A 135,780-nucleotide genomic window follows, 5' to 3' on the forward strand; every position below is an offset into this window, starting at 1 on the left:
CTGCAGGTGGACTCCAATCAAGTTGCAGAAACATCTCAAGGATGATTAATGGTAACAATTTCGAGTCTCATAGCAAACGGTCTGAATACTTAGGTAAATAAGGTATTTTTGTTTATTATTTTTAATACATTTGCAAATATTTCCAAATACCTGTTTTTAAAAATGTATTTAATCCATTTGCGAATAAGGCTGTAATGTAACAGCCTTATTGGTGCCGGAGAAGAAGGCAGACGTTTTACATGCCCCGAACCGATTGTGTTTTTTTGTTTGTTTATTTGCAACTTATTTTTTTACTTATTTTGTACATAATGTTGCCGCTACCGTCTCTTATGACCGAAAATAACTTCTAGACATCAGGACTGTGATTACTCACCACGGACTGGCAGAATCCTATTTTTCCTTTAACATGTCTGACGAGACCGACGCGAATGATATACTGCTTTCTCGGGAACAGGCCCCCGATCCCCGTGATCTGGGTGAAGAGGAGGCGGAGACAAAGGGGCCGGAGGGCGGGCTGCCTTCTGAGAATTCGTAGGCAGTCGAATTAACCCCCACTTCCTTCCATTCTGCTAGCAAACGTGCAATCTTTGGACAATAAAATAGATGACCTACGCGGAAGATTAAACTACCAACGGGACATTCAAAACTGTAATATCTTATGCTTCATGGAAAGGTGGCTGAACGACGACACTATCAACATACAGCTGGCTGGTTATAAGCTGCACGGGCAGGATAGAACAACGGCGTCTGGTAAGACAAGGGGCAGTGGACTATGTATTTTTGTAAATAACAGCTGGTTCACGATATCTAAGGAAGACTCGAACTATTGCTCGCCTGTCACGTCCTGACCAGCAGATGGAGCTAGTGTTTTAGTTTTGGGGTCAGGACGTGGCATGTTTGTGTTGGTTAAATGTTGGGTGGATGATTGGGACTTCCAATTGAAGGCAGGTGTGTATAGTTGCCTTTGATTGGAAGTCCTATATAGGCGTGTGTGTTTTTCTTTGGGGTTGTGGGTGGTTGTTTTTTGCACTGCGTTTCTAGCCTGCAGAACTGTAGCTGTTGTTACTTTGTTTGAATTGTTAAGTAGATGCTTTACTCCTTTATTTTAATTAAAGATGAGTATTCACGTACCTGCTGCGCCTTGGTCCATTTCTACAGAAGACAACCGTTACAGAACCACCCACCAAAGGACCAAGCAGCAGAAGAGGAGGAAGCCACAGGAGAAGAAAATGGAGGAATGGACCTGGCAGGACGAAAGAAAATTCTGGGCGGACAAGTTAAGGGAGCTAAGGGAACCCGAGAGGCAGCCCCAAGATTTTTTTGGGGGGGGGCACACGGGTAGTTTGGCCAGGCCAGGGAAGAGCCGTAAGCCAGCTACCCGTGACTACAGGGAGGTGCGTACGAGGTGGAGGGCGCCATGTTACGCTGAGGTGCGCACCATCTCGCCTATACGGACGCACAGCCCAGTTCGCCCAGTACCAGCGCCCCGCAGGTGCCAGGGCAAGGGGAGCATCGAGCCAGAAGGGTTGATGCCAACCCTGCACTCAAGACCGCCAGTGCGCCCTTTCGGTCCGGTGTTTCCCGCGGGACACACTAGCATGGAGGTGCGTGTCTCCAGGCTGGTACGTCCAATACCTGCCCCACGCATCAGGAGTCAACAGTCGTCATCAGAGCTGCCCGCCAGTCAACAGTCACCAGAGCTGCCCGCCAGTCAACAGTCACCAGAGCTGCCCGCCAGTCAACAGTCGTCAGAGCTGCCCGCCAGTCAACAGTCGTCAGAGCTGCCCGCCAGTCAACAGTCGTCGGAGCTGCCCGCCAGTCAACAGTCGTCGGAGCTGCCCGCCAGTCAACAGTCGTCGGAGCTGCCCGCCAGTCAACAGTCGTCGGAGCTGCCCGCCAGTCAACAGTCGTCGGAGCTGCCCGCCAGTCAACAGTCGTCGGAGCTGCCCGCCAGTCAACAGTCGTCGGAGCTGCCCGCCAGTCAACAGTCGTCGGAGCTGCCCGCCAGTCAACAGTCGCCGGAGTGGCCCGACTGCGCTGAACTGCCGGAGTGGCCAGACTGCGCTGAACTGCCGGAGTGGCCGGACTGCGCTGAACTGCCGGAGTGGCCGGACTGCGCTGAACTGCCGGAGTGGCCGGACTGCGCTGAACTGCCGAAGTGGCCGGACTGCGCTGAACTGCCGGAGTGGCCGGACTGCGTTGAACTGCCGGAGTGGCCGGACTGCGTTGAACTGCCGGAGTGGCCGGACTGCCCTGTTCTGCCGGAGTGGCCGGACTGCCCTGTTCTGCCAGAGTGGCCGAACTGCCCTGTTCTGCCAGAGTGGCCGGACTGCCCTGTTCTGCCAGAGTGGCCGGACTGCCCTGTTCTGCCAGAGTGGCCGGACTGCCCTGTTCTGCCAGAGTGGCCGGACTGCCCTGTTCTGCCAGAGTGGCCGGACTGCCCTGTTCTGCCAGAGGTGCCCGCCTGCCCTGATCTGCCAGGGTGCCCGGCCTGTCAGGATCAGCCCGAGTGGTCCTCCTGCCCTCCGGCCCAGCCCGAGTGGTCCTCCTGCCCTCCGGCCCAGCCCGAGTGGTCCTCCTGCCCTCCGGCCCAGCCCGAGTGGTCCTCCTGCCCTCCGGCCCAGCCCGAGGGGCCCTCCTGCTCTCCGGCCCAGCCCGAGTGGCCCTCCTGCCCTCCGGTCCAGCCCGAGTGGCCCTCCTGTCCCCCGGCCCAGCCCGAGGGGCCCTCCTGTCCCCCGGCCCAGCCCGAGGGGCCCTCCTGTCCTCCGGCCCAGCACGAGTGGTCCGTCTGCCAGGGTCAGCCCAAGTGGCCCATCTGCCCGGCGCAGCTAGCAGCGCCACCGAAGTGGGCTACGCCGACGGTGGAGCAAGGTCCACGCCCTGCACCTGAGCCACCTCCAGGATAGGTGGGTTGGGGAGGGAGGGTGTAGCACAGTGCCGTCGGTGATGGCAGCCACCCTCCCTTCCCTCCCTTATTGTTTTAGGGTTATTGTTTATGGGTTTTGTGTTGGGGTTTTTTGTTGGTAGGTGCATTCCGGGGTCTGCACCTTGAGGGGGGGGTACTGTCACGTCCTGACCAGCAGATGGAGCTAGTGTTTTAGTTTTGGGGTCAGGACGTGGCATGTTTGTGTTGGTTAAATGTTGGGTGGATGATTGGGACTTCCAATTGAAGGCAGGTGTGTATAGTTGCCTTTGATTGGAAGTCCTATATAGGTGTGTGTGTTTTTCTTTGGGGTTGTGGGTGGTTGTTTTTTGCACTGCGTTTCTAGCCTGCAGAACTGTAGCTGTTGTTACTTTGTTTGAATTGTTAAGTGGATGCTTTACTCCTTTATTTTAATTAAAGATGAGTATTCACGTACCTGCTGCGCCTTGGTCCATTTCTACAGAAGACAACCGTTACATCGCCTGAGGTAAAGTATCTCATGATAAACTGTAGACCACAATACCTACCTAGAGAGTTTTCATCTGTATATTTTCGTAGCTGTTTACATACCACCACAGTCAGAGGCTGGCACTAAGACAACATTAAATGAGCTGTATTCCGCCATAAGCAAACAAGAAAACATTCACCGAAAGGCTGCGCTCCTTTACCCAGGGAAACTTAAATACGTTTGACCAAATTTCTATCAACATGTTAAATGTTCAACCAGAGGGACCACCGTTACTTACTATGCATAGAAAGCTCTCTGTCACCCTCCATTTGGCAAATCTGACCATAATTCTATCCTCCTGATTCCAGCTTAAAAGCTAAAATTAAAGCAGGAAGCACCAGTGACTAGATCAATAAAAAAGTGGTCAGATGAAGCAGATGCTAAGCTGCAGGACTGTTTTGCTAGCACAGACTGGAATATGTTCTGGGATTCCTCCGATGGCATTGAGGAGTAAACCACATCAGTCATTGGCTTCATCAATAAGAGCATCGATGACATCATCCCCACAGTGACCGTCGTTCATACCCCGACCAGAAGCCATGGATTACAGGCAACATCTACACTGAGCTAAAGGCTAGAGCTGCCGCTTTCAAGGAGTGGGAATCTAACCTGGAAGCTTATAAGAATATAAGAAATCCCGATATACCCTCTGACAAACCATCAAACTTGCAAAGTGTCAATACAGGACTAAGATTGAATCGTACTACACCGGCTCTGATGCTCGTCGGATGTGGCAGGGCTTACAAAATAAAAAGGGAAGCACAGCCGAGAGCTGCCCAGTGACACAGGCCTAAGAGACGAGCTAAACTATTTGTATGCTTGCTTCATGGCAAATAACACTGAAACATGCATGAGAGCACCAGCTGTTCTGGAAGACTGTGTGATCACGTTCCCTGCAGCCGATTTGAGTAAGACCTTTAAACAGATCAACATTCACAAGGCTGCAGGGCCAGACGGATTACCAGGACATGTTCTGCGAGCATGCGTTGACCAACTGGCAAGTGTCTTCACTGATATTTATAACCTCTCCCTGTCCGAGTCTGTAATACCAACATGTTTTAAGCAGACCACCATTGTGCCTGTGCCCAGGAACACTAAGGTAACCTGCCTAAATGACTACCGACCCGTAGCACTCACGTGTGTAGCCATGAAGTGCTTTGAAAGGCTGGTCATGGCTCACATGGACAAAAGGAACGCCTATGTGAGAATGCTATTCATTGACTACAGCTCATCAATAAGTTAAAGACCCTGGGACTAAACACCTCCCTCTGCAACTGGATCCTGGACTTCCTGACGGGCTTCCCCCAGGTGGTAAAAGTAGGCAACAACACATCTGCCACGCTGATCCTCAACACAGGGGCCTCTCAGGTGCTCAGTCCCCTCCTGTACTCCCTGTTCACTCATGACTGCACGGTCAGGCACGACTCCAGCACCATCATTAAGTTTGCCGATGACACAACAATGGTAGGCCTGATCACCGAAAACGACGAGACAGCCTATAGGGAGGAGGTCAGAGACCTGGCCGTGTGGTGCCAGGACAACAGCCTCCCCCTCAACGTGATCAAGACAAAGGAGATGATTGTGGACTACAGAAAGAAGGCCCTAAAAATTGTCAAAGACAACCAGCCATCTTAGTCATAGACTGTTCTCTCTGCTGCCGCACGGCAAGCGGTACTGGAGCGCCAAGTCTAGGTCCAAGAGGCTTCTTAACAGCTTCTAACCCTCTACATCTAATCAAATGGCTACCCGGACTATTTGCATCCCCCCCTTTTACATCGCTGCTACTCTCTGTTGTTATCATCTATGCATAATCACTTTAATAACTCTACCTACATGTACATATTTACCTCAACAACCGGTGTCCCCGCACATTGACCCTGTAACCGGTACTTTTATTTCTTATTCTTATTGTATATATTTTTTAAACTGCATTGTTGGTTAGGGGCTCGTAAGTAAGTAAGCATTTGACTGTAAGGTCTACACCTGTTGGTCACGGCGCATATGACTTATACCATTTGATTTGATTTGAAAATGTGTAAAGGGTAATGGGGTCTGAATGCACTGTGTCACTGAATCATGTTTATCTTTCGAATGTGTAATACAACCCACATTTATCTGATCTATATAGACCCATTTTTCAATAAATCTACATCAAACATCTAAATTCATAAGCAGTTTGGAGTCAGTAACTATTGCTCCCCGTCTCTGACAATGTGCATACTGTGGATAGACATCTTGCCAGGCAACAAGGGTGAATTATTATTTCTCTGTTTTGTGAAACGGAGTAATATTCAGTCTGGACACCATTCAGCAGGTAAGTAAATGTCTAGATAATAAATATGTTTTTGCCAAGGCAAATGGACTCTCTCTTTCCCTCTCTCTCACTCTTTTGCCCCCCCACCCTCTCTCTCTCTCTCTCTCTCTCTCTCTCTGTCTCTCTCTCTCTGTCTCTCTCTCTCTCTTTCTCTCTCCCTCTCTCTCTCTCTCCCTCTTTCTTTCCCTCTCTCTTTCTCCCACCACCTCTCTCTCTCGCTCTCTTCCCCGCTCTCTCTCTTTCTCTCTCTCTCTTTCTGTCTTTCCCCCTCTCTCATTCTCTCTCTCTTTCTTCCAACTCTCTCTCTCTTTCACTCTCACCCCCTCTCTATCTCTCTTTCTCTCTCTCTCTCTCTTTCTCTCTCTCCCTCTCTCTCCCCCTTTGTTTCTCTCTCTCTTTCCTCCCCCTTCTCTCTCTCTTTTGCTCTCCCCCCTCTCTCTCTCTTTCTCTCTCTCTTTCTCTCTCTTTCTCTCTCTCACTGGTAGTCTGTCGGTTCCCTGTAATGGGATGTTGCTACTCTCTCTCTCATTTCCCTATCAATGGATGCTGTAATTTATGTATGAGGAGTGGTTCAGAACATTCTTTATTCCAAGTTCCATTACTTTAATAGGCTGTACGGTACGATGACTGCCTTGACGTGTTAGACAACCTCCTCTATTCAGACCAATGGTTTGGAAATAGAAGTCTTCTATTTGAATAGCCTTGATGGTATAGAATCTGTGCCCACGACTATGAGGAAACGTTTATAGTATATACAGTGAGGGAAAGAAGTATTTGATCCCCTGCTGATTTTGTACATTTGCCCACTGTCAAAGAAATGATCAATCTATAATTTTAATAGTAGGTTTATTTGAACAGTGAGAGACAGAATAACAACAAAGAAATCCAGAAAAACGCATGTCGAAAATGTTAGAAAATGATTTGCATTTTAATGAGGGAAATAAGTATTTGACCCCTCTGCAAAACCCCCCTCTGCAAAACATGACTTAGTACTTGGTGGCAAAACCCTTGTTGGCAATCAGAGGTTAGACGTTTCTTGTAGTTGGCCACCAGGTTTGCACACATCTCAGGAGGGATTTTGTCCCACTCCTCTTTGCAGATCTTCTCCAAGTAATTAAGGTTTCGAGGCTGATGTTTGGCAACTCAAACCTTCAGCTCCCTCCACAGATTTTCTATAGGATTAAGGTCTGGAGACTGGCTAGGCCACTCCAGGACCTTAATGTGCTTCTTCTTGAGCCACTCCTTTGTTGCCTTGGCCGTGAGTTTGGGTCATTGTCATGCTGGAATACCCATCCACGACCCATTTTCAATGCCCTGGCTGAGGGAAGGAGGTTCTCACCCAAGATTTGACGGTACATGGCCACGTCTATTGTCCCTTTGATGCGGTGAAGTTGTCCTGTCCCCTTAGCAGAAAAACACCCCCAAAGCATAATGTTTCCACCTCCATGTTTGATGGTGGGGATGGTGTTCTTGGGGTCATAGGCAGCATTCCTCCTCCTCCAAACACGGTGAGTTGAGTTGATGCCAAAGAGCTCCATTTTGGTCTCATCTGACCACAACACTTTCACCCAGTTGTCCTCTGAATCATTCAGATGTTCATTGGCAAACTTCAGACGGGCATGTATACGTGCTTTCTTGAGCAGGGGGACCTTTCTTAATGGTCTCTTAAAAGAAGACTGGAGAAGTAATCTGAATTGCTATATGTATATCCCAAGTTCACGTTTCCCTTTATGATTATGAGAAGGACCAAAAAATTGAAAGTCTAAGTAAAGCACCCTGCAGGATTTCAGTCCTTCACGGCATAGTGTGTTACCAATTGTTTTCTTGGTGACTGTGGTCCCAGCTGCCTTGAGATCATTGACAAGATCCTCCCGTGTAGTTCTGGGCTGATTCCTCACCGTTCTCATGATCATTGCAACTCCACGAGGTGAGATCTTGCATGGAGCCCCAGGCCGAGGGATATTGACAGTTCTTTTGTGTTTTTTCCATTTGCGAATAATCACACCAAATGTTGTCACCTTCTCACCAAGCTGCTTGGCGATGGTCTTGTAGCCCATTCCAGCCTTGTGTAGGTCTACAATCTTGTCCCTGACATCCTTGGAGAGCTCTTTGGTCTTGGCCATGATGGACTGTTTGGAATCTGATTGATTGATTGCTTCTGTGGACATGTGTCTTTTATTCAGGTAACAAACTGAGATTAGGAGCACTCCCTTTAACCTGTGCTCCTAATCTCAGCTCGTTACCTGTATAAAAGACACGTGGGAGCCAGAAATCTTTCTGATTGAGAGAGGGTCAAATACTTATTTATAACATTTTTGACATGCATTTTTCTGGTTTTTTTGTTGTTATTCTGTCTCTCACTGTTGAAATAAACCTACCATTAAAATTATAGACTGATCATTTCTTTGTCAGTGGGCAAACGTACAAAATCAGTAGGGAATCAAATATTTTTTTCCCTCACTGTAGTAGGCCGTCATTGTAAAAAAACAAATTTGTTCTTTAACTGACTTGCCTAGTTAAATAAAGGTTAAATAAATAAGTAAATATACAATGTTGTTCAGGAAGAGGAGAATTTCATTGGGGGAAAAGGGTCCATATTTTTACATAACAGATAACAGTTGGTTGATATTCTACAGACCTTGTCCAATGTGTATTTGGAGTTTTGTGGATATGAACCATATCGTGACATTCTGAGCTTTGAGGGCACTATGGTGTTGAACGCTGAGCTGTAGTCAATGAATAGCATTCTCACATAGGTGTTCCTTTTGTCCAGGTGGGAAAGGGCAGTGTGGAGTGCAATAGAGATTGCACCATCTGTGGATCTGTTGGGGCGGTATGCACATTCGAGTGGGTCTAGGGTTTCTGGGATAATGGTGTTGATGTGAGCCATTACCAGCCTTTCAAAGCACTTCATGGCTAAGGACGTGAGTGCTACGGGTCGGTAGTCATTTAGGCAGGTTGCCTTTGTGTTCTTGGGCACAGGGACTATGGTGGTCTGCTTGAAACATGTTGGACTCCCAAGTCCGTTGGGGAGTTGCAGCGTTGACACAAGATCTTAAATAGATATGATGAAATTGGGGAGAAAAAGGAGGTAAAATACAAAAAAAATTATAAAAAATAAAATAACTCTATAATGTAACTAAATGAGGAAAAAGTCAAGGGGTCTAAATTCTTTCCAACTGCACTCTATGTCACTTTCATATGAAGAAGCACGAAGAGATTTTCGGCACCTGAACAAGTAAAATAATTTTGCCGCTGATCATGAGCCAGATTCAGTACATTTTCGATCAGACATACTAGGATGAATATTAAATGTCATGTAAGGATATTGAAATTATGAATCTGAGGAGAAATACGGATCCATTATTGATAAAGTAATGACTACAAATATGATATATTTCTGAAAGGATGTGTATTCGTACATGCCTAAGTATTAAGGCGTAGATATGTCAACCCATACCCTTTCCGGAGTTAAAATATTCTGCACATATGTAATCGGGTGCATGCGGGTGCAAGGCCGTGTATTGAAGGGATCTCAACCCAGATATCTCCCTGGACACATACGGTAGCAGGGAGATTTCTGAGGTCTGGAATGGATGCATGTAGAAGCTGTCCCATTGCGGAGAATATCCTAGCTACATATATGCCTTTGGAAAGTATTCAGACCCCTAAACCTTTTCCACATTTTGATACGTTTCATCCTTATTCTAAAACTGATCAAATATTTTTTTTTTCCCTCAGCAATCTCCACACAATAGCCCATAATGACAAAGTCGAAACAAGTCGTTCGAAATTCTTTTGCTATGAGACTCAAAATAGAAATCTCAGACCATGAGAAACAACATTCTCTGGTCTGGTGAAACCAAGATTGAACTCTTTGACCTTAATGCCAAGCGTCTCGTCAGGAGTAAATCTGGCACCATCCCTACGGTGAAGCATGGTGGTGGCAGCATCATGCTGTGGGGAAGTTTTTCAGCGGCAGGGACTGCAAGACTAGTCATGATTGAGGCAAAGATGAACAGAACAAAGTATAGAGAGATGCTTGATGAAAACCTGCCCCAGAGCGCTCAGGACCTCAGACTGTGGCGAAGGTTCACCTTCCAACAGGACAACAATCCTAAGCACACAGCCAAGACAACGCAGGAGTGCCTTTGGGGTCAAGTCTCTGAATGTCTTTGAGTGGCCCAGCCAGAGCCCGGACTTGAATCCGATTGAACATCTCTGGAGAGACCTGAAAATAACTGTCAGATTTGCTGTCAGATCTCTCTTCGTGGGTGTTGCCTTCAAATTGCATGTATATTAACAACAAGTTTCTACAAATACCTAACTGTCACACGTCAAGTCATTAAGACAGGTGTGACTGCTCTGTGTGTCCCTCTACGCTTTACTATTGTTCACATTAGCCAGCAGTTCTAATAATTTCGTTTTCATTCCCCCCCCCCCAGTCAGTCATTGTTAGGAATGGATTTCTTCACATACCTGACATGTCGCATGTCAACCAGTCACAAAGCTCCGTAACGCTGCTCACATTCTTTAGTCTTCTCCGTCATTTATGTTTTATTCTCAGAACCCTCCAAACGTTGCTTCCCTTTTCCCTCCCTAACCCTAACCCTCCAAACGTTGCTTCCCTTTTCCCTCCCTAACCCTAACCCTAATCCTATCCCTAACCCTAACCCTGTTCAGTGGCATCATTCAGTCACCTCTTCCCTGAGGCCCAAGTGCATCTCAAATGGCACCCTATTCCCTATGTAGTACACTACTTTTGACCAGAACCCATAGGGTGCCATTTTGGTGATGCAGACCCATGTTTGAAGCTCATTACTGCAGTACTATGATAGATCGGGATGGTGAGTGCCTGGACAAAAACGTTATCCCACTGGGACCCGCATGGAACTCAGGCAGCATTTACACCACCTGCCACGGGGGTCGGGAAATCAGCTTGAGTAGTCATGCACTGCACGCAAAACTACACACCTGACAGATGGGGTATGCTAACGAGAGAGAGAGAGAGAGAGAGAGAGAGAGAGAGAGAGAGAGAGAGAGAGAGAGAGAGAGAGAGAGAGAGAGAGAGAGAGAGAGAGAGAGAGAGAGAGAGAGAGAGAGAGAGAGAGAGAGAGGGGGGGGGGGGTGGAGGAAGAGAGAGAGGGGTGGAGGGGAGAGGGAGGGAGGGAGGGAGGGAGGGGAGAGAGACAGAGAGAAGAAGGAGAAGTGATATAGAAATCTTGAAACGAAACACATGGATACAGAAACACAGAGAGAGGAAGAAAGAGACAGAGAGAGAGAGGAGCGATTGAGACAAAGAACAAGACAGATTATAATTATCATTTTAAAGTTCCCTTTATTGAATTCATAACTCCACCATTCAGTCCTCAAATGTCAAAAAATTCAAATAAATAAATAACAGCCTGATGAGAAAACATGGTAAACAGATCTCTCTCCTCATTGAGGTGTGGCAGGTAGCCTAGTGGTTAAAGCGTTGGGCCAGTAACCTGAAATGTTTGCTAAATCAAATCCCTGAGCTGACAAGGTCAAAATCTGTCTTTCTTCCCTTGTACAAGGTAGTTAAACCCACTGTTCCCTGGTAGGCTGTCATTGTAATTAAGAATTTGTTCTTAACTGGCTTCCCTATGTAACCGATGTGAAATGGCTAGTTAGTGGTGGTGTGTGCTAATAGTGTTTCAATTGGTGATGTCACTCACTCTGAGACCTGAAGTGGTTGTTCCCCTTGCGTTGTAAGGGCTGTGGCGCGATGGGTAATGATGCTTTGTGTGGGTGTCAGTTGTTGATGTGTGCAAGGGTCCCTGGTTCAAGCCCAGGTTGGGGCGAAGAGAGGGACGGAACCTACACTGTTACATTGATGCTGTTGACCCGGATCATTGGTTGCTGCAGAAAAAGGAGGAGGTCAAAAGGGGGGTGAGTGTAACCGATGTGAAATGGCTAGTTAGTTAGTGGTGGTGTGTGCTAATAGCGTTTCAATTGGTGACGTCACTCGCTCTGAGACCTGAAGTGGTTGTTCCCCTTGCGTTGTAAGGGCCGTGGCTTTTGTGGCGCGATGGGTAACGATGCTTCGTGTGGGTGTCAGTTGTTGATGTGTGCAAGGGTCCCTGGTTCGAGCCCAGGTTGGGGAGAAGAGAGGGACGGAACCTACACTGTTACACCTAGGTAAATAACAGTTAAATAAAAACGTCAATTGACAGAGCATATCACCCCCCCTGAAGGCCATATATACCAACAAAGAGCCTAATGTTTCCCACCAGCCTGTAATAGGTAATACTCAACCCTCAGTCTTGCTGCCAACATCCCTCTGAGCATGTCCACAGACCCCTGTATGAAATTTTTCCTGGTTTTCCAGATAGCTCGTTTGGCTGCTCCTGATATGAAATGAAGTAGGGCTGCCACTACCCTGAGCCTAAAATAATTCAAAACTAAAAACAGCGTTTTAAGTGAGAAGTAGGCATTGGTCCGAAGCTTAAAAATAAAGGAAATTCGCATGAGCAGCACAATTCCTATTCCCCACATGTTCTACTAAGGTTTTCCAGCACACAGATTTGACCTACTACAGTAGCTATTGTTGGTCTATTGTACTTCAAACAATGTGTAGGCAGGTTGCTAATGATTCAAATCTTCTCAAACAACCAGATTTTTTGTTGTTGTTTACTTTAGTTTATTAATTTCGACCATTTAAAAAAAACAAGCACACATAAAACTTGAAAAAAGCCATACATGCACATGAATAAAATCATAGAGGATAACACACCATAAAGTCTGGGGACTTATTTCCATTGTGGTCCTCTTGAGACAAGATGGCTGGACAAGATCCAATACAGTATGGCAGTGAAATAATAAAACAAAAACAGAGAAGAAGAACATCTATCTCATCATTCCAGTTACATCATAGGGGTTATTCATATGGGGACAGAAGACATCAAAACATATTTTAACTTTATTTTTAATGCTGCCCAGAGGACATTGTTTTTATGGGCAGAGGCAACTCATTCCATTCTGAGGCTCCAGTATACAAGAAAGTACATTTCTCAGCATTACTACTGAACCTGTATAAGCACACATCAGCAACACCTGATCTGGTGCTGTGATTGTGTGCATCCAGTAACACGAGGAAAGTAATCACTTAGATATCTGGGCGCAGGACCATAAATACTCCTGTAAACCAAACCTAGTCTAATCTGGGACACCGTAGCTGGGACACCCTAGCTGGGACACCCCCAGATCCATACTGTTAGAGGAGGTGCTTCTTCAACAATGTGATTTATATTGCATACAATGTAAATTATTAGATTCTTCACACACCGCAGTAAGACATTATCCCATTACAATACCTTTTCATGCTTTACTTTTAAACTTACAAGATCGTCATGCTTTGTTGAGCTGTTTTGTTTCAAAGTAATGTGGCGCTTGACTGTAGGTGGCCAACATAACAACAGGTAGTGGAGTGTTTGACACAGTCACTCATATACAGTGGCATTTGGAAAGTATTCAGACCCCTTGACTTTTTCCACATTTTCTTACGTTACAGCCTTATTCTAAAATGGATTATTAAATGTGTTTTTCCCCTGATCAATCTGCACACAATATGCCATAATGACAAAGCAAAAACTGAAATATAACATTTACATAAGTATTCAGACCCTTTACTCAGTCGAAGCACCTTTGGCAGCGATTAAAGCCTCGAGTCTTCTTGGGTATGACGCTACCAGCTCTGCAGATCCTCTCAAGCTATGTCACGTTGGATGCGTCGCTGCACAGCTATTCTCAGGTCTCTCCAGAGATGTTCAGGTTCAAGTCCGGACTCTGGCTTTGCCACTCAAGGACATTCAGAGACTTGTTCCGAAGCTACTCCTGTGTTGTCTTCGCTGTGTGATTAGTGTCGTTTTTCTGTTGGAAGGTGAACCTTCACCCGTCTGAGGTCCTGAGTGCTCTGGGGCAAGTTTTCATCAAGGATCTCTCTGTATTTTGCTCCATTCATCTTTCCCTCGATCCTGACTAGTATCCCAGTACCTGCTGCTGAAAAACCTCCCCACAGCATGATGCTGCCACCACCATGCTTCACCATAGGGATGGTGCCAGGTTTCCTCCAGACGTGACGCTTTGCATTCAGGCCAGAGTTCAATCTTGGTTTTATCTGACCAGAGAATCTTGTTTCTCATGGTCTGAGAGTCTTTAGGTGTTTTTTGGCAAACTCCAAGTGGGCTGTCATATGCCTTTTACTGAGGAGTGGCTTCCGTCTGGCCACTGTACCATAAAGGCCCGATTGGTGGAGTGCTGCAGAGATGGTTGTCCTTCTGGAAGGTTCTCCCATCTCCACAGAGGAACTCTGGAGCTCTGTCAGAGTGACCATCGGGGCCTCAGGAACTCATTACGATATCTCGGTGCATTCATTTTTCCATCAATAAAATGCAATTGTGTTTGTTGTCTGTAGCTTATGCTTGCCCATATCACAATGTTGACTTCAGCAAACCGCTCACCTACACGACGCCATGCAGCTGTCTGCCAGTTGAAAGCGTGATTCATCTGTGAAGAGCACACTTCTCCAGTGTGCCAGTGGCCATCGAAGGTGAGCATTTGCCTACTGAACTCAGTTATGAATCCAAACTGTAGTCAGGTCAAGACCCTGGTGAGGATGATGAGCACGCAGATGAGCTTCACTGAGACATTTTTTGTTGTTGAGACATTTGAACAAGCTCACAGTTTTCATCAGCTGTCCGGGTGGCTGGTCTTAGAGGATCCCGCAGGTGAAGAATTCATTGGTCTCATTCCCCACACAAGTCTTTAAATGTTGTTACACCCTTTGGAGATTGGGTCTTGGTGGTCAGGTTACTCTGTAAATTTGGTATCGTTTGATTGGTCAATGGTTTTGGGTTGAAAAGTTACAACTTCAGATGTCATCCTGTATTTATCCTGTATTTATTCTTATGAAAAGGCCTTTTGTTCTTATCCTGTATTTAGTCCTTTAAGAAAGCACTGCTTATGCGTTGTTCTGTAAGTTAACCTTAGGCTCTGTGCTTGGAATAATGCCCTGTAATGCTTGTTAATGATTTTAATCTTAATCTTAATCTTTCTGCCTTGTATGTGAATCTATTCATTGTACGATTCTAATTGAATATCTGCCTTTGATATAGACAATTCTCAGACCATTTAAAAAAAAAAAATATTATGATTATTTTTTACCCCCCAAAATCTTGTCTCAACGCTGCACCTCCCCAACGTGCTCGGGAGGCGAAAGTCGAATCACGCGGCCTCTGAAAAATGATCTGTCAAACCGCGCTTCTTAACACCCTCCCACTTAACCCGGAAGCACCAATGTGTTGGAGGAAACACTGCTCAACTGACAACTGAGGTCAGCCTGCTGGCACCCAGCCCACCACAACGAGTCTCTTGGGCACGATCAGCCAAGTACAGCCCCCTCTGGCCAAACTCTCCCCTAACCCAGACGATGCTGGACCAATTGTGCGCCACCCCATGGCACTCCTGATCACAGCCGGTTGTGATACAGCCTGGGATTGAATCCAGGTCTGTATTGACGCCTCTAGAACTGTGATGCTGTGCATTAGACCGTAGCGCCACTTGGGAGGCCCTAGACCAATTCTTGCAAATCAACTCATTGCCTAATGCTTGCTTGTATATTTAAATTATCTTTATGGAGCCAGATAAACATTTGAATTGTCTAATTGGTTAGTCATATTACGAGTCACGTGATGTATATATAATATACTGTATATACATATATCAAATATTACTGGCCACTACATATCAGTTGAGAAGCCTTTTTGTCCTAGACTTGGCACTCCGGTACCGCTTGCCATGCGGTAGTAGAGAGAACAGTCTATGATTTTTAGATCCTTCCTCTGACACCGCCTGGTGTAGAGGTCCTGGATGGCAGGGAGCTTGGACCCAGTGATGTACTGGGCCGTACGTACTACCCTCTGTAGCGCCTTGCGGTCGGATGCCAAGCAGTTGCTATACCAGGCGGTGATGCAGCCTGTCAAGATGCTCTCAATGATGCAGCTGTAGAACCTTTTGAGGATCTGAAGGCCCAAGTCAAATCTTTTCAGCCTCCTGAGGGGGAAAAGGCCTCGTCGTGCCTTCCTCGCCACTGTGTTGGTGTGTGTGGACCATGTTAATTCCTTAGTGATGTGGACACCGCTGAACTTGAAGCTCACAATCCGCTCCATTAAAGCCCCGTCGATGTGGGGGTGTGCTCAGCCCTCCATTTCCTGTAGTACATGATCAGATCCTTTGTCTTGCTGACATTGAGGGAGAGGTTGTTGTCCTGGCACCACACTGCCAGGTCTCTGACCTCCTCCCTATAGGCTGCCTCATCATCTACCTGACCCTGTCTGTAATACATACATGTTTCAAGCAGATCACCATAGTCCCTGTGCCCAAGAACAACCAGGTAACCTGCCTAAATGTCTTTCACCCCATAGCACTCACATCTGTAGCCATGAAATTATTTAGAATATTGAGTTTGTATTCTGGAGGGAGTAATTGAATGGGTGGACACACTCTGAGTCCTAGACAGTGTCAGCGGTTACGTGGGTGACATACTGCCACTTGCACTGGAGGTAGACAACTCATAGTGGTAGTTTAGAGTTGGAGGTAGGGGCGTATATAAGAGGCCCGTGGATGCTGAGAGTGAAGGAGGAGGGATGGAGGGAGGTGGGAATGGAGGGATTGAAGTGCTTTGGGGAGAATGGATGTGTGTGGGCGTTGCACAGATCTTTGCTGGAGTCTTTTGAACAGCATGAAAGATGGAGAGAGGCTGAGAGACAGGAGGGGGAGAGGGAGGAGGGGAAAGAGAGAGGAGGGGGAGAGGGACGAGGGGAAAGAGAGAGAGGAGGGGGAGAGGGACGAGGGGCAAGAGAGACAGGAGGGGGAGAGGGACGAGGGGAAAGAGAGACAGGAGGGGGAGAGGGACGAGGGGAAAGAGAGACAGGAGGGGGAGAGGGACGAGGGGAAAGAGAGACAGGAGGGGGAGAGGGACGAGGGGAAAGAGAGACAGGAGGGGGAGAGGGACGAGGGGAAAGAGAGAGAGGAGGGGGAGAGGGACGAGGGGAAAGAGAGACAGGAGGGGGAGTGGGACGAGGGGAAAGAGAGACAGGAGGGGGAGAGGGACGAGGGGAAAGAGAGACAGGAGGGGGAGAGGGACGAGGGGAAAGAGAGACAGGAGGGGGAGAGGGACGAGGGGAAAGAGAGACAGGAGGGGGAGAGGGACGAGGGGAATGAGAGAGAGTGGGGGAGAGGGACAAAGGGAATGAGTGAGAGGAGGGGGATAGGGACGAGGGGAATGAGAGAGAGGGGGGAAAGGGACGAGGGGAAAGAGAGAGGAGGGGGAGAGGGATGAGGGGAAAGAGAGAGGGGGGAGAGGGACGAAGGGAAAGAGAGACAGGAGGGGGAGGGGGAGAGAGAGTGAGAGAGAGAGGAGGAGTAGATAGAGATGGAGATATAAGGGAGAGAGAGAGAAAGAGAGAACAAACAGAGATGTGAGATGTGGAAGAGGGACATGTACAATCTTTCACAGCAGCCAGACAGGAAACACAGATAACCAAACGAAATAATCCATTAAACCAGATAACTCCGTTTCGTTAACACTAGAAGAGCCGTGTCATTTTGACTCAATATGAATTTAAAACTAAAATAGTCACCTTGACTTTTCCTAAATAAGTCTATTTGACATGTTATAAGAATTTCGATATCACAAACATAATTAGTTATAATTTATAATCAGCTTTAAGAGGACGTTGTTTCTTCTTCAAAAAGTGACGAAGAAAAGAATTTATATCCTACAGAGTCACATGCAGGTATGACGTTTTGATCTTCGATATAGTATTCTGAGGTTTCCAAAACCTTTACCATAACTCTCAAAATGGAAGAGATGAGCTCTATTTCAAAATATCACTTTTCCCAAGAATCAAAATCAAATCAAATTATATTGGTCAGAAACACATAGTTAGCAGATGTTATTGGCGGGTGTCATTGGCGAAAATCTGATATCAACTTTGGAGGGGACAATTACATGAAATTTTCTCAAGAGCAATTCCTGAGGGGGACACCAAAAGTAGTGCTGTAACACATAGCCTACATTGTAATATGGTAAATGTATATTGAGGAACCAAAGAAATAAGGTGTTTGCCGTACTCCTAACTACCGGTACCCAAAACTACACAACTAATCACAACAGCAATACCATTGCCTTTAACAAATCTTAGTTCAGTCACCAGTTTAAGTTGAGAGTGGGGGGTATCCATGGCATTTTCCAATTATGTTCCTATTTTACAAGTAAAAAAAATTGAGAACCTTTCATAATGTTGCCAAACAAAGACTCAACAAACTTACCTGAGACTCCCTGTCTCTGCCAGTCTGTCCCTGCATATCTGTCCCCAACTCTGCTGTCTGTGTGCCATCTGTTGCATGCTCTGCCTAATGACATCATTGTGAAACATTTCCATTAGAATTTCATTTCTTTCTTATGAACATTTTATCAACTAGTCTTTGAGATATTAGGCTACTAGGGTTCTTACTATGCATTTTGGTGTATTGAAAAATACTCTGATGTCCGTCTTTTATTTTTCTGACATTTTTCTACCTGGCTGTCTGGCTGGCTACACACACAGTGTGTAGGTTATTTACAGTAGGAGATGGGCTTCTATCATCTTCAATCATTCTATTTGGGCTTCGATCTAAAAGGTAGCTAGCAAATGTGAAACGGATTAAAATGACAAGAGTTGACAGCTGTATGAGTTCACCATTTACACAACATATGCTGCAACCTTTGGTAATTTTAATAGTTTGTTTCATATTGGCTGGCTTCCAACAATAGCTGAATTTGCAAAGCTAGTGAGCACCAATTCCGTTTCAGTGGTGTTTGCTATAATCTTTGCTACCCGGGTTAACCTGTTAGGGCTAGGGGGCAGTATTGACACGGCTAGATAAAAAACGTACCCGATTTAATCTGGTTACTACTCCTGCCCAGTAACTAGAATATGCATATAATTATTGGCTTTGGATAGAAAACACCCTAAAGTTTCTAAAACTGTTTGAATGGTGTCTGTGAGTATAACAGAACTCATATGGCAGGCAAAAACCTGAGAAGATTTCATGCAGGAAGTGGCCTGTCTGACAAGGTGTCGTTGTTCTTGCCTCTGTTTATTGAAGACTGAGGATCTCTGCTATAACGTGACACTTCTTACGGCTCCCATAGGCTCTCAGAAGGCGGCAAAAAGCTGAATCGTGGCTTTGCAGGCTCTGGCTGAAAAAAAGTAGCGCGTTTCGGTAGTGGCTGGTTACAGTACTGTGAGACTCAGGCGCATGCCCGCGTCGACCGAATGCTTTGTTTTCTTTCCTCTGTTTACCTAAACGCAGATTCCCGGTCGGAATATTATCGTTTTTTTACGAGAAAAATGGCATAAAAATTGATTTTAAACAGCGGTTGACATGCTTCGAAGTACGGTAATGGAATATTTAGAATTTTTTTGTCACGAATTGCGCCATGCTCGTGACCCTTATTTACACTTCGGATAGTGTCTTGAACGCACGAACAAAACGCCACTATTTGGATATAACGATGGATTATTTTGGACCAAACCAACATTTGTTATTGAAGTAGCAGTCCTGGGAGTGCATTCTGACGAAGAACATCAAAGGTAATCAAACTTTTGTAATAGTAAATCTGACTTTGGTCAGGGCTAAACTTGGTGGGTGTCTAAATAGCTAGCCGTGATGGCTGGGCTATCTACTGAGAATATTGCAAAATGTGCTTTCACCCGAAAAGCTATTTTAAAATCGGACACCTCGATTGCACAAAGGAGTTCTGTATCTATAATTCTTAAACCAATTGTTATGTTTTTTGTGAACGTTTATCGTGAGTAATTTAGTAAATTCACCGGAGGTTTGCGGGGGTTATGCTAGTTCTGAACGTCACATGCTAATGTAAAAAGCTGTTTTTTGATATAAATATGAACTTGATTGAACAAAACATGCATGTATTGTATAACATAATGTCCTAGGGTTGTCATCTGATGAAGATCATCAAAGGTTAGTGCTGCATTTAGCTGTCTTCTGGGTTTATGTGACATTATATGCTAGCTTGAAAAATGGGTGTCTGAATTATTTCTGGCTTGGTACTCTGCTTAAATAATCTAATGTTTTGCTTTCGTTGTAAAGCCTTTTTGAAATCGGACAGTGTGGTTAGATTAATACATCTAGACGTTCCGCTAGCGGAACACCTGCTCCAATATCCAATGATAGGCGTGGCGCGAATTACAAATTCCTCAAAAATACAAAAACTTCAATTTTTCAAACATATGACTATTTCACAGCATTTTAAAGACAAGACTCTCCTTTATCTAACCACACTGTCCGATTTCAAAAAGGCATAACAGCGAAAGCAAAACAATAAATTATGTCAGCAGAGTACCAAGCCAGAAATAATCAGACACCCATTTTTCAAGCTAGCATATAATGTCACAAAAACCCAGAAGACAGCTAAATGCAGCACTAACCTTTGATGATCTTCATCAGATGACACACCTAGGACATTATGTTATACAATACATGCATGTTTTGTTCAATCAAGTTCATATTTATATCAAAAAACAGCTTTTACATTAGCATGTGACGTTCAGAACTAGCATACCCCCCGCAAACTTCCGGGGAATTTGCTAACAATTTACTAAATTACTCACGATAAACGTTCACAAAAAGCATAACAATTATTTTAAGAATGATAGATACAGAACTCCTCTATGCACTCGATATGTCCGATTTTAAAATAGCTTTTTGGTGAAAGCACATTTTGCAATATTCAAAGTACATAGCCCAGCCATCACGGACTAGCTATTTAGACACCCGGCAAGTTTAGCACTCACCAATATCAGATTTACTATTATAAAAGTTTGATTACCTTTTGTTGTCTTCATCAGAATGCACTCCCAGGACTGCTACTTCAATAACAAATGTTGGTTTGGTCCAAAATAATCCATTGTTATATCCGAATAGCGCTGTTTTGTTCGTGCGTCCCAGACACTATCCGAAATGGTAAATCAGGGTCGTGCGCATGGCGCAATTCGTGACAAAAAAATTCTAAATATTCCATTACCGTACTTCGAAGCATGTCAACCGCTGTTTAAAATAAATTTTTATGCAATTTATCTCTTAAAAAAGCCATAATATTCCGACCGGGAATCTCCTTTTCGGCAAACAGAGGAAAAATCACAAAGACAGGGGCGGCCAGGCCACGTTAGAGCAGAGAAGTGTCACGTTAGAGCAGAGATCCTTTGTAAAAGATAGAGATGGCAAAGAAGTTCAAGAAATGGTCAGACAGGCCACTTCCTGTAAAGGAATCTCTCAGGTTTTGACCTGCCATTTGAGTTCTGTTATACTCACAGACACCATTCAAACAGTTTTAGAAACTTTGGAGTGTTTTCTATCCAAAGCCAATAATTATATGCATATTCTAGTTACTGGGCAGGAGTAGTAACCAGATTAAATCGGGTACGTTTTTTATCCAGCCGTGAAAATACTGCCCCCTAGCCATAACAGGTTAACGAGAGTCTTGTCTTTAAAATGCTGTAAAATAGTAATATGTTTGAGAAATTGAAGTAATAGCATTTCTAAGGTATTTGAATAACGCGCCACAGGATTCAACTGGCTGTTGAGTGGGTGGGACGAATTTGTCCCGCCTAGCCCAGAGAGGTTAAATAAAGGTGAAATAAAATAAATAAATAAAAGTTCACTTGCGACAATTTAGCTTTTGCAACGAGACCATTAAATATATTTAAGACAATGGCAGAAGAGAGTGTAGTTCTGTTCAGTTTGGATTTCAGTTTATCGCTAACCTTATCACAGGGACTTTGAAGCACTAATTTACATCATCTGCGTGCTGATTCCATCTTTGACGACGCCACATAAATGGAATAGGTACTAGCTAGCTTAATAGTTCATATTTGCGCGCTAGCTCTGCATATTCAGCTAGTGTGTGTGCGCGATTGACTGGATTAACCTCACGTCAGTTACGTAGCAAGCTAAGGAACTGGCAGTGGATCAAACCATTGTGAGGCAAAGGGTGGGGGGGTTGCAATCTTTTGAAACTTAACGCGCTATTAAGTGTCTATAATCAGCACAATTGATATCATTGCGTATTATTAATATTATTTAAATGACATAGTTATGTTTCAGTGATATATTGGGGGGGACAAATCATATTTTTCCCAGGATGGGGGGGTCGTGTCCCCCCCGTCCCCCCGGGATTTCCGCCCCTGGCGGGTGTAGCGAAATGCTTGTGCTTCTAGCTTCGACAGTGCAGTAAATATCTAACAAGTAATATCTAACAGATTACACAACATACACCCAATACACACAAATCTAAAGTAAAGAATTAAGAGTATATACATATGGACGAGCGATGTCAGAGCGGAACGGACTAAGATACAGTAGAATAGTATAGAAATACAGTATATACATATGAGATGAGTAATGCCAGATATGTAAACATACAGAAGGCAACAGATAGTCTACAGTAACATACATTTATGAAATAATTATGTTATTATTATTTTTTTCGTATTCTAATGTTACCCATGACCTTTATAAAACCTAAAGGGTTATTTACCTGATATGAAATGCATTTATTAGACTGGTAGAATGTTTGAGTCAAAATTACTCTTCGTTGGCTCAAAGGGGTTCCATTGTGTTAAAGCTAACCCTAATTCCGCTATGGATAAGAGGATCTGCTAAATTACAAAAAATAAAATAAAATAAAAATAATTTAGAATCCTTAGTTGTTACCTCATTTATTGATTAAATAATTATCCAAAGCAACTTAAAGTCATGCGTGCATTCATTTTACGTATGGGTGGTCCCGGGAATCAAACCCACTATCCTGGCATTTTAAGAGCCATGCTCTACCAACTAAGCTTCAAAGGACCTCATGGATGGTTAGTCCTTGTATCCATAGCTCTGTCTATGAATTTCAGAGTGGTTACATTTCTCCAGGCCCATAATCTCAGCTTTTTTTTTAACCAAAAACAGAGGTTTATTTATTTATTTATTTATTTAAAATGTATTTAACCAGGTAGGCCGGTTGAGAACAAGTTCTCATTTACAATGGCGACCTGGCCAAGATAAAGCAAAGCAGTTCGACACATACAACATAGAGTTACACATGGAGTAAAACAAACATGCAATCAATAATACAGTTCAAAAATAAGTCTATATACAATGTGAGCAAATGAGGTGAGATAAGGGAGGTAAAGGCAAAAAAGGCCATGGTGGCAAAGTAAATACAATATAGCAAGTAAAACACTGGAATGGTGGATTTGTAGTGGAAGAAAGTGCAAAGTAGAAATATAAATAATGGGGCACAAAGGAGCAAAATAAATAAATAAATAAATACAGTAGGGGAAGAGGTAGTTGTTTCGGCTAAATTATAGATGGCCTATGTACTGGTGCAGTGATCTGTGAGCTGCTCTGACAGCTGGTACTTAAAGCTAGTGAGGGAGATAAGTGTTTCCAGTTTCAGAGATTTTTGTAGTTCGTTCCAGTCATTGGCAGCAGAGAACTGGAAGGAGAGACGGCCAAAGGAGGAATTGGCTTTTGGGGTGACCAGAGAGATATACCTGCTGGAGCGCGTGCTACAGGTGGGTGCTGCTATGGTGACCAGTGAGCTGAGATAAGGGGGGACTTTACCTAGCAGGGTCTTGTAGATGACCTGGAGCCAGTAGGTTTGGCGACGAGTATGAAGCGAGGGCCAGCCAACGAGAGCGTACAGGTCGCAGTGGTGGGTAGTATATGGGGCTTTGGTGACAAAACGGATGCCACTGTGATAGACTGCATCCAGTTTATTGAGTAGAGTGTTGGAGGCTATTTTGTAAATGACATCGCCGAAGTCGAGGATCAGTAATATGGTCAGTTTTACGAGGGTATGTTTTGCAGCATGAGTGAAGGATGCTTTGTTGCGAAATAGGAAGCCAATTCTAGATTTAACTTTGGATTGGAGATGTTTGATGTGAGTCTGGAAGGAGAGCTTACAGTCTAACCAGACACCTAGGTATTTGTAGTTGTCCACATATTCTAAGTAAGAACCGTCCAGAGTAGTGATGCTGGATGGGCGGGCAGGTACGTGCAGCGATTGGTTGAAGAGCATGCACTTAGTTTTACTAGTATTTAAGAGCAGTTGGAGGCCATGGAAGGAGAGTTGTATGGCATTGAAGCTCGTCTGGAGGGTTGTTAACACAGTATCCAAAGAAGGGCCAGAAGTATACAGAATGGTGTCGTCTGCGTAGAGGTGGATCAGAGACTCACCAGGAGCAAGAGCGACATCATTGATGTATACAGAGAAAAGAGTTGGCCCAAGAATTGAACCCTGTGGCACCCCCATAGAGACTACCAGAGGCCCGGACAACAGGCCATCTGATTTGACACATTGAACTCTATCAGAGAAGTTGTTGGTGAACCAGGCGAGGCAATCATTTGAGAAACCAAGGCTATTGAGTCTGCCGATGAGGATGTGGTGATTGACAGAGTCGAAAGCCTTGACCAGGTCAATGAATACGGCAGCACAGTATTGTTTCTTATCGATGGCGGTTATGATATCGTTTAGGACCTTGAGCGTGGCTGAGGTGCACCCATGACCAGCTCTGAAACCAGATTGCATAGCGGAGAAGGTGCGGAGGGATTCGAAATGGTCAGTAATCTGTTTGTTGACTTGGCTTTCGAAGACCTTAGAAAGGCAGGGTAGGATAGATATAGGTCTGTAGCAGTTTGGGTCAAGAGTGTCCCCTCCTTTGAAGAGGGGGATGACAGCAGCTGCTTTCCAATCTTTTGGAATCTTAGATGACACAAAAGAAAGTTTGAACAGGCTAGTAATAGGGGTTGCAACAATTTCGGCAGATAGTTTTAGAAAGAAAGGGTCCAGATTGTCTAACCTGGCTGATTTGTAGGGGTCCAGATTTCGCAGCTTTTTCAGAACATCAGCTGACTGGATTTGGGAGAAGGAGAAATGGGGAAGGCTTGGGCAAGTAGTTGTGGGGGGGTGCAGTGCTGTTGACCGCGGTAGGGGTAGCCAGGTGGAAAGCATGGCCAGCCGTAGAAAAATTCTTATTGAAATTCTCAATTATAGTGGATTTATCGGAGGTGACAGGGTTTCCTATCCTCAGTGCAGTGGGTAGCTGGGAGGAGGTGTTCTTATTCTCCATGGACTTTACAGTGTCCCAGAACTTTTTTGAGTTTGTGTTGCAGGAAGCAAATTTCTGCTTGAAAAAGCTAGCCTTGGCTTTTCTAACTGCCTGTGTATATTGGTTTGTAACTTCCCTGAAAAGTTGATGTAAAAAAGGTGATGTAAATGTTTTGTTATTGTTTTAATTAAGGACTCTACCTTTAAGCCAAACCTCTGTTTAATTGGAATGTATGATAGGGAGGTGGTGATGGATGACTGATGTTTCCCTCTTGTTAAGGGCTTTAGGGCTGAGAATATTAGGCTTGATACCTAACTATATTAGGTGGGTTTTGGTAACAGGAGGCTACGTAACGTTAGACATGAATATTTCAGAAACCTCCTTGGCAGTATTAATTGAGATCAAAAGATACCGTCTGAAAACAGGTGGGATGGATTCCATATGAAACGTTACTATAGCAACCAAACAACAAGAAATATAAAATATTGACGTAAATATGCAACAGGTGCCCCAGGGCCGGCGCCATAATGAATCAGTTGGACGAGCGTTTGATTTCTACAGGCGGGTCTGTGTTTTGTTAATGGGTTTTAAGTTTAGGGAAGCTTACAATTTATCCTACGATTTCTATTTAACTGCGTGCCAGTTCTGATTATTTTTAGATGCGCATTTTCATGGAACAGTTTCATTTCAGTAATAACGTTTTTGTAAAAAAATAAATAAATGTCACGTGGTTATTAATCATAAAAATCTGGTAGATGACTGTAATGCACGCATTAACAGTAATTAATTTAACCAAATGACAGGGATTAACATACATTTACTATGCCTACTGGTTGCATATGTAAAAGGGATTTGATTTAAAAAAAAATAAACAATCAAAGGGCAAACAATTCAGACAATGAAACAATGAATGTGCAAGAATTAGCAGGGAGACAGGGAACCATTCTGGAGAGCTGATTGGACGGGCTATTTACAGGGGGGCAAGTTTCAATGGGGACGGGGGGGACATGTCCCCACCACATTCTGAAATTGCGTATTTGTCCCCCCCCCAGTTTTATCATTGGAATGTGATACAAAATGAGGCAACAGTGTGCTTTAGCACCATGCGGGCGCCTCCGAGCATTCGGGTAGGCTGTTTGGAGTGTTTATCCGACTGGATAATAATAATAAAAAAACATAATTATGTCCCCCCCTTACTTTTAAAACTAAAGTTGTGCCCCTGCTTTTAAGTGACAGTCACAACTCAATAATCAGCTAGGCCTAATACCATGCACAATGTCCAAATTGCTAGCTTCCCAAATAGGCAAAGGCCTATGCACTTGTAATGTTAAACAATCCATAGCTCTTTTTAAAATGAAGCTAATGATCCTCTGTCGCTAAGTCAAGTTCTCTGGTAAAGTATTTTGGTTTGTTTCATTTAGACGGGAGTAATTATGTAATTTTTGGCAAAACATCAATTTATTTTAGGTAAAGGTAGCATCCGAACAGCGCACTGTGCACCCACCAACTTTCCTTTCTAATTTGCAAGTGACTGAAACCAGAGATCTGTATATAACGACGACATGCTCATGTCTCCGTCCTAACAATGCTAGTCGTTGTCCCAAAGGTGTGAATGCAGGCGACAAGCTTAGGTCTGCACATTATACCAATAGAAACGCATTGGGCTTTTCAGGACAGATTTTGGAGAGAGTGAGCCATCTCACTTTGCCTCTTCCTCTTCTGAAACTAGCGAGCATAACAGCGCCCCTCTGTCTTACTATATGTAGCCCGTGTATCTGATGCTGTCTGGCCAGACAAAGTATGACACGCCATTTTCCTCTTGTCCAGACAGCATTAGATACATGGTCTATGCATACAGAGACAGAGGGAAGCTGTTTTGCTCGCTAGAATACTTTATCTGAGATTTATGCGTCCTTCTGTCGGCGCGTCTCAGTCAAATAAATGATCAATATTTAAAATATTTTATTTGGACAGGCAATGCGGTACGGTAGGACGAGCCAGGTCCCCTAAGGCCCTGAGGTGGCCTGTCATCCTGCTGTGATCAGCCCTTTATGTCGGTTTGTGGCCTTGTTATTTCTCAAGAAGAAACGTTATTCAAAAAATACCTTTTTTTTGCTCACGTCCTCGGAATATGTTATCCGTAATTTGACAGCATGTTTCTATGGATAGAAAAGTGATAATTTCAGAGATCAAATGATCAAACAATCAATCTACACATCACAAAAACTCAATTTCAAAACAGAATGTTGATTTAAGATGTTTTGGATTTTTAAAGCTGAAAAATGAAAGGACTTTCCTTTGATATGATGTGAAAGAACCTGAAGAAAAAAAAAAAGATTAAAACTCAGATTTCCCTAATTAAAATGCAAATCATTTTATAACATTTTTGACATGCGTTTTTCTGGATTTTTTTTTATGTTATTCTGTCTCTCACTGTTCAAATAAACCTACCATTAAAATTATAGACTGATAATTTCTTTGTCAGTGGACAAACGTACAAAATCAGCAGGGGATCAAATACTTTTTTCCCTCACTGTACATGTTGTGGATATGTAGTGGCATAGTAATGTTATATGTTGTACATGTTGTGGATATGTAGTGTTGTAGTAATGTTATATGATGATGTTGTGGATATGTAGTGGCATAGTAATGTTATATGTTGTACATGTTGTGGATATGTAGTGTTGTAGTAATGTTATATGTTGTACATGTTGTGGATATGTAGTGTTGTAGTAATGTTGTGTTGTACATATTGTGGATATGTAGTGTTGTAGTAATGTTATATGTTGTACATGTTGTGGATATGTAGTGTTGTAGTAATGTTATATGTTGTACATGTTGTGGATATGTAGTGTTGTAGTAATGTTATATGTTGTACATGTTGTGGATATGTAGTGTTGTAGTAATGTTATATGATGATGTTGTGGATATGTAGTGTTGTAGTAATGTTATATGTTGTACATGTTGTGGATATGTAGTGTTGTAGTAATGTTATATGATGATGTTGTGGATATGTAGTGTTGTAGTAATGTTATATGTTGTACATGTTGTGGATATTTAGTGTTGTAGTAATGTTATATGCTGATGTTGTGGATATGTAGTGGCGTAGTAATGTTATATGATGATGTTGTGGATATGTAGTCCTGTTGTATGATGTACTGTGTTGTTATATTTGTTATTAATGTGTTTGGACACCAGCAACAGAAGTTGCTTACTTGATTTCAGCTAATGGGGATCCCTAACAAAATACAATACAATACATTCATGTGGATACAACGGGATGAAATGGATGCAACAGATGAAATGGGAATAATTAAAGTTGTACCTTGTTTCCATTTTATCTTAAGTATTTGCGGCTCATCCAGACCAGGGTTGCACTATTCTGGTAACTTCACCAAAAAACTCCTTATTAGAGGATTTCTGCTTATCACTTTTGCTTCCCGAAAATCTTCCAACCAGGATTTCTGGACAACTAAATTACCGGAATTTTGCAACCCTTATCCTGTCACGTCCTGACCAGTAAAAGGGGTTGTTTGTTATTGTAGGTTGGTCAGGGCGTGGCAGAGGGTGTTTGTTTTGTGTGTTTCGGGGTTTTTGGTGTATGTTCTATATTTTCTATTTCTATGTGTTTATCTGGGTTTTTTATTTCTATGTTGGGGTTTTGGAACAACCTCCAATTAGAGGTAGATGGTTGTTGTTGCCTCTAATTGGAGGCCATATTTAAGTGGGTTAATTTTCTCTTGTGTTTGTGGGTGGTTGTTTCCCTGTATAGTCTGAGCACCTTACGGGACTGTTTTTCGTCGTTTGTTTTGTGTAAGTGTATTTTGGTTTTTCCTTCTAATAAAAAGAAGATGTTCACTATACCTGCTGCAGTTTGGTCCGCTCCCTACAACGACGCTTATGACAGAACCACCCACCAACGAAAGACCAAGCAGCGGAGGAAGGAGCAGCAGGAAAAGTATAGGGAGTCATGGACCTGGGAGGAGATCCTGGATGGGGCAGGACCATGGCACCAGGTTGGGGAGTACCGGCGCCTGAAGGAGGAGCTGGAGGCAGCAAAGGCTGAGCGTCGGAGGTACAAGCCACTATATCCTCCATTTCAGGAGGTGAGGAGGCAGCCCCCCCAAAAATTGGGGGAGGGGCACACGGGGAGTTGGAGTAAGTCAGGCAATAGGCCTGAACCAACTCCTCGTGCTTATTATGGGGTGTGTTTGGCGGTGAGAGCACTGTGCTATGCGGAAGTGTGCACGGTCTCGCCCATCTGCACGCACACTCCGGTACGAGCGATACCAGCCCCCCGCAAGTGCCGTGCTAGAGTGGGCATCCAGCCAGGGTGAAGTATGCCTGCTCAATACATCTGGCCACCAGTGCATCTCCTAGGCCCAGGCTACCCTGAGCCTGCTCTACGCACGGCAGCCATCATGCCTCGGCACAGCCCAGTTCGTCCTGTGCCAGCACTTCGTCCGTGCCGGGCTACAGTAACAATCCAGCCAGGACGGGTTGTGCAGGCTGTGCGCTCCAGACCTCCAGTGCGTAGTCAAGGCCCAGTGTATCCAGTTCTTGCTCCTCGCACTAGCCCTGTGGTGTGCGTCACTAGTCTGGCGCCTCCAAAGCCAGCCCCACGCATCAGGCCTTCAGTGCGCAGTCTCCGTCCAGAGCTTCCGGCGACAGTTCCCCGTCCAGAGCTTCCTGCGACAGTTCCCCGTCCAGAGCGTCTGGCGACAGTGCCCCGTGCAGAGCTTCCGGCGACAGTGCCCCGTCTAGAGCTTCTGACAACAGTTCCCCGTCCAGTGCTACCGGCGACGTCCTACAGTCCGGAGCCGACAGAGACGGCTCACAGTCCGGAGCCGGCAGAGACGGCCCACAGTCCAGAGCCTGCAGAGACGGCCCACAGTCCGGAGCCTGCAGAGACGGCCCACAGCCCGAGGTCTCCAGAGACACGCCTCAGCTCGAGGTCTCCAGCGACGCACCTCAGCCCGAGGTCTCCAGCGACTCGCCTCAGCCCAAGGTCTCCAGCGACGCGCCTCAGCCCGAGGTCTCCAGCGACGCGCCTCAGCCCGAGGTCTCCAGCGACGCACCTTAGCCCAGAGCCTTTAGCAGTGGTCTACAGCCATGAGCCTTCAAGGGGGGTGGGTAGGTTAGGATGGGGACTAAAGCCGGAGCCTGAGCCACCTCTGTAGTTGGAGGATTGGGGAGGCGGGGTGTAGCATGGGAGCCGTCGGTGACGGTAGCCACCCTCCCTTCCCTCCCTTTAGTTTGGGGTTATTTTTTGTGGGGTTTTGTGTTTCGGTGCATCTGGGGTCTGCACCTTTGGGGGGGGGTACTGTCACGTCATGACCAGTAAAAGGGGTTGTTTGTTATTGTAGGTTGGTCAGGGTGTGGCAGAGGGTGTTTGTTTTGTGTGTTTTGGGGTTTTTGGTGTATGTTCTATATTTTCTATTTCTATGTGTTTATCTGGGTTTTCTATTTCTATCTTGGGGTTTTGGAACGACCTCCAATTAGAAGCAGCTGGTTGTCGTTGCCTCTAATTGGAGGCCATATTTAAGTGGGTTCATTTTCTCTTGTGTTTGTGGGTGGTTGTTTTCCTGTATAATCTGAGCACCTTACGGGACTGTTTTTCATCGTTTGTTTTGTGTAAGTGTATTTTGGTTTTTCCTTCTAATAAAAATAAAATGTTCACTATACCTGCTGCAGTTTGGTCCGCTCCCTACAACGACGCTTATGACAAATCCAGACAAGTCTGAAAGTCTGTTAGTGGGTTATTCAGCAATGCACACCATCACCTGACTAGCATTTTTTGGAGTTTGTAGCAATAATAATGGAAACGGATGGACCCAGCTAACTGTGCTCTCAGAAGCATGAGGTAAATTGAAATATAAAGGTAAAACTTTATTTGAGATGAACTATCGTTTTCAGTGGTTATTCTATGTGGGTTGCTAATACAGGTTCTATTACTACTGAAGAGAATAAAAGAAAACCGAAGGAAGCTTCCCATCAACACCATTTTATTAATATTCAGATAAAAATATACAATTTTCAAATTCAAGCTTCAGCAAATGTTCTTTAGCATCAACAACAAGCTGGCTAGCATATCAACTGTCTTTAGCATCAACAACAAGTTGGCTAGCATAGAAACTGTCTTTAGCATCAACAACAAGTTGCCTAGCATATAAAATGTCTTTAGCATCAGCAAATTAACCATTCATTAATAATAATAAATAGCTACTTAAAATGCAGTTCATGAGTAAACATACTGTTACAATCTTCATTACAGCAACAACCATTTACGCAAACACTGTTTTTCTCTTTTAATATTAATTACAACAACATTTTTTTGCTAGATTTGGCTTTTTGAGAATTTTCTGTTGACATTCAAGTGGTCTGGAAATGTAAACTAATGGAAACACTCTGATAACTTTCCCAGAATTCCCTGTTATTCCAGAAAAAACTGGTTGAAAGATTCCAGGAATCAGGAGGGAATAAGCAGGACATCTGGAATCCCCAAACCAATACTTTTTGGCAAAGTTACCAGAATTTTGCAACCCTAGGAAAGATTCTACCTGCGCCTCTGTACACAAAGAGTTAACAGCACGCATACAGACTCAAGAGGCAAATATACACCAATAACATGATTCATATATAAAGACAGAAGTCTTAGAAGTCTCTTAGATAGATGACTGTAACAATACTTATATACTTTTACATACCTTTATATAGCATGTCTATATATACAGAGTAACACCACCATAAAAATAGAATGAATATAATTAATTATATTTCTATGCACACCACATTATATATAATTATATATTTTAATTTTGCTGCACTTTGTTTTTCCCTTTTTAAGTAATCTTACTTTAAGACTGTGCTGCTCCAAAACACATTGTAATACCAAAGTATTAGTAATAGTATTGTATTAGTATTGTATTAGTAATACAAAATACTGTTGTTTCTTTTTTACAGGACGACAAGCAAAAAATATGTATACGTGGAACCTCAGGCAGCATCATCATCATCTAAATTATTATTTCATTGGTAACAATGAATAAAGGCTTCAAACAAGCAAGTCTCTGTTGTGACGTGCTGCCCGTTCCTACACCTGCAAGGTGATAGAAAACAAACAGTAAAGCACCATCAATGACTAACACGCTTTATCCAGGATAGTGGATAGCATTTATAACAGACTTTGCTTGGTATCTAAGGCCATGGAGTCAGATAAGTTGTTCCTCAGCAAACAAAATAAAACAGAAATACACAAAGAAACCTCCACTTACAGTAATTACTTACAGCATAGAAACAGACAAAAAAAGCATCCATACAACACAAGGAAAAAATGACAACCACATCATTAATCAACCAACCAACAATGGGCCAGACTCAGAGTGGAGAGAAGCGTGCGCAAAAAAAACTGTTGACTTTTCCTGGAAATCGTCCTTGAAGCACACAGAACTAAAGTCACAGACCTAAACTCTAAGCTTAATCGGCCCAAAAATGATCAATCAACTAATATATGACAAAATGACAACCATGTTTACCAAAGACACAGAGAAGTAGAGCCCCTTAGTCCCGAGTAGAAAGTCTGTTAGAATATATGACCCTGCTGTTCGGCATCCAAGCCGCTCCGGCACAGATCCGGTTCCGGCACCAACCAGGCCATTCACACATTGCCCCTGCCCCGGGCTACTTACGGCCCCCAGGCTCTGCCCCTACCCTGGCCCGTCCCCGTTCGGCCCCAGCCCAGGGGGCCGACGTGCTGCTAGATGGTAGTGATCTGCGTGAGCTCTGTGTTGGAGTTCCCTGTCCCTTGGTGGTGGTTGTTCTGGGGCTCCTGGCAGACCAGGGGCAGCTCCACGCCTAGTCATGCGGGATTTGTATTCCCATCCGCCGTTTTGCAGTTGTAGGCAACTTCACGGGCGATGCTCCTCATCCGACCAGACTGCTGCCGGCTATCCAGGCGGAACGGACCCGGGTGGCAGAACTCCCTGAAGCACCTCTTGAAGTTCTCGTCCAGGAAGGCATAGAGGACTGGGTTAAGACTGCTGTTGACGTACCCCAGCGCAATACAGAAGTGCATCAGGGCCATGGTGAGGAGGCTACCCAGGTTGAAGCCCAGCAACTGGGCCAGAGCCATGATCTGGACGGGGGTCCAACAGACCACGAAGGCTGCCACTACGACCAGGACCATGCGGGTGATGCGGCGCAGGTTACGGTCCTTCTCCTTGGAGCCAGACAGGATGCGGACGCTGCGAAGGCGATTGACCATCAGGCTGTAGCAGACACTGATGATGGTAACCGGGATGAGGAAGGAAAAGAGGAAGACGCAAGTGCCGAACACCGGGTCCCAGTAGCTACGGGGGTCTGGAAGGACTATGTTACACTCTATACCTAGGAGAGAGACAGGAGACAGGGTTAGGGTTAGAAACAGGACATAGGGGTTAAGGTTAAGGTTGGACATAGAGTCCCAGTAGCTACGAGGGTCCGGGAGGACTACAATACACTCTAAACCTGGGAGGGAGACATGACAGAGGGTTAATGTAAGGGTTAGGACATCAGGGTTAGGACTAGGGTTAGGGCATGAGGGTTAGGATTAGGGTTAGGACATAGGGTTAGGACTAGGGTTAGGACATGAGGGTTAGGACATGAGGTTTAGGACATGAATTTAGGACACGAGGGTTAGGACTAGGGTTAGGACATGAGGGTTAGGACATGAGGTTTAGGACTAGGGTTAGGACTAGGGTTAGATCATAGAGTTAGGACATGAGGGCTAGGACATGAGGGTTAGGACTAGGGTTAGGACATGAGGGTTAGGACATGAGGGTTAGGATATGAGGGTTAGGACTAGGGTTAGGACTAGGGTTAGGACTAGGGCTAGGACATGAGGCTTAGGACTAGGGTTAGGACATGAGGGTTAGGACATGAGGGTTAGGACATGAGGGTTAGGACTAGGATTAGGACATGAGGGTTAGGACTAGGGTTAGGACTAGGGTTAGGACTAGGGCTAGGACATGAGGGTTAGGACATGAGGGGTTAGGACTAGGCTTAGGACTAGGGTTAGGACATGAGGCTTAGGACTAGGGTTAGGACATGAGGGTTAGGACATGAGGGTTAGGACATGAGGGTTAGGACTAGGATTAGGACATGAGGGTTAGGACTAGGGTTAGGACTAGGGTTAGGACATGAGGCTTAGGACTAGGGTTAGGACATGAGGGTTAGGACTAGGGTTAGGACATAGGGCTAGCACAAATGATTCACACCCCTTGACTTTTTCCACATTTTGCCTAGTTAAATAAAGGATAAATTCAATTAAAAGATAAAAAATATACAATTGTGTTACAGCTTCAATTTAAAATTGATTAAATTGAGATTTTGTGACACTGATCTACACACAACACCCCATAATGTAAAAGTGGATATATGTTTTAGAACATTTTATAAATTAATAAAAAATTATAAGCTGAAATGTCTTAAGCCAATAAGTTTTCAAACCCTTGTTATGGCACGCCTAAATAAGTTCAGGAGTAAAAATGTGCTTAACATGTCCTAACTCAGTTGCCGGAGAGGAAGGAAACTACTCAGGAATTTCACCATGAGGCCAATGGTGACTTTAAAACAGTTACTGAGTTTATTGGCTATAATAGGAGAAAACTAAGGATGGATCAACAACATTGTTGTTACTCCACATACAGAGTGAATAGAAGTAAGCCTGTACAGAATAAAACATATTCCAAAACATGTATCCTGTTTGCAATAAGGCACAAGTAAAACTGCAATACGTTTTGGGGAAAATCCACCACACATCACTGAGTACCACTCTTCATATCTTTAGGCATGGTGGTGGCTGCGTCATGTTATGGGTATGCTTGTCATCGGCAAGGACTAGGGAGTTTTTTAGGATAAAAAGAAATGAAATAGAGCTAAGCACAGGCAAAATCAAAGAGCAAAACCTGGTTCAGTCTTTTTTTCCAACAGACAATGGGAGACAAATTCACCTATCAGCAGGACAATAACCTTAAACACAAGGCCAAATATACATTGGAGTTGCTTACCAAGAAGACATTGCATGTTCCTGAGTGGCCTACATACAGTTTTGACTGAAATCGACGTGAAAATCTATGGCAAGACCTGAAAATGGTTGTCTAGAAATGATCAACAACCAACTTCACAGAGCTTGAAGAATGTTTTAAATAATAATGTGAAAATATTGTACAATCCAGGTGTGAAGGGCTCTTAGAGACTTACCCAGAAAGACTCACAGCTGTAATTGTTGCCAAAGGTGAATCTAACAAGTATTGACTCAGTGGTGTGAATACTTATGTAAATGACATATTTCTGTATTTAATTTTCAAGAAATATTTTAAACATGTTTTAATTTTGTCATTACGGGGTATTGTGTTTAGATGGGGGAGGAAAAAATATATGTAATCTAATTTTAAATTCAGGCTGTAACACAACAAAATGTGGAATAAGAATTATATCCACCTTGATCCACCTCTACGCAGACGACACCATTCTGTATACATCTGGCCCTTCTTTGGACACTGTTCAACCTCCAAACGAGCTTCAATGCCATACAACTCTCCTTCCGTGGCCTCCAACTGCTCTGAAATGCTAGTAAAAGTAAATGCATGCTCTTCAACCAATCACTGCCCGCACCCGCCCGCCCGACTAGCATCACTACTCTGGACGGTTCTTACTTAGAATATGTGGACCCTACAAATACCTAGGTGTCTGGTTAGACTGTAAACTCTCCTTCCAGACTCATATTAAGCATCTCCAATCTAAAATTAAATCTAGAATCGTCTTCCTATTTCACCTCCTTCACACATATTTCGCCTCCTTCACACACCCCCTTCACACATGCTGCAAAACATACCCTCGTAAAACTGACTGTCCTAACAATCTTTGACTTCAGCGATGTCATTTACAAAATAGCCTCCAACACTCTACTCAGCAAATTGGATGCAGTCTATCACAGTGCCTTCCGTTTTGTCACCAAAGCCCCATAAACTACCCACCACTGCGACCTGTATGCTCTTGTTGGCTGGTCCTTGCTACATAGCAAGCAGTTGTCCAGCCGTGAAAATACTGCCCCCTAGCCCCAACAGGTTAACCTGTTAGGGCTAGGGGGCAGTATTGACACGGCTGGATAAAAAACGTACCCGATTTAATCTGGTTACCACTCCTACCCAGTAACTAGAATATGCATATACTTATTACGTATGGATAGAAAACACCCTAAAGTTTCTAAAACTGTTTGAATGGTGTCTGTGAGTATAACAGAACTCAAATGGCAGGTCAAAACCTGAGAGATTCCTTTACAGGAAGTGGCCTGTCTGACCATTTCTTGAACTTCTTTTCCATCTCTATCTTTTACTAAGGATCTCTGCTCTAACGTGACACTTCCCACATCTTCCATAGGCTCTCAGAGCCCGGGAAAAAACAGAATGTCGTCATTCCAGCCCCAGGCTGAAACACATTATCGCCTTTCTCAAGTGGCCGATCAAGGGACTCTGGGCTTATGCGCGTGACACGACCGCCCCCGCCTTTGTGATTTTTTCCTCTGTTTGCCGAAAAGGAGATTCCCTGTCGGAATATTATCGCTTTTCTACGAGAAAAATGTCGTAAAAATTGATTTTAAACAGCGGTTGACATGCTTCGAAGTACGGTAATGGAATATTTCGAATTTTATTGTCACGAATTGCGCCATGCGCGCGACACTTCTTTACCATTTCGGATAGTGTCTGGAACGCACGAACAAAACGCCGCTATTCGGATATAACGATGGATTATTTTGGACCAAACCAACATTTGTTATTGAAGTAGCAGTCCTGGGAGTGCATTCTGACGAAGACAACAAAAGGTAATCAAACTTTTATAATAGTAAATATGATTATGGTGAGTGCTAAACTTGCCGGGTGTCTAAATAGCTAGCCCGTGATGCCTGGGCTATGTACTTAGAATATTGCAAAATGTGCTTTCACCAAAAAGCTATTTTAAAATCGGACATATCGAGTGCATAGAGGAGGTCTGTATCTATAATTCTTAAAATAATTGTTATGCTTTTTGTGAACGTTTATCGTGAGTAATTTAGTAAAATGTTAGCGAATTCCCCGGAAGTTTGCTAGTTCTGAACGTCACATGCTAATGTAAAAAGCTGGTTTTTGATATAAATATGAACTTGATTGAACAAAACATGCATGTATTGTATAACATAATGTCCTAGGTGTGTCATCTGATGAAGATCATCAAAGGTTAGTGCTGCATTTAGCTGTGGTTTTGTTTTATGTGACATTATATGCTAGCTTGAAAAATGGGTGTCTGATTATTTCTGGCTGGGTACTCTGCTGACATAATCTAATGTTTTGCTTTCGTTGTAAAGCCTTTTTGAAAAAGGACAGTGTGGTTAGATTAACGAGAGTCTTGTCTTTAAAATGGTGTAAAATAGTCATATGTTTGAGAAATTGAAGTAATAGCATTTCTAAGGTATTTGAATAACGCGCCACGGGATTCCACTGGCTGTTGAGTAGGTGGGACGATTTCGTCCCACCTACCCTAGAGAGGATAATCATTTAGCACTTCCTAAGGCTTCCACTAGATGTCAACAGTCTTTACAGAGTGGTTTGAGTCTTCTATGGTAGAAACTGACCCAAAGAGAGGCTTGGGAAGTTGGTCACAGGGGGAGGGCCATTACTACTATGACGCGGGCGCCCATGGGATCCCTTTTGTTCCGAAACGTTTAGTAAGACAATGCAATCGTCCGCCTTGAATATTATTGAAGCTCTGGTTGAAAAAGGCCCTAAAGATTTATGTTATACAACGTTTGACATGTTTGAACGAACGTAAATATATATTTTTTGCACATTCGTGACGACAAGTCCCACGTGCTTCAGTACATTATGAGTAGCCTTCGAAACGAGCTAACAAGAAGGAACTATTGGGACATAAATTATTAACTTTTTCGAACAAAACTACATTTGTTGTGGACCTGGGATTCCTAGAAGTGCCTTCTGATGAAGATAATCAAAGGTAAGGGAATATTTACAATAGTTTTTTTGATTTTAGATGGTTCCAAGATGGCGCTAACATGTATCGCCTAGCCTATTTTTCTGAGCATACCACATCGTTTATTGCAAAGTGTGATTTCCCAGTAAAGTTATTTTTAAATCTGGCAATGCGGTTGCATTCACGAGATGTTAATCTATAATTCTTTGAATGACAATATAAAATTTTAACAATGTTTTCGAATAGTAATTTTGTAAATTGTAGCACTGATTCACCGGAAGCATTTGAGGGAAAATATTTTCTGAACGTCACGCGCCGATGTAAAATGCTGTTTTTATATATAAATATAAACTTTATCGAACAAAAAATGCATGTATTGTGTAATATGATGTCCTAGGAGTGTAATCTGGTGAAGATTGTCAAAGGTTAGTGCTGCATTTAGCTGTGTTTTGGGTATATGTGATGCATCTAGTTGCTTTGAAAATGGCAGTGTGATTTTGTTTTGGCAGGGTACTCTCCTAACATAATCTAATGTTTTTCTTTTGCTGTAAAGCCTTTTTGAAATCGGACAACGTGGTTCGATTCAGGAGAGGTGTATCTATAAAATGGTGTAAATAGTCATATGTTTGAGAAATTGAAGTTATAGCATTTATGAGGTTTTGTATTATCGTGACGCGATTCCACCGGCTGTTGACTACGGTGGGACGCAAGCGTTCCCAGACAGGTTTTTAAGAGCCAGTAAACCAGCAGCATCCTCTCCGGCGCCATCTTGTAAAAGCCATCTAGCTAGTAGATGAGTATAGTGATGATGAGATGATTTGCTCCCTTATTGTTTGTTGGTGACAATGTTTAAATTTGGCCCCAATAATACACATCACTGCATTGGTAGCAGTGTGCAGATGTTACCGGCATCTCTTTGCTACTAACACCATAGCTTCTGTTAGGGAATAGGTCTAGGTAGTTAACCTGTTGGGGCTAGGGGGCAGTATTTTCACGGCTGGATAAAAAAACGTACCCGATTTAATCTGGTTACTAATCCTACCCAGTAACTAGAATATGCATATACTTATTATATATGGATAGAAAACACCCTAAAGTTTCTAAAACTGTTTGAATGGTGTCTGTGAGTATAACAGAACTCATTTGGCAGGCAAAACCCTGAGACATTTTCTGACAGGAAGTGGATACCTGATGTGTTGAATTACCTTTAAGCCTATGCCATTGAAACACACAGGGGCTGATTAATGTTTTGGCACTTCCTATTGCTTCCACTAGATGTCACCAGCCTTTACAAAGTGTTTTGAATCTTCTACTATGAGATCTGACCGAACAAGAGCCTTGGAACGGTGATGGCCGATTAGACTCTGGCGCGCGAGGTCATGTTGGGTACCCTCGTTCCAAAACGTTTTAAAAGAGAATGCATGTGTCCACCTTGAATATTATTCATGTTCTGGTTAAAAAAGGCCCTAATGATTTATGCTATACAACGTTTGACATGTTTGAACGAACGTAAATATATTTTTTCCCCTCGTTCATGACGAGAAGTCCGGCTGGCTTAGATCATGTGCTAACAACACTGATCTTTTTGGATATAAATGATGAGCTTTTTTGAACAAAACTACATTCGTTATGGACCTGGGATTCCTGGAAGTGACATCTGATGAAGAGAATCAAAGGTAATGGATTATTTACATAGTATTTTCGATTTTAGATCTCTCCAACATGGCCGTTTGTCTGTATAGCAAAGCATATTTTTCTGGGCGCAGTGCTCAGATTATTGCAAAGTGTGATTTCCCAGTAAGGTTATTTTTAAATCTGGCAAGTTGATTGCGTTCAAGAGATGTAAATCTATAATTCTTTAAATGACAATATAATATTTTACCAATGTTTTCTAATTTTAATTATTTAATTTGTGGTGCTGACTTGACTGCCGGTTATTGGAGGGAAACGATTTCCTCAACATCAATGCCATAGTAAAACGCTGTTTTTGGATATAAATATGAACTTGATAGAACTAAAAATGCATGCATTGTCTAACATAATGTCCTAGGAGTGTCATCTGATGGAGATTGTAAAAGGTTAGTGCATCATTTTAGCTGGTTTTATGGTTTTGGTGACCCTGTCTTTGAATTGACAAAACATTACACACAGCTATTGTCAATGTACTCTCCTAACATAATCTAACTTTATGCTTTCGCCGTAAAACCTTTTTGAAATCGGACAACGTGGTTAGATTAAGGAGATGTTTATCTTTCAAAGGGTGTAAGATAGTTGTATGTTTGAAAAATTTGAATTTTGACATTTATTTGGTTTCAAATTTGCCGCTCTTGAAATGCACCTGCTGTTGATAGGGTGCACCACGGGTGGCACGCTAGCGTCCCACATAGCCCCAAGAAGTTAAGACCACACACTACAGTCGTGGCCAAAAGTTTTGAGAATGACACAAATATACATTTTCACAAAGTCTGCTGCCTCAGTTTGTATGATGGAAATGTGCATGTACTCCAGAATGTTATGAAGAGTGATCAGATGAATTGCAATTAATTGCAAAGTCCCTCTTTGCCATGCAAATGAACTGAATCCCCCAAAAACATTTCCACTTCATTTCAGCCCTGCCACAAAAGGACCAGCTAACATCATGTCAGTGATTCTCTCGTTAACCTGTTAGGGCTAGGGGGCAGCATTTGCACGTCTGGATAAAAAAAATGTACCCGATTTAATCTGGTTACTAATCCTACCCAGTAACTAGAATATGCATATACTTATTATATATGGATAGAAAACACTCTAAAGTTTCTAAAACTGTTTGAATGGTGTCTGTGAGTATAACAGAACTCATTTGGCAGGCAAAACCCTGAGACATTTTCTGACAGGAAGTGGATACCTGATGTGTTGTATTGACTTTAAACCTATCCCATTGAAAAACACAGGGGCTGAGGAATATTTTGGCACTTCCTATTGCTTCCACTAGATGTCACCAGCCTTTACAAAGTGTTTTGAGTCTTCTGGAGGGAGATCTGACCGAACAAGAGCCATGGAACGATGATGTCCCATTAGACACCTGGCGCGCGAGGTCATGTTGGGTACCCTCGTTCCAATACGTTATAAAAGAGTATGCATTCGTCCACCTTGAATATTATTCATGTTCTGGTTAAAAAAGGCCCTAATGATTTATGCTATACAACGTTTGACATGTTTGAACGAACGGAAATATATTTTTTCCCCTCGTTCATGACGAGAAGTCCGGCTGGCTTAGATCATGTGCTAACAAGACGGAGATTTTTGGACATAAATGATGAGCTTTTTTGAACAAAACTACATTCGTTATGGACCTGTGATACCTGGAAGTGACATCTGATGAAGAGAATCAAAGGTAATGGATTATTTACATAGTATTTTCGATTTTAGATCTCCCCAACATGACGTCTAGTCTGTATCGCAACGCGTATTTTTCTTTGCGCAGTGCTCAGATTATTGCAAAGTGTGATTTCCCAGTAAGGTTATTTTTAAATCTGGCAAGTTGATTGCGTTCAAGAGATGTAAATCTATAATTCTTTAACCTCTTGGGGCTAGGTGGGACGCTAGCGTGCCACCCGTGGTGCACTCCATCAACAGCAGGTGCATTTCAAGAGCGGCAAATTTGAATCCAAATAAATGTCAAAATTCAAATTTTTCAAAAATACAACTATGTTACACCATTTGAAAGATAAACATCTCCTTAATCTAACCACGTTTTACGATTTCAAAAAGGTTTTACGGCGAAAGCATAAATTTAGAGTATGTTAGGACAGTACATTTACAAGAGTTGTGTGTAATGTTTTGTCAAGTCAAAGACAGGGTCACCAAAACCATAAAACCAGCTAAAATGATGCACTAACCTTTTACAATCTCCATCAGATGACACTCCTAGGACATTATGTTAGACAATGCATGCATTTTTAGTTCTATCAAGTTCATATTTATATACAAAAACAACGTTTTACTATGGCATTGATGTTGAGGAAATCGTTTCCCTCCAATAACCGGCAGTCAAGTCAGCGTCAGAAATTAAATAATTAAAATTAGAAAACATTGGTAAAATATTATATTGTCATTTAAAGAATTATAGATTTACATCTCTTGAACGCAATCAACTTGCCAGATTTAAAAATAACCTTACTGGGAAATCACACTTTGCAATAATCTGAGCACTGCGCCCAGAAAAATACGCGTTGCGATACAGACTAGACGTCATGTTGGGGAGATCTAAAATCGAAAATACTATGTAAATAATCCATTACCTTTGATTCTCTTCATCAGATGTCACTTCCAGGTATCACAGGTCCATAACGAATGTAGTTTTGTTCAAAAAAGCTCATCATTTATGTCCAAAAATCTCCGTCTCGTTAGCACATGATGTAAGCCAGCCGGACTTCTCGTCATGAACGAGGGGAAAAAATATATTTACGTTCGTTCAAACATGTCAAACGTTGTATAGCATAAATCATTAGGGCCTTTTTTAACCAGAACATGAATAATATTCAAGGTGGACGAATGCATACTCTTTTATAACGTATTGGAACGAGGGTACCCAACATGAACTAGCGCGCCAGGTGTCTAATGGGACATCACCGTTCCATGGCTCTTGTTCGGTCAGATCTCCCTCCAGAAGACTCAAAACACTTTGTAAAGGCTGGTGACATCTAGTGGAAGCAATAGGAAGTGCCAAAATATTCCTAAACCCCTGTGTTTTTCAATGGGATAGGTTTAAAGTCAATACAACACATCAGGTATCCACTTCCTGTCAGAAAATGTCTCAGGGTTTTGCCTGCCAAATGAGTTCTGTTATACTCACAGACACCATTCAAACAGTTTTGGAAACTTTAGAGTGTTTTCTATCCATATATAATAAGTATATGCATATTCTAGTTACTGGGTAGGATTAGTAACCAGATTAAATCGGGTACATTTTTTTTATCCAGACGTGCAAATGCTGCCCCCTAGACCCAACAGGTTAAATGACAATATAATATTTTACCAATGTTTTCTAATTTTAATTATTTAATTTGTGACGCTGACTTGACTGCCGGTTATTGGAGGGAAACGATTTCCTCAACATCAATGCCATAGTAAAACGCTGTTTTTGGATATAAATATGAACTTGATAGAACTAAAAATGCATGCATTGTCTAACATAATGTCCTAGGAGTGTCATCTGATGGAGATTGTAAAAGGTTAGTGCATCATTTTAGCTGGTTTTATGGTTTTGGTGACCCTGTCTTTGACTTGACAAAACATTACACACAACTCTTGTAAATGTACTGTCCTAACATACTCTAAATTTATGCTTTCGCCGTAAAACCTTTTTGAAATCGTAAAACGTGGTTAGATTAAGGAGATGTTTATCTTTCAAATGGTGTAAAATAGTTGTATTTTTGAAAAATTTGAATTTTGACATTTATTTGGATTCAAATTTGCCGCTCTTGAAATGCACCTGCTGTTGATGGAGTGCACCACGGGTGGCACGCTAGCGTCCCACCTAGCCCATAGAGGTTAACACAGGTGTGAATGTTGACGAGGACAAGGTTGGAGATCACACTGTAATGCTGATTGGAAGCTTCAAAAGGAGGGTGGTGCTTGGAATCATTGTTCTTCCTCTGTCAACCATGGTTACCTGCAAGGAAACACGTGCCGTCATCATTGCTTTGCACAAAAAGGGCTTCACAGGCAAGGATATTGCTGCCAGTAAGATTGCACCAAAATCAAACATTTATCGGATCATCAAGAACTTCAAGAGAGCGGTTCAATTGTTGTGAAGAAGGCTTCAGGGCACCAAAGAAAGTCCAGCAAGCGCCAGGACCGTCTCCTAAAGTTGATCCAGCTGTGGGATCAGGGCACCACCAGTACAGAGCTTGCTCAGGAATGGCAGCAGGCAGGTGTGAGTGCATCTTCACGCACAGTGAGGTGAAGACTTTTGGAGGATGGCCTGGTGTCAAGAAGGGCAGCAAAGAAGCCACTTCTCTCCAGGAAAAACATCAGGGACATACTGATATTCTGCAAAAGGTACAGGGATTGGACTGCTGAGGACTGGGGTAAAGTCATTTTCTCTGATAAATCCCCTTTACGATTGTTTGGGGCATCCGGAAAAAAGCTTGTCCGGAGAAGAAGACAAGGTGAGCTCTACCATCAGTCCTGTGTCATTCCAACAGTAAAGCATCCTGAGACCATTCATGTGTGGGGTTGCTTCTCAGCCAAGGGAGTGGGCGCACTCACAATTATGCCTAAGAACACAGCCATGAATAAAGAATGGTACCAACACATCCTCCAAGAGCAACTTCTCCCAACCATCCAGGAACAGTTTGGTGACAAACAATGCCTTTTCCAGCATGATGGAGCACCTTGCCATAAGGCAAAAGTGATAACTAAGTGGCTTAGGGAACAAAACATTGATATTTTGGGTCCATGGTAATGAAACTCCCGAGACCTTAATCCCATTGAGAACTTGTGGTCAATCCTCAAGAGGCGGGTGGACAAACAAAACCCCACAAATTCTGACAAACTCCAAGAATTGATTATGCAAGAATGGGCTGCCATCAGTCATTGTGACCCCAGGCCCCTGTGTCGAACCTGTGGTAGACTGACTGGAGTAGTACACAAGTGGACGGGTGCCTTTATTCATGTACCCATGTGTAAGCTGTAGGAAAGAAAAGGGTAGCAATATGGTCATGGGTACACGTCCGTTTACATCCAGACACGTGGATGAGTGAACCCAATGGCCTGGGGGATATTATTGAACTTGAAAATGGCGTGACCCGTCCTAGACTGACCCGCAGGGGTAAACAAGTGAATTACACCTCCGTACAAGTCCAGACATGTCCATGTATGTGGAGCCCTGCTGATACATGTGATGTCCTGCTGTTGTAGACTAACCCTGAGGGGTAAACAAGTGAATTACACCTCCGTACATGTCCAGTGACCCCCGGGGTAAACAAGTGAATTACACGTCCGTACATGTCCAGACATGTGGATCAGTGAACCGAATGGCCTCGGGGACATTATTCAACGTGCGAAATAGCATGGCCTGTTGTCCTAGACTGACCCCCGGGGTAAACAAGTTAAGTACACCTACATACATGTCCAGACACGTGCAGCCCTGCTGTCGTAGACTGACCCCGAGGGATAAACAAGTGAACCATTGCCCTTATTCATGTGTCTGTGTAAGCTGTGGGGAAACAACAAGAGATACTAACAGTGTCACGGATTCATCACGTCCAGTCTTAACCCAATGAGCCGAAGCCATGACCGTGCGGTTCACTGCCCAACAGGTTCTGGAACAGATATTCTCACATGTCCAGCAAGACTACTCTGATTCCGAGCAGGAGGAAGCGGAGGACGTGTCAGAAGATGAAGACGGGGAGGAATACAACCCGGAGCACGATGCGTCATCGTCGTCAGAAGATGAAGAACAACAAGAACAACAAGAACAACAACAAGACATCCCTCAACCCGAAAGAGAGACGTTGCTGTCAAAAACCGGAAAAATCAAATGGTCCTCAGTAGCGGCATATCACGACCAGGCAAGTGTGGCCGAACACAAGTGCACCGAGATGACCCCGGGGCCCACAATGTATGCCGTTTCCCATGCCCACGACATCGCCTCCACATTCTCCCTGTTCATCATGCCGGCAATAGAGTGAATCATCCTGGACATGACAAACCTGGAGGGCTTTCGAAAATATGGCGCGGACTGGAAAGCGATGGACGCCACCAACCTGCGCGCCTACATAGGGCTGCTAATCTTAGCAGGCGTGTACAGGTCCCGATGCGAGGCTGCAGCTAGTCTATGGGATGCAGAGAGTGGCCACCGCGCCACCATGCCACTCAAACGCTTTCACACTTACTCGAGACTGCTACGATTCGACGACCGTGCGTTGAGACCCGCGAGACGTGCCTCGGACAAACTGGCAGCCATTCGAGAGGTCTGGGACGAGTGGGTCAAGCGGCTGCCGCTCCTCTACAACCCAGGGCCTGACGTGAAAGTGGACGAGCAACTGGTTCCATTCAGAGGTAGTGTATCTAGCTAGCTATGTCTAGGGCTCTTCCCCCCTGGGCTCTGTCCTTCCTAGGAGCCCTTTACTAGGCGCCGCGCTTCTACGCCGTCTGCATTGCTTGCCGTTCGGGGCCTTTGTAATAGCGGCCGATCCAACAAGGCCTAAGTAAATGTGATTCCATTTAATATACATACATGTCATAAAAGCGATTGTACACACTATGACTGCTTCTGTGTCTGTGAACAAGGCCTTGGTAAATGTGATTCTATTTCATACATGTCATAAAAGTGAGTGTACACACATTGACTTCTGTGACTACTGCTTCTTCTCTCTGTGACTGCTTGCTTCTGTGTCTGTGTGTGACACAGAACGATACTAATAATTGCCCACCATGCTACTCTCTTGTTGCCAATGGTCATTGTCCTTTCCGGCAGTACATGCCCAGCAAGCCAGCAAAATATGTCATCAAGTCGTGGGTGGCCTACGACACCAAGTCCAGCTACGCTTGGAAGATGCAGGTCTACACCGGAAAGCCAACGAGTGGAGGCCCAGAGAAGAACCAGGGGATGCGGGTTGTGCTTGACGTGACAGATGGACTGAGGGGGCACAATGTCACCTGTGACAATTTCTTCACCTCTTATGAACTCGGACGGCAGCTACTCAGGAGGAACGTCACCATGGTTGGCACGGTTCGAAAGAACAAGCCTGAGCTCCCGCCTGCACTGCTTGCGGCAAAGGACAGAGAGGTATTCTTGTTGAGGTTCACCTTCACGCCCACCACCACTCTAGTGTTCTACCTCCCCAAGAAAAACAAGAACGTGTTACTTCTGAGCACATTGCACACAGGGGCCGCTGACATTAGCCATAGACATGACAGGAAGCCAGCCATCATCCTAGACTACAACTGCAACAAAGGAGGTGTGGACAACCTAGATTAAGGTCATTGGAACGTACAGCTGCTGAAGGATGACTGCCCGCTGGCTCCTGGTCATCTTCCACAACATCATTGATGTGTCCTCCTACAATGCCTTTGTTACATGGAGAGAGATCATCCCGAGCTGGATGCCTCGCAAGCGCAACAAGAGGAGGGTGTTCCTGGAGCAGCTGGGAAAGGCACTCGTGACTCCATTCATCCAAAGAAGGGAGCATCTCCCCCGCACAGACGCATCTGCAGCACTCGTCAAAGCTGTTCACAGGGCTACATCTCGTGAGCAACCTGAGGAGTCAACTGTCCCAACCACTGTTCCTGCTGGGGCGAGTAAGAGGAAAAGGTGTCAGATATGCCCACCAAAGAAGGACTCTAAGACACATACTGTGTGCTGCAGGTGTAAGAAATATATCTGCAAAGGCTGTGCACACACATACTGCCACACCTGTGCTCATTGGGGGTTTAGTCAAGGCGGGTCACATTGACCCGGACAACACGGGGTGTATACGGAATACAAGGACAACGGGAAGGTTAACACTACACTATATCTGACTGGGTAAATAATGCCTCTTGCCACTACACTATATCTGACTGGGTAAATAACTCCTCTTGCCACTACACTATATCTGACTGGGTAAATAACTCCTCTATATCTGACTGGGTAAATAACCCCCTATATCTGACTGGGTAAATAAGTCCTCTTGCCACTACACTATATCTGACTGGGTAAATAACACCTCTATATCTGACTGGGTAAATACCTCCTGTATATCTAACTGGGTAAATAACTCCTCTATATCTGACTGAGTAAAAGACTCCTCTATATCTGACTGGGTAAATAACTCCTCTATATCTGACTGGGTAAATAACTCCTCTATATCTGACTGGGTAAATAACTCCTCTATATCTGACTGGGTAAATAACTCCTCTATATCTGACTGGGTAAATAACTCCTCTATATCAGACTTGGTAAATAACTCCTCTATATCTGACTGGGTAAATAACTCCTCTATATCTGACTGGGTAAATAACTCCTCTATATCTGACTGGGTAAATAACTCCTCTATATCTGACTGGGTAAATAACTCCTCTATATCTGACTGGGTAAATAACTCCTCTATATCTGACTGGGTAAATAACTCCTCTATATCAGACTTGGTAAATAACTCCTCTATATCTGACTGGGTAAATAACTCCTCTATATCTGACTGGGTAAATAACTCCTCTATATCTGACTGGGCAAATAACTCCTCTATATCTGACTTGGTAAATAACTCCTCTTGCCACTACACTATATCTGACAGGGTAAATAACTTCTCTATATCAGACTGGGTAAATACCTCCTCTATATCTGACTGGGTAAATAACTCTATATCTGACTGGGTAAATAACTCCTCTATATCTGACTGGGTAAATAACTCCTCTATATCTGACTGGGTAAATAACTCCTCTATATCTGACTGGGTAAATAACTCCTCTATATCTGACTGGGTAAATAACTCCTCTATATCTGACTGGGTAAATAATTCCTCTATATCTGACTGGGTAAATAACTCCTCTATATCTGACTGGGTAAATAACTCCTCTATATCTGACTGGGTAAATAACTCCTCTATATCGGACTCGGTAAATAACTCCTCTATATCTGACTGGGTAAATAACTCCTCTATATCTGACTGGGTAAATAACTCCTCTATATCTGACTGGGTAAATAACTCCTCTATATCTGACTGGGTAAATACTGTATGTAGGCTGAAATAGGAATGTACATGATCAAACAATTCTTATATAATATAATATAATTCTTGCATACTGTATGTTTGTCATATTTCTGCGGTTGGGAAGAGAATAAGATGTTATGCAGAAAAATCTGTTGGTAGGAGAAGGCTATGTATGTTTGTTCACTTGTAAGTCTGTGATTTATGTTTACTATAGGTTAACGAGACGAATCAAAAGTGATGTGACTAAAATGAAAGGGAATTTAGTTGACTAAAAGTTTACTAAAAAGGGACAATTGTAATTATTCAAATTACAACAACAAAAAATATAAGACTTAACGCTATTTTTTGTGTGAAAATGACTAAAACGAGACTAAATCTAAAAAATATTGTGCCAAAATTCACACTGCTAGTTGATAAGTTTCATAGCACTTCCATCACTGTCCTTATCAATACCTCGGCTTAAACGATTGACCCTCTGTTCGATTGACAACGTTCAAACCAGTTGCGAAAAGGTTCCGACATTTTTAAGCTGTGGCTGAGTATATCCAGTTTAATTTCAATCCGTTACATGGAGTCTGTGTTTGTTATTTTCCTGAACTGAACAAGTGTTTTAAACATTAAGCGCCTGCTCAAAGTCATTTTCCTATACAGTAGCTACAGTCAACTTTACATTGGGATGTGAAATCTATGAATCAATTTTTTTTGTGCAGTGAGACTATCAGGAATGACCCATGGGGTATTACACTAGGATGAAAAAAATACTGATCCCGTGGATAAACAGCACAGCTTGGTAAAGCCGGATATTGATATTTGTCTTTGAACAGTCTGCTAACACTTCAAGGAACAGAAACATTATCCTTTGAGAGTTACAGTTATCTCTCACTCTCTCTCTCTCTCTCTCTCTCTCTCTCTCTCTCTCTCTCTCTCTCTCTCTCTCTCTCTCCCCCAACCTCTGTCTCTCCCTGCTCCCTCTCTCTCCCCACCCCCTCCATCTCTCCCTGCTCTCCCTCTCTCTGTTCATCCATATCCTGTTCTCTCTCGCTCTATCTCCCCCTCTTTCTCGCTCTGTTCCCTCCTCTCTCTCTTTTTCTTCCCCCTCTACTCTCTCTCCCTCACCCCTCTTAATCTCTCTCTTCCCCCCATATATTTCCTCTGTCTCCCCATCCCTCCCTCTCTCCCTCTCTTTCTCCCACTCTCTCTCTATCTGCGCTCTTTCATTTCATTGTTGGCGACCCTCTCATCTCTGCAAAATGGAGCGTTATCTCACCAGAGCTCTGTCATTTAGAAAAGCCTTATTGGAATCAATTTCTCATCTCTCTGTGTCCTCCCACTCAGTGACCTGTTGGTTTGACACACACACACACACGCACGCACACACACACACACACACACACACACACACACACACACACACACACACACACACACACACACACACACACACACACACACACACACACACACACACACACACACACACACACACACACAGGTCTGTCTCGGGGCGTCTTAGGGTCAATCACTCCATCCCTCCATCCCTCCCTCCATGGGTGAAAACCACTCCATCCCTCCCTCCATCCCTCCATGGGTGAAAACCACTCCATCCCACCCTCCATCCCTCCATGGGTGAAAACCACTCCATCCCTCCCTCCATCCCTCCATGGGTGAAAACCACTCCATCACTCCATCCCTCCATCCATCCCTCCATGGGTGAAAACCACTCCATCCCTCCATCCATCCCTCTATGGGTGAAAACCACTCCATCACCATCACCAGAGAACTTGTTTTGAGAACTAGTTCTCAACTTGCCTACCTGGTTAAATAAAGGTGAAATAAAAATAAAAAATAAAAATAAAAAAAACACTCTGGAGAAAACATCCACTTATATTAACTGTAAGATGTAATTGATGTCATGTACTCTACGGATGTTGTAGAGCAGGAGCTCAGCCAACAGACAGTTACAGTAGCCCAAACTGGAGACGACAAGTGACTGGATCAGGACTTGCACCACTTCCTGTGTGAGGAAAGGTCGTATTCTACGGATGTTCCACTTCCTGTGTGAGGAAAGGTCGTATTCTACGGATGTTCCTCTTCCTGTGTGAGGAAAGGTCGTATTCTACGGATGTTGCACTTCCTGTGTGAGGAAAGGTCGTATTCTACGGATGTTCCTCTTCCTATGTGAGGAAAGGTCGTATTCTATGGATGTTCCTCTTCCTGTGTGAGGAAAGGTCGTATTCTACGGATGTTGCACTTCCTGTGTGAGGAAAGATCGTATTCCACGGATGTTCCTCTTCCTATGTGAGGAAAGGTCGTATTCTACGGATGTTCCTCTTCCTGTGTGAGGAAAGGTCGTATTCTACGGATGTTCCTCTTCCTGTGTGAGGAAAGGTCGTATTCTAAGGATTTTCCTCTTCCTGTGTGAGGAAAGGTCGTATTCTACGGATGTTCCTCTTCCTGTGTGACGAAAGGTCGTATTCTACGGATGTTCCTCTTCCTGTGTGAGGAAAGGTTGTATTCTACGGATGTTGTTGAACACAAACCTGGAAGACATTATTTAACAGTAAACATGTCATTCAGACACTGTATACCACAGTAGATGACATTACACGCCCCCTAGCTGACCCAGGTGGAACCAGACCACATTACACGCCCCCTAGCTAACCCAGGTGGAACCAGACCACATTACACGCCCCCTAGCTGACCCAGCTGACCCAGGTGGAACCAGACCACATTACACGCCCCCTGGCTGAACCCGACCACATTACACGCCCCCTGGCTGACCCAGGTGGAACCAGACCACATTACACACCCCCTAGCTGACACAGGTGGAACCAGACCACATTACACACCCCCTAGCTGACCCAGGTGGAACCAGACCACATTACACACCCCCTAGCTGACCCAGGTGGAACCAGACCACATTACACACCCCCTAGCTGACCCAGGTGGAACCAGACCACATTACACGCCCCCTGGCTGACCCAGGTGTAACCAGACCAGACAAATAGCAACAGGATGCAGTATAATGATGTAGAGTAGATTATCTACTCAGAGAGAGAGAGAGAGAGAGAGAGAGAGAGAGAGAGAGAGAGAGAGAGAGAGAGAGAGAGCCCAATGACACCCCTATCAGATCACAGCAAAACCACATTCTACTTGAACAGAGCAATACTCAATCATGAGACATCAAAGCCAAAGGAACTGAATAATATTAAGAAATGCTATCGATGGAAGGAAAGTAGTGTAGAAACCTACCCTAAAAATTATTAGACAACAACAAAGTCCGCTCACGTCACATCCTGTTGAACGAGGACCGAGGGAGAGCTCGGTTTGTTGTTTTGAAAGGTTTTTGTTTTGAAAGTATATTGGAAAGTTTTTAAGCAGCTAGCTAACTTTTTAATTTTGATCCCGTGATGCATTTGGCATCAGTTGCTGTGTGGGAAGCCTTCCACAAGCTTCCCACAATAAGTTGGGTGAATTTTGGCCCATTCCTCCTGACAGAGCTGGTGTAACTGAGTCAGGTTTGTAAGGCCTCCTTGCTCGCACACGTTTTTTTCAGTTCTGTCCACACATTTTCTATGGGATTGAGGTCAGGGCTTTGTGATGGCCACTCCAACACCTTGATGTTGTTGTCCTTAGGCCATTTTGAAAGTATGTTTGGGGTCATTGTTCATTTGGAAGACCCATTTGCGACCAAGCTGTAACTTCCTTACTGACGTCTTGAGATGTTGCTTCAATATATCCACATAATTTTCCTCCCTCATGATGCCATCTATTTTGTGAAGTGCACCAGTCCCTCCTGCAGCAAAGCACCCCCACAGCATGATGCCGCCACCCCCATGCTTCATGGTTGGGATGGTGTTCTTCGACTTGCAAGCCTCCCCCTTTTTCCTTCAAACATAACGATGGTCATTATGGCCAGACAGTTCTATTGATGTTTCATCAGACCAGAGGACATTTCTCCAAAAAGTACGATCTTTGTCCCCCTGTGCAGTTGCAAACCATAGTCTGGCTTTGTTATGGTGGTTTTGGAGCAGTGGCTTCTTCCTTGCTGAGCGGTTATGTCGATATAGGACTAATTTTACTGTGGATATAGATACTTTTGAACCTGTTTCCTCCAGCATCTTCACAAGGTCCTTTGCTGTTGTCTTGGAATTGATTTGCACTTTTTGCACCAAAGTACGTTAATCTCTAGGAGACAGAACGCGTCTCCTTCCTGAGCAGTATGATGGCTGTGTGGTACCATGGTGTTTATACTTGTGTACTATTGTTTGTACAGATGAACGTGGTACCTTCAAGCTTTTGGAAATTGCTCCAAAGGATGAACCAGACTTTTGGAGGTCTACAATGTTTTTTTCTGAGGTCTTGGCTGATTTATTTTGATTTTCCCATGATGTCAAGCAAAGAGGCACGGAGTTTGAAGATAGGCCTTGAAATACATCCACAGGTACACCTCCAATTGACTCAAATGATGTCAATTAGCCTATCAGAAGCTTCTAAAGCCATGACATAATTTTCTTGAATTTTCCAAGCTGTTTAAATGGCACAGTCAACTTAGTGTATGTCAACTTCTGACCTACTGAAATTGTGATACAGTGAATTATAAGTGAAATAATCTGTCTGTAAACAATTGTTAAAAAAATTACTTGTGTCATGCACAAAGTAGATGTCCTAACCGACTTGTCAACACTATAGTTTGTTAATTAAGAAGAAATTTGTGGAGTGTTTGAAAAATGAGTTTAAATGACTCCAACCTAAGTGTATGTAAACTTCCAACTTCAACTCTAGCTTCCCATCAAGCTAGCAGAGTTTATTGAGGGCTTGAAGCAGCCAGCGGTGCGGTTAGCCATTGTGTCTAGGACCGCAGATTGTCCCGGGTTTGTGTCTGACTCGATGGACAATCAAAGTGGAACAACATGGTTGTGGACGGAATTGCAGAATCTCCACATGAGATCTGGACGGAGTCTGAGGACAAAGTGAGGGAAATGATCTCTGAGAAATTGAAGATGAACCATAGGAAGATTGAGGTGGAGTCCGCCCGTAGGACTTGAAATCCCACCGCTGGCCCAGGTGACAGGCCCAGGCCAATAGTTGTCAAGTTCCTGAGGTTCAAGGACAAGGTAGCCGTTCTGGAAAGAGCCAAGAACTTGAGAGGAACATATATCTTCCTCAACTATCCTGAAGCTGTGCACCAAAAGAGGAAATAACTTATCCCAGCCATGAAAGATGCCATTGCTTCCTTCTGCTATGACAGTCTCATTGTCCACCCTCCCTCCCAAAAGCCTGGAAGGGATGAGAGAGCCAAGCCTATGGTTTATAGCTTCAACCACTGCAGCACACACACACACACACACACCAATTGATTAATGGACTGCGGAATGTATATATATCTTTCTCTTGCTTTGTTTACTCTTTTCCATATTATGTATATCTCTGACAAGCTACCCAGGAAATGGATGAAAATAGCCCATATTAATCTACAGTTGAAGTCAGAAGTTTACATACACTTAGGTTGGAGTCATTAATACTTGTTTTTCAACCACTCCACAAACTTCTTGTTAACAAACTATAGTTTTGAGAAGTCGGTTAGGACATCTACTTTGTGCATGACACAATGATGTGATTATTAATAAGGAGCATCCAGATGATGAATTTATTAAATTCCTTTTTTTTTGTCGCTGAACACATTATTGTTCAAAATCAAAAGTAACAGTCAGTATCTGGTGTGGCCACCAGCTGCATTAAGTACTGTAGTGCATCTCCTCCTCATGGACTGCACCAGATTTGCCAGTTCTTCCTGTGAGATGTTACCAAGGCACCTGCAAGTTCCATTACATTTCTGGGGGAAGGCCCTCACCTTCTGATCCAACAGGTCCCAGATGTGCTCTTCACTGGCCAAGGCAGAACACTGACATTTCTGTCTTGCAGGAAATCACGCACAGAACGAGCAGTATGGCTGGTGGCATTGTCATGCTGAAGGGTCATGTCAGGATGAGCCTGCAGGAAGGGTACCACATGAGGGAGGAGGATGTCTTCCCTGTAACGCACAACGTTGAGATTGCCTGCAATGACAACAAGCTCAGTCCGATGATGCTGTGACTCTATTGCCATTCCTATCTGTCATATCTTTTATCTGAGCCTAGAGGAAAGTATTGCTCTAGACCCAACTTAATTCCTCTAGAATGGTAAAGCGGCCTTTACTGGTTCTAACAGCAGACCTATCAGCTTGCTGCCAGCTCTTAGCAAACTGTTGGAAAGAATCATGTTTGACCTAATCCAATGCTATTTCTTTGTAAACAAATTAATAACAGACTTTCAGCATGCTTATAGAGAAGAGCACTCAACATGTACTGCACTGACAGAAATGACTGGTGATTGGTTGAAATAAATTGATAATTAGAAGATTGTGGGAGCTGTAATGTTAGACTTCAGTGCAGCCTTTGATATTATTGAGCATAACCTGTTGTTGAAAAAACATATGCGTTATGGTTTTTCAACTTCTGCCATATCGTGGATTCAGAGCTATCTATCTAGTAGAACTCAAAGGGATTTCTTTAATGGAAGCTTCTAAAATGTCAAACATGTAAAGTGTGGTGTACTGCAGGGCAGCTCTCTAGGCCCTCTACTCTGTTCTATTTTTACCAATGACCTGCCACTGGCATTAAACAAAGCATGTGTGTCCATGTATGCTGATGTTTCAACCATATACGCATCAGCAACCACAGCTAATGAAGTCACTGAAACCCTTAACAAAGAGTTGCAGTCTGTTATGGAATAGGTGGCCAGTAATAAACTGGTCCTGAGCATCTATTAAACTAAGAGCATTGTATTTTACCTTTATTTAACTAGGCAAGCCAGTTAAAAACAAATTCTTATTTCCAATGATGTTCTAAACCTGCCGAACTGTACACCGCCCTATGGGACTCCAAATCACAGCTGGTTGTGATAGAGCCTGGATTTGAACCAGGGTGTCTGTAGTGATGCCCCTAACATTGAGATACAGTTCTTTAGACCGCTGTTCCACTCAGTAGCTCTGGAACAAAGCATTCCCTAAGTTCTAGACCTCAGCTGAATCTGGTTATGAAAGGTGTGCTGTTGAACAAGTTGAGGAGACTAAATTACCTTATATTGTAAACTGTCATGGACAAAACATATATTTTCAATGGTTGTAAAGATGGGGAGAGGTCTGTCCTTAATAAAGAGATTCTCTGCTTTTTTGACACCACATTCCAAAAAGCAAGTCCTGCAGGCTCTACTTTTGTCTTATCTTGATTATTGTCCAGTCGTGTGGTTGAGTGCTGAAATGAAAGACCTAGTTAAGCTGCAGCTGGCCCAGAACAGAGCGGCACGTATTACCCTTAATTGTAATCATAGGATGGATATAAATACTATGCATGCCAGTTTCTCTTGAATAAGAGTTGAGGAAAGACTGACTGCATCCCTTGTAATTTTTATCGGAAATTTTAATGTGTTGAAAATCCCACATTGTTTGCATTGTCACACAGCTCTGACACAAACACTTTCTCCACCAGACATGCCACCAGGGGTCTTTTCACAGTCCCCAAATCCAGAACAAATTGAATAAAGCATACCGTATTACAGAGAGCCATTATTGCATGGAACTCCGTTCCATCTCAAATTGCTGAAATGAACAGCAAACCTGATTTTAAAGAACCCAGATAAAGCAACACCTCACGGCACAACGCCTCTCCCCTATTTGACCGAGATAGTTTTTGTGTATGCATTTATATGTAGGTTACGTGAGCCTTTAGCCTTTAATAGTTTTTTTACGTAGTTCTGTCCTTGAGCTGTTCTTGTCTGTTAATGTATTGGTATTGACACGCTTCGTGTGCCTTTTTTTATATTTTCTAATTGATGTAGTTCTGTCGTTGAGCTGTTCTTGTCTGTTAATGTTCTGTATTATGTCATGTTTCATGTTTAGTGTGGACCCCAGGAAGAGTAGCTGCTGCTTTTGCAAAAGCTAATGGGGATTCTAACAAAATACCAAATACCAAATCCCTTTTAGACAACTTCCTGGACAAAATGTTTCACTCTAATAGTGAAGGTGTAAACTTGGCAGTAGAAAACCTAAACAGTTTATTTGACCTCTCAGCTTCCCTATCAAATCAAATAATTTCAAGCAGACAACCTAAGAAAATTAACAACAATGGTTTGATGAAAAATGCAAAAACCTAAGAAAGAAATTGAGAAACCCATCCAATCAAAAATATAGACCCAGAAAAACTGAGCCTACGCCTTCACTATGGTGAATCACTAAAACAATACCGATATACACTATGGAAAAAAATAAGGAACACCAAGTCAGAAATCAGCTCAATGTAACTGAAGAATCTATAGAATCTAACCAATTCTGGGAATATTGGAAAACACTAAGCAAACAACAACACGAAGAGTTATCTATCCAAAATGGAGACGTATGGATAAATCACCTCCAATCTTTTTGGCCCTAAAACAAAGAACAACCAGCAAAAACATATCCTCTCTTGGGTAGGGGGCAGTATTTTCACGTCCGGATGAAAAGCGTGCCCAAAGTAAACTGCCTGTTACTCAGGCCCAGAAGCTAGGATATGCATATAATTGGTAGATTTGGATAGAAAACACTCTAAAGTTTCTGTTAAAACTGTTAAAATAATGTCTGTGAGTATAACAGAACTGATATGGCAGGCGAAACCCCGAGGACAAACCATCCCCCCCAAAAGAAATTCAGCCTACCACTCTTTTCAATGGCTGTCACTTTTATTAAAAGGCGAAGTCCTCCCAGATTGCAGTTCCTAGGGCTTCTACTAGATGTCAACAGTCTTTAGAAATAGTTTCATGCTGGTTTTTTGAAAAATGAGCCAGAAATTGTAGTTTTTCTAGGTGGCTCCCATTTTGGCTGTAGTGTTTCCAAGCGAGTGAATGAGAGCGCTTTCTTTGGTATTTTTCTCCGGTAAAGACAATAACGATTCTCCGTCTTAAATTTTATTGTTTATTTACATATTAGGGTACCTAAGGTTTGATTATAAACGTTGTTTGACTTGTTTGGAAAAGTTTATTAGTAACATTTGGGATTCATTTTGTATGCATTTTGATGGAGGGAAACTGGGTGGATTATTGACTGAAGCGCACCAGCTAAACTGAGTTTTTATGGATATAAAGAAGGACATTATCGAACAAAAGGACCATTTGTGATGTAACTGGGACCTTTTGGAGTGCCAACAGAAGAAGATCATCAAAGGTAAGGCATTTATTATATCGCTATTTCTGACTTTCGTGTCGCACCTGCCTGGTTGAAATATGTTTTTCATGGTTTTGTATGCGGGGCGCTGTCCTCAGATAATCGCATGGTGTGCTTTCGCCGTAAAGCCTTTTTGAAATCTGACACAGCAGCTGGATTAACAAGAAGTTAAGCTTTATTTTGATGTATTACACTTGTGATTTTATGAAAGTTAAATATTTATAATTCTGTAGTTTGAATTTTGCGCTCTGCAATTTCACCAGATGTTGGCCAGGTGGGACGCTACCGTCCCTAAGAAGATATACATGACCAAATACAAATCTTACAATCATTTATAAAAGACTACCCACTGGATTCTTTAAGTACGTTGAATGAACTACAGGACAAAATACCCTCCAACCCAAAAAGGCCCGTGGTGTTCATGGTATCATAAATGAAATGGAAAAATATACTGACCACAAATTTCAATTGGCTATATTTAATTAAACTGTTTAACCTGTTATGGCTAGGGGGCAGTATTTTCACAGCCGGATAAAAAACGTACCCGATTTAATCTGATTATTACTCCTGCCCAGAAACTAGAATATGCATAGAATTATTAGCTTTGCATAGAAAACACTCCAAAGTTTCTAAAACTGTTTGAATGGTGTCTGTGAGTATAACAGAACTCATTTGGCAGGCCAAAACCTGAGAAGATTCCATGCAGGAAGTGCCCTGTCTGACAATTTCTTGCCCTTCTTGATTATCTCTATCCATTACAGAGGATCTCTGCTGTTACGTGACACTTCCTACGGCTCCCATGGGCTCTTAGAAGGCGGCAAAAAGCTGAATCGTGGCTTTGCAGGCTCTGGCTGAAAAAAAGTAGCGCGTTTGGATAGTGGCTGGTTACAGTACTGTGAGACTCAGGCTCGTGCCCGCGTCGACCCCATGCTTTGTTTTCTTTCGTCTGTTTACCTAAACGCAGATTCCCGGTCGGAATATTATCGCTTTTTTACGAGAAAAATTGCATAAAAATTGATTTTAAACAGCGGTTGACATGCTTCGAAGTACGGTAATGGAATATTTAGAAATCTTTTGTCACGAAATGCGCCGTGCTCGTGACCCTTATTTACACTTCGGATAGTGTCTTGAACGCACAAACAAAACGCCGCTGTTTGGATATAACTATGGATTATTTTGAACCAAACCAACATTTGTTATTGAAGTAGCAGTCCTGGGAGTGCATTCTGACGAAGAACACCAAAGGTAATCAAACTTTTGTAATAGTAAATCGGAGTTTGGTCAGGGCTAAACTTGGTCGGTGTCTAAATGGCTAGCTTTCGGGGAAAGCAAAATGTGCTTTCACCGAAAAGCTATTTTAAAATCGGACATATCGAGTGCATAGAGGAGTTCTGTATCTATAATTCTTAAAATAATTGTTATGTTTTTTGTGAACGTTTATCGTGAGTAATTTAGTAAATTCACCGGATGTTTGCGGGGGGTATGCTAGTTCTGAACGTCACATGCTAATGTAAAAAAGCTGTTTTTTGATATAAATATGAACTTGATTGAACAAAACATGCATGCATTGTATAACATAATGTCCTAGGGTTGTCATCTGATGAAGATCATCAAAGGTTAGTGCTGCATTTAGCTGTGGTTTTGTTTTTTGTGACATTATATGCTAGCTTGAAAAATGGGTGTCTGATTATTTCTGGCTGGGTACTCTGCTGACATAATCTAATGTTTTGCTTTCGCTGTAAAGCCTTTTTGAAATCGGACAGTGTGGTTAGATTAACGAGAGTCTTGTCTTTAAAATGGTGTAAAATAGTCATATGTTTGAGAAATTTAAGTAATAGCATTTCTAAGGTATTTGAATAACACGCCACGGGATTCCACTGGCTGTTGAGTAGGTGGGACGATTTCGTCCCACATACCCTAGAGAGGATATATATATATATATATATATATATATATATATATATATATATATATATATATATATATATTTTGGTTGGTACTTTAACTATTTGCACATTGTTACAACACTGTATATAGCCATAATATGACATTTGAAATGTCTCTATTCCTGTGGAACATTTGGGAGTAGAATGTTTACTGTTCATTTTTTATTGTTTATTTCATTTTTGTTTATTATCTTTTTCACTTGCTTTGGCAATGTAAACATATGTTTCCCATGTCAATAAAGCCCCTTAAATTGAATTGAAATTGAATTGAAATTGAATTAAATTGAGAGAGAGAGAATCTGAATATAGATGAATACAGAGGTCAGACTGAGGATAGAACAGATAAATCAGACTTGATAATTAACCAAACAATGTCTATCTAACATCCTTATTTTTCAGAGCTGATCTGGTAGGTCAAAAGACCAATTACTGAAAGAAATATCAGAATTAGGGCTGCCTGTCTAAACGTAGACAGACAGACAGACAGACAGACAGACAGACAGACAGACAGACAGACAGACAGACAGACAGACAGACAGACAGACAGACAGACAGACAGACAGACAGACAGACAGACAGACAGACAGACAGACAGACAGACAGACAGACAGACACCCAATATAACCTACTGTTATGTTCGACCTCCACCTCCACATCTCCCAACACCATGACCGGTACCCCTATCGCCGACGCCAGTACCCACACACAGATGTTGACCACCTTGGCCTTGTGGGGCGTCCTCATGTCCAGGGCTTTGACCGGATGGCACACAGCCACGTAGCGATCCATGCTCATCACGGTCAGAGTAAAAGTGCTGGTGAACATGTTGTAGTAGTCGATGGAGACCACGGCCTTGCAGAGGGCGTTACCGAACGGCCAGAAGCCCAGGAAAACGTCTGTTCCCTGGAAGGGTAAGGTAGCGAGGACCAGGAAATCAGCCAGAGCCAGGTTAAATATGTAGATGTTGGTGGCTGTCTTCATCTTGGTGTACCTGACAGAGAGGAGAATTGTATTAATACATATGTAGATGTTGAGTGTAACTGGGTAGAATAGGTGGCTGTTCTTATCATGGTGAAGAATAGGATAGAAAAGCATATTATACCTAGATTGAAAGCCACTGTAGCGGAAAACCAAGTAAAGTTGGAAAAACGGATACAGTCAGTGTCAAATATTGAACATCCATTTGTTGAAACAAACACACACACAAACACACTGTCTGTCTGTCTGTCCGTCTGTCTGACTATTTAAGGGAGTTTGTGAATGACCTGCTTGGTAACCAGAAAGCAGGTTGGCAACAAAGAGTTGAAAATAGATCCACACCTTCTTTTGTAACAGGAAGTCTTGTTATAGTTTCACAACATGTTCCCATTCCTTCATATTGTTGCTGTCAGAAGAAAACCTTGTTTCTCTTTTTAATATGAAATGATAGTCAACCGTGTGTGAGGGTTTTTCTCCTTTTAGGAACTGAGATGAAGATTGTCATGAAGATGGTTTGTGACTAGGGACCAGCAGACCACATCAGCAGCAGAGAACAAACTGACTTAATTTGGGATTATTTGATGAAATCAAATGGGGGAAAGGCTTTTTTTTTTACACTCTTTAAAATATTTGTTTTTATCTCAATGTGGAAAAATTCAAGCACCCTAGTTCTCTCTCTCTCTCTATCTCTTCTTCTCTTTCCCTCCCTCCCTCCCTCCTGCTGCCTCTTCGCATTTTGAAAATGTGCAGAGAAGTCTCTTCTACAGAGAACATGTCTCCTCTGCAACCCTCCATTTGGGAGTAACTACAGTATATGAGTCTCTCCTCTACACATATAATTACAGCCTAATAATGAAGCTCCATTTCCTCCTCCTCTCTCTCTCTCCCGCTCCTCTCTCTCTTGCTTGCTCCTTCCTCTCTCTCCTGTCTTTATCTCGCTCCTCTGTCTCTCCACTCTCTCGCCTATATCTTTCCACAATCTCTCCCGCTCCTCTCTCTCTATTTCTCTCTCTCTCGCTCTCCCTCCCTCCCTCCCGCTCCTCTCTCTCTCTCTCTCCCACTCCTCTCTCTCTCTCTCTCCTTTCTCTATTTCCTCTCTCTCTGCCATTAATGATGGCATTAGGCTTCTGGCCGTTAGCTCGCTCTGAGGAACGAGTGGGAGGAAAGGGCACCTTCTCTGGAGTGTTAGTAACCACAGAGAGAGTTTCAGCAGTGGCTATGGATATTACTGTGAATAAGTGTTGCGGATGACAAGGGGAAACCATGATGCGCCTCTTAAAAGCATTTAACCTAAGGAAGGCAATTTCAGTGATTAATAGATGACACCTGTTTAAAAATACTATTAAAAATCCTATGATTTATATTCGATTCTCTGCTCAACCACCTCCCCCCCCTCCCTCTCTGTCTTTCTCTCTACCTTTTTTTCTCTCTCTCTCTCTCTCTCTCTCTCTCTCTCTCTCTCTCTCTCTCTCTCTCTCCCTCTCTCTTGAAATCAAATGAGCAAGAACCAGGTTGCTAACAGAGTTCAAAAAGGTTGAGGAGGTAAGAGAGATGGAAGAGAGGAGGAAGATGGGAGGAAGAGATGTGGAGAGACAGAGGAGTAGCAGTAAGTGACTGCAGTGGTTGGCTGTCATCCAGCCCTCTGTGCCAGGCCTGGTGCGTGTGTGTGGTAGTGCTGAGCAATTAACCTTTTTGTTATTAAACAACTAATTGACCAACCGTTGATTAAATCACTTGAATTCCACCCAACCACTGGGGAGCCAAGCCCAGCCAACCAGAATGAGTTTTTTTTCCAACAAAGGGGCATTGTTACAGACAGAAATACTCCTCAGTTTCATCAGCTGACAGGTGGCTGGTCTCAGACGATCCCAGGTGAAGAAGCAGGATGTGGAGGTCTTGGGCTGGCGTGTTACATGTGATCTGCGGTTGTGAGGTTCGGTTGAATGTACTGCCAAATTCTCGAAAACAACGTTGGATGAGGTTTATGGTAGAGAAATTAACATAAAATGGTCATTCCTGCAGTCAGCATGCCAATTGCACGCTCCCTCAAAACTTGAGACATCTGTGGCATTGTGTTGTGTGACAAAACTAGACATTTTAGAGTGACCTTTTATTGTCCCCAGCACAAGGTGCACCTTTGTTATGATCATGCTGTTTAATCAGCTTCTTGATATGCCACACCTGTCAGATGGATAGATTATCATGGCAAAGGAGAAATACTCACTAACATGGATGTTAATAAATTTGTGCACAAAATTTAAGAAAAATATGTTTTTGTGCATAAGAAACATTTCTGGGATTTTTTTTTTCAGCTCATGAAACATGGGATCAACACTTCACCTGTTGCGTTTATATTTTTGTTCAGTACATATAATGAGCTCAACACACTGTTTATGTTGAGAGAAATCATATCATTCAAGAGAGAAATTAAGTCAAGAACTATGTGGGACACTTGGCTGAAGGGAGTTGTAGTTTTCATGAAGCAAATATTCAACCTATTTCAGTGCAGAAACATGGTAATTAACTACAATGACCATAATCCACTGCGCTTGTTTTTCCTGACTGGATAGCCTACAAACAGACGCATGAGAGAGGATTGTAGCAGACAAATACAGACAGTTTGTGAGGTAGCTCTACACAATTGCTAGTTGTAGTAGATGGTAGTAAGCAGTCTTGAAAGTATGCCTCATGTAGTTTGAAGAACTAGCACAATTATTTAGTCAGACAGCTCTGCAGCACACTTAGGCAGCTACTAACTCAAAGACAGTAGGTGGTTGGCTGGCTGGCTTGCTGAGCAGAGCGGAGATGAGATGATGGGAGCGTTCCTCTGCCCAGACGTTGCTGATGCATGCCAGATCTTACGATGCATATTTTAAAGTGGCTTGCGAAAGTATTCACCCCCCTGGAATTTTTCCTATTTTGTTGCCTTACAACCTGGAAATAAAATAGATTTTTTTGGGGGGTTTGTATCATTTCATTTACACAACATGCCTACCACTTTGAAGATGCAAAATATTTTATATTGTGAAACAAACAAGAAATAAGACAAAAAAACAGCAAACTTGACAGTGCATTACTATTCACCCCCCAAAGTCAATACTTTGTAGAGCCATCTTTTGCAGCAATTACAGCTGCAAGTCTCTTGGGGTATGTCTCTATAAGCTTGGCACATCTAGCCACTGGGATTTTTGCCCATTCTCCAGGTCCTTCAAGTTGTATGGGTTCTGTACAGCAATCTTTAAGTCATACCACAGATTCTCAATTGGATTGAGGTCTGGGCTTTGACTAGGCCATTCCAAGACATTTAAATGTTTCCCCTTAAACCACTCGAGTGTTGCTTTAGCAGCATGATTAGGGTCATTGTCCTGCTGGAAGGTGAACCTCCATCCCAGTCTCAAATCTCTTGAAGACTGAAACAGGTTTCCCTCAAAAATGTCCCTGTATTTAGCGCCATCCATCAATCCTTCAATTCTGACCAGTTTCCCAGTCCCTGCCGATGAAAAACATCCCCACAGCATGATGCTGCCACCACCATGCTTCACTGTGGGGATGGTATTCTCGGGGTGATGAGAGGTGTTGGGTTTGCGCCAGACATTTTCTTTGATGGTCAAAAAGCTCAATTTTAGTCTCATCTGACCAGAGTACCTTCTTCCATATGTTTGGGGAGTTTCCCACATGCCTTTTGGCGAACATCAAATGTGTTTGCTTATTTTTTTCTTTAAGCAATGGCTTTTTTTCTGGCCACTCTTCCATAAAGCCCAGCTCTGTGGAGTGTACGGCTTAAAGTGGTCATATGGACAGATACTCCAATCTCCACTGTGGAGCTTTGCAGCGCCTTCAGTGTTATCTTTGGTCTCTTTGTTGCCTCTCTGGTTAATGCCCTCCTTGCCAGGTCCGTGAGTTTTGGTGGGCGTCCCTCTCTTGGCAGGTTTGTTGTGGTGCCATATTCTTTCCATTTTTAATAATGGATTTAATGGTGCTCCAAGGGATGTTCAAAGTTAAGATATTTTTTTGTAACCTAATTCTGATCTGTACTTCTCCATAATTTTGTCCCTGACTTGTTTGGAGAGCTCCATGGTCTTCATGGTGTCTCTTGCTTGATGGTACCCCTTGCTTAGTAGTGTTGCAGACTCTGGGGCTTTTCAGAATAGGTGTACAGTTGAAGTCGGAAGTTTACATACACTTAGGTTGGAGTCATTATAACTCGTATTTCGAACCACTCAACCATTTCTTGTTAATTAACACAAGTAATTTTTCCAACAATTGTTAACATACAGATTATTTCACATATTTCACACTGAATCACATTTCCAGTGGGTCAGAAGTTTACATACACTAAGTTGACTGTGCCTTTAAACTATGTCATGGCTTTAGAAGCTTCTGATAGGGTAAAAGACATAATTGAAGTCATTTGGAGGTATACCTGTGGATGTCTTTCAAGGCCTACCTTCAAACTCAGTGCCTCTGCTTGACATTATGGGAAAAACAAAAGAAATCAGCCAAGACCTCAGAAAAACAATTGTAGACCTCCACAAGTCTGGTTCATTCTTGGGAGCAATTTCCAAATGCCTGAAGGTACCACGTGCATCTGTACAAACAACAGTACACAAGTATAAACACCATGGGCCCACGCAGACGTTATACCGCTCAGGAAGGAGACATGTTCTGTCTCCTAGAGATGAAAATCAATCCCAGAACCACAGCAAAGGACCTTGTGAACATGCTGGAGGAAACAGGTACAAAAGTATCTATATCCACAGTGAAACGAGTCCTATATCGACATAACCTGAAAGGCCGCTCAGCAAGGAAGAAGCCACTGCTCCAAAACCATCATAAAAAAGTACGACTACGGTTTGCAACTGCACATGGGGACAAAGATCGTACTTTTTGGAGAAATGTCCTCTGGTCTGATGAAACAAAAATATAACTTTCTGGCCATAATTACTATTGTATGTTTGGAGGAAAAAGGGGGAGGCTTGCAAGCCGAAGAACACCATCCCAACTGTGAAGCACTGAGGTGGCAGCATCATGTTGTGGGGGTGCTTTGCTGCAGGAGGGACTAGTGCACTTCACAAAATAGATTGCATCGTGAGGGAGGAAAATTATGTGGATATATTGAAGCAACATCTCATGACATCAGTCAGGAAGTTAAAGCTTGTTTGCAAATGGGTCTTCCAAATGGACAATGACCCCAAGCATTCTTCCAAAGTTGTGTCAAAATGGCTTAAGGACAACAAAGTCAAGTAATTGGAGTGGCCATCACAAAGCCCTGGCCTCAATCCTATAGAAAATTTGTGGGCAGAACTGAAAAATCGTTTGTGAGAAAGGAGGCCTACAAACCTGATTCAGTTACACCAGCTCTGTCAGGAGGAATGGGCCAAAATTCACCCAATTTATTGTGGGAAGCTTGTGGAAGGCTACCCGAAACATGTGACCCAAGTTAAACAATTTAAAGGCAATGCTACCAAATACTAATTGAGTGTATGTAAACTTCTGACCCACTGGGAATGTGATGAAAGAAATAAAAGCTGAAATAAATCATTCTCTCTACTATTATTCTGTCATTTCACATTCTTAAAATAAAGTGGTGATCCTAACTGACCGAAGACAGGGAATTTTTACTAAGATTAAATGTCAGGAATTGTGAAAAATTTAGTTTAAATGTATTTGGCTAAGGTGTATGTAAACTTCCGACTTCAACTCTATCTGTAATAATTATAATCTCTAATAATGTATAGTGATGTATCTGTAACAATTAGCATGTCTAATGACATATAGTGATATATCTGCTACAATTAGCATCCCTAATGACATATAGTGATATATCTGTAACAATTAGCATCTCTAATGATGCAGTGATATATCTGTAACAATTAGCATCTCTAATGACATATAGTGATATATCTGTAACAATTAGCATCTCTAATGATGCAGTGATATATCTGTAACAATTAGCATTTCTAATGACGTACAGTGATGTATCGGTAATAATTTTATCTAATGACGTGTAGTGATGTGTCTGTAATAATTACAATCTCTTATGAAGCATAGGTAAAAATCTGTAATATTTGTCATCTCTTATTACGTGGAGTGATGTATCTGTAATAATTATGATCTATATTGATTTATAGTGATGTATCTGTAAGAATTATAATGTCTAATGATGCATAGTGAATAATCTGTAATATTTATAATCTCTAATGACGTATTGTGATGTATCTGTAAGAATTATAATCTCTAATGACATATAGTTATGTATCTGCTTTAATTATAATCTCTAATGATGTATAGTGATGTATCTGTAGTAATTATAATCTCTAATGATATATCTGTAGTAATTATAATCTCTAATGATGTATAGTTATGCATCTGCTATAATTATAATCTCTAATGATATATCTGTAGTAATTATCATCTCTAATGATGTATAGTGACTGATCTTTAATCATTATAATCTCTAATGATGCATAGTGATGTATCTGTAGTAATTATAATCTCTAATGATGCATAGTGACTGATCTTTAATTATTATAATCTCTAATGATGCATAGTGATGTATCTGTAGTAATTATAATCTCTAATGATGCCTAGTGACTGATCTTTAATAATTATAATCTCTAATGATGCATAGTGATGTATCTGTAGTAATTATAATCTCTAATGATGCCTAGTGACTGATCTTTAATAATTATAATCTCTAATGATGCCTAGTGATGTATTTGTAGTAATTATAATCTCTAATAATGCATAGTGACTGATCTTTAATTATTATAATCTCTAATGATGCCTAGTGACTGATCTTTAATAATTATAATCTCTTATGATGTATAGTGATGTATCTTCTAGAACTATAATATCTTTAATATCTCATAATAACACACAGGAAGGAAAGGTTGAACTGATTCTCTTTCATCTTTCCATATGGCGATGTTCTAACACACACAAACACACACACTCACATATACACGCACACTCACACACACACACACACACACACACACACACACACGCACACACACACACACGCACACACACGCACACACACACCCACACACACACACACACACACACACACACACACACACACACACACACACACACACACACGCACACACACAAGCAAACAAGCGGTAATAAATGCCATAAATTAACCATTGGACATGTCTACATCGGAACTAGAATCACAAGCATTTCTCTACACTCGCAATAACATCTAACCATGTGTATGTGACCAATACAATTTGATTTGTGGACATGTGAACGTGGGACTTTTTTGGGGGGGCTTTTTTTTGTATGATTATTTATGATATAGTTTTTTTTCTTGAAGGTGTGACTTAAATGTGTAAACACGTGAACGCATGACTTTAAAAAAAGAATGATATATATATATATATATATATATATATATATATATATATATATATATAAAATATATAATATACAGTGCCTTGCGAAAGTATTCGGCCCCCTTCAACTTTTCAACCTTTTGCCACATTTCAGGCTTCAAACATAAAAATATAAAACTGTAATTTTTTGTGAAGAATCAACAACAAGTGGGACACAATTATGAAGTGGAACGAAATTTATTGGATATTTCAAACTTTTTTAACAAATAAAAAACTGAAAAATTGGCCGTGCAAAATGATTCAGCCCCTTTACTTTCAGTGCAGCAAACTCTCTCCAGAAGTTCAGTGAGGATCTCTGAATGATCCAATGTTGACCTAAATGACTAATGATGATAAATAGAATCCACCTGTGTGTAATCAAGTCTCCGTATAAATGCACCTGCTCTGTGATAGTCTCAGAGGTCCGTTTAAAGCGCAGAGAGCATCATGAAGAACAAGGAACACACCAGGCAGGTCCGAGATACTGTTGTGGAGAAGTTTAAAGCCGGATTTGGATACAAAAAGATTTACCAAGCTTTAAACATCCCAAGGAGCACTGTGCAAGCGAAAATATTGAAATGGAAGGAGTATCAGACCACTGCAAATCTACGAAGACCTGGCCGTCCCTCTAAACTTTCAGCTCATACAAGGAGAAGACTGATCAGAGATGCAGCCAAGAGGCCCATGATCACTCTGGATGAACTGCAGAGATCTACAGCTGAGGTGGGAGACTCTGTCCATAGGACAACAATCAGTCGTATACTGCACAAATCTGGCCTTTATGGAAGAGTGGCAAGAAGAAAGCCATTTCTTAAAGATATCCATAAAAAGTGTCGTTTAAAGTTTGCCACTAGCCACCTGGGAGACACACCAAACATGTGGAAGAAGGTGCTCTTATCAGATGAAACCAAAATTGAACTCTTTGGCAACAATGCAAAACGTTATGTTTGGTGTAAAAGCAACACAGCTCATCACCCTGAACACACCATCCCCACTGTCAAACATGGTGGTGGCAGCATCATGGTTTGGGCCTGCTTTCTTCAGCAGGGGCAGGGAAGATGGTTAAAATTGATGGGAAGATGGATGGAGCCAAATACAGGACCATTCTGGAAGAAAACCTGATGGAGTCTGCAAAAGACCTGAGACTGGGACGGAGATTTGTCTTCCAACAAGACAATGATCCAAAACATAAAGCGAAATCTACAATGGAATGGTTCACAAATAAACATATCCAGGTGTTAGAATGGCCAAGTCAAAGTCCAGACCTGAATCCAATCGAGAATCTGTGGAAAGAACTGAAAACTGCTGTTCACAAACGCTCTCCATCCAACCTCACTGAGCTTGAGCTGTTTTGCAAGGAGGAATGGGCAAAAATTTCAGTCTCTCGATGTGCAAAACTGATAGAGACATACCCCAAGCGACTTACAGCTGTAATCGCAGCAAAAGGTGGCACTACAAAGTATTAACTTAAAGGGGCTGAATAATTTTGCACGCCCAATTTTTCAGTTTTTTATTTGTTAAAAAAGTTTGAAATATCCAATAAATTTCGTTCCACTTCATGATTGTATCCCACTTGTTGTTGATTCTTCACAAAAAATTACAGTTTTATATCTTTATGTTTGAAGCCTGAAATGTGGCAAAAGGTCGAAAAGTTCAAGGGGGCCGAATACTTTCGCAAGGCACTGTATATATATATTTGATTTACCATTCAACCAAATGTATTTATAACAATACGATGAGTAAGCATCTGTTTAATTCAGTTCCAGACGGTCAGTTAATGGATTTCACTCCACAATTTAATAGCCACTGTACTAACAGGCCCACTGCACTGTTTACCATTTGTCAAGGTGGGGGTTATAATGCCTGTATATAAACAACACATTACCAACATTATAACATTGTTCATTAGGTCTACATGAATTCGTATAAATATATAAAAAGAAGTAGTTGAACTGTCAATTCTTTCATGTTAGGCTACTACATGAGCCAACGAAGTGGGATTAGCAGATTTGTGAGATGAAACATGTATGAATCTCTCTCATTCTTGGTGTCTTTACATATTTAGACATAAATCATTTACTGTCTTACATTTTTGTCAGTGTATTTCTGTCATTGTAGTTCTGTCATTGTAGTTCCGTCAGTGTAGTTCTGTCATTGTAGTTCTGTCAGTGTATTTCTGTCATTGTAGTTCTGTCAGTGTAGTTCTGTCAGTGTAGTTCTGTCAGTGTAGTTCTGTCAGTGTAGTTCTGTCATTGTAGTTCTGTCAGTGTAGTTCTGTCATTGTATTTCTGTCAGTGTATTTCTATCATTGTAGTTCTGTCAGTGTAGTTCTGTCAGTGTAGTTCTGTCATTGTATTTCTATCATTGTAGTTCTGTCAGTGTAGTTCTATCATTGTAGTTCTGTCAGTGTAGTTCTGTCAGTGTAGTTCTGTCAGTGTAGTTCTGTCATTGTATTTCTGTCAGTGTAGTTCTGTCAGTGTAGTTCTGTCAGTGTAATTCTGTAATTGTATTTATATCATTATATTTGTCATTGTCCACTGCACCATAGTCTATGTGTTTCATTAAACATTTACAGAACATTTTATACTGGCTGGTAATAAACCTTATCCTCATTTCTGTATGTAGATCTGGGACTTGCACTGTAATGGCTTTACTCTTTGTGTCTCCTTCTTAAGCATTATTATTGAAATTTAAAAAATGAATTGTTTACCATAAATTTTCCCTTCATATTGTTTGCTGAATAATGTAGATTTTTCAGTCATTTCGATAGGTCATACAGACATTTAGTCACAATGTTATTTATTCTTTATAGGTATGGAGTATTTTTTCACATAATAATATCACTATGCGTGTGTGTTTGTGCAGGCGGCAACCAGTGCATTGGAAGAACGACATATTTTCCAAATGTTTGCCATAGTTTGTTCGAACTGAAATAGTAAGAGCCACTGCATCCAAGAAGATAAGGATAATAAGATGATTCATTTGACTTCTTCGTTTATACACGTTTAAAATGTTGAAGTTGTTCCAAACATCAAATTTCAAGTTAAGGGTTAAGGTTTTGGAAAGGGTTAAAACATTAAGTTTAGGTATTCACTCCGAATGGTTAAATTAACGGTTAAGGTTTGGGATAGGGTTAAACCCCCCCCCCCCCTACACAAATATAAATAAGTTTACCACTGGGATTGAACACGTGACCTTCGGATCTGGAGTCACGGGATTACAAATGTTGAAAGAATTGAAAAGTTATTATTTTATTTTTTACATTTAAAATATTTCATGTAGACCCAATGAACAATGTTATGTGGTAATGTGTTGTTTATATACAGGCATTATAACCCCCACCTTGACAGATGGTAAACAGCACATGGGTCCTGTTAGTACAGTGGCTATTCAATTGTGGAGTGAAATCCATTAACACCTGAACCGCCATAGGCCAACGACCACTGAAGTTTGATTTTTTTTTAAATAATACAAATAATCCCACCCCAAAAAGCTATGTCCTTGCTTCTTCCCTTACTTTTCCTAAATGTTTGTATTTTACACTGCTCATTTGTCAGAATTTTAAATCACAAACAGAAAAGTATTTAGAGCCATTTTACAAAAAGAATTTCAAACCTATTCCTAACTTAATCCGCCGAGACAATGGGCTGTAGGACGTTGGTACCCAGCCAGGCGCTAATGCGTGTCTCGCTCCTCACTGAATGAGTGACACATGGATAAATCTGCTCCTTACTTCACAATTGCATTTAAATCAGGCTGAATGATAAGGAGGGTGAAGAGGTTGATTTAATTTAGAAAAGACAATAGTCTAATGATGAGTTTGTATTATGCCTATTTATCAGCGGCAAATGATTTAGGATTGATACCATTCTCTTTTATGTTTTACTTTGCTAAAAGAAGCTGTTATGGGACTGTTTTATTTTCTATAACTCTATTACTAATCAAATGTATTGTAAGGGAAAGTGAAAACATGCTACGTGTTGCAGTAGTCCTTATAGCATAATGCTAAACATATCCTTGACTTTATCCAGTGACACAAAAGATGACAGCCCACTGACTGAATGACAAATGGATAGAATGGGCAATAATTGTGCAAGTTACTTCACAATCCAAATTAAATTAGGCCTAACTGAATGATGATGGTAAAGAGGAACATCAATAGAACATCAACAGTGTAATGATGAGTTTGTGTTATGCCTATTCATCAGCGTTTAGCGCTCATGTTACCAATTTGACTGCGTGCCTTGCAGATTGATACCATTCTCTATTAGGTTGTACTTTGTTAAAATAAGCTGCTATGGGACTGTTTTATTTTCTATAACTCTATTACTAATCAAATGTATTGTAAGGGAAAGCGAAAACATGCTACGTGTTGCAGTAGTCCTTTAGCATAATGCTAAACATATCCTCGACTTTATCCAATGAAGCAGAAGATGCCAAGTTAATGAGCGGGAAACAAACGATGCCAGTCAGCCTGCACAGACGGCCCATTGAAACTACACATAAACTATACTGAAACTAATTTCACAGATAGTAAGAGTTAGCCTATATACAAGATTAAAATTGACAATCTGTTGAGTGACTATATTTGGCCTATCAGTTGTCAAATTGTACATGAAGAGATGGGTACATCTTGTAATTGACAGATGCAGGGAAAAGAGCATCGCTTTATCAAATCCTCCTGCAGAGTCACATGCAGGTAATTTTTTTTGATTTCTATACAGTATCTGAAAGAGCATATTCTGCACTATCTATGACACTTACCATTGTCAAATAATTCAAAAGGGGAAGGTATTTTATCCAAATGTCACTTTTTCCAAGAATATCCGTGCTTATCGTGCATTCAGCACATGATCTGGGGAAGGGTACCAAAACATTTCTGCAGTATTGAAGATCCCAAAGAATACAGTGGCCTCCATCATTCTTAAATGGAAGAAGTTTTGGAACCACCAAGACTCTTCCTAGAGCTGGCCGCCCGGCCAAACTGAGCAATCGGGGGAGAAGGGCCTTGGTCAGGGAGGTGACAAAGACCCGATGGTCACACTGACAGAGCTCCAGAGTTCCTCTGTGAAAATGGGAGAAGGACAACTATCTCTGCAGCACTCGAACCAATCAGGCCTTTATGTTAGAGTGGCCAGACGGAAGCCACTTCTCAGTAAAAGGCACATGACATCCTCATGAAACCAAGATTGAACTCATTGGCATGAATACCAAGCATCACGTCTGGATGAACCCTGGCACCATCCCTACGGTGAAGTATGGTGGTGGCAGCATCATGCTGTAGGGATGTTTTTCAGTGACTGGGATACTAGTCAGGATCGAGGGAAAGATGAACGGAGCATAGTACAGAGAGATCCTTGATGAAAACCTGCTCCAGAGCGCTCAGGCTGGGGCGAAGGTTCACCTTCCAACAGGCAACGACCCTAAGCACAGAGCCAAGACAGGAGTGAGTGGCTCTGGAACAAGTCTCTGAATGTCTTTGAGTGGCCCAGCCAGAGCCCAGACTTGAACCTGATCTAACATCTGAAAATAGCTTTGCATCGACGCTCCCCATCCAACCTGACAGAGCTTGAGAGGATATGCAGAGAAGAATGGGAGAAACTCCCCAAATACAGGTGTGCCAAGCTTGTAGTGTCCTACACAAGAAGGCTCGAGGTTGTAATCGCTGCCAAAGGTGCATCAACAAAGTACTGAGTTAAGGGTTTGATAACTTATGGAAATGTGATATTTCATTTTCACATGTTTAATAAATGTGCAAACATTTCTAAAAAACAGTTTTTCTTTGTCATTATGGGGTATTGTGATGTCATTATGGGGTATTGTGATGTCATTATGGGGTATTGTAATGTCATTATGGGGTATTGTAATGTCATTATGGGGTATTGTGATGTCATTATGGGGTATTGTGTGCAGATTGATGAGGGAAAAAAATTACTATTTAGATCTTCTTTGTCTACACCCATTCAGCATGGTTTACACCCTCTTAAGCTTTAGCCCCACCCATCTCGTTTCGCTCTCAGAGTGCACACTTGACGCTCTGGCTGATGATTTGTTTACCTATGGATAATATAAAAACAGATCTGCACCAAAACAATTTTCAAATAGCATTTAGTCTTACATATGACATGGAAAGACATAGACAAGTGATATCATATTAATAAAACAAGAACGTTTTTGAAAAGAATAATGTCATTCAAACCTGAAAATTAAGACAATTAAAGGACTATCATAACCACAACATTATACAACATACATTTCAGGGTTCATTTTCATCAAAAATTGAATTGGTATTACAAAATATCAATCAAATAAGCCTTATAACAACAATTATTAACTTACATTTCTACATTCAACTAGCATATAGTCTATCACACACAGCGTCCGAAACGTGAACAATTCCAAAAGCACAACATTATTTTACAGTCATTACAATTTACAAGTCCTTCACAGCACAAAGGCCATTAGTCATGAATGAAACATAAAGGGAGCCTGCCATGCAGGATGTGTTGGATAAGAAAGTGAAAACATGGGAGAGGGGACATGGGAGAGGGGCAACATGCAAAAGAGTAAAATGACTAGTGAATATCTGCTCTACATCTGAGTCCCTTTACTAGTGAATATCTGCTCTACATCTGATTCCCTTTACTAGTGAATATCTGCTCTACATCTGAGTCCCTTTACTAGTGAATATCTGCTCTACATCTGAGTCCCTTTACTAGTAAATATCTGCTCTACATCTGAGTCCCTTTACTAGTAAATATCTGCTCTACATCTGAGTCCCTTTACTAGTAAATATCTGCTCTACATCTGAGTCCCTTTACTAGTAAATATCTGCTCTACATCTGAGTCCATTTAGTAGTGAATATCTGCTCTACATCTGAGTCCCTTTAATATCTGCTCTACATCTGAGTCCCTTTACTAGTAAATATCTGCTCTACATCTGAGTCCCTTTACTAGTGAATATCTGCTCTACATCTGAGTCCCTTTACTAGTGAATATCTGCTCTACATCTGAGTCCCTTTACTAGTGAATATCTGCTCTACATCTGAGTCCCTTTACTAGTAAATATCTGCTCTACATCTGAGTCCCTTTACTAGTAAATATCTGCTCTACATCTGAGTCCCTTTACTAGTAAATATCTGCTCTACATCTGAGTCCCTTTACTAGTAAATATCTGCTCTACATCTGAGTCCATTTACTAGTGAATATCTGCTCTACATCTGAGTCCCTTTAATATCTGCTCTACATCTGAGTCCCTTTACTAGTAAATATCTGCTCTACATCTGAGTCCATTTACTAGTAAATATCTGCTCTACATCTGAGTCCATTTACTAGTAAATATCTGCTCTATATCTGAGTCCATTTACTAGTAAATATCTGCTCTACATCTGAGTCCATTTACTAGTAAATATCTGCTCTACATCTGAGTCCATTTACTAGTGAATATCTGCTCTACATCTGAGTCCCTTTACTAGTGAATATCTGCTCTACATCTGAGTCCATTTACTAGTAAATATCTGCTCTACATCTGAGTCCCTTTACTAGTAAATATCTGCTCTACATCTGAGTCCCTTTACTAGTGAATATCTGCTCTACATCTGAGTCCATTTGATTTGATTTGATGTCATTAACATCAATACCTCCTAACTGACAGCAAGGTTCTCTCTGAATGCAATCTGGCACTAACCAGTTTGCCCATTTTCCTTACCAGGTGCTGCGTGATTACACTGCCATTCCTGGAACAAAAGGTACACTATATATACACAAAAGTATGTGGACACCATTTTAAAATTAGTGGATTCGGCTAATTCAGACACACCCATTACCGACAGGTGTATAAAATCGAGCACACAGCCATGAAATCTCCATAGAAAAGCATTGGCACTAGAATGGCCTTACTGAAGAGCTTAGTGACTTTTAACGTGGCACTGTCATAGGATGCCACCTTTCCAACAGGTCAACAAGTCAGTTCATAAAATTTCTGCCCTGCTAAAGCTGCCCCGGTCAACTGTAAGTGCTGTTATTGTGAAGTGGAGACGTCTAGGAGCAACAACGTCTCAGCCGCAATGTGACAGGCCACACAAGCACACAGAACGGGACCGCAGATTTCTTATTGTTTGTCCTCGGTTGCAACACTCACTAGTTCCAAACTTCCTCTGGAAGCAACGTCAGCACTCTAATTGTTCGTCGGGAGCTTCACGAAATGGGTTTCCATGACCGAGCAGCCGTACACAAGCCTAAGATCACCATGCGCAACGCCAAGTGTCGGCTGGAGTGGTGTAAAGCTTGTCGCTATTGGATTCTGGAGCAGTGGAAACTCGTTCTCTTGAGTGATGAATCACGCTTCACCATCTGGCAGTCCTGGTGGGGGAAGAATAATAGTCTAGGGCTGTTTTTCATTGTTCGGGCAAGGGGGAAAAAAAGTGTTTTCCACCACTTCTGGGTCTTCTGCAAAACATTTTAGGAGTTGATCAACTGCTCCGACTTGTCTTCCCCACCGATCTGTCTATTGTAATCGTGGATTACAGCAGGCTGGCGGACCACTTTCCTATTCCAAACACCATCCTGTTGGACTAGCCTCGTTACTTGAGTTGAATCATTTGCATTGTAAAAATTGGAAAGGCAAGTAACAGTATGTGTGTCTGTCCACTGTACGGCCTATACATTGCCCACTATCCTACACCAACGCATATCTCCACGCTTGGTTTGAAGCTCCCACTTTTTAAAAGTACTTAAATACGCCAGGAAGCTGTTTCCGGTTTACCCTACAAGTCCCACGTGTGTTGAATCCCTGTTCTCGCAGACTACGTACGAGTGTGGGTGATGAATAGAAGTTGTTGAACCAAACATTGTAACCCTGGTTTGCATATTGAAAAAATAAATTATTTCTCAACAACTTTGCTGTCTAGGTCACCCACACGACCATCCTGACTTCTGGTGTTGACTTTTAAAATCTAAAGATGAAACAATGACCCACTTAGTTGGCTTCCCTTTCGTATACTGCTTGAATCCTGATCGCCCCTTTTGATTTGAACATGTGCTCATCTATGGCTCAGTTTTGGTTTGGCTGATACAGCTTTATACATGTCTGTTATCAGGTAGTCCAGTAAGTACCACAGTTTTCTAAGACCATCGGTATTATCCTCAGTGGCAGGATCCACAACGTGTAAAGCAGCCAACAGAGCTTTGAAGTGATTAAGCAACATGAAATCTCTAGCCCAAGAACCCTGAGGAGACTTTGTACCCCAGTATCGATGAAAGTCAGGCAGTTCGATAAACTCCATGTAAATGAGCAGTCCAAGAAAGCAGTAGAATTCTGTAGGTGTAACCTCAACGCTTTTGAGGGAATCACCATACGATGGATACTCCAAAACAAGTCTCCAACCCTGACTATTTGTGAACACAGAAACCTCTGCAACCAATGCCTGTGTGAAAAACAGAGAGGTCTCAGGTGGTGGGTCCTCAACGTCCTCTGGCCTGTGTGAAAAACAACAAAGAAGAAGTCTCTCTCTTAGGCTTTCCTGAGGCGTTGACTGAACTGCCTGACGTACACTGCCAAGATCTAAACCAATTGGACGTTCAGAAGTGATAGGGATTCTGGTGCCTGTGTATCAACATCATCATCGTAGGACTGAAATGTGCTCTCGGGCAAGACAGAGTGTTTACGCATTACGGGGACGTGGAGCACCAACAGAAAGACTTAGAGACAAGATGAGAGAAAATAGATCATTGTTAGTGTACTCCATAAAATATGAATAAAATAAAAAATGACCTGATAATACATAACAATAACACATTATTTCTCGTTGAGAGCTGAGAGGTCTCAGATGGTGGTTCCTCAACTTCCTCTGGCTTCTTGATCTCCTCCTCTTTATCCTTGTCTTCTCCCAGTAGCTCAGCATCAACGGCATCTTCCTACAAGAAGGCCTCCCTGTAGCTCAGCATCAACGGCATCTTCCTACAAGAAGGCCTCCCAGTAGCTCAGCATCAACGGCATTTTCCTATAAGAAGGCCATGCTTTCATGGTCCTCATCCTCCTCCTGCAGGCCATGGTCCTCCTCATCCTGCAGGCTATGGTCCTCCTCCTCCTGCAGGCCAGGCTATGGTCCTCCTCATCCTGCAGGCCATGGTCCTCCTCATCCTGCAGGCCATGGTCCTCCTCATCCTGCAGGCCAGGCCATGGTCCTCCTCATCCTGCAGGCAATGGTCCTCCTCATCCTGCAGGCCATGGTCCTCCTCATCCTGCAGGCTATGGTCCTCCTCATCCTGCAGGCTATGGTCATCCTCATCCTGCAGTCCATGGTCCTCCTCATCCTGCAGGCCATGGTCCTCCTCATCCTGCAGGCTATGGTCCTCCTCATCCTGCAGGCCATGGTCCTCCTCATCCTGCAGGCTATGGTCCTCCTCATCCTGCAGGCCATGGTCCTCCTCATCCTGCAGGCCATGGTCCTCGTCATGGACAGGGACTGTATTATCTGCTGGTACTGGTCTCCTCTGTCCATTTCGAAAAGTCAAACATAAAGACAGACAACAAAAATTTATATTTTGAAATGTAAATCAGTAACAACCCTTCCAAAGAATAGCCTAAGATTGACAAAAAAGAATACACCTCAGTGCATAAAAAAAGCGAATCAACGAAATTGAATAGTGTATCCACAAGTTATTGCAAGGTGACAAAGTTACATTTTATTATCTAAAGGTTTTCACTGTAATATTTGAGAAAACATGCCATATAATTACATGTGTGATAGTCCACGATAATGTATTGCCTGTAAGTAGCAAAGTCACAAACCAGCTAAACCAGGAATTTTAAGTTAACAAGCTGACTACATAGTCATTATTTCAAAGCTATTATCAAAAGGTTTAGGCTATAACGTTGCATTCATTCTTGCAACAACAAAAAAACTGCCATAAGACTTAATATTTCAAGTGCAAGTGTTGGTTCAGGAAAGGGGGAGGGTCGAGGTGAGGAGTGGGATTATTTAAAATACTCTTTGAAGAGGTAGGGTTTCTGGTGCTGTCGCACGATGGGCAGGGACTCTGCTGTCCTAGCTTCAGGGCGAAGCTAGTTCCACAATTGGGGTGCCAGGATAGAGAACTTGGACTGGGCCCTTCACCCTATGGGATGGCGAAGAGACCAGAGCTGGCAGAACGGAGTCCTCGGGCTGAGGTGTAGGGTTTGAACAGAGCCTGAAGGTAGGGAGGGGCAGTTCCTCTCGGTGCTCCGTAGGCAAGCACCATGGTCTTGTAGTGGATGCGAGCTTCGACTGGAAGCCAGTGGAGTGTGCGAGGAGTGGAATGAGATGGGATAACTTGGGAAGGTTGAAAACCAGCCCAGCCAACAGTGAGTTGCAGGGTCGTACTCTACGGATGTTGTACATCATGAACCTGAAGGAGCGAGTTACTGCTTTGATGTTTAAAGAGAATGACAGGATGTTGTCCAGGGTCACGCCAAGGCTCATTGTACTCTCGGAGGGCGTCCACTATGGAGTTGTCAATCGTGATGGAGAGGTCTTTCCCCGGAAGGAAGAGCAGCTCCGTCTTGTTGAGTGAGGTTGAGCTTGAGGTGGTGGGCTAACATCCATGCTGAGATATCTGCCAAGCACGCAGAGATGCACGTCACAACATGGATATCAGAAGGAGGGAAGGAGAAAAGTAGTTGAGTGTCATCTGCATAGCAATGATAGGAGAGACCATGAGAGGATATGACGGAGCTGAGAGACTTGGTGTATAGAGCGAAAAGGAGAGGGTCTAGAACCGAGCCTTGTGGGACACCAGTACTGAGAGTAGGTGGTGCAGATAATAGATCCTCTCCATGTCACCTGGTAGGAGAGACCTCCCAAGTAGGGTGCAATCAAAGAGGGTGCAGAGCCTGACACACCCAGCCATGAGAGGGTAGAGAGGAGTATATGATGGTTTACAGGGTAGAAGGCAGTGGATAGATCTAGAAGGTAGAGAACAGAGCTTTGGCAGTGTGGAGTGTCTCCATGACACAATCTCAGTTGAGTGATTCGTCTTGACTGGTTAGGCTCAAAAGAAGATTGTTCTGAGAGAGATGAGATGAGAGACCTGATCAAGTGTTTTGGAAAGAAAAGAAAAGGCATACAGGTCTATAGTTTTTGACGGCAGATGAGTCGAGTGTTGGTATCTTGAGGAGGGGAGCAACTTGGGACATTTTGAAGTCAGGGGGGTTGCAGCCAGTGGTCAGGAATGAGTGGAGGGAAGTGAGGAATGGGAGAAGGCCTCCAGAGATGGTCCAGAGAAGGGAGGAGGGGAAAGGGCTGAGTGGACAGGTTGTCGGGTGGCTAGACCGACAGCCTGCATATTAAAAAACTTCAGTTTTTTTTACGATCACGAGTATCATCCGATCTGACTATCAAATGTCAATTTATGGATTCAATTACGAATATGAGTATCGCCATGTTGGCACACAACTAGCAGGGGAGAAACCACTCCCCCTGTAACACAGCCACTGATTACCAAAAAAAATTGCCCTGCCCTTTTAATCCTGGTTAAAAAAAAATATTATACTCATCACTCCTGGAGATATAAATCGGAAAACATATTCTAAAATGTTAATATTATCATTAGCAACATAAAAACGGATTATATATAGTTTCTTACCTTGATATCGTTGTCCAAATCTGAATGATGGTGTTGTCAAAATTGGTCATAACCTGTCAGATTGAGAAGATGAGGGTGAAGAAGAAGGGGAAGCTGCGTCTCCATGTGGTAGCAGCGTCAAACGAGCCATTTTCCTGATTAGTTTTTCCCTTTTGCCTAATTCCCGCCCTTAACCCCAGTAAAAAAATCATATATCATTAATAATGCAGACATTGTAACCAATCAAAAAAAGACGAGTTTTATGAAAAACAATTAAAAGACTGTAGCGCAGAGATATTGACGAGACAACCATCGGAAACTGGTTTCCGATTTTTGAACGGATGTGCTGGAAAGAATTAATCAGATATTCACATGCGCACACACACACACACTCACATACACACAGTATGGGATTCTATCCACAGCTCCATGACAGCCGAGGCAGGGGTACTAATGTATGGGATTTTATCCACAGCAACATAAACCAATATACCCAGAGAAAACAAAACCATCCATCCTGCAACTCTGTAAAAATATCATTTAAAAAGCAAGATGACTAGCTCAAGTGAGGGAATGAATGCTGCATTATGAAGCAGGCAGGCAGACATTGCTTAGAGAGCACTGAAATACATGATATGTTTTTTTTTTTTTTTTTAAGATAATGACTCCGAGAGAGATAGAGAAAATCTCCTTTTCATAAAGACACATCCGATTCTGGATCCACTTCAACATAGCGCCTACTTAGATCCCCCCCCCCCCCCCACAAAAGAGGGAGAAAAGATGAATAAAAGCAGTTTGTAAGAGTTCCTATTCAATCTACGCTGCCATTTGGATTGCAGTCCCTTCAGCTTCACAACACTCCCTGTCATAGACGATTTCCACTTGTGAAAAGAAGAAGTGAAAGAGTCATTAAAAGTTTTTTTTAATTGCGTCAATTTAAATGAGTCATTTCACAGGAGTTAGGAGAAAACAGAACTCACTCTCAGTAAAAGACAGTTCACCAACATGGCAATTCAATCTCATTTCCTTCTTGTTTGTCATTGCAGAGATTGTAGACAGCCATACACTTTAATTTCTCTCTCCGTGTAGAATAGACCCTGAATGTTGCTGTAACTACAGTGCCTTCAGAAAGTAGTCATATTATCCCTTGACTTATTCCACATGTTGTTATGTTACAGCCTGATTTCAAAATGGATTAATAACAAAGTGAACAAATGTTTTAAGAATTTTTAGCAAATTTATTGAAAATGAAATACAGAAATATCGAATTTGCATAAGTATTCACAACCCTGAGTCAATATTTTGTAGGTGTCACGGGCGTCGTAGGGATTGGACCAAAACGTGTATACTCATCTTCTTTTTTTTATTGAAGAAGGAAAACAAAAATAAACACGTATACAAAAACAACGACGAAACAGTCCTGTAAGGCTACTAGGCTATACAAAGAACAACTACCCACCAAAACCCATAGAAAAACACCCCTACTAAATAGGACCTTCAATTAGAGGCAACGAGGAACAGCTGCCTCCAATTGAAGGTCAAAACAATAAACTAGACATAGAAATAGAACAACTAGAAAATAGAACATAGAAATACAAAACATAGAACACAACCCAAAAACCCTGACAACACAAAACAAACACACCCCTGCCACGTCCTGACCAAACTACAATAACAAATAACCTCTTTTACTGGTCAGTACGTGACAGTAGGAGCAACTTTGGCGATGATTACAGCTGTGAGTACTTCTGGGTAAGTCTCTAAGAGCTTTGCACACCTGGATTGTACAATATTTGCCTATTATTATTCTTGAAAACCGACTCGTGCACAACTATGGGGCAAAACTGATGGGGCTGGCTTAGATTGTTGACAACATTTTAATTATATTTTGTCTCCAAATGTTTATTGAAAACATCAATACATTTGCACAATGACCACTTGTAGTCTCTCAAATACATCGTTACAGTTGTTGGTTAGTTATCTAATGAATTTTAGCCACATTAGCATAGACATGAAATTAGTCAGAACAGCTCAAAGCAACACATGGTACTGTATCAAGAACAATATGAAACTAGCTGAAATGAGCCACTTACGATTCCTCACATGGCAGCTTCTTGACATTGTTGCTAGCTACACTGCCTTCAGAAAGTATTCATACCCCTTGACCTATTCCACATTTAATTGTGTTACAGCCTGAATTCAAAATTAGATTATAGATTTTTTTTTCCTCCCCCATCTACACACAATACCCCATAATGACAAAGTGAAAACATGTTTTACATTTTTTTTTTAGCAAATGTATTGAAAATGAAATACAGAAATATGTAATTTACATAAGTATTCACACCCCTGAGTCAATACTTGTTAGATTCACCTTTGGCAGTGATTACAGCTGTGAGTCTTTCTGGGTAAGTCTCTAAGAGCTCTTCGCACCTGGACTGTACAATATTTGCACATTATTATTAAAAACAATTCTTCAAACTCTGTCAAGTTGATTGTTGATCATTGCTAGACAGCCATTTTCAAGTCTTGCCATAGATTTTTCAAGTCGATTTCAGTCCAAACTGTAACTAGGCTGAATCACTCTAAAACCATTACCATAGTGTTGATATAACAACAATTTCAACATCATCATGATAAGCAACTACAGAGTATATTTGGTCTGTTGAAAATATAAAGAGTGGTACTCAGTGATGTGTTGTATTGGATTTGCCATAAACATCACGCTTCATATTCAAGACAAACAAGATGCATGTTTTGGAATATTTTCAAATCTGTAGAGGCTTCTTTGTGTGGAGTAACTACAATGTTGTTGATCCATCCTCAATTTTCTCATATCAAAACCATTAAGCTCTGTAACTGTTTTAAAATCACCATTGGCCTCGTGGTGAAATGCCTGTCCGGCAACTGAGTTAGGACAGATGCCTGAATATTTTTTAGTCACTGACACCATCCAAAGTGTAATTAATAACTTGACCAAAGCTCAAAGGGATATTCAATGTCTACTTTTTTTGTATTACCCATCTACCAATAGGTGCCCTTATTCGTGAGGCACTGGAAAACCTCCCTGGTCTTTGTGGATAAATCTGTGTTTTGAAATTCACTGCTCAACTGAGGGACCGTACAGATAATAGGGGACAGAGACGAGGTAGTCATTCAAAAATCGTGATAAACACTATTATTGCATACAGAGTGAGTCCATGCAACGTATTATGCCATTTGTTAACCAATAAGAGCCCTGTCTAAGCCAGATGAGGGGGTTCTACTAAGCTAAACAGAATTGTTGTAAGAAGGTCATACCAAGCATCATTTTTCTATTTGATTTAGAATTGACCCCTTGAAGTATATAAAAAGACAAAACAGTTATTTAATTAATGAAAAAAAATGTTGGGGCCTTACTGCTATTAGCCCAAACAAACACATTGAATAAAATATTCATTACATGGAACAGCAGACAGTCCCAAAATAAATTCAAAAGGAAGTTTGTTCTGAAGTATCTCTCCTACAGTGCATTCGGAAAATGTTCAGACCCCTTGACATTTTCCAGATATTGTTACGTTACAGCCTTATTCTAAAACAGATTAAATTGTCCCCCCCCACCCTCATCAATCTACACACCATACCCCATTATGAAAAGCAATTTTTTGGGGGACATTTTTGTACGTTTATTAACAATAAAAATCCGGAAATGTCACATTTACATAATTATTCAGAACCTTTACTCAGGACTTTGCTGAAGCAACTTTGGCAGCAATTACAGCTTTGAGTCTTCTTGGGTATGACGCTACAAGCTTGGCACACCTGTATTTGAAGAGTTTCTCTCATTCTTCTCTGCAGATCCTCTCAAGCTCTGTCAGGTTGGATGGGGAATGTCAATGAACTCTTTGGCCAGAGATGATCGATTGAGTTCAAATCCAGGCTTTGGCTGGGCCACTCAAAGGACATTCAGAGACTTGTCCCAAAACCACTCCTGCGTTGTCTTGGTTGTGTGCTTAGGGTCACTGTCCAGTTGGAAGGTGAATCTTCACCCAAATCTGAGGTCCTGAGTGCTCTGGAGCAGGTTTCCATCAAGGATCTCTCTGTACTTTGCTCTGTTCATCTTTCCCTCAATCCGGGCTGGTCTCCCAGTCCCTGCTGCTGAAAAACATCCTCACAGCATGATGCTGCCACCACCATGCCTCACCATAGGGAAGGTGACAGATTTCCTCCAGATGTGACGCTTGGCATTCAGGCCAAATAGTTTAATCTTGGTTTCATTAGACTAGAGAAAGTTGTTTCTCATGGTCTGAGAGTCCTTTAGGTGCCTTATGACAAACTCCAAGCGGGCTGTCACGTGCCTTTTACTGAGGAGTGGCTTCTGTCTGGCCACTCTAGCATAAAGGTCTGATTGGTGGAGTGCTGTAGAGATGGTTGTCCTTCTGGAAGGTTCTCCCATCTCCACAAAGGAACTCTAGAGCTCTGTCAGAATGACCATCGGGTTCTTAGTCACCTCCCTTACCAAGGTCTTTCTCCTCCGATTCCTCAGTTTGGCCGGGCGGACAGCTCTAGGAAGAGTCTAGGTGGTTCAAAACTTTTTCCATTTAAGAACGATGGAGGCCACTTCTCAGGGACCTTCAATGCTATAGATATTTTTTGGTATTCTTCCACAGATCTGTGCCTCAACACAATCCTTTGTCGGAGCTCTACAGACAATTCCTTCAACCTCATGGCTTGGTTTTTGCTCTGACATGCACTGTAAACTGAGGGACCTAAGAGTTGAAGTCGGAATTTTACATACACCTTAGCCAAATACATTTAAACTCAGTTTTACACAATTCCTGACATTTAATCCTCGTAAAAATTCCCTGTTTTAGGTCAGTTAGGATCACCACTTTATTTTAAGAATGTGAAATGTCAGAATAGTAGTAGAGAGAATTATATATTTCAGCTTTTCTTTATTTCATCACATTCCCAGTGGGTCAGAAGTTTACATTCACTCAATTAGTATTTAGTAGCATTGCCTTTAAATTGTTGAACTTGGGTCAAATGTTTCGGGTAGCCTTCCACAAGCTTCCCACAATAAGTTGGGTGCATTTTGACCAACTCCTCCTGACAGAGCTGGTGTAACTGAGTCAGGTTTGTAGGCCTCCTTGCTCACACATGCTTTTTCAGTTGAGGTCAGGGCTTTGTGATGGCCACTCCAATACCTTGACTTTGTTGTCCTTAAGCCATTTTGCCACAACTTTGGAAGTATGCTTGGGGTCATTGTCCATTTGGAAGACCCATTTGCGACCAAGCTTTAACTTCCTGACTGATATCTTGAGATGTTGCTTCAATATATCCACATAATTTTCCCACCTCGTGACGGAATTGTAAGGAATTGTGAAAAACTGAGTTTAAATGTATTTGGCTAAGGTATACGTAAACTTCTGACTTCAACTGTAAGAAAGATTTTTTTTTTAATGTTTTTTTTTTTAATATGTATATTTTTTTGACATGTATTTAACCCCATATTTTTGGCATTAAATGGTCTCCATATATACACTACAGGCCAAAAGTATGTGGACACCCCTTTAAATTTGTGGATTTGGCTATTTCAGCCACACCTGTTGCTGGCAGGTGTATAAATTTGAGCACACACCCATGCAATCTACATAGACAAACATTGGCAGTAGAACGGCTCGTACTGAAGAGCTCAGTGACTTTCAATGTGGCACCGTCATAGGATGCCACCTTTCCAATAAGTCAGTTCATACAATTTCTACCCTACTAGAGCTGCCCCAATCAACTGTAAGTGCTGTTATTGTGAAGTGGAAATGTCTAAGAGCAACAACGGCTCAGCCACAAAGTGGTAGGCCACACAAGCTCACAGAACAGGACCGCCGAGTGCTGAAGCATGTTGCAACACTTCACTGACATTTTCAACCTCTACCTTACAGAGTCTGTAATATATACATGTTTCAAGCAGACCACCATAATCCCTGTGCCCAAGAAAGTGAAGGTAAACTGCCTAAATGACTGCCGCCCCATAGCACTCACGTCGGTTACCCTGAAGTGCTTTGAAACGCTGGTCATGGCTCACATCAACACAATCATCCCGGAAAGCCTAGATCCACTCCAATTCGCATACCGCCCCAACAGATCCATAGATGGTGTAATCTCAATCGCACTCAACAATTCCCTTTCACACCTGGACAAAAGGAACACCTATGTGAGAATGCTACTCATTGACTACAGCTCAGGGTTCAACACCATAGTGCCCATTAAGCTCATCACTAAGCTCAGGACCCTGGGACTAAACACCTCCCTCTGCAACTGGATCCTGGACTTCCTGACGGGGGCGGACCGCCCCCAGGTGGTAAGGGTAGGCAACAACACATCTGCCATGCTGACCCTCAGGGGTGCGTGCTTAGTCCTCACCTGTACTCCCTGTTCACCCATAACTGCATGGCCACGCACGACTCTGACATCATTACGTTTGCTGACGACACAACAGTGGTAGGCTTGATCACCGACAACAATGAGACAACCTATAGGGAGGAGGTCAGAGACCTGGCAGTGTGGTGCTAGGACAACAACCTCTCCCTCAATGTGAGCAAGACAAAGGAGCTGATCGTGGACTATAGGAAAAGGAGGGAAGAACAGGCCCTCATTAACATCGACGGGGCTTTTAGTGGAGCGGGTCGAGAGTGTCAAGTTCCTTGGTGTCCACATCACCAACAAACTAACATGGTCCAATCACATCATGGCAAAGCTATCACCCCTCAGGAGACTGAAAAGATTTGGCATTGGTCCTCAGATCCTCAAAAGATTCTACAGCTGCACTATCGAGAGCATCCTGACTGGTTGCATCACTATCTGGTATGGCAACTGCTCAGCCACCGATCGCAAGGCACTACAGACGGTAGTGCGAACGGCCAAGTACTTCACTGGGGCCAAAGGTCAAATTGGGGGTACTTGTATTTTTCCTATTCCAGGAAGATTGTTTACTATTGACGTGAAAAATTGGACGTCTATCGACGTCCTGAGGACATCGGGAAACGGATTCAAAGCTGGTCCCTTGGGGCAACAGTGAGCGCTATTGCCATCCAGTAGGGTTTTGCTAGGGTGTTGTGAACATGGCAGATGGATCAGAACATTCCCAGTGTTATTGTTTTGTTTGAACTCTATCCAAAACCTTAACCAGTACCCTAACCATTCAGTATGAGTGCCTAATCTTAACCCTTAACTTGGAAATGTGACGTTTAGAGTAATGGGACAACACAGAGCAGCACGAGGCTTGTTAAAGCTCTTGCCATGCTAAGATAGTGTGTTCGATTCCCGGGACCATCCATATGTAAAACATGCAGGCATGACTATGTTTTTTGGGGGGATAAAATTCTCTTCATATTTTATATTCTTCTCTCCACACTCACATTGTATGAATGAAGCAATTAAACGCAATTGACACAATAGTTGTTATACTACTATTTTGTCCACAATGCTTCTGTCATTTCCATTGTATTGCGACACTTTAAATTGAGATGTATAGCTTGTGGACCCTCCTTCCCTCAAACTTCTTGGAGATACCAAGTTTTTATTCTTTGATCAACTTCTGACTTAGTCGGAGTAGAAGATAAAATATATCGTTTTGGCGTTGACATGAGGCCACAGAAGGACAAGAGCTTTTTGCCATAACTGAGAGATCAAACTACAAGACTAAAGGTACATAGGGAAATAACAATAAAAAAAAAAATCCCTGGTATAAAAAAAAAGGAAAAAATAACATCAAGAGTCAAAACATTAAAGACCTAGAATGTCAGAAATCCACTTAGGATTCTACTTCCCCTTTCAGAAAACACATAATAGAAAGCAATCTCCTGTCTTCACTGCTTCTGGAATGAGCCAATGATATTTTGCACAAAGGATGACATTCTCTCACAACAGATAAGCAAAAGGGTGTCATTACAGAGTGTGTGTGTGTGTGTGTGTGTGTGTGTGTGTGTGTGTGTGTGTGTGTGTGTGTGTGTGTGTGTGTGTGTGTGTGTGTGTGTGTGTGTGTGTGTGTGTGTGTGTGTGTGTGTGTGTGTGTGTGTGTGTGTGTGTGAGAGGGGGAGAACATTATAATACCATCCTTCAGTCTATTTCCTCATAAAAGGTTAACTAATAGCAAATAGAAAAACTGAACAGACTGAAAACAAAGTCATCATAATGAGTCTAGCAGGATCACCAAGAACAACACTACTCAAGGATTGGCTACAATTAGGTACACAGACGTTCTGTCACACTCACACAGATGTTCTGTCACACACACATACATTCTGTCACACACACAGATGTTCTGTCACACACACAGATGTTCTGTCACACACACATACATTCTGTCACACACACAGACATTCTGTCACACATACCTCCTCGGACTAGGGCTGTTGCGTTGACCATATTACCGCCACACCGGCGGTCACCAGTCATGAAGGCAGTCAAATTCCAGGTGACCATTTTATCATGGTCATTAGGCTTCTCCAAGCTCTGATGCTGCTGATGATCATTAGTAGCCTACCAAACTAGCTAACTGCCTGGTACTCAGCGCTCTATTGTCCCTCTAATCACTCTGACATCAATGCAAATCTAATCAAAAATCTAATCAAACACTTCATGAGTGCCCATGAGCTCATGTTGCGCAACATTTCTATAGGGTATGCAATTGCGCAAGAAAACAGAGTGATGGCCTCTACTAAAAAGAGGACTTCTTAAAATTAACCACATGAATCCGGGTGTAGAGCCTAACTGGTGTACATATGCAGCACGTGAGTTTCAAGTTTGGGGAAGATCATTTTCACCATAAAATTGCACCTTTATAATAAAAGCATTACCTGCATAATCGCATTTGCGGTCACCTTTGATAATGGTGTTTTCCCGCTAATGGAACATCATGCTTATAGCCTACTGCCACCACGTGTGCATTATATAATGGGAAAGAAATAGCCTAATAGTTTATAAACATTTGAAGGTAAACGTTCTGATCTGTTGCGTTAGACACATTGTGTAAAAACGTTTTTTTTGATGCTGGTGGTTGTATTAATTTGGGATCTATCACATCCCACAACTGTCCCAGACTATGTTTGTAATATTTAGTTCTCGCACAGAATAGAATAGGTCGACCTTTGTACTATGGGGATAGTAGATTGACATAGGCTAGTGCTTTTGCTGTTCGTTAGGCCTACTCATCTTGTCGGCTGACAGAAAGTAAATGTGTACAGTTCTTCCAATATCTTCAATATGCACCTCGGAATTGGATAAGGACGCACGTAGTTGTGTCCCCGATGTGCCCGTCTTCACTTGCAGCCTGTGAGAAAGACCCGATCACGCAGCATTCAGGTAGAAGGGCACACCGACCGCCGACCGCAAAATGCATGGATTTATTTAGGGTGCATTATGGCCACACCCAAAGGGGATGCCGTCGTGAAATTCTAGCCATTATCAAGTGCTTGTCAAAATGTGAATGAGAGACTGATGAAGTGTGTACAGCCTGCACAAAAAAACAACAAAGCAGAGCTGATGCCTTTCAAGCAACCTTTTTCTAATCATCATTAGAGTCTCATGTATAAAACATTAAAACATATTGCCCTACATTTGTGGAACAACTAAAGTTACATTAATAACTCTAAATTAAACAAATAGGGACACACCTCAAACCGTTTAGAGAAAATATCCAACCTATTTTATTCAGCTTTGTTCAATTGTATTCTTCATACTATGAAATAATAATAGAGAAGAATAACAGTGAAGACATCAAAACTATGAAATAATACATATGGAATCATTTAGTAACCAAAAAAGTGCTAAACAAATCAAAATATATTTTAGATTTTAGATATCTCAAAGTAGCCACCCTTTGCCTTTATGACAGCTTTGCACACTCTTGGCATTCTCTCAACCAGCTTCACCTGGAATGCTGAGCACTTGTTGGCTGCTTTTCCTTCACTCTGTGATCCAACTCATTCCAAACCATCTCAATTGGGTTGAGGTCAGGTGATTGTGGAGGCCAGGTCATCTGACGCAGCACTCCATCACTCTCCTTCTTGGTCAAATAGCCCTTACACAGCCCGGAGGTGTGTTTTGGGTCATTGTCCTGTTGAAAAACAAATGATAGTCCACTAAGCGCAAACGAGAAGGGATGGCGTATCGCTGTAGAATGCTGTGGTAGCCATGCTGGTTAAGCGTGCCTTGAATTCTAAATAAATCACAGACAATGTCACTAGCAAAGCACCTCCACCCATCACACCTCCTCCTCCATGCTTTACGGTGGGAACTACACATGCAGAGGTAATCCGTTCACCTACTCTGCGTCTCACAAAGACACGGCTGTTGGAAACAAAAATCATAAATTTGGACTCATAAGACCAAAGGACAGATTTCCCCCAGTCTAATGTCCATTGCTCATGTTTCTTGGCCCAAGCAAGTCTCTTCTTCTTATTGGTGTCATTCAGTAGTGGTTTTTAATAGGGCATACCGGTTAATTGAAATGCATTCCAGGTGACTACCTCATGAAGCTGGTTGAGAGAATGCAAAGAGTGTGATAAGCTTTCATCAAGGCAAAGGGTGGCTACTTGTTTATTTTTTTTACACTTTTTTTGGTTACTACATGATTGTTATTTCATAGTTTTGATGTATTCACTATTATTCTACAAAGTAGAAAATAGTAAATATTAATAAAACCCTTGAATGAGTAGGTGTGTCCAAACTTTTGACTGGTACTGTATATGTTTATATAACCCAGATGAATTAAAAAATGTTATGCAGCACAACTAGAGAAAACCCACTAGAGTGGCTTCATTAAATAGTACCCGCAAAACACCAGTCTCAACGTCAACAGTGAAGAGGCGGCTCCGGGATACTGGCCTTCTAGGCAGAGTTGCAAAGAAAGAGCCATATCTCAGACTGGCCAATAAAAATAAAAGATTAAGATGGGCAAAACAACACAGACACTGGACAGAGGAACTCTGCCTAGAAGGCCACCATCCCGGAGTCGCCTCTTCACTGTTAACGTTAAGACTGGTGTTCTGCGGGTACTATTTATTGAAGCTGCCAGTTGAGGACTTGTGAGGCGTCTGTTTCTCAAACGAGACACTCTAATGTACTTGTCCTCTTGCTCAGTTGTGCACCAGGGCCTCCCACTCCTCTTTCTATTCTGGTTAGAGCCAGTTTGCGCTGTACGAGATCTTCATTTTCTTGGCCATTTCTCGCATGGAATAGCCTTCATTTCTCAGAATAAGAATAGACTGATGAGTTTCAGAAGAAAGTGCTTTGTTTCTGGCCATTTTGAGCCTGTAATCGAACCCACAAATACTGATGCTCCAGATACTCAACTAGTCTAAAGAAGACTAATTTTATTGCTTCTTTAATCAGAACAACAGTTTTCAGCAGTGCTAACATAATTGCAAAAGGGTTTTCTAATGATCAATTCGCCTTTTCAAATTCTAAACTTGGATTATCTAACACAACGTGCCATTAGAACACAGGAGGGATGGTTGCTGATAATGGGCCTCTGTACGCCTATGTAGATATTCCATAAAAAATCAGCCGTTTCCAGCTACATTAGTAATTTACTACATTAGTCATTTACAACATCATTTACAACATTTACAACATTACACTGTATTTCTGATCAATTTCATGTTATTTTAATGGACAAAAAAAATGTGCTTTTCTTTCAAAAACAAAGACATTTCTAAGTGACCCAAAACTTTTGAACGATAGTGTACATATTGTAAGTATATACACACCTTTGCTCCAAATTGAGCTCAGGTTCATCCTGTTTCCATTGATCATCCTTGAGAATTCACTGTAACTTGATTGGAGTCCACCTGTGGCCAATTCAATTGTTTGGACATGATTTAGAAAGAAACACTTCTCTGTTTATAGAGGGTCCCACAGTTGACAGCGCATGTCAGAGCAGAAACTATAACCGTAAATCCAAGTCTGTAGATCTCCGAGATAAAATTGTGATGAGTCAAATCTGGGGAAGGCTATAGAACAATTTCTATAGTGTTAAAAGTTTCCAATAGCACAGTGGTCTCCATCATTGGGAAATAGAACAAATATGGAACTTCCCAGCCTAGAGATGGCCGTCCGACCAAACTGAGCAACCGGACAAGAAGGACCTTGGTCAGGGAGGTGGCCAAGAACCCAATGAACACTCTGAAAGAGCTACAGAGTTCCTTGGTTGAGATGGGAGAACCTGCCAGACAGAACTTCAACAATCTGAGCTTTATGGGGCCAGACGGAAGCCACTCCTGAGAAAAAGGCAGAGGGCACGCCTGGAGTTTGCAAAAATGCACCTGAAAGACTCAGAGAGCATAAGGCTAAACATTCAGACAAAAATGTAACTATTTGGCCTGAATGAAAAGCGCTATATCTGGAGAAAACGAGGCACAGCTCATCACCCATCTAACACCATCCCTATCGTGAAGCATGGTTGAGGCAGCATCATGCGTGGGGATGCTTTCCCGGGGAAACTGGTAAGGGGGGGGCAAAGATTTACATTCCAACAGAACAATGACCCCAAGCATAAAGCCAAAGCAATGCTGGAATTACTTCAGAACAAGAATGTGAAAGTCCTTGAGTTGCCCAGCAAAACTCCAGACTTGAATCCCATTGAAAATCAGTGGAAAAACTTGAAGATTGCTGTTCACCGCTGCTCCCCATCTAACTTAACAGAGCATTATAAAATCTGCAAGGAAGAATGGGAGAAAATCCCCAAATGAAGATCTTCAAAGCTGATATGGACATACACAAGACGACTCAAAGCTGTAATCACCAACAAAGGAGGCATCTACAAAGTATTGACTCAGGAGTGTGAATACTTATGTCAATTAGATATTTCTGTATTTTCAATAAATTTGCAAACATTTCTTAAAACCATGTTTTCACTCTGTTATCATGTGGTACTGTGTGTAGATGGGTGAGATTTTTCTTAATCCATTTTGAATTCAAGCTGTAACACAACAACATTTTGGAATAAGTCAAGGGTTATGAATACTTTCTGAAGGCACTGTATGGGTCGGGAGCCGGGATCCAAAGTCGGCCCTGGGCATGTGAGAGGTTTCGAGTTCTAAGAATACCTACTACAATCACATACCATTTATTCATAATTTCGGTCGTTGGAGGACGAATTGGGTCACAGGAGGGTGGTCAATTTCTCATTTGGGTCTTGAGTGGAATAAGTTTGAGAGCCTCAAACACAAGAGTACCTCAAGTCAACAAGCCATCTCAAGTCAATAACAAGCCAACGGAAATCCCCAAGGTGTTTTGAGAGATTTTTGTCTCTGCTCAAAATGTGCCAAATCCAGTTAGCATGCAGACTTATACAGAGTGACAGGTGAAGGTTAGAGAGAGAGAGAGTGAGAGGGAGGGAAAGAGACAGAGAGAAGGCGGGAGAGAGAGAGAGGTTGACATACAAGTCAGGCTGCTCAGCTGACAGTAACAGCAGTGTACATGTAGGTAGGGGTAAAGTGACTATGTATAGATAATAAACAGACAGTAGCAGCAGTGTACATGTAGGTAGGGGTAAAGTGACTATGTATAGATAATAAACAGACAGTAACAGCAGTGTACATGTAGGTAGGGATAAAGTGACTATGTATAGATAATAAACAGAGAGTAGCAGCAGTGTACAAAACAAAGGGGGGTGTCAATGTAAATAGTCATGGTGGCCATTTTAATACTTACATAAATACTTATGTAAATGTGATATATATTTTTTTATAACAAATCCGCAAACATTTCTAAAAACCTGTTTTTGTGTCAACATTATGGGGGTTTTGTGTGTAGATTAATGAGGGGAAAAAGCAATTTCATCCATTTTAGAATAAGGCTGTAACGTAACAAAATGTGGAAAAAGTCAAGTGGTCTGAATACTTTCTGAATGCACTGTTTAAAGGGCACTCAACTTGTACTGCACTGACTTAGATGACTGATGATTGGCTAAATAATGGATAATAAGATGATAGTTGGAGCTGTTTTGTCAGATTTCAGTGCAACCTTTGATGTTACTGAACATAAATTGTTATTGAAGAAACTCACTTGTTATGGCTTTATATCACCAGCCATCACATAGCTGGAGAGTTACTTATGCAATAGAACCCAGAGACTGTTCTTCAATGGAAGCTTCTCTAACATCAGATATGTACAGTGCGGTATCCCTCAGGGCAGTCCAGAGACTGTTCTTCAATGGAAGCTTTTCTAACATTAGATATGTACAGTGCAGTATTCCTCAGGGCAGTTGCCTTGGGCCGTTACTCTTCTCTATTTTTTCAAATGATTTGCAACTTGATTTACAAAAAGCTAAAATAATTATATATATGCTAATTATTGCACACTGTACACATCAGCACCTATAGCCAGTGAGCGCACTGAGTCTCAGAGCAAGGAGTTACAGCGAGCGGCAGAATGGGTAATTTACAATAAACTGGTCCTAAATGTAAAACCAAAAGGATTGTATTTGGTTCAAAACATTATCTTAGAACTAACAGTCAACTGGAGTCGTGAATATAAGGTTTGACCATTGAACAATTGAAGAAGCTGAATTCCTAGGAGTAACACTGGATGGCCAGTTATCATGGTCAAGTCGTATTGACAAAGTTGATGTGAAGATGGGAGAGGAATGTCTGGCCCCCAGTTGTGCTCTGGACACCATATGTGAATTCATCGCCTCCCATCTATCTTCAGAGTTCGTTCTGTTAGGTGACCTAAATTGGGACATGCTTAACACTCCGGCCGTCCTACAATCTAAGCTAGATGCCCTCAATCTCACACAAATCATCAAGGAAGCTACCAGGTACAACCCTATATCTGTAACCATGGGCACCTTCTTAGATATCATCCTGACCAACTTGCCCTCCAAATACACCTCTGCTGTCTTCAACCAGGATCTCAGCAATCACTGCCTCATTGCCTGCGTGCGTAATGGGTCAGCAGTCAAACGACCACCCCTCATCACTGTCAAACGCTCCCTAAAACACTTCAGCGAACAGGCCTTTCTAATCGACCTGGCCCGGGTATCCTGGAAGGATATTGACCTCATCCCGACAGTGGAGGATGCCTGGTTGCTCTTCAAAAGTGAATTCCTCTCCATCTTAAATAAGCATGCCCCATTCAAAATATGTAGAACAAAGAAACGATATCATAACCGCCATCGCTAAGATACATTATTGTGCAGCCGTATTCATCGACCTGGCTAAGGGTTTCGACTCTGTCAATCACAACATTCTTATTGGCAGACTCAACAGCCTTGGGTTCTCAAATGATTGCCTCGCTTGTTTCACCAACTACTTCTCCAATAGAGTTCAGTATGTCAAATCGGAGGGCCTGTTGTCCGGACCTCTGGCAGTCTCTATGGGGGTGCCACAGGGTTCAATTCTCGGGCCAACTCTCTTCTGTGTATTCATCAATGATGTCGCTCTCGCTGCTGGTGATTCTTTGATCCACCTCTACGCAGACGACAACATTCTGTATACCTCTGGCCCTTCGTTGGACACTGTGTTAACTAACCTCCAGATGAGCTTCAATGCCATACAACTCTCCTTCCGAGGCCTCCAACTGCTCTAAAATGCAAGTAAAAATACATGCTCTTCAACCGATCGCGCCTGCACCTGCCCGCTCGACTAGCATCACTACTCTGGACGGTTCTGACTTAGAATATGTGGACAACTACAAATACCTAGGTGTCTGGTTAGACTGTAAACTCTCCTTCCAGACTCACATTAAACATCTCCACTCCAAAATGAAATCTAGAATCGGCTTCGTATTTCGCAACAAAGCATCCTTCACTCATGCTGCCAAACATACCCTCGTAAAACTGACCATCCTACCGATCCTCAACTTCGGCGATGTCATTTACAAAATAGACTCCAATACTCTACTCAACAAATTGGATGCAGTCTATCACAGTGCCATCCGTTTTGACACCAAATCCCCATATACTACACACCACTGTGACCTGTATGTTCTCGTTGGCTGGCCCTCGCTTCATACTCGTCGCCAAACCCACTGGCTCCAGGTCATCTACAAGTCTCTGCTAGGAAAAGCCCCGCCTTATCTCAGTTCACTGGTCACCATAGCAACACCCACCCGTAGCACACGCTCCAGCAGGTATATCTCACTGGTCATCCCCAAAGCCAATTCTTCCTTTGGCCGCCTCTCCTTCCAGTTCTCTGCTGCCAATGACTGGAACAAACTGCAAAAATCTCTGAAGCTGGAGACTCTTACCTCCCTAGCTTTAAGCACCAGCTGTCAGAGCAGCTCACAGATCACTGCATCTGTACATAGCTCATCTGTAAATAGCCCATCCAATCTACCTCATCCCCATACTGTATTTATTTATTTATTTATCTTGCTCCTTTGCACCCCAGTATCTCAACTTGCACATTCATCCTCTACACATTCTACCATTCCAGTGTTTATTTGCTATATTGTAATTACTTTGCCACCATGGCCTACTTATTGCCTTACCTCTCTTATCCTACCTCATTTGCACATGCTGTATATAGATTTCCTCCTGTATTATTGATTGTATGTGTGTTTATTCCATGTGTAACTTTGTGTTGTTGTATGTGTCGAACTGCTTTGCTTAATCTTGGCCAGGTCACAGTTGCAAATGAGAACTTGTTCTCAACTAGCCTACCTGGTTAAATAAATGTGAAATAAATAAAATAAAATACAAAAATGTAACACGGAAAACTAAAGGCATAGTAACCATAAATGCCTTGTGAAAGGAAATACATTTACTTCCATTACAGAGTTGAAAAGTAATGTTGAACTGACCAATGTACATAGTTTCACATTCATGCAACCTAAAAGTTACATATCACGAAATTTCTATTTCAAATCTTTAGGACATTGAGGGAATCTTACTTGAGTCAGAAAATGATGTTCATATGATAGGGAAGATATACAAAACTTTGCAGAGACCATATAAGACAGGTAAGCTATCAATCCTGACGCTAGGGTTTGAAAATGGAAGAGCGCCGTCTCTTTAACAGCTCAAAATTGCAAACAATCATGTGTTTTGACGATTGTGCTGGTTTATCAATGCCAGCTACAAACAGAGCCCATTGTGCCTATCAGCAGAAATCAATAACGTTTTCCAAGGACTTCCTTCATTCACTTCCCTCCCTACCCTTCTTGCTCCCCCCCCTCCTCCCTCCTCGCCCTGACCACCCTACCAACATCCCATCCCTCGTGAACCATTCATCCACAGCAGAGCTCTCAGAATCTTGGTTAATTGGCTCCATCCCCCCTCCCTCCCTCCCCCCTCCTCCCTCCCTCCCTCCCCCCTTCCCTCCCCCTCCATCCCCCCTCCCTACTCGCCGCCCTGACCTCCCTACCAACACCTCGGCCCCTTCCTGAATGATTCTTTGACAGCAGAGCTCTCAGACACCATACAAACACTACTACACTATACACACCATACAAACACTACTACACACCACACAAACACGAATACACTATACACACCGTACAAAAATACTACACTATACACACCACACAAACACTACTACACTACTACATACCATAGTACACACTACTACACACCACACAAACACTACTAAACTACTACATACCATAGTACACACTACTACACACCACACAAACACGACTACACTATGCACACCATAGTACACACTACTACACTATACACACCACTACACTATACACACCACATAAACAATACTACACTATACACACCATAGTACACACTACTACACTATACACACCATAGTACACACTACTACACTATGCACACCATAGTACACACTACTAAACTATACACACCATAGTACACACTATTACACTATACACACCACCAGGGTTGCAAAGGGTTGGAAACTTTCCGGACATTTTCAATGGGAAGTTAAGCCCTGGAATTTGGGGAATTTTGCTTAAATTAATCAAAAACAGTTAGCTTATAACAGTGAACCTTTTTTTTGTGGGATACGCATAAGGCAATTCTAGGTCTTGTGGCATATTTTGGTTAAACTATCTCCAACCCTCTGCATGTGCAGTGCATTTTTCCAGCCAGCAGCATACCACCCTGCATCCCACTACTAGCTTGCTTCTGAAGCTAAGCAGGGTTGGTCCTGGTCAGTCCCTGGATGGGAGACCAGATGCTGCTAGAAGTGGTGTTGGAGGGCCAGTAGGAGGCACTCTTTCCTCTGGTCTAAAATAAAATATCCTGGGGCAGTGATTGGGGTCATTGCCCTGTGTAGGGTGCCGTCTTTCGGATGGGACGTTAAACGGGTCTCCTGACTCTCTGAGGTCATTAAAGATCCCATGTCACTTATTGTAAGAGTAGGGGTGTTAACCCCTGGTGTCCTGGCTAAATTCCCAATCTGTCCCTCATACCATCATGGTCACCTAATCATCCCCAGTTTCCAATTGGCTCATTCATCCCTCTCCCCTGTAACTATTCTCCAGGTTGTTGCTGTAAATGAGAATGTGTTCTCAGTCAACTTACCTGATAAGATAACAAAAAAACATGTACAGCTGATTCTCAGGTTCTTGCACACTATTGAGATGCTATTGAGCCCACACTACTACACTGTCTGAGCCAAGGACTACATGCTTTCTGCTCAGTTTGGATTATGCTACTGGGTGGGGTGAATATATTTTATATGACATACATTATTTTTTTGTTAACTAGTAAATAGTAGCTTTCAGCAAAGTGTGTTTAAATCATTTCTAACTCGTTAACAATTTCTGCTAGTTAGTATTTGCTACGATGTGGGTTTTAGCTTGATTGAGCCTGCTAACTGAGGAGTGTTAATTCACCTGTTTCCATAAATGTTTAATTTTAAAACGTTTATCTTACAAAGGAGTTGTTTAAACTTACTTCTTAACTATTTATCTGTACATGGAATTGTATTGTTTTTTTTAAACTCATTTTATTCTAATCTTTACAGTATGTCTCAGCTCACCTCTCATTACTTCTGTCACATACTAGATGTTATTGCTGGTGATTGAGCATGTTCACAAATACTTACACACCACACAAATACATACTACACACCACACAAGCACTGCAACAGTGTACACACCACACAAACACTACTACACACCACACAAATACTACTACACACCACACAAGCACTGCAACAGTGTACACACCACACAAACACTACTACACACCACACAAACACTACTACACGCCACACAAACACTACTACACTACTACACACCACACAAACACTACTACACACCAAACAAACACTACAACAGTATACACTCCACACAAACACTACTACACTATGATACCAGAGCACACAAAAACAATATAACTACACACTAAGCACACACACACACACAGCTGAACACCATAGTACACACAAACACAGCTACACACCATAGTACACACAAACACAGGTGCACACCATAGCACACACACACACACAGCTGCACACCATAGTACACACAAACACAGCTGCACACCATAGTACACACAAACACAGCTACACCATAGTACACACACACAAACACAGCTACACACCATAGTACACACACACACAGCTACACCATAGCACACACACACACACAGCTGCACACCATAGTACACACAAACACAGCTGCACACCATAGTACACACAAACACAGCTACACCATAGTACACACACACAAACACAGCTACACACCATAGTACACACACACACAGCTACACCATAGCACACACAAACACAGCTACACCATAGCACACACACACACAGCTACACCATAGTACACACAAACACAGCTACACCATAGTACACACAAACACAGCTACACCATAGCACACACACACACACACACACACACACAGCTGCACACCATAGTACACCATGTCTCCTGACTAACATTTTTCCCTGGTGCCACTACATTTCTCATTTGGTGACACCAGCCGATTGTGCAGATTCTGTTATCCTAAGCTACAGTACAGTCACTGTATACATAAACAAAAAGAAAATAAGAGCTTATGGCAGTAAGACAGGTTTACAGTAATGAAAAGAGTTTACTCTGATTCTGCAGTAAGACAGGTTTACAGTAATGAAAAGAGTTTACTCTGAGTCTACAGTAAGACAGGTTTACAGTATGGAAAAGAGTTTACTCTGATTCTGCAGTAAGACAGGTTTACAGTAATGAAAAGAGTTTACTCTGAGTCTACAGTAAGACAGGTTTACAGTATGGAAAAGAGTTTACTCTGATTCTGCAGTAAGACAGGTTTACAGTATGGAAAAGAGTTTACTCTGATTCTGCAGTAAGACAGGTTTACAGTATGGAAAAGAGTTTACTCTGATTCTGCAGTAAGACAGTTTTACAGTAAAAAAAAGGGTTATAAATGGTTCCTTCTCCGCTCTCGGAGAACTCCTGTTTAAAAAAATTTACTTTGAGTTAAGTGTGGTGTTCTTGGCGTGGCATCTATGCTTCTTCAGAATTCTAAAATGTTCTTGAACTGTACGGAAGCCTGAAGATGTGTCCCTTTCATAGCACACAGCACATTGGCCAGTGTTAAAACGGGTGTTGATTTTTTCAGTGCAAACATTTCCTCACATTGATTCAAGAGTTAAGCTTTCTGCCAATATCAGATATGTCCTGGGAAATGTTATTTCTTGTTACTTACAACCTCATGCTAATCACATTAGCCTATGTTAGCTTAACTGTCCCGTGGAAGGGACACCGATCCCGAATAAGTTTTTAAATGAACACACAGGGCTCTGATTTAACAAAGTGAACGTAATGCTACATCTAAGCACTGGCGGTAGGGCTATAGATTTGGGGATGTGTCCGAAATATTGTTGCTATTTTCACAACCGGAATTTTCGATAGATGGCACATAAGGGCTGGGATTTTGTGAATGAACAGGTTTTAGAGGTGTGTCGAGGCTTGACACCTCACTGAACAATCAGCACGGACTCCAGGGCTAAACATGTGTTCGTTCAAGTTGTGTATTTAAAGTCATGTATGTATTGCATTGTCATCAATTACAATTTCAATGTTATTCTGGTTTAGCCTAGTTTGATAAATAGCCTACAGAAAGTAAAAAATACAATGCAGGCTTGTCCCATATTTGCGAAATGTGTAACTTTGTTTTGAACATTAATTGCATGGCTTTAATATGGAAATATATTGTTAACATAGCATTCACACTGATATACAGTGCCTTTGGAAAGTATTCAGACCCCTTGACTTTTTCAACTATTTGTTACATTACAGCCTTACTCTAAAATGGATTAAACAAAAGAAATCTCAGCAATCTACACACAATAAACCATAATGACAAAACTAAAACAGGTTTTTAGAAAAGCATGCAAATTTCCCAAAAAATTCAAAACAGAAATACCTTATTTACATAAGTATTCAGACCCTTTGCTATAAGACACGAAATTGAGCTCAGGTGCATCCTGTTTCCATTGATCATCCTTGAGATGTTTCTACAACTTGATTGGAGTCCACCTGTGGTAAATTCAATTGATTGGACATGATTTGGAAAGACACACACCCGTCTATATAAGGTCCCACATTTGACAGTGCATGTCAAAACAAAAACTAAGCCATGAGGTCGAAGAAATATTCCATTGAGTTCCGAGACAGGATTGTGTCGAGGCACATATCTGGACAAGGGTACCAAAAAAAATTCTGCAGCAGTGAAGGTCTCCAAGAACACAGTGGCCTCCATCATTCTTAAATGGAAGAAGACTCTTCCTAGAGCTGGCCGCCCGGCCAAACTGAGCAATCGGGGGAGAATGGCCTTAGTCAAAGAGGTGACCAAGAACCCGATGGTCACTCTGACAGAGCTCTAGAGTTCCTCTATGGAGAAGGGAGAACCTTCCAGAAGGTAGAGTGGCCAGACGGAAGACACTCCTCAGTAAAAGGCACATGACGGCCCGCTTGAAGTTTGCCAAAATACTCTCAGACCATGAAAACACAAGATTCTCTGGTCTGATGAAACCAATATTGAACTATTTAGTCTGAATGCCAAGCGTCACGTCTGAGGAAATCTGGCAGCATCCCTACGGTGAAGCACGGTGGTGGCACCATCATGAGGATGTTTTTCAGCAGCAGGGACTGGGAGACTAGTCCGGATCGAGGGAAAGATGAATGGAGCAAAGTACAGAGAGATCATTCATGAAAACCTGCTCCAGAGGGCTCAGGACCTCAGACTGGGGCGAAGGTTCACCTTCCAAAAGGACATCGACCATAAGCACACAGCCAAGACAACGCAGGAGTGGCTTCCCATACTTTCCATAACAAAGCCATCACCTACAGAGAGACTAACCTGAAGCAGAGTACCCTAAGCAAGCTGGTCGTGGGGCTCTGTTCACAAACAGAATCTACAGAGCCCCAGGACAGCAAAACAATTAGACCCAACCAAATCATGAGAAAACGAAAAGAAAATTACTTGACACATTGGAAAGACTTAACAAAAAAAGTGAGCAATTTGGCCCTAAACTGAGAGTACACCGTGGCAGAATAACTGACCACTGTGACTGACCCAAAATTAAGGAAAGCTATGACTATGTACAGACTCAGTGAGCACAGCCTTGCTATTGATAAAAGTTGCCGTAGGCAAGGATATGCATATTCTTGATACCATTTGAAAGGAAACATTTTGAAGTTTGTGGAAATGTGAAATTAATGTAGGAGAATATAACAAATTTGATCTGGTAAAAGATAATACAAAGATAAAACCAAACTTTTCTTTTGTATTTATTTTGTACCATCATCTTTGAAATGCTAGAGAAAGGCTGTAATGTATTATTCCAGCCCAGGCACAATTTAGATTTTCGCCACTAGATGGCAGCAGTGTGTGTGCAAAGTGTTATACTTTTATTTTTATTTCACCTTTTATTTAACCAGGTAGGCCGGCTGAGAACAAGTTCTCATTTACAACTGCGACCTGGCCAAGATAAAGCAAAGCAGGGCAACAAAAACAAAAACACAGAGTTACACATGGGATAAACAAACGTACAGTCAATAACACAATAGAAAATCTGTATACAGTGTGTGTAAATGAAGTAAGGAGGTAAGGCAATATATATGCCATAGTGGTGAAGTAATTACAATTTAGCAATTAACACTGGAGTGATAGATGTGCAGATGATGATGTGCAAGTATAAATACTGATATAAATACTGGTGTGCAAAAGAGCAGAAAAAAACAAAAAACAAATATGGGGATGAGGTTGGTTGGATGGGCTATTTACAGATGGGCTGTGTACAGCTGCAGCGATCGGTAAGCTGCTCTGACAGCCGATGCTTGAAGTTAGTGAGGGAGATATGTCTCCAACTTCAGTGAATTTTGTAAAAAAAAAAATACTGATCCAATGAACCATTGCATTTCTGTTCAAAATGTATCATCAAGACTGCCCAAATGTGCATAACTTTTCAAGTTCATAACAGTGCACTCTCCTCAAACAATAGCATAGTATTATTTCAATGTAATAGCTACTGTAAATTGGACAGTGCAGTTAGTTTAACAAGAATTTAAGCTTTCTGACAATATCAGATATGTCTATGTCCTGGGAGACATTTCAAATGTCATATTATGGCTATGTACTGGGTTGTAACAAAATGCAAATTGTTGAAGTACAAAAGGGAAAATAAAAATAAATATGGGTTGTATTTACAATGGTGTTTGTTCTTCACTGGTTGCCCTTTTCTTGTGGCAACAGGTCACAAATCTTGCTGCTGTGATGACAGACTGTGGTATTTCACCCAATAGATATTGGAGTTTATAAAAATTGGATTTGTTTTAGAAGTCTTTGTGGGTCTGTGTAATGTGAGGTTAATATATGTCCTAAACATGGCCCATACATTTGCCAGGAGGTTATGAAGTGCCGTTCAGTTTCCACCTCATTTCGTGGCCAGTGTACATATAGCCAGTCTTGTCTTAATAAAACGACACCGTGTCACATATGTAACTACAGAGTGTCATACAGACATATATTCCCTAAATAGTAAACTACTTTGACCAGAGCCCTACTGACTTACATAAGGAATAGGGTGACATTTAGGAGGCACACAATGAATTTGATTGAGTTGTGTAATACTGCGGAGAAAGAAGGCCAGGATCTCTGGGCTCAGCTGGTTCTTTCTGTAGATATTGAATATATAGATCTGCAACATATTTAATATTAAAGGCCAGGTCCTCTGGGCTCAGCTGGTTCTTTCTGTAGATATTGGATATATAGATCTGCAGCATATATTCAATATTAAAGGTCAGGTCCTCTGGGCTCAGCTGGTTCTTTCTGTAGATATTGGATATATAGATCTGCAGCATATATTCAATATAAAAGGCCAGGTCCTCTGGGCTCAGCTGGTTCTTTCTGTAGATATTGGATATATATGTCACGTCCTGGCCAGTATAAAGGTTAATTGTCATTGTAGTTTGGTCAGGACGTGGCAGAGGGTATTTGTTTTATGTGGTTCGGGGTGGTGTTTTTCTAGAAGGGCATTTGATTTAAGTATTCCGGGGTTTTTGGGCACTGTTTGATTTTCATGTATTCTATGTTTAGTCTAGTGTGTCTGTTTCTATGTTTGGTTAATTGGGGTTGGGACTCTCAGTTGAAGGCAGGTGTTGTCTATTTGCCTTTGATTGAGAGTCCCATATATTAGGGTGTGTTTGTGTTTGTCATTTGTGGGAGATTGTTCTGTGTTTAGCCTTGTGCCTTGCCAGACTGTTTTGTTGATCGTTCGTTCTTTTGTTATTTTGGTGTTCATTTTGAATTTATTAAACGTCAAGATGAGCATACACATACCTGCTGCATTTTGGTCCTCCTTTACCAACGACAACCGTGACAGAATCTCCCACCAAACCAGGACCAAGCAGCAGAGGGAGGAGCAGAGGGAATTTGAGTTGGACTATGGTGAGAGATGGACTTGTGAGGAGATCTTGGGAGGAGAAGGCTCCTACACTTGGGAGGAGATCCAAGCAGGAAAGGATCGCCTTCCATGGGGACAGGTGGTAAGAGAGAGGGAGGAGAGGCGAAAGGCTGGTAAGGACCGGGAACGTTACCGAGGAACACGACTGGCGTTGAAGCACGAGAGGCACCCCCAATAAAAAAAAATTGGGGGGGCACACGGGTAGTTTGGCTAGGCCAAGGAAGAGCCAGAAGCCAGCTACCCGTGGTTATATGGAGGAGCGTATGAGGTGGAGGGCGCCATGTTTCGCTGAAGAGCGCACTATCTCACCCATACGCACGCACAGTCCGGTGCGCGTTATTCCAGCCCCTCGCAGGTGCCGTGCTAGAGCGGGCATCCAGCCTGGTAGGAGGATGCCTGTGCAGCGCATCTGGTCGCCGGTACGCCTCCGAGGACCAGGCTACCCAACTCCCGCTCTACGCACGGCTACCATCAGGCCCCTGCACAGCCCAGTCCGCCCTGTACAAGCACCCCGCTCGTACAGGGCTACTAGTTCCATCCAGCCAGGACGGGTTGTGCAGGAGGTAAGATCAAGACCGCCTGTGCGCCTCCATAGCCCGGTGTTTCCAGTTCCTGTCTCTCGTGCGGACCCGGAAGTGCGTCAGCCCAGTCCGACTCGTCCTGTTCCCGCTCCCCGCACTAGCCTGGAGGTACGTGTTCCCAGTCTGGTACGTCCAGTACCAGCACCACGCACCAGGCTTCAAGTGCGTCATCCCAGTCCGAAGTCGCCAGGGCTGCCCGTCAGTCAAGAGTCGCCAGAGCTGCCCGTCAGTCAAGAGTCGCCAGAGCTGCCCGTCAGTCAAGAGTCGCCAGAGCTGCCCGTCAGTCAGGAGTCGCCAGAGCTGCCCGTCAGTCAGGAGTCGCCAGAGCTGCCCGTCAGTCAAGAGTCGCCAGAGCTGCCCGTCAGTCAGGAGTCGCCAGAGCTGCCCGTCAGTCAGGAGTCGCCAGAGCCGCCCGTCAGTCAGGAGTCGCCAGAGCCGCCCGTCAGTCAGGAGTCGCCAGAGCCGCCCGTCAGTCAGGAGTCGCCAGAGCCACCCACTAGTCAGGAGCTGCCAGAGTGGCCAGACTGCCCGGAGATGCCAGACTGCCCGGAGATGCCAGAGTGGCCAGACTGCCCGGAGATGCCAGAGTGGCCAGACTGCCCGGAGATGCCAGAGTGGCCAGACTGCCCGGAGCTGCCAGAGTGGCCAGACTGCCCGGAGCTGCCAGAGTGGCCAGACTGCCCGGAGCTGCCAGAGTGGCCAGACTGCCCGGAGCTGCCAGAGTGGCCAGACTGCCCGGAGCTGCCAGAGTGGCCAGACTGCCCGGAGCTGCCAGAGTGGCCAGACTGCCCGGAGCTGCCAGAGTGGCCCGACTGCCCGGAGCTGCCAGAGTGGCCCAGCGGCCAGGATCAGCCAGAGTGGCCCATCTGCCTAGAGTCTGCCGATGACCAAAACCCATTGGAGTCTAGCAGCAACCTTGAACTGAGTAAGTCTGACAATTCAGAACTTAAAGAGATTAACTGTTTAATTGCTGAGTCTGCATACAGGGTGGAGAGGTGGAGGTCTGCCCATGATCCGGAGCAGGGGGAGTCTGCCTACGGTCCGAGGCTGATCGGGTCGGTCGGCACTCTGGAGGACAATAGGCCGGAGCCTGAACCACCACCTGCATAGGTGGGTTGGGGAGGGGGGGTGTAGCACAAGTGCAGTCGGTGACGGCAGCCACCCTCCCTTCCCTCCCTTTAGTTTAGGGGGATTTTTTTTTGGGGGGGGGGGGTTTTGTTATTCTTGAGGTGCTTCCGGGGTTAGCACCTTTAGGGGGGGGGGGGGTACTGTCATGTCCTGGCCAGTATAAGGGTTAATTGTCATTGTAGTTTGGTCAGGACGTGGCAGAGGGTATTTGTTTTATGTGGTTCAGGGTGGTGTTTTTCTAGAAGGGCATTTGATTTAAGTATTCCGGGGTTTTTGGGCACTGTTTGATTTTCATGTATTCTATGTTTAGTCTAGTGTGTCTGTTTCTATGTTTGGTTAATTGGGGTTGGGAATCTCAGTTGAAGGCAGGTGTTGTCTATTTGCCTTTGATTGAGAGTCCCATATATTAGGGTGTGTTTGTTTGTCATTTGTGGGAGATTGTTCTGTGTTTAGCCTTGTGCCTTGCCAGACTGTTTTGTTGATCGTTCGTTCTTTTGTTATTTTGGTGTTCATTTTGAATTTATTAAACGTCAAGATGAGCATACACATACCTGCTGCATTTTGGTCCTCCTTTACCAACGACAACCGTGACAATATAGATCTGCAACACATATTCAATATTAAAGGCCAGGTCCTCTGGGCTCAGCTGGTTCTTTCTGTAGATATTGGATATATAGATCTGCAGCATATATTCAATATTAAAGGTCAGGTCCTCTGGGCTCAGCTGGTTCTTTCTGTAGATATTGGATATATAGATCTGCAGCATATATTCAATATTAAAGGTCAGGTCCTCTGGGCTCAGCTGGTTCTTTCTGTAGATATTGGATATATAGATCTGCAGCACAATCTTTTGCTCTTGTCTTCTTGACTCTTCATCTATGTTGTTCAATTTTCTACTGGCAATATCAACCACTGTGACGAGTGGATGACAAGGTTTAGTTGGTTGGTTGTTTGGTGAAAATATATTGCTCTGTCTGAAATTGGAGCCTTACTCCAGCCTACAGAAGACATTAATAAAAATGTGCTTTTGTGGAAACTAAGGTTTTAAAACTTGTAAGGTAAGCTGAAGCGACAGGTAACCACAGCTGCAAAAGAATTCAAGGAACTTTTAAATAATAGCAACAGGTATTAAAGGTATTTTGTTTTTCATATAAGAAAAGATTAAACTAAAGTGTATTGTCTTGGCCACACACACACACACACATACACACACACACACACACACACACACACACACACACACACACACACACACACACACACACACACACACACACACACACACAGTGAGTTTCTAGCTTACAGCCCGACCGCAAGCAAGTAGCATTGCATTTTACCGTTTTCTTTCTTTTTATTTCATTATTTGGTCTGTCTGAGTGAGACCCAACTGTTATTCTAACAATAGAAGTTGAGTGAAGGTGATTGGCTGGATGGAGGCAACAGCTTGCGTTGGTTTGAAAGCCAACACCACAGAGCAGTCACTCTGAAGCAGTAACAGCAAAGACAACCATTATACACAACTCAATGCAGACAGGAAGACAGACAGCACACACACACACACACACACACACACACACACACACACACACACACACACACACACACACACACACGCCCTCATTTTGTCAATATTGACATTCTGTTGCATTATTGGTGTCACCAATCAACACAGGTGAGGTCTCCAATCAAATTCAAATCAATTGTAGTTGTCGCATAACCAGTTTACAGCAGGTATACTTGGTGCAGTTAAATGCTGAGGTAGTTATTAGTTATTAGTTATTTATTTATATAACTATGTTTATATAACTATATAACTATGTTTTTAGTCGCTCTCAATAAGAGTGTCTGCCTAATGATTCAATGTAAAAAAAATGGGGTAGTCAGTGCAAATCATTTCTAAGGTGCGTATATAGTCTCTCTGGTGAAATAGTCTCTAAGCTACAGGTCTGTTCAATCCGACCAGGTAGAGAGAGAGAGAGAGAGAGAGAGAGAGAGAGAGAGAGAGAGAGAGGAGGTCGCCACGAGCCCTTACCTGATGATGACGTACATGACCAGACAGTTACCCACAAGCCCCACCACGCAGACCATCATGTAGACTACAACGATGGTGATCTTGATGCCAGTGGGGAGGAAGGCGTAGGTCTCGTTGTAGCCAACACTGAAGTTGTTCTGGAAAAGCAGAGAGTCGTTGTAGAAGTGGAAGGCTCTCAGGTCCAGGTCTGATCCGCCGACCAATGAGTCGTTTAGGAACTCCATGACAAATGTCCTTCCTGTGCCTGATGAGAGAGAGAGAGAGAGAGAGAGAGAGAGAGCATAATAACAGACAGACATGAGATGAGGAAAAGACTGGTGTGTGACGCGTCAAATGATGGAGAGGCCTGCACGGGAATCTTGCTGCTCCTCAGTGCTATTTCCCTGTACCCAAATCAACAACGTTTCGACTTTACCGAAGTCTTCATCAGGTGGGGAAACATCACAGACAGAAGTGTGCGTTGTATTTATTTTATTCAGTACAAGACAGGTCTGGTCTGTATGTCTGTAACACACAGACAGGCGGTTTGCAAGCCAACACTCCTACTAAATATTTGTGGCGTCATATGGAGGCGCTGCGCAAACGTGGGCTGCCTAGTTCCTATAATAAATCAATGAGGTTTACCCGCAACAGTTCCAATATCCAATGTATGCACATGTGTGCTCATAGGAGAAGATACATACAGCTACTTTAACATCAACATACATGTTCACACCGGCCGAACTGGAGAATGTAAGGTGCCCAAATATAGGCTACATTTCTATGCAGAAAGCAGCATTCTCACACACGGACAGTATCAAACAGCGCCAGCACAATACCGTTATTCGCGATGCAATTCCAACGATATGTTATGAGTCCTTCCTGCGCTGGCCTCCGGTGCCTTCACAGAAGTAGCTTATTTTTGGTTTTAGGTAGTTGGCTGCTTTCTTATGTTGTATGTTGTTTATCTCAGTCTCTTGCTCGTTGTTCTGTTTTCTACAGTTGCCAGCGCAGCGATACAGATTTCCGTTGGTGTAGCTCTAGGATAGGATCATTATTTATTTTAACCCCCCCCCCCCCTCTCTCTCTCTCTCTCTCTCTCTCTCTCTCTCTCTCTCTCTCTCTCTCAACAACATACGAACTGTAGAGTGACGAGTGGTCTAAATCTAGCCGGTTCCTTACATACTTTCGAATAGGTTCGTTCATCAGACAAGGAGAAAGATCTCGGTGTCCTCGCCCTCTCTCCTTCTTCCCTCGATCCCTCTACGCGCGTCCTCTCTCTATCAGATCACGCACGGGTACGCGAAACCTGCGTGTCTGGAGATATGCGGCTTGTTTGTATTGCTGTAGCGAAATGATGCGTCTACTATGTCTCTTACGGGACACTTGTAAATGTCTCCATTAGCAAGACTACAAAAGTGATTGATATATATATTCGTATTCTACTACTACTGCTTGTGTAGTCTCCACTAAATACATTGCGCTTACTAATAGGTGTGAGGTATTCTTGGAGTTGATTCTAGGTATATGAAGTCAGGCACCCTTATCTCAAAGTCTAGGATAGTGTGCGTCGGTGAGTGCCGTGCACATTCACAACAATCCTCCGCTGACATTCCCACTAGATTGATACAGAAGATAGGCAGGCTGTCTGTCTGTCCTGTGTGTCTTACTCTGAGACGCTGTAGGCTACAGTACGGACAGCCTGTCCTATCTGTCCTGTGTGCCTTACTCTGAGGCGCTATAGGCTGCAGCACGGACATATTCTATCCATATTCCATTATATCATTTTCTATTCTATCCTATAATACCCTATTATATCCTATCAAATTATATTATATCCCATCATATCCTATCCTATCCTATAATATCCTATTCCATCCTATCCTATCCTATCCTATTCTATCCTATTCTATTCTATCCTATTCTATCCTATCCCATTCTATCCTATCCTATTCTATTCTATTCTATTCTATTCTATTCTATCCTATCCTATCCTATCCTATCCTATTCTATTCTATTCTATTCTATCCTATTCTATTCAATCCTATTCTATTCTATTCTTTCATATCCTATTCTATCCTATTCTAACCTATTTTATCCTATCTTATTCCATGATGTATCCTTCTCAGTCCTCTCCCTTTACTATGAGCACTCCAATGCCCCTACAGGGGCTGCTTGTTATTTGACATTAGAAGGTGTTGATGAGGGGGTGAAGAAATATTTACAGGTGTTGTTGTTCTTATTAAGATATGTTTTATTAACGTAAGGGGTTCTACTAAGAGGTTCTACTAAGGGGTTCTACTAAGCAGTTCTACTAAGAGGTTCTACTAAGGGGTTCTACTAAGGAGTTCTACTAAGAGGTTCTACTAAGGGGTTCTACTAAGGAGTTCTACTAAGAGGTTCTACTAAGGGGTTCTACTAAGGGGTTCTACTAAGCTATATGGATTTGTTTTAAGAAGGTCATAACAAGGATAATTTAGCTATTGGATTTAGAATTTTAAGACCACTTGAAGTGAAAAAAAAATATGTTTGGCCTTACTGCTATTAGCCCAAACAAACATATTGATTAACAGAATCACTACAAGGAACAACAGATAGTCCAAAAAATATAAAATGGAAATTTGTTCTGAAGTCTCTCTCCTGTATCTGAGAGATTTAATCCCATAATATTTTTTGATTATTCAAAGTAGCCACCCTTGTCTTGATGATAGCTTTGCACACTCCTGCCGTTCTCTCATCCAGCTTCATGAGGAATTATTTTCCAACAGTCTTGAAGGAGTTCCCACATATGCTGAGCACTTGTTGGCTGCTTTTACTTCTCTTTGCGGTCCAGCTCATCCCAAAATCATCTCAATTGGGTTGAGGTCGAGTGATTGTGGCTGCCAGGTCATCTGATGCAGCACTCCATCACTCTCCTTGGTCAAATAGCCCTTACACAGCCTGGAGGTGTGTCTTGGGTCATTGTCCTGTTGAAAAACAAACGATAGTCCCATTAAGCCCAAACCAGATGGGATGGCGTATCACTGCAGAATACTGTGGTAGCCATGCTGGTTAAGCGTGCCTTGAATTCTAAATAAATCACTGACAGTGTCACCAGCAAAGCACCCCCACACCATCACACCTCTTCCTCCATGCTTCACGGTAGGAACCACACATGCGGAGATCATCCGTTCACCTACTTTGCGTCTCACAAAGACACGGCGGTTAGAACCAAAAATCTGAAATGTGCACTCATCAGACCAAAGGACAGATATCCAGCAATCTAATGTCCATTGCTCGTGTTTCTTGGCCCAAGCAAGACTCTTCTTCTTCTTGGTGTCATTTAGTAGTGGTTTCTTTGCAGCTATTCAACCATGAAGGCCTGATTCACGCAGTCTTCTCTAAGCGACCCACCTCGACAACATCTGGTGAAATTGCAGAGCGCAAAATTCAAATGACAGAAATCATAATATTAAACATTCATGAAAATACAAGTGTCATACATCATTTAAAAGCTTAACTTCTTGTTAATCCAGCCGCATTGTCAGATTTCAAAAAGGCTTTACGGCAAAAGCACACCATGCGATTATCTGAGGACAGCGCCCCGCATACCAAAGCATTAAAAACATTTTCCAACCAAGCAGATGCATCGCGAAAGTCAGAAATAGCGATAAAATAAATCCCTTTGAAGATCTTCATCTGGTTGCAATCACAAGGCTCCCAGTTACATAACAAATGGTCCTTTTGTTCGATAAAGTCCTTTATATCCCAAAAAAGTAAGTTTATTTGGCGCGCTTCATTCAATAATCCACCTTTTTCCCCTCGTTCAAAATGCATATAAAAAGAATCCCAAACGTTACCAATAAACTTGGTCCAAACATGTCAAACAACGTGCCTAATCAATCCTCAGCTACCCTAATATGTAATTAAACGATACAATTTAAGATGGAAAATAATATATTCAATACCGGAGATAAATAACCAAGGAGCGCATCACAAACATTTTCCAACCAAGCAGATGAATCACAAAAGTCAGAAATAGCGATAAAATAAATTGCTTAACTTTGAAGATCTTCATCTTTTTGCAATCCCAAAGGTCCCAGTTACACAATTAATGGTCCTTTTGTTCGATAAAGTCCTTCTTCATATCCCAAAAATGTCAGTTTATTTGGCGCATTTGATTCAGAAATACACCTGTTCCAACTCACCCAACATGACTACAAAGGAATGTAAAAAGTTACCTGTAAACTTGGTCCAAACATTTCAAACAATGTTTCTAATCCAACCTCAGGTACCCTAATATGTAAATAATCGATAAAATTTAAGACGGAATAAACAGTTTTCAATACCGGAGAAAAACAACGAGGAGCGCACACTCATTCACGCGCACAAAAAAAAACTAGAGTCCTTCTGAGTGACACTTAGAAAGAATACGAATAATTTTTAATAAAAAAAAAAAAAACATTGAACAATTTCTAAAGACTGTTGACATTTAGTGGAAGCCATAGGAACTGCAATCTGGGTCCTAATAATTAGGCTTTCCCATAGATACTCATTGGAAAGTCCAATGACCTAAAAAAAAAAATAGGATGGATTGTCCCCTGGGTTTTGCCGACCAAATCAGTTCTGTTATACTCACAGACATTATTTTAAGTTTTAGAAACTTTAGAGTGTTTTCTATCCAATACTACCATGCATATGTATATCCTAGCTTCTGGACCTGAGTAACAGGCAGTTTACTTTGGGCACCTCAGTCATCCAAATTTCCGAATACTGCCCCCAGCCTTAAAAAGTTAACAGTTGATGTTGAGATGTATCTGTTAGTTTATTTGGGCTGCAATTTCTGAGGCTGGAAACTGTAATGAACTTGTCCTCTTATCCGCAGCAGAGGTAACTCTGAGTCTTTCTTTTCCTGTGGTAGTCTTCATGAGAACCAGTTCCATCATAACGCTTGGAATTTTCCTGATTAACTGATCTTCATGTCTTAAAGTAATGATGGACTGTCGTTTCTCTTTGCTTTTTTGAGCTGTTCTTGCCATAATATGGACTTGGTCTTTTGCCAAATAGGGATATATTCTGTATACCACCCCTACCTTGTCACAACACAACTGATTGGCTGAAACACATGAAGAAGGAAAGAAATTCCACAAATTACAATTTAACAAGGCACACCTGCTAATTGAAATGTATTCCAGATGACTACCTCATGAAGCTGGTTGAGAGATTGCCAAGAGTGTGCAAAGCTGTCATCAAGACAAAGGGTGGCTACTTTGAAGAATCTAAAATCTAAAACATATTTTGATTTGTTTAAAACTTTTTTGGTTACTACATGACTCATGTCCAAAGTTTTGACTGGTACTGTATATTTTCTGGGTGACCTAAATATTCACTGGGTTTCATCAAGCTGCTCTTAACAAATAGTCTGTCCTACACAATAGTCTATCCTTCACAATAGTATGTACTATACAATAGTATGTACTACACAATAGTCTGTCCTACACAATAGTCTGTACTACACAATAGTCTGTCCTTCACAATAGTCTGTTCTTCACAATAGTCTGTCCTACACAATAGTCTGTCCTTCACAATAGTCTGTTCTTCACAATAGTCTGTTCTTCACAATAGTCTGTACTACACAATAGTCTGTCCTTCACAATAGTCTGTTCTTCACAATAGTCTATCCTACACCATAGTCTGTACTACACAATAGTCTGTACTACACAATAGTCTGTCCTTCACAATAGTCTATCCTTCACAATAGTCTGTCCTACACAATAGTCTGTACTACACAATAGTCTATCCTACACAACAGTCTAATCTTTGAAATTGTTGCATGTTGCATTTACATTTTTGTTCAGCGTAGATAGTTATAACCACCACAACACATCACAGTTTTTTTTTTGGTGGCATAATATATTAAAGAGGCGGGTAGCCTAGTGGTTAGAGCTTTGGGCCACTAACTGAAAGATTACTGTATCAAATCCCAGAGTTGACAAGGTAAAAATATTTTGTTCTGCCCCTGAACAAGGCAGTTAACCCACTGTTCCCCAGTACGTCGTCGGTGTAAATAAGAATTTGTTCTTAACTAAATTACCAGGTTAAATATGTATTTATATTTTAAAGCCAAACTCATGCTTGTTGACAATGCACATCATAATGAAGCTGCCACGACTGTTGCTTTGGTGCAACTGTGTGTTTCATTACGTTAATTACAGACAAAACAACAACAGAAACAGGTCGCCACTCCATGCCGCCGAGTAGACATGACACACACACACTAACAAGACACCACTGTGTGTGTGTGTGTGTGTGTGTGTGTGTGTGTGTGTGTGTGTGTGTGTGTGTGTGTGTGTGTGTGTGTGTGTGTGTGTGTGTGTGTGTGTGTGTGTGTGTTGTGTGTGTGTGTGTGTGTGTGTGTGTGTGTGTGTGTGTGTGTGTGTGTGTGTGTGTGTGTGTGTGTGTCTATTAAGTTTCCACCACACTTCAGGATCTTAAATTTACCCCCCCCCCCCGAGCTCTGAGGAGGGGCAGGGGCCTCTGAGTACACACACACACACCACACACACACACACACACACACACACACACACACACACACCACACACACACACACACACACACACACACACACACACACAGTCTTAGTGTGTCTAGACAGACCAGCTATAATCAAAACAAGCCATCCATCGCATATTCAGACCCATTCCAGGCGGTATCCATCAGTCAACCATCATCCAGGCCCTGCTCAGACTGACACAAACAACTGGTAATACGTTGAAAAGTAGCGTTCGGAACATTCAACAAGTTTCCCAGGTGCAGAGACTCAAAGATAAATACTATAATAGCAGTAGAAATACTGACGAAAATGTTGTACTCTCCCTCTCTCATGTTCACTCCCATAGACTTTAATGCTGCAATGTTGAGCCCAGAAGGTCTTTACGTTTTAAATCTAGATTGTGAGAAATAAAAGTCACACATATTGGCTTGACAACTAAATCATTGTGTTACCTTTCCTGGCTCCCCCTCTCTCCTCCTCCCTCCCCCTCTCTACCCCCGTCTCTCCCTCTCGCCTCCTCCCTCCTCCTCTCTCCTCTTCTCTCCCCCTCTCTCCCATCTCTCCAACATAACCACTGGCCTTGTCCTCCTCCATCCTCTTCTCCTCTTCGCTGGCCTCGTCCTCATCCACATCTCTCCATCCTCTCCTCTTCTTCGCTGGCCTCATCCTCATCCACATCTCTCCATCCTCTCCTCTTCTTTCCATGACTCCCCCCTTCCACTGAAGACAGGCCGAGAGCCTCTACTTCCGGCAACCTTTTCTCTATGAGCCCTGGTCTCACACACACACACACACACACACACACACACACACACACACACACACACACACACACACACACACACACACACACACACACACACACACACACACACACACACACACACACACACACACACACACACACACACACACACACACACAAACACAGTCTTAGTGTGTCTAGACAGACCAGCTATAATCAAAACAAGCCATCCATCGCATATTCAGACACATTCCAGGCTGTATCCATCAGTCAACCATCATCCAGGCCCTGCTCAGACTGACACAAACAACTGGTAATACGTTAAAAAGTGGCTTTCGGTATATTCAACAAATTTCCCAGGTGCAAGGACTCAAAGGTTAACAGTTAACTGTTGACCCTAGTGACATTTTTTCAAGGCATCATCCCGACATCCTCTGGACATGGACGGACACCCAATTTCGAAATGAATCCCTGAAAGACCTGGCTGCCACACCACAGAATATGCATCTCTATCTCTGCCTGAAAGCAGAAACATTTCCACTAACACAAACATCATGGCAGAAGACCTAAAGCAGAGATGCCTCAAGGAACATCTAAGGTATTGGTTTCATAAACACTGGAATAAACAGTGCCAGACAGGATTGTGTCGAAGCACAGATCTGGGTAAGGGTACCAAAGCATTTCTGCCAAGCGTCACGTCTGGAAGAAAAGTTGCACCCTCCCTACGGTGGAGAATTGTGGTGGATGTTTTTTCAGCGGAAGGGACTGGGAGACTAGTCAGGATCGAGGGAATGATGAACAGAGTACAGAGATCCTTGATGAAAACCTGCTCCTGAGCGCTCAGGACCTCAGACTGGGGCGAAGGTTCACCTTCCAACAGGACAACGACCCAAAGCACACAGCTAAGACAATGCAGGAGGGGCTTCGGGACAAGTCTCTAAATGTCCTTGAGTGGCCCAGCCAGAGCCCGGACTTGAACCCGGTCAAACCTCTCTGGAGAGACCTGAAAATAGCTGTGCAGCGACACTCCCCATCCAATTTAACAGAGCTTGAGAGGATGCGCAGAGAAGAATGGGATAAACTTCAAAAATACAGGTGTGCCAAACTTGTAGCGTCATACCCAAGAAGTGTCACGTCCTGATCAGCAGAAGGCGTAATTGTGTTAGTCTTGGTCAGGATGTGGCAGGGGGTTTGTGTTTGTTAAATGTTGTGTGGGTGATTGGACTCCCAATTGAAGGCAGGTGTGTTGAGTTGCCTTTGATTGGGAGTCCTATATAGGAGTCTATGTTTTTCTTTGGGGTTGTGGGTAGTTGTTTTTGCACTGCGTTTAGTTAGCCTGCAAAACTGTTGCTGTCTTGTTTATTGGTTTTTCCTGTGGATGCCTTACTCTTTTGAATTAAAATATGAGTATCCACATTCCCGCTGCGCCTTGGTCCATTTTTGAAGACAACTGTTACAAGAAGGCTCAAGGCTGTAATCGCTGCCAAAGGTGCTTCAACAAAGTTCTGAGTAAAGGGTCTGAATGCTATAAATGTGCTATTTCATTTTTTTTCTCATAAATTTGTAAAAAAATATATATATATTTTTGGGGGCCCGTCGAAATAACCAGTCACCAACATTACCGAACATGACATAAAACAATCCCGCACAGCACCATGGGGGAAACAGAGAGTTAAATACCTGAACAATAATTAGGGGAATGAAAAACAGGTGTGTAGAAACAAAGACAAAATAAATGGAAAATGAAAAGTGAATCGGCGATGGCTAGTAGACCGGCGACGCCGACCGCAGAGCACCACCCGAACAAGGAGAGGAACCGACTTCGGCTGAAGTCGTGACACATAGCCTGTCTTCTCTTGAGAGCCAGGTCTGCCTATGGCAGCCTCTCTCAATAGCAAGGCTATGCTCACTGACTCTGTACATAGTCAAAGTTTTCCTTATTTTTGGGTCAGTCACAGTAGCCAGGTATTCTGGGGCGGCATGTAGCCTAGTGGTTAAAGTGACGGGCCAGTAAACGGAATATTGCTAGATTGAATCCCCGAGCTGACAAGGTAAAAATCTGTCATTCTGCCCCTGGAAAAAGGCAGTTAACCCACTGTTCCTAGGCCATCATTGTAAATAAGAATTTGTTCTTAACTGACTTGCTCTAGTTAAATAAAGGTAAAATAAAAAAATCTGCTGAGGAGACTCTTCTCTATAGTTAAATCTCTCTCTCTCTCTCTCAGACTAGGTTCCATTAGATAATGTCAACATAGCCCTGCTGCCCGCTGTCTGCTCCCTGAGACATGGTGTTGACTGAAAGAGCAGATAAGTGTGGAGACCAGGTGGAGGGGAGAGGGAGGAGGAGGAGGAGGAGAAAGTGGGATGGAGATGACCCTGTCTGTGACAGAGGAACCAAGGCATTTCTCATAACTTTAGTTATTCATACTCAAGCTAAGTATGGCTAGTGGACCGGTGACGCCAACCGCCGAGCGCCACCCAAACAAGGAGAGGAACCGACTTCGGCTGAAGTCGTGACAGTACCCCCCCCCCCCCCCCCCGACGCCAGCCTCGGGGACGACCCGGAGGACGAGGTGCAGGGCGATCCGGATGGAGACGGTGGAACTCCCGCAGCATTGAAGGGTCCAACACGTCCTCCACCGGCACCCAGCATCTCTCCTCCGGACCGTACCCCTCCCACTCCACGAGGTACTGAAGGCCCCTCGCCCGACGCCTCGAGTCCAGTCTGAACCAAACTGCATATGCCGGAGCCCCCTCGATGTCCAGAGAGGGCGGGGGAACCTCCCTCACCTTAGATTCCTGGAGCGGACCAGCCACCACCGGCCTGAGGAGAGACACATGAAACGAGGGGTTAATACGGTAATCGGGGGGAAGCTCTAGCCTGTAAAACACCTTGTTTATTCTCCTCAGGACTTTGAGTGGCCCCACAAACCGCAGACCCAGCTTCCGGCAGGGCAGGCGGAGGGGCAGGTTTCGGGTCGAGAGCCAGACCCAGTCCCCCAGTGCAAAACCCGGGGCCTCACTGCGCCAGCCTTCTGACGTCTTACGACCCGCTGAAGGTGCACATGAGCAGTGTCTCATGTCTCCTCTGAGCGCCTAAACCAGTCATCCACTGCAGGAGCCTCGATCTGGCTCTGATGCCATGGCGCCAGAACCGGCTGGTACCCCAGTACGTACTGGAAGGGGGAGAGGTTAGTGGAGGAGTGGCGGAGCGAGTTTTGGGCCATCTCTGCCCAGGGTATGAACGCCGCCCACTCCCCCGGCTGGTCCTGGCAATAGGACCGCAGAAACCTACCCACATCCTGATTCACTCTCTCCACCTGCATGTTACTCTCAGGGTGAAAACGTGAGGTAAGGCTGACCGAGAACCCCAGACGTTCAATGAACGCCCTCCAGACCCTTGACGTGAACTGGGGACCTCGATCAGATACTATGTCTTCAGGCACCCCGTAGTGCCGGAAGACGTGTGTGAACAGGGCCTCCGCAGTCTGTAGGTCCGTATTGAGACCGGCAAAGGGAGGAGACGACAGGACTTAGAAAACCGATCCACAACGACCAGGATCGTGGTGTTACCCTGTGAGGGAGGCAGATCCATTAGGAAGTCCACCGACAGGTGCGACCAAGGCCACTGTGGAACGGGTAAGGGCTGTAACATCCCTCTGGGCAGGTGCCTAGGGGCCTTACACTGAGCGCACACCGAGCAGGAGGAAACATAAACCCTCACGTACTTGGCCAAAGTGGACCACCAGTACTTCCCACTAAGACAGCGCACTGTCCGACCAATGCCCGGATGACCAGAGGAGGGTGACGTGAGGGCCCAATAGATCAAACGGTCGGGGACAGCAGACGGAACTTACAGACGCCCAGCTGGACACTGGAGGGGAGCGGGCTCTGTACGTAACGCCCGCTCGATGTCCGCGTCCAGCTCCCACACTACCGGTGCCACCAGGCAAAAGGCTGGGAGTATGGGAGTGTGATCCATGGACCACTCCTCTGTGTCATACATCTGGGACAGTGCGTCTGCATTAGCGTTCTGGGAACCTGGTCTGTAGGACACAGTGGCCAGGTATTCTGGGGCAGCAGGTAGCCTAGTGGTTAAAGTGACGGGCCAGTAAACGGAATATTGCTAGATTGAATCCCCGAGCTGACAAGGTAAAAATCAGTCATTCTGCCCCTGGAAAAAGGCAGTTAACCCACTGTTCCTAGGCCATCATTGTAAATAAGAATTTGTTCTTAACTGACTTGCTCTAGTTAAATAAAGGTAAAAAAAAATAATCTGCTGAGGAGACTCTTCTCTATAGTTAAATCTCTCTCTCTCTCTCAGACTAGGTTCCATTAGGTGATGTCAACATAGCCCTGCTGCCCGCTGTCTGCTCCCTGAGACATGGTGTTGACTTAAAGAGCCGATAAGTGGCTCTGAAAGACCAGGTGGAGGGGAGAGGGAGGAGGAGGAGGAGGAGAAAGTGGGATGGAGATGACCCTGTCTGTGACAGAGGAACCAAGGCATTTCTCATAACTTTAGTTATTAATACTCAAGCTCTTCAGATTTCAAATTCCTCTTCAGATTTCCAAACACTCTCTCCTTCTGTCCCTCTCTCTCCTCATCTCACTCTCTCCCTTAGTCTAGCACTCCACTCGTCTCTCCGTCTCATCCATCCATCTCTCTATCTCTCTCTCCCTCTTTCTCTCACCCCTCTCTCTCTTTCTCTCTCTCACACACACAGGAAAACAAATATTCTGTGTAACTGGCCTGTGACTGAGGTGTGAGGGTTAGCTTGCAGTGTGAAAGCTAAATGAGATCGGTCTGGTGTGTGCTCAGACATCTCCTGTCCTCTATCTCCTTCACACACACACACGCACGCACGCACACACACAAGCACACACACACACACACTTACACACACACACATTCTGGAATAACTAACCTTGTGGGGAAACACAATTCAGTCCCATTCAAAATCCTATTTCCAGAAACCTAACCCTAACCCTAACCTTAACCCTATCAATAAAACTCATTCTAACCTTAACCTTAAAGCCCCTAGAAATAGCATTTGATCTTGTGAGGACCCAAAAAAATTCCCCAGTTGGTGACATTTTGTTTGTTTAGTATTATTGTGAGGACTTCTGGTATAGTTAAAGACGTCCACACGCAAACACAAGCACACACAGAGGAAAACACATTTAAACACAGATACAATCAAACCATTAGACTGTCTCTGGTATAACTCTGTCAGAGGGAAACCATTAGACTGTCTCTGGTATAACTGTCAGAGGGAAACCATTAGACTGTCTCTGGTATAACTCTGTCGGAGGGAAACCATTAAACTGTCTCTGGGGGAAACCATTAGACTGTCTCTGGTATAACTCTGTCGGAGAGAAACCATTAGACTGTCTCTGGTATAACTGTCAGAGGGAAACCATTAGACTGTCTCTGGTATAACTGTCAGAGGGAAACCATTAGACTGTCCCTGGTATAACTGTCAGAGGGAAACCATTAGACTGTCTCTGGCATAACTGTCAGAGGGAAACCATTAGACTGTCTCTGGTATAACTCTGTCAGAGGGAAACCATTAAACTGTCTCTGGTATAACTGTCAGAGGGAAACCATTAGACTGTCCCTGGTATAACTCTAACAGAGGGAAACCAATAGACTGTCTCTGGTATAACTGTCAGAGGGAAACCATTAGACTGTCTCTGGTATAACTGTCATAGGGAAACCATTAGACTGTCTCTGGTATAACTGTCAGAGGGAAACCATGAGACTGAGTCTGGTATAACTCTAACAGAGGGAAACTATTAGACTGTCTCTGGTATAACTGTCAGAGGGAAACCATTAGACTGTCTCTGGTATAACTCTGTCAGAGGGAAACCATTAGACTGTCTCTGGTATAACTCTAACAGAGGGAAACCATTAGACTGTCCCTGGTATAACTGTCAGAGGGAAACCATTAGACTGTGTCTGGTATAACTGTCAGAGGGAAACCATTAGACTGTCTCTGGTATAACTCTGTCAGAGGGAAACCATTAGACTGTCTCTGGTATAACTCTAACAGAGGGAAACCATTAGACTGTCCCTGGTATAACTGTCAGAGGGAAACCATTAGACTGTCTCTGGTATAACTGTCAGAGGGAAACCATTAGACTGTCTCTGGTATAACTCTGTCAGAGGGAAACCATTAGACTGTCTCTGGTATAACTCTAACAGAGGGAAACCATTAGACTGTCCCTGGTATAACTGTCAGAGGGAAACCATTAGACTGTCTCTGGTATAACTCTGTCAGAGGGAAACCATTAGACTGTCCCTGGTATAACTGTCAGAGGGAAACCATTAGACTGTCCCTGGTATAACTGTCAGAGGGAAACCATTAGACTGTCTCTGGTATAACTCTGTCAGAAGGAAACCATTAGACTGTCCCTGGTATAACTGTCAGAGGGAAACCATTAGACTGTCCCTGGTATAACTGTCAGAGGGAAACCATTAGACTGTCTCTGGTATAACTCTGTCAGAAGGAAACCATTAGACTGTCCCTGGTATAACTCTAACAGAGGGAAACCAATAGACTGTCTCTGGTATAACTCTGTCAGAGGGAAGCCATTAGACTGTCTCTGGTATAACTGTCAGAGGGAAGCCATTAGACTGTCTCTGGTATAACTGTCAGAGGGAAACCATTAGACTGTCTCTGGTATAACTCTGTCAGAAGGAAACCATTAGACTGTCCCTGGTATAACTCTAACAGAGGGAAACCAATAGACTGTCTCTGGTATAACTCTGTCAGAGGGAAGCCATTAGACTGTCTCTGGTATAACTGTCAGAGGGAAGCCATTAGACTGTCTCTGGTATAACTGTCAGAGGGAAACCATTAGACTGTCTTTGGTATAACTCTGTCAGAGGGAAACCATTAGACTGTCTCTGGTATAACTCTGTCAGAGGGAAACCATTAGACTGTCTCTGGTATAACACTGTCAGAGGGAAACCATTAGACTGTCTCTGGTATAACTCTGTCAGAGGGAAACCATTAGACTGTCCCTGGTATAACTGTCAGAGGGAAACCATTAGACTGTCCCTGGTATAACTCTAACAGAGGGAAACCAATAGACTGTCTCTGGTATAACTGTCAGAGCGAAACCATTAGACTGTCTCTGGTATAACTGTCAGAGGGAAACCATTAGACTGTCTCTGGTATAACTCTGTCAGAGGGAAACCATTAGACTGTGTCTGGTATAACTGTCAGAGGGAAACCATTAGACTGTCTCTGGTATAACTGTCAGAGGGAAACCATTAGATTGTCTCTGGTATAACTCTGTCAGAGGGAAACCATTTGACTGTCTCTGGTATAACTCTAACAGAGGGAAACCATTAGACTGTCCCTGGTATAACTGTCAGAGGCAAACCATTAGACTGTCTCTGGTATAACTGTCAGAGGGAAACCATTAGACTGTCGCTGGTATAACTGTCAGAGGCAAACCATTAGACTGTCTCTGGTATAACTGTCAGAGGGAAACCATAAGATCGTCTCCAATATCTCTCATGTTCCCTCTTCTCTCTCTTCTCCCTCTCGTGTTCCCTCTCCTCCCTCTCTCATGTTCCCTCTTCTCTCTCTCCTCCCTCTCTCATGTTCCCTCTACTCTCTCTCCTCTCTCTCTCATGATCCGTCTCAAATCAAATCAAATCAAATGTATTTATATAGCCCTTCTTACATCAGCTGATATCTCAAAGTGCTGTACAGAAACCCAGCCTAAAACCCCAAACAACAAGCAATGCAGGTGTAGAAGCACGGTGGCTAAGAAAAACTCCCTAGAAAGGCCAGAACCTAGGAAGAAACCTAGAGAGGAACCAGGCTATGAGGTGTGGCCAGTCCTCTTCTGGCTGTGCCGGGTGGAGATTATAACAGAACATGGCCAAGATGTTCAAATGTTCATAAATGACCAGCATGGTCAAATAATAATAATCACAGTAGTTGTCGAGGGTGCAACAGGTCAGCACCTTAGGAGTAAATGTCAGTTGGCTTTTCATAGCCAATCATTGAGAGTATCTCTACCGCTCCTGCTGTCTCTAGAGAGTTGAAAACAGCAGGTCTGGGACAGGTAGCACGTCCGGTGAACAGGTCAGGGTTCCATAGCCGCAGGCAGAACAGTTGAAACTGGAGCAGCAGCATGGCCAGGTGGACTGGGGACAGCAAGGAGTCATCATGCCAGGTACTCCTGAGGCATGGTCCAGGGCTCAGGTCCTCCGAGAGAGAGAAAGAAAGAAAGACATTTACACTGGACACTGGAGAAATACTCCAGATTTAACAGACTGACCCTAGCCCCTGACAGATAAACTACTGCAGCATAAATACTGGAGGCTGAGACAGGAGGGGTCAGGAGACACTGTGGCCCCATCCGATGATACCCCCGGACAGGGCTAAACAGGCAGGATATAACCCCACCCACTTTGCCAAAGCACAGCCCCCACACCACTAAAGGGATATCTTCAACCATCAACTTACCATCCTGAGACAAGGCCGAGTATAGCCCACAAAGATCTCCGCCACGGCACAACCCAAGGGGTGCGCCAACCCAGACAGGAAGACCACGTCTGTGACTCAACTCACTCAAGTGACGCACCCCTCCTAGGGACGGCATGGAAGAGCACCAGTAAGCCAAATGACTCAGCCCCTGTAATAGGGTCAGAGGCAGAGAATCCCAGTGGAGAGAGGGGAACCGGCTAGGCAGAGACAGCAAGGGCGATTTGTTGCTCCAGTGCCTTTCCGTTCACCTTCACACTCCTGGGCCAGACTACACTCAATCATAGGACCTACTGAAGAGATGAGTCTTCAGTAAAGACTTAAAGGTTGAGACCGAGTCTACGTCTCTCACATGGGTAGGCAGACCATTCCATAAAAATGGAGCTCTATAGGAGAAAGCCCTGCCTCCAGCTGTTGCTTAGAAATTCTAGGGACAATTAGGAGGCCTGCGTCTTGTGACCGTAGCGTACGTGTAGGTAAATCGGAAAGATAGGTAGGAGCAAGCCCATGTAATGCTTTGTAGGTTAGTAGTAAAACCTTGAAATCAGCCCTTGCCTTAAGAGGAAGCCAGTGTAGGAAGGCTAGCACTGGAGAAATATGATCAAATTTTTTGGTTCTAGTCAGGATTCTATCAGCCGTATTTAGCACTAACTGAAGTTTATTTAGTGCTTTATCTGGGTAGCCGGAAAGGAGAGCATTGCAGTAGTCTAACCTAGCAGTAACAAAAGCATGGATTAATTTTTCTGCATCAATTTTGGACAGAAAATGTCTTATCTTTACAATGTTACGCAGATGGAAAAAAGCTGTTCTTGAAACAATCTTGATATGTTCGTCAAAAGAGAGATCAGGGTGCAGAGTAACGCCGAGCTCCTTCACAGTTTTATTTGAGACGACTGTACAACCATCAAGATTAATTGTCAAATTCAACAGAAGATCTCTTTGTTTCTTGGGACCAAGCATCTCTGTTTTGTCCGAGTTTAAAAGTAGAAAGTTTGGTATAACTCTCCTCTCTCTCTCATGTTCCCTCTCCTCTCTCTACTCCGTCTCTCATGTTCTCCCCTCCTCTCTCTCCTCTCTCTCTCACGTTCCATCTCCTCCATCTCTCATGTTCTCTCTCCTCTCTCTCATGTTCCCTATCTCATGTTCGATCTCCTTCCTCTCTCATGTTCCCTCTCTTCGCTCTCTCATATTCCCTCTCTTCCCTCTCTCATGTTCTCTCTCCTCTCTCTCATGTTCCCTATCTCATGTTAAATCTCCTTCCTCTCTCATGTACCCTCTCTTCCCTCTCTCATGTTCACTCTCCCCTTCTCTAACGTCAATCATGTTCCCTCTACTCTCTCTCCTCCCTCTCTAATGTTCCCTCTTCAATCTCTCCTCCCTCTCTAATGTTCCCTCTCCTCTTCCTCCTCCCTCTCTCATGTTCCCTCTTCTCTCTCTCCTCCCTCTCTCATGTTCCCTCTTCTCTCTCCTCCCTCTCTCATGTTCCCTCTACTCTTCCTCCTCCCTCTCTCATGTTCCCTCTTCAATCTCTCCTCCCTCTCTCTTGTTTCCTCTCCTCCCTCTCTCATGTTCCCTCTTCTCTCTCCTCCCTCTCTCATGTTCCCTCTCCTCTCTCTCCTCCCTCTCTCATGTTAAAACACATCCCTCTCTCATGTTCACACTCCCCTTCTCCAACCTCAATCATGTTCCCTCTCCTCTTCCTCCTCCCTCTCTCATGTTCCCTCTCCTCCCTCTCGCATGTTCCCTCTCCTCTCTCTCCTCCCTCTCTCATGTTCTCTCTCTCTCCTCCCTCTCCTCCCTCTCTCATGTTCCCTCTCCCCCTCTTCCCTCTTTAGATTAATCAATCTTCTGATCTGTCAGTCTTCCCCTTTCTGGACTGAAACTTTCAGTACATCTAATGAAGTATGAAAGACAAAAGTAGGCTTGTCAATATTCCATTTGCTTCCGTTTTAGAAATGTTTTTCAACAGAATCGGCAGAATGAATGAACACCCCTGAGCGCACGTAAACATAGAAGTAGCAGCCACATACAGTGGATTTGGAAAGTATTCAGACCCATTGGCTTTTTCCACATTTGGTTACGTTAAAGCCTTATTCTCAAATGGATGAAATCGTTTTTCCCCCCTAATCAATCTACACACAATACCCTATAATGTAGAAGCAAAAACAGGTTTTAGAAATTTTTACAAATGTATATATATATATATATATTTTTTTTTTTTTTACTGAAATATCACATTTACATAAGTATTCAGAACCCTTACTCAGTACTTTGTTGATGCACCTTTGTCAGCTGCTACAAGCTTGGCACACCTGTATTTGGGGAGTGTCTCCCTTTCTTCTCTGCAGATCCTCTCAAGCTCTGTCAGGTTGGATGGGAAGTGTTGCTGCACAGATATTTTCAGGTCTGTCCAGAGATGTTTGATCGGGTTCAAGTCCAGGCTCTGGCTGGGCCACTCAATGACATTCAGAGACTTGTCCTGAAGCCACTCCTGCGTTGTCTTGGCTGTGAGATTAGGGTTGTTGTCCTGTTTGAAGGTAAACCTTTGCCCAAGTCTGAGGTCCTGAGAGCTCTGGAGAAGGTTTTCATCAAGGATCTCTCTGTACTTTGCTCTGTTGATCTTTCCTTCGATCCTGACTAGTCTCCCAGTCCCTGCCGCTGAAGTGTAGTATAAACAAAAAAAATGAAATATTTTTCTCCCTCTCTCTTGCTTCTTCATTTATTGCTAGCTAAGTAAGTGAATTCTCCTTAATTTTGCAAGAAATTAATTTGTTCAAAACTGTTCAACTATTGTCTTTCTCTCTCTTTGAGTCAACTACTCACCACATTTTATGCACTGCAGTGCTAGCTAACTGTAGCTTATGCTTTAAGTACTATATTCATTCTCTGATCCTTTGTTTGGTTGGACAACATATCAGTTCATGCTGCAAGAGCTCTGATAGGTTGGAGGAGGTCTGGAAGTCGTAATAATTACTGTGTAAGTCTATGGAAGGGGGTGAGAACCATGAGCCTCCTAGGTTTTGTATTGAAGTCAATGTACCCAGAGGAGGACGGAAGCTAGCTGTCCTCCGGCTACACCACGGTGCTAACCTACAGAGTGCTGTTGAGGCTACTGTAGATCTTCATTGCAAAATAAATACATTATTTGTTGACGTGAATATATTTAGTATAGTTTATCTAAAACTGATAACTTTTTTAATATGTTTCACTAGTTTTCTTTTTATGAAATTCACTGAGGAGGATGGTCCTCCCCTTCATAGTCTGAGGAGCCTCCCATGCTATATGGGTATTAGGGTGCTAATTGGGACACACCAAAAGTGTATTGTCCACTTCCAAGTGATCAAATTACATTGTCATTAACCCCCTAGAGTAGATTTCCGGCACCACCTCAATCTAGTATAATCATTTTTGGGGGGTCTTACAGACAATACGGTGTGGACTCTGGGCTTCTTCCTGGAGGAGATTCTAGATACAGAAACAGGATTAATTTGCCGATGTGTGTCAATGTAGCAGAACTGTATCCCGTGAACTGTATCCCGTGGGCAGGTATGGTCCCACCAAAAATTGCCTGTTCTGCATGTTATTTTGGCATTAATACGTGTCACATATCAGATGGCAAACAATGTTAAAAAATAAATAATTATTGAGTATTTTTTTATTTACATTTTTTTGTGTCATTTTTTGGGGGGGGGGGTGGATCAGTTTTAATATTGCGAATAGATTCCAACAATGTAATTGTCTGCATCATTTCCAATCCCCCATATATTTTTGTGGTAAATATATATATATATATATATATATTTACAGTTGAAGTCGGAAGTTAACACACACTTAGGCTGGAGTCATTAAAACTCGTTTTTTCAAACACCTCACAAATTTCTTGTTAACAAACTATAGTTTTGGCAAGTCGGTTAGGACATCTACTTTATGCATGACACAAGTCATTTTCCCAACAATTGTTTACAGACAGATTATTTCACTTAAAATTCACTGTATCACAATTCCAGTTGATCAGAAGTTTACATACACTAAGTTGACTGTGCCTTTAAACAGCTTGGAAAATTCCAGAAAAAGATGTCATGGCTTTAGAAGCTTCTGATAGGCTAATTGACATCAGTTCAGTATATTGGAGGTGTACCTGTGGATTTATTTCAAGGCCTACCTTCAAACTCAGTGCCTCTTTTCTAACTCAGTGCCTCTTTGCTTGACATCATGGGAAAATCAAAAGAAATCAGAAGACCACAGAAAAAGTGTGGTTCATCCTTGGGAGCAATTTCCAAACGCCTGAACGTTCCACGTTCATCTTTATAAACAATAGTACGCAAGTATATACACCATGGGACCACGCAGCCGTCACACCGCTCTGGAAGGAAACGCGTTCTGTCTCCTAGAGATGAACGTACTTTGGTGCAAAAAGTGCAAATCAATCCCAGAACAACAGCAAAGGACCTTGTGAAGATGCTGGAGGAAACAGGTACAAAAGTATCTATATCCACAGTAAAACGAGTCCTATATCGACATAACCTGAAAGGCTACTCAGCAAGGAAGAAGCCACTGCTCCAAAACCGCCATAAAAAACCCAGACTACGGTTTGCAACAGCACATGGGGACAAAGATCATACTTTTTGGAGAAATGTCCTCTGGTCTGATGAAACAAAAATATAACTTTTTGGCCATTGTTATGTTTGGAGGGAAAAGAGGGAGGCTTGCAAGCCAAAGAACACCATTCCAACCGTGAAGCACAGCGGTGGCAGCATCATGTTGTGGGGGTGCTTTGCTGCAGGAGGGACTGGTGCACTTTACAAAATAGATGACATCATGAGGTAGGAAAATGATGTGGATATATTGAAGCAACATCTCAAGACATCAGTCAGGAAGTTAAAGCTTGGTCACAAATGGGTCTTCCAAATGGACAATGACCCCAAGCATATTTCCAAAGTTGTGGCAAAATGGCTTAAGGACAACAAAGTCAAGATATTGGAGTGGCCATCACAAAGCCCTGACCTCAATCCTATAGAACATCTGTGGGCAGAACTGAAAAAGGAGGCCTACAAACCTGACTCAGTTACACCAGCTCTGTCAGGAGGAATGGGCCAAAATTCACCCAACTTATTGTGGGATGCTTGTGCAAGGTTACCTGACATGTTTGACCCAAGTTAAACAATTTAATTGCAATGCTACCAAATGCGAATTGAGTGTATGTAAACTTCTGACCCACTGGGAATGTGATGAAAGAAATAAAAACTGAAATAAATAATTCTCTCTACTATTGTTCTGACATTTCACATTCTTAAAATAAGGTGGTGATCCTAACTGACCTAAGATTTTTACTAGGATTAAATGTCAAGAATTGTGAAAACTGAGTTTAATAAATGTATTTGGCTAAGGTGTATGTAAACTTCCCACTTCAACTGTATGTAGCAAAATTTGGATTTCTGTTTTTTTACATTGGATAAAAGTAGACACTCAGAGCTACAAAACGATATATCATACACAACATTTTTGAGGAACAATAGGAAAGTAATTCCATACATTTGTAAACTCACTTTTGAGAAAAGGGCCTTTGAATGTTTTAGTATCTACTAGAGAGCTATCCTTTGTCTACACCCATTTCAGCATTGTTCACACCCTCTTAAGCCTTTAGCCCCACCCATCTCCTTTAAGGATTCACATGAGGTCATGTGATAAAGACTAAAAAGTGGTAGTAGCCTACAATAAGGAACAATTCCAGGTAAACAGAAAGGGTCCAGATAAAAAAAAGATTTTATATTAGATGACCCAGATACAAATCTAAATTGATGGTTCATGTGAAAGAAATGCTATAGCCACCAGTGGTGGAAAAAGTACTAAATTGTTATACTTGAGTAAAAGTATAAATAATCTCAAATTCCTTATAGTAAACCAGATGACACAATTGTATATTAAAAATTTTTTATAATATGTATTGACGGATAACCATGGGCACAATGTACTTAAGTATCGAAAGTAAAAATATTAACCATTTCAACTTCCTTATATTTAGCAAACCAGACTGCACCGTTTTATATTTTTATTGGTGGATAGCCATTGACACACGCCATCACGCCAACACTCAGACATCATTTACAGATAGCCAGGGGAACACTCAGACACGCCGACACGCCGACACTCAGACACTCAGACATAATTTACAAATGAAGCATTTGTGTTTAGTGAGTCTGCCAGATCAGAGGCCGTATGGATGACCAGGGATGTTCTCTTGATTTTCCTGTCAAAATGTACACGAGTACTTTTGGGTGTCAAGGAAAATTAATGGAGTAAAAAGTACATTATTTTCTCTACGAATGTAGTGAAGTAAAAGTTGCCAAATATATAAATAGTAGTGTACAGATACCACAAAAAAACTACTTCAGTAGTACTATAAAGTATTTTTACTTAAGGACTTTACATCACTGCCAAATGCCTTCACACCAGTACGTTAGCATACTTTATATACTGTTACACATGCACTTATCACATATATAACATAAGTTAAGGCCATGCAACCTGAGTTGAAACCTGAGGGAGGTGCACATGTACAGTACATAAACAGATGCATGCGCCATATATTTAAGTGGTGGACACTTGATACGGTAACATGATATTGTTGTGGTATGTCACAAAATCATGTTACGACCACACATGTCAATATTCATTTTATATATCAAGTCTTTGCTAAGTGGATGGGTCTCTACAGTCGGTGTAAACGGTACAGCCAAATTGGTTACTTGCATAGTAGCAATATCAGAAATAGATAGTGTCTTTATAAATAAAATAATATACAGTATGTATAAGAACAATATCAATAATGATAGTGATAGACGAGGTAGTTATATGCAAACAATCAGGGATAAAGTGGCTGAGCAGCAGGATAAACATTAGTAGCAGCAACATATGGCGTGTGTGTTAGGAGAGAGTCATTTGAATAGAGGCACTGCAGATAGTGCTGATGACTGGTCCGTCCAAAACCACGCATGAACAAGGGAATGTATATTCGGAGAGCCTGTTTCTGTCGTGCCCTTGATTTTGGTGCAAGACATGTGATGTCCATTGCCTCTTCGTCGCAAAACTCCCTGATCTTCTCAAAAATAAAGTTTGTCTAGCTGTGTTCAGTACAGGTGGTGCTTGTACAGGCAGACCATCTATGGGAGGAAGGATGTCACCATTGCTCAGCAGCTGAAACCTGGTCCCGACAGTCTTTAACGCTCCTTGGCGACAAAAACACCAGGCTCCAGAGCATCGAAGCTGTAAAACAGGGAATAACAAAAAATCTGAAGACATTACAACCCCGCACAACATCAATTCACCTCCCAAGTTTAGATAAGAAGAATAACCTCATACAAAGATATTATTTTTTTTTACCTGAGGTGCTGGTACTGCTGAATCTGTAGCAGAGGCCTGAAGTACGGAGTAAGGTGTTGTCAGCCATATCTTTCCACCAGCACCGTACCATCCTCTAGTCCAACCAGCTGTGGGATGTTGACCCCTGTCACAGTGTTGTCCTTCACAGAGAGTCAGCATTGCATGGTACGATTGTCGTCCAGAAAGTAGTCCATCACAACTTTTACATACTGACCTCTGTCGATAGTGCCAGATAAATTGAGGGCAGTAATGTTATTGAGAGCAGTAGCAACATATTTGCAGTTCTCGATGGCTAACATAATATCTTTAGAAAAAAACTGCAGTAGAAAGGACTATCTAGGCATTACGAGCAGCCCATTTTATAGACATAAGATGCAACACCGTAGACCAATCCAAACTCATCTCTCAGCATGTCCAGCCCACTCATTATCTCAGCCAATCATGGCTAGTGGGGAAGGTTGCTGACTTTTTCTGTGGCTAAACCAACTAGGCTCGTAATTTAACAATTTTATTCATATTTACAGACGAGTTTGATATTTTGATAAAACATATTTATTTACGTTCAAAACGATCTCCTGTGAAGTCGTGACTTGCAACATACGCCTAGTTTCCTGAATCGGGTCACATATCAAACTTCATTGTATATATCATTCATAAATCACATATTTTTAAAACACACTGAGCTTCACGTTGTCTTAAGCTCTGTTCAGTTCTAACAGCTGACATTAAGAGAAGACCAGACAACGCTAGCTTCAGGTTTAGAATGCTGTGTTGTAGAACAGCTAACTAAAGATGGGGCATTCAGATCAAAAAAGACAAGACATGTATAATACCACATCAGTACACATGAAATACTCATGAAATTGTGTGAAAGATCAGAGAGGCTATTATAGAAACACTGAATCTCCTATCGTTTACTTTTTTATCAGATGATAAGATAGGAACGACAGTTAAAATGGGCCCCAGGGCATTCTTTTCTGAACCAATCTCCTCACACAGTTCTGCTGTCGTGACGACAAGTGCCCATTTTAATTGCCGTCCCCTTGTCAGTGGTTCTGTCCCAAATAGTACTTTATTCCCTATGTAGTGCACTTGACAGGGGATATGTTGCCATTGCAATGTTTCAGCATTTGGGACAGAGCCATTGTAAAGTGACTTCCATAGTAGTGAGAATAATGATGTCTCCATGGTGACATTAGTGACATCACAAAGTCCTTTGAGCCAGCAGAGAACAGAAATAATTAATGTGTGTGTGTATGCGTGTGCATGTGTGTGTGTGTGTGGGTGTTTGTGCGTGTGTGCGTCTGTGCGTGTGTGGGTGAGTGTGTGTATGCGTGTGGGTGTGCATGTGTGTGTGTGTGTGTGTGTGTGTGTGTGTTTGGGTGTTTGTGCGTGTGTGCTTGTGTGGGTGTGTGTATGCGTGTGCATATTCGTGTGCGTGTGTGTGTGTGTCCGGTTGTGTGGGTGTGTGTATGCGTGTGCGTGTGTGCTTGTGTGGGTGTGTGTATGCGTGTGCGTATTCGTGTGCGTGTGTGTGTGTGTGTCTGGTTGTGTGGGTGTGTGTATGCATGTGTGTGTGTGTGTGTGTGTGTGTGCGTGTGTGTATTCGTGTGCGTGTGCGTGTGTGTGTGTGTGTGTATTCGTGTGCGTGTGCGTGTGTGTGTGTGTGTATTCGTGTGCGTGTGTGTGTGTGTGTGTATTCGTGTGCGTGTGCGTGTGTGTGTGTGGGTGTGCGTGTGTGTATTCGTGTGCGTGTGCGTGTGTGTGTGTGGGTGTGCGTGTGTGTATTCGTGTGCGTGTGCGTGTGTGTGTGTGGGTGTGCGTGTGTGTATTCGTGTGCGTGTGCGTGTGTGTGTGTGGGTGTGCGTGTGTGTATTCGTGTGCGTGTGTGTGTGTGGGTGTGTCTGGTTGTGTGTAAAAGACCGGTTTCATTTAGTTTCTCCATCCAGGCTTTCCTTTTAAGCATGTTCATTTAGATATTGTATCTCTGCCAAATCCAGACCCCGACGCCTGCCAAAACCTTCTGTGGCGGCATGGATGCTTTCATGTCAGTATCCAGTTTCTTCCGTTCATCAACACTTTACCAGGAGAAGAGAATAACGTAAACCCCCTTAGATGAGACAAATGATGTAAGAGTCTGAACAGAAAGTCACCCGCTTCAGGGTCCTATTCATTAGTGCACAGCGTAGCAAACCGTAGCAAAACGTTTTGAAACGGAAAACGTTTAGCAAAGAAAATTACAGTTTCTTTTAAGGGACAAGTTCAGGTAGTTCCACCCCGATAGAGTCTGTTTGGTGTTACGTAGTTCCACCCCATTACGGTCTGTTTGGTGTTACATAGTTCCACCCCGATACAGTCTGTTTGGTGAGGTAGTTCTTTCCCGTTACGGTCTGTTTGGTGTTAAGTAGTTCCACCCTGAAACAGTCTGTTTGGTGAGGTAGTTCTTTCCTGTTGCGGTCTGTTTGGTGTTACGTAATTCCACCCCGTTACAGTCTGTTTGGTGTTACGTAGTTCCACCCCGTTACAGTCTGTTTGGTGTTACGTAGTTCCACCCCGTTACAGTCTGTTTGGTGTTACGTAGTTCCACCCCGTTACGGTCTGTTTGGTGTTACGTAGTTCCACCCCATTACAGTCTGTTTGGTGTTACGTAGTTCTACCCCATTATGGTCTGTTTGGTGTTACATAGTTCCACCCCGTTACAGTCTGTTTGGTGTTACGTAGTTCCACCCCGTTACAGTCTGTTTGGTGTTACATAGTTCCACCCCGTTACAGTCTGTTTGGTGTTACGTAGTTCCACCCTGTTACGGTCTGTTTGGTGTTACGTAGTTCCACCCCGTTACAGTCTCTTTGGTGTTAAGTAGTTCCACCCCGTTACGGTCTGTCTGGTGAGGTAGTTCTTTCCCGTTACAGTCTGTTTGGTGTTACGTAGTTCCACCCCGTTACAGTCTGTTTGGTGTTACATAGTTCCACCCCGTTACAGTCTGTTTGGTGTTACGTAGTTCCACCCTGTTACGGTCTGTTTGGTGTTACGTAGTTCCACCCCGTTACAGTCTGTTTGGTGTTAAGTAGTTCCACCCCGTTACGGTCTGTCTGGTGAGGTAGTTCTTTCCCGTTGCGGTCTGTTTGGTGTTACGTAGTTCTTTCCCGTTGCGGTCTGTTTGGTGTTACGTAGTTCCACCTCGTTATGGTCTGTCTGGTGAGGTAGTTCTTTCCGGTTACGGTCCGTTTGGTGTTACGTAGTTCCACCCCGTTACGGTC

At 42.8% G+C, this 135,780-nt stretch overlaps 1 protein-coding gene across 1 annotated transcript; it reads right to left on the minus strand.

The window, feature by feature from the left end:
• Positions 1–30,918: 30,918 nt before the first annotated feature.
• LOC106566357 (nociceptin receptor) lies at positions 30,919–110,795 on the minus strand. Its single transcript, XM_014134287.3, has 4 exons — positions 110,195–110,795; positions 109,377–109,620; positions 60,427–60,788; positions 30,919–33,320 (listed from the first exon to the last, which is right to left on the minus strand). The coding sequence occupies exons 2-4, from the start codon at positions 109,598–109,600 to the stop codon at positions 32,794–32,796; spliced, it is 1,113 nt and encodes a 370-aa protein (XP_013989762.1). The 5' UTR covers positions 109,601–109,620; positions 110,195–110,795; the 3' UTR covers positions 30,919–32,793.
• Positions 110,796–135,780: the final 24,985 nt, after the last annotated feature.

Source organism: Salmo salar, chromosome 13 (genome assembly GCF_965601325.2).
Source record: "Salmo salar chromosome 13, fSalSal1, whole genome shotgun sequence".
In the NCBI taxonomy this organism is placed as follows: Eukaryota; Metazoa; Chordata; class Actinopteri; order Salmoniformes; family Salmonidae; genus Salmo; species Salmo salar.

What these genes read in the sequence shown, in the direction of transcription:
- LOC106566357 (XM_014134287.3), bottom strand. Translation starts at nt 109,600, where the DNA reads ATGGAGTTCCTAAACGACTCATTGGTCGGCGGATCAGACCTGGACCTG. An exon ending in GTCATGTACGTCATCATCAG is followed by an intron (nt 60,789 to 109,376) that starts GTAAGGGCTCGT and finishes CCTCTCTGTCAG; the next exon opens with GTACACCAAGATGAAGACAG. An exon ending in GGTGGAGGTCGAACATAACA is followed by an intron (nt 33,321 to 60,426) that starts GTAGGTTATATT and finishes TCTCTCTCCTAG; the next exon opens with GTATAGAGTGTAACATAGTC.